At 39.2% G+C, this 141101-nt stretch overlaps 3 protein-coding genes across 3 annotated transcripts; 1 reads left to right on the top strand and 2 right to left on the bottom strand.

Annotated features, from left to right (window-relative positions):
- Nucleotides 1–20683: 20683 nt before the first annotated feature.
- wnt7aa (wingless-type MMTV integration site family, member 7Aa) lies at nucleotides 20684–39201 on the bottom strand. The gene is made up of 4 exons (XM_041815883.1): nucleotides 38901–39201; nucleotides 38371–38597; nucleotides 34545–34816; nucleotides 20684–25197 (listed from the first exon to the last, which is right to left on the bottom strand). Exons 1-4 carry the CDS (start codon nucleotides 38969–38971, stop codon nucleotides 24718–24720), a joined length of 1050 nt encoding a protein of 349 aa, XP_041671817.1. The 5' UTR covers nucleotides 38972–39201; the 3' UTR covers nucleotides 20684–24717.
- Nucleotides 39202–49913: 10712 nt separating this feature from the next.
- ptpdc1a (protein tyrosine phosphatase domain containing 1a) lies at nucleotides 49914–74277 on the bottom strand. The gene is made up of 10 exons (XM_041783785.1): nucleotides 74092–74277; nucleotides 69935–70030; nucleotides 65365–65536; nucleotides 64007–64087; nucleotides 61059–61177; nucleotides 57043–57180; nucleotides 55856–56949; nucleotides 52370–52555; nucleotides 51939–52049; nucleotides 49914–51853 (listed from the first exon to the last, which is right to left on the bottom strand). The coding sequence occupies exons 2-10, from the start codon at nucleotides 70020–70022 to the stop codon at nucleotides 51740–51742; spliced, it is 2103 nt and encodes a 700-aa protein (XP_041639719.1). The 5' UTR covers nucleotides 70023–70030; nucleotides 74092–74277; the 3' UTR covers nucleotides 49914–51739.
- Nucleotides 74278–78839: 4562 nt separating this feature from the next.
- barx1 (BARX homeobox 1) lies at nucleotides 78840–82575 on the top strand. Its single transcript, XM_041783786.1, has 4 exons — nucleotides 78840–79398; nucleotides 80564–80852; nucleotides 81454–81538; nucleotides 82092–82575. Exons 1-4 carry the CDS (start codon nucleotides 79197–79199, stop codon nucleotides 82257–82259), a joined length of 744 nt encoding a protein of 247 aa, XP_041639720.1. The 5' UTR covers nucleotides 78840–79196; the 3' UTR covers nucleotides 82260–82575.
- Nucleotides 82576–141101: the final 58526 nt, after the last annotated feature.

Here is a 141101-nt window from a genome sequence, read left to right as displayed (position 1 = left end):
AGTTCCTCCTGCTTATGGTCAGTTCGAAAGCCTCAACATAAATATCAACTTTCCTTTCTTGAGGAGGCCTCAAGCTGTCTAAACAATGATGGAGGGGGGACAGCAACAAGCAACATGAGGCAGCCATGGGAAAGCTGAATGCACATCTCAGGGAGCAAAAGGAAGAAATAGCCTTTATTTTTCTTATTCCCAGAAATATGTGCTTCGATCCCTTGTGTGTTTGTAAAACTTTTTTATACGTGCCAGGTGCAGAGCTTCAACCGCTCATTTAGTTACACATTACCGTAAGTCATGTAAAAGTTATATAACGATATCATTTACCAATAACTGGGTAATAGTCAGGTGGTCTCTTGTCAAAAATATAAAAGAGCAGTTTAGGTCTTCTAAAAAGGTTCTTTTGTCACAGTCATTAATTATCGACAATGCAGGTATATGGTAGTCTGGCCTCACAATCAACAAGTCTGTCTGTTTAATACTCAAAATTAAAGAAAGACAAGACATTGGATTGTAAACATTTCTGGCTGGAACAAATCTGAATATTTTTTCTATTCTCACTGTCTCGTATTTGCAGCTATACCTGGATTAGAGGCGAACTGCATTTTGATAAATGGCTTGTTTGAATTTTGGGAGAAAGTCAGATAAAAAATTGATGTCTAATTTGTTCATCTGATGGTACGACAGATTAAATGTTGTGTAACATGTGGTGATTATGGCTGGTTTTGGTGATCTAGATCATTTGGCTCAGCTCAGCGGTAAGAGCTGGCTATTTCCTCTTCCAAATGGCTCTGTTATTTGGAACAGTTTAAGCTTAGTATATCAAATCAGCCCCGTTGAGCAATGTTTTGGTTGTCGCTGAAAGCTGTGCATGTGGTTTCCTAAAACAATTCATCTTCATCTACTGACAGCCAAGACAAGAGGCATTATGTTATCAGAATGTCTGTCTGGGCCATTCTTGTGAACGCAGTGGTCCTCATTTATCAAACTGCATATTCGGCCAATCACAGCGTATGAATGACTAGTTGACAAACATGGCGGCTGAAAATGATTGTCATGTAAACTTTATGCCTGTATAAATTCACGATTCAGTCGGCCTCACTCCTAGAGAATACAACATAGAAACCTGCCCCCTTATTATGGTGACAAGGACAACGTGTGATTTATAAATGTGCATATCTGGCCAATCACAGTGTAAGAATGACAGTCGATAAATGTTATCATTCAAACAACGCCCTTATAAATTCCCGGTTCATTCGGCCTCACCCCCTGAGTTTACAACATAAGGTAATACAGCAAATAAACCTGGCCTCTTATTGTAGTGTTGATTTCCAAGTCAGTGAAGTAATGGAAAAAAAATAAATAAACGTGACATTAAAGGTTAGCAGAAATGGGAAACAGGAAGTAGGAAATTACTGCTCCCATTGATGTAGACAACTGAACTTTAGCTTATGTTTGAATACTAAATTAATACACACCTGATAGATATCTGGCAACCAAAAAGTATGTTTTGGCTCTTAAAGAAGCAGTCTGTTACCTGGACGAGGTCAGGTATGTGAGCATATGGCTGTTTGGCACAACCTTGGTCCTGTACCGCTCCGACCTCCTGATGGCCATCCTCCAGCCCTGTGCCAGGCCCACACCCCATCACTCCAGGTATCCTCCCATCTGACACTTCAAAAACATACGCAGTCGCCCCCCACGTCCTGACCGGCCCACAGGGATCTGAGCACCCAGAATGCAGTGAGCTGGATCAGGTCTGGGAAAGCGTACCAGGTGCCCGTAAAATTGCAGCAGCCATTTCTGTATCAGGCAGCTGACCCTTCCCATCCTCGCTCTTCTAAGCACGTCTGCATTAGACACAGTCTTGCCAATGTTACCCAAAGATGCACCCAAGAGAGGTCGTCACAAAGGAGTCCAGTCGGCGTCTCTGGCCATCAGTCAACGTTCAGGCCTCGCAAGAATATAGTAAGACCAGGAGGACCAAAAGTCTCTAACTTTTGTCTGCATGCTCAGATACTGGGAACACCACACTGTCTTGTTCAGTGAACCCATCGCCCTATGTGCAATTCCAAGTTGAGCTCAGCCTTGAAGTCATTTGATCGACAGGAGGCCAGCCTAAAACCTCCCCAGACTGAGCAGAGAGTGGCCGTGCTACCTCAGGTGTTGTTATTAATCCAGGCTGATTATAAGTGCCAGGGGGTGGACAGTAATATGCTGGTATAGGGTGGAAAGCTGCTCCGTTCCTTTTTTTCATGAGACTTAAAAAGAAATTTAAGAAAGCCTGAAATGACCAGTAGTCTCTTAAACAAATGAAGTATTGTAATCGTTTCTATTTTTAATCTGAATAGCTTTCTTGCCAAAACTATCAGTTGTATTTTTACATTTTAGAGCGCTGGCTGAGGTCCTGTCTTTGTCTTGCAGCCTCCAGCCCTTTGTCCACTTACAATTAAGCACAAAGCAGAGTAGCTGATTAGATTAATTTTTCAAGTCTCCAGACAAGTCGACTGATCATAATCCAATGTTAATTCATTTTAGGGTTCGATTGTGGTCAGTTCCTGAACACACTTTCCAGGTTTTTACAGGTCACTAGTTTGAAGTACAACACTCCTCTTCCTGAAAAACCCTTAACCCAATCACACTGGTCTAAAATACTTCCTATTTAAGAAGCTAAACAGTTTTTATTATTCCCTCTTGAGTTTAATCTTTTTTGCTGTAAAACTGCAGTAGCGTCTCACTTAAATCTCACAATAATTTCCAAAGTGATATCATGGTGCACAACAGAACTTTAATAATAATTGAAGGCAGCCTGTCTGTTTTATTTTTAAAATAAATCAATAATGAGACAGTCATTCATCAAAGATAACAAATAATGAGAAAATCAGCTGAAAGCTCATGCTGCTCAACGTCATTTAAAAAGCAATATATCCCTCAGGGATTTTCAGAGATGGGGTGTATTGTTTAATGATTTTTAAACGCCGTATGTAATCTAACACCACCAGGGTTACGCTGCACAGCAAGTCTACACTGAGTTGAAAACTTGCGTACGCAAGCTCAGACCTGGCGTGGGCTTTGAGCGTGGAAATGGCCATCCACCCAAATTTCTGCTGTACGCATGTTTGATAAATAAGGGCAAAGATCTAAAGATTACTCAAGATTTTTCGGAATACTTTGCACCAAAGTTCATTCTGACTTAAGAATGGATGGGTTAGATTTTAAAGGTCAAATGTCAAGGTCACTGGGTATCATGATCCAGAATCCAGAGGGAAATTAAAGACAACATGTAATTATTATTTCTTTGGATTATAAAGGCCAACAAACAGTTGTCATCATTATGTTTTGAACCTATTAACTGGTATTGAAAACATATCAAATTGCTGTTTGTGGTAAACTAGCATTTTTATTGCCATATATGACTCTCAGAGGGTATTTTTATTTTTGTTTTTTTTTTTACCTTGTGTTTTACATTTCAGTTTAGTTTTAATTCGTTTTTTCCTGCTAGACTGCTGGTTTCGTTTTTATTTAGCAAAAATGCTTCATTTTAGTTTAGTTTTTATTAGTTTTAGTCTTTTTGGCGATATGCAATACCTGTCAGGGGCGACCCCCAAAGGGCTCATCACTTTTCATTTCATTTATTCAGTTTTGATGTTTCTATACAACTTAAGACCAAAAATAACCATTGTTTGAAGTCTACTCCAATGAAATCAGGGAAGTTTACTCTCTCCAGGCCTAAACATACACATCAGTCATTATGATGCTGTCAAAGTCTAAAACTAAGGAGGATTTGTCTTTAATTTTATTTTATTTTAGTTACTTTTATAGCACATTATTCAGTTATAGTTAGTTTTTTCCTTTTTTCTTTCCTTTGGAAAGCTTAGGTTTAATTAAATTTTAATTAAGTTAGTTTTCTAAGCTTATAATTTAGTTTAAGTTACTTTTCATTTCTTTTTCTGTCTTTTTTGGAAAGCTTAGTTTTTGTTTTTATTTTTTATTTTTTATTCAAGTTAGTTTTCTAAGTTCATAATTCAGTTGAAGTTAGTTTTCATTTTATTTTTTTATTTTTCTTTGGAAAGCTTAGTTTTTATTTACTTTGCGTTAAATATTTTTTTTTCTTTTTTTTTCATTTTAATTTTAGTTATTCAGCTACTTTTAGTTAACTACAATAACCTTGATTGGGACTATAATGGAAGCCACTAAGCCCTGTTTGGTGAAAATATAGTTAGCAGGACTGTAAAAAAGACAGATTTAAACTCTCACTTCTTCTTGTTACATACACAATATCCTCAGCTTTCCAGCACTGGTTTCAGATCATTAGACATAACATGAGGCTTCAAATAGTCCAATAAAAACTTCCTTCACTGGGTAACGCCATCAAAAAATCCAGTTGATGAGTTAAGTGAGAGTGACTCAGCTTCCTGTTCCACTTTAAAGATTTATGTAATTGCTCTTTAAACAATAACAAGCAGTAGACCCATCCCTCAAGTATGAGGGTACCAGGGCAGGTTTTTGAGGACAGAGGCTGAAACTCACTACAAGGGAATCTCTTTCAACCTGAAAAAAAAGAATATAATTGCATTATAGTTCTTGTGCAGGTTTTGATCTCTGTTCCCCTTTTTACCTCTGCCAGACTTTGTCTGAACATCAGAGGCTGCAGCGAGATGAAAGGTCACCAAACCCACAGGTACAGTTGTGTTGTTGCAGCTATTGTTTTCTCTGCCGGATCATTACCCTGACAGCTGACATGCAATCTGGCTTTAATGTGTCACAAAGACCCACTGCATAATTTTCACGGACTGTTAGTTAGAGCTGCCTCTGACATTTGGCACAGGAGAGACAGGAGCTCTTTTTTTTTTCATTTCAAACACAAAGCTGGTTTCATGTTAAAACTTGTTGTTTTAAAGCAACTCAGCGGAGATCTCGCACTCAATCCTGGGCTAATGTTGCCAGCTCAATGACAAAGCCTGTCATCATTATTATACTTATCTCCTAGTTTCCACAGTTTACACGGCTGTGCCATCATCCTGACCTTATTGTGAACCTCCAAACTGACAATTCGACATATCTTTCCATGCAGGTACTGGGCATAAAAAAAAAAGTTTGTGTCTGCAGTCTACTGTGGGCAGGAAAGAAAAGAAAACGTTCTTCCAGTGTGATCAAGAGCTCTATCACTGAGGCTGTTGAAGCATGCAGTTTTAGTGCAAACTCCAGAGTCATGCACGTTTACAATATGAGCGTGTCTTATCTCAGTAATTCCTCATGAAGCTCATAAAGATACGTGCTTGATGAATGTGAGTGGAATAGTTTCCTAACTGAAGCTATGCATATGTGAACACAGACAGCTGATTTGACATAAAGATAAGATGTGGTCAGGCCCTGAACAGGTAGAGAAAGCACACCCAGAACTCTGAGGAAAACACAGCTCAGGTTTCCTGTCTGCTCCTCATTCTCAGACCTTACAGAGGTGACAAGTCCACAGGGGCCTCTGAGGTTTAATAGTCTGGTTTTCAGAGGTTTGGTGTCTTATTAAAGCTGATATGGTGAATGTTTTAGCAAACAGTCTCCTATTACAGGGAAGAAAGCCTTTGTTTTAATGTTTTATTGATTTAATATAAGTTAATCATCAATTTCCATCTCAACTAACTGCTAGAAGACATATCTTCTTCTTTACCTCAGATTAAATGGTTGCTCTGCCCATTTGGTACAATCATTGGATCTACAGTACATATTTACTTCCACTTAAACATATGCACCATATCTTTTCCTTGTCCCAGAATTTGGTAATTCAGTTTCATGTCATTTGCATACAAGGATCCATGTAACTGGAATAATTAACCTCCATTTATGAGCTGTTTTCCTTTTTCCAAGTCTTAGGGCATCTTTTTTCTATCCATTTAAAGCAATGTGTTTATGCCTTGACATTTTTTGGATAACCTCATTGCCATGCTGCTTATATAGTTATGTATGCTAATGCAGGGGTTTCTAAACATTTTAGCCCAGTACCCCCAAAAGTACAGTGCCTGAGACCAGTGTTAATTTCGTTGACTAAAACTATGACTAAAACGATTCCTCAACAGCCTTTTTTTCTATGACAAAAACTCGACTGAACTAACAAAAATAGATCTGTGATGACTTAAACTGACAAAAACCAAGTCTAGTTTTAGTCGAGATGACGAAACTAGACTAAAATGTAATTTAGTTTTCGTCGGGCATTCAAAATCCATGATACTTCTCCACTGTGGGTAAATCAGTCAAAAAAAAAAACAATGCATCAGTTGCAATTCTGCCTCTCAGCTGTAGAAAGCAGGGATCATAGAGTGCAGAGTGCATTGAACACACTATCATGATTTGGTAGCAGACTTAGGCAAGAAATAAATGCTTGGACTAAAAGTAAAGACTAAAATGTGAGGAATTTTTATGGACTAAAACTAGACTAAAACTAAAAAGGACTGAAATGACTAAAATGTTACTAAAACTAAAATGCATTTCATTTAAAGACTAAAACTAAGAGTAAAATTAAAAATAGCTGCTGAAATTAACTGCCTGAGACCAGGAAAACCCTTTTGTCCCTGGAGGTGGTTTAAGTATACAATGCTGCACAAAAAATCATGCATAACTTTACATTTTACAGAGTCATTGTATATATTATTGACATTTAAGCAGAAATCTCACTTTAGTCATTTTATCGTTTTATTGCAAAATGGATTTACACATATACTTGGCAGAGAAGGCTCTGCTCAAAAGAGGCAGTTATGCAAATAGTCAGCAGCATGCTTTGATTTTCCAGGAAGCACATTCCTAGAAACCTCCATATGATGGACACATAAATGACAAAGTGTACTGAATACATTGAAATTGTTTCAAAAGTAATTAAATCCGTGCATGATTCTCAATATGAGGGTGCAACAAGGTTTATCCTATAGAGGAGGAGGCTGGGGTGGAGGAGGTTAAGCTTTGCCAGCAGCAGCGTGGTGCATTGGTATAAATGTTGTGATTGGCCATGGGAGCTAGGAGGTGATAACTAGAATCAATTGGCCATCAGCTGATCACAGCTGGGCGTATGACTACCATGTCCATGAACTAATGCTGAGCTTCGTTTATTAGCTATAGTTTCATTTTAAATTTCAGTGGTATAGTTTTACAATAATGGAGTATACCACTCTCAATTGTTTTAAATTTTCTCTTTAATTTTTTTTTTTTTTTTTTTTTTGGAAAGCATCCCCAGTTTAGTGTCATGGGACCCCTCCAGAGGTCCTGACCCCAATTTTAGGAAACACTGTGCTAATGTAACTGATGTACAAGTCAAGTCATTGTCTCCTTCTAATTTAGCTGTTGAGTATATTCACTAGAGGCTGAGTCAGTTGTGTACCATCCTGACAGTTAGGGGTTTGATGCCCAGCTTCTGCAGTCATAGTCAGGGTTGCCAGGTCTGCAGTTTTCCTGCAGGATTGGCCTACTTTTATACTCTGCTGCAGGTAGATGTTTTTGTCCATGGGTTGAGCAGACCCATTCTTTTACGTCTTGTGTATGCGTTTTTAATATCCATAGCAGAACAAACTACTTTGTTTACACTCAAATACAATGAAATCAACCAGCAAGAAAACATGAAACATGGCACACAGACATACACGCCACACACAGAGATGCAGCAAGCCTGTGCACACAAGCAATATACAGCATGTGGTGTGGCAGAGGTTTTTACTGGATTATTTTGAATTTCAGCATTGGACTTGGTTTGGGGTTTTGGGCTAGTTTTTTATCGACCATTGGGCTGGTTTTGTCACACAGACCTGGCAACCCTGATAGAAACTGATACAGAAACTCAAATAGCTCTCACAGCATACTAACACCAGTTCATGTGTATAAGGTGGATTAAAGGGACAGTTTTTAAGTTGAGTTGTATAAAGTACTTACTAGAGGCATTAACCTCAGGTGATTTTATAAGTGTTGCCCCTTTAAGAGGATTTGCTGGTAGGGAAGCTAGGCTATTCAGCATAGCAGACAGGTACGCTATCTCGGCAATGTTGATTTCGTCATCTGCAATGACTAGAGGCCGTCTGAAGTGTACCTTGCGACTGTGCAATAAATGGAACAATAATACTGAATTTTTTTTTTTTAAACTTTCTTTGGCCAGAATAGTAGATGGAGTATAAAGCAGGGGTCAGTCACTATGGGGAGCCAAATAAATTTTTAAAAAATGGTCCAGTTAACATATTTTTAAGTATTTTTCTTTTCTTCCTGATGCAATGTCATTTCTTGGCTCTAACGTTGAGATCAGTTTCTATATCGCAGCCAGCCACAAGGGGGGTATTGAGATATTTCAGATGAATCTTTCTGTGGCTGTCATGTTGTCTGTTAGTGGGTTTGTTGTGTTATGCTGTGTAGTGGCAAGTGGAAAAATCCCAAGCAGGAAAATTGCACAACTGTTTCCACAGAAAACTGCAGTCTTTATAGGGAAGAATTGACTGATAAATACGTGTTTAACTTGCATTATAGTTGCTAATAATGGCTGACAGGTTGATTTCTGAAATTGATGAAATACAGCCATTCCTGATTAAACTGTTTCAGTCTCAGTTGTTTTGGAGTTGCTTTAATAGCTGCAGGGAGTATGAAAAAACAATACCCATAACCTGACATTTGAATTTGATAATGTTATGGGGGCCAGATCGGAAGATGTGGGGGGCCTGATGTGGCCCCAGTTGATTATCACTGGTTTATAGGGGGGGAGAGAGAGAGAGAGTGGGGAATGGCATGCAGGGAAGGAGCCACAGGTTGGACTCTAGCCCGGATACCTGCTTCTCTACATGGGGTGCATGCACATAACCACTAGGCTACCCAGACCCAAATCCTTCTGATTCCCTGCTGAGTGCATTTAAAGAGAGAGGGATATATTGATATGGCATCTCTCTTTCATCAGGCTGTTCATTACTCAACTTATTTTAGCACAACTGTCACAACTGTTTTCAGGTTCCCCCAGCTGCTCCCTGCGCTGCCGGATCATCTTCCACATTTCTCTGTCTAAATCATCCTTGAATGCTGCGAGGTGATGAAACCATCAAGAATAAACAGATTCTACACAGGAATTTATGTGTCTCTTAAAGCATACCTTACTCTTGCTATGAGGAATGGTGGCTGCTACCATGAATCAGAGCTGTTTTTGGAGTAAACTCAAACAGGATACTAGATTTCTATCAGTGGTCGGCTAAACCTCAGCCCACGCTCTGCTCCAGGCCTCAGACATCATAGCTTTCTCATCATTTAATGGCTCTATAAGCCTCAAGAACTTTTAACATCCTTTTATTTGTAGAGAAATTATAGCTTACTGGGCGTAAAGCAGGAAGTCGTTTGTGTAGCTGATGCTTGCTTATTTGGTTTTCATGTCTGCATGGCCACAGGGACATACCTCCCATGTGCTGTCAGTACTACAGTTCACGCGGTGCACACCATGTGTCATTATTGCATTCTTCACAGGTTTTTACAGTCAAAGGAGCAGAGGGTGTAGTGTCTGATGTAAAACTTTGTAGGGACAACACATAATTTAGCTCCATGACTCTGTAAGCTCTAATAACAGCATGATACGCTCATATATATACTCCACAAATTGGTATGAACTGCAAGCTAACACAAGCACAAGAGTCGTTCCTAATCCTTTTCATACGTGGAGTGTAATTTCAGATACACGCCACACATGTGGTAGAAAGGCCTGCAGGAGGAGAAAAAAAAGTGTAATTAAGTGCATCTCGGTGTTATTTCCTTTGGCTTCTCTAGGATTAAGCTACCTGTCAGTCAGAGAGGGAAACAAAGGAGGCCGGGACCTCCTGCATGGCTTCATGTCTAACCACAGCACAGCTACATGACGCCTCAGCGCCCATGGCAGGAGATCTGGACCTGCTCCACATACTGTTTGGGCTGAGACACAGAGAGCAGGTAGTTGGCATCACTGCAACATTGGAAACCAGTTTAATCCTTTAAATATAGAGTTCAGATTAACAAAATATGTTTTGACATGAGAGCTATAACATGACACCTTCATTCAATGAACAAAAGAAGTATTTGTTACAAATGATTTTTGATCATGTGATCACCTTCTGTTGTCATTTTTTACCTTTGATTTTAACTCCTGTAGAAAAAAAGGACTCAATCCATCTGCAGTTGAGTTAATATGTGGCTTCAGCAGCCTTGTTCAGCTAAATTAATTGTGTATATTTGATACAAAGCTTTGTTCTTTATGGGTAATGAAATTGCTTGCTCCTTGTGTCAACTGTATGTTTGCTACCAAAACTGTGTTAACATTGTAACAGGAAGTGATTACTCAGTCTGGTTTATTTTTGCAAATGTGACCTGCAGAATTTCAATCTGCATATGTTGGATACAAGCCTTCACAGCTGCAGATTACGTTACACACAGGATCTCTCTCAAACTAATAGTGGTAGTTTGTGTATTAGTGTGTGTGCTTGGTAGGATCATGCTGTAAAACATCCCAATCACAAGCTCTTTTTTTGGATAAGGAGTTTGCAATAGAGCCCTAAGGAAGTACGACCATCGTTACAAGGGGTGTAACGGTTCACAGAGGTCATGGTTCGATCTGTACCCCGGTTTTTAAGTGTTAGGGTTAGGGTCAAAAACATGCATCTCAATAAATAAGAATATCATGAAGATCCTGATTTATTTCAGTAATTCAATGTTAAAAGTGAAACTTCTATATGGATTCATACACACAGACTGACATATTTCAAGTGTTTATTTCTTTTGATTTTTAAGATTATGCCTTACAGCTAATAAAAACCCAAAATTCAGTGTCTCAGAAAATTAGAAAATTGTGAAAAAGTTCAACATTAGAGACTCATGATGTCACGCTCTAATCAGCTAATAAACTCAAACACCTGCAAAGGTTTCCTGAGCCTTTTAAAGGTCTCTTAGTCTGGATCAGTAGCCTTCACACTCATGAGGAAGACTGCTGACTGGACAGATGTCCAGAAGACAATCATTGACACCCTGCACAAGGAGGGTGTGACACAAAAGGTCATTGCTAAAGAAGCTGTCTGTTCACAAATTGCTGTAACCAAGCACATTAACCCTATAGGGATCAAGCCGGCATGATTTCACCATGCTCTATTTTTGTCACATGATAGCATGCAAACAAAGCCGCAATTTGCATTGCAATCACTTAGTGTGGAAAGCCTGATTTTTAAGCTTTCTTTCCATTTTTGTTTGATGCTAATAGGCTAAGTAAAACAGGAAATACGATCATTTAAATATGATATAAAGATTACGTTTACACAGTATGGTGGACCATACTGTACAGCAGTGGTTCTCAACCTTTTCAGCCCTCGGCCCCTAAATAAAGGTGCCAGAGACCAGGGACCCCCTCTGTACCTGAAGGTGGTTTAACAGCCATACACAATTAAGAATAGTCATGTGCAGACAAGGCCACCAATAAGGAGGGATAAATGGGAAAGTCTTCAGGGGCCCAGCTAAACTGGGAGCCCATGGAGGTCAGCAAAACCACAGAGCATTGTAAAGTTAAGCTGTGGTATCCATATTTAACCTGAAAAAATAACCACTCTTATCAAAGAAAAAAAAATTTTTTTTTAATCATTTGTGTAGTAAAAAGCCTTCTGAAAAATGCACAACTTTTGTTTAAAAAAATAAATAAATAAAAAGGTTTCGAAATTGCTAAAATGGGTTAATAATGGCAAAAAATGGAGGAAAAGGTGGTGAAGTTGGATTTTAAAAGTAGCAGAAATGGGTTAGAAGTGGCAAAAATTAGATAAAAATGGCAAACATGGGTTAAAGTGTGGCAAAAATGGGCACAGATAGTTGTAAAAGGGAGTTAAAGTGTGGCAGAAATGGCTTTAAGTTGGCAAAAATGGGTGGAAATTTTGTAAAATGGGATGAAAAATTGATATAAACTGGCATAAAAGGGGTTAACTGAGAAAGAAAAAAAGAGGCAGATAGTGGCAGAAATTGGTTAAACTACCAAAATTGGGCACATCAAATGGTGAAATGTGGTTAAAATGGGAAAATTGGGTATAAAAAGTGGTGAAAAGGGGTTAACAGTGGCAATGTTAAGCTTAAGTGGCAAGAATTGGTTTAGAAGTGGCAAAAACAGGCAGAAAAAAGTGGTGGAAAGAGTTTAAAACTGACTATATATATATATATATATATATATATATATATATATATATATATGGCATCCATTTGGGGCATCCATTACAGCAGGCTTGAAGCCACTGAGCTCTTCAGAATGACTCTTTTATCACAAATGTTTGCAAATGGAGAATGCATTGGCAACGGGTCTGATTGAAACCCCTGAATTCAATAATTAACAGGTGTGCCCAAATACTTTTGTCCATATAGTGTTTGACAGTACTGGGTTTCACTTTGCAAAATGATGTTAATTTGGGTCTACAAGTCAACTGTTGCAAAGTTGGTCATTGGAGGTGAGACCTGCTTTACTCCTCACCAGGGCAGATTCACTTCAGATCCACCTTTCTGCATTTGTGCATTACACATATTGCGCAGGAGTTGTACAACAACCCTACAAGTAAGACTTAAGCCAGAAGTCTGCTTGACTCACTAGAGGACATGCAACAAGTTTCACAGCACCCAAAGATTCTCAGCAAGACAAGATAATTTTCCTGGATATCTTTCCTTCATTTCCTGGAACATAACCAGACTATGCTGAGGTACCAGCTCAGACACCACCCGTGGCCCTGCCAGCTGAGGTTGCTTACGCCAAGAATGGGAATTCCTGCAGAAAACCAGAATCTGCAGGGGTACAATACAAGCGGCAACACCTCCTTACGCAGTCAACCTTGCAGGGTGAGGTTTTGGCTGAGGAACTCAGTCATCAACCAAAAGTTTTTGATGTGCCAGCTCCTGAAACTAGCTGAAGCTTCTCTGTTCACTTTAGTCTTGGAGGATTATGTAAGGAAACAGGAGCCCACCAGAAAACCCAAATCTACAGCTCAATCCCATCCTGTAATCCTGCCATCTGAAGTTACTGATGAAGATCCAGACCGGGAGGATGATGTTATGACTGGATGACCCTGCCTCAGAGCAGGTGTTGCAGTGCAAAATGAGCCAAACAGGAAAGATGGGAAAGTCAAGAAGAGAATCAGACGCTATGAAAAAATATATGCTTACATTTCCTTGTAGAAAGCTTGTGTCTGGCAGTTTAATTCATACAGTGAATAAACAAAACATAGAGGTTAAGGTACCCTATTGGAACTGCAGGGGGAATTCATAGATATGGTCCTATAAAGGCGCTGCTTGTAAGTAATGTCAATATTTAGTTTAAAGTCAAATCGTTAAAAAGAAAAAGCTGAGTCAATGATCTGACTCACTGGATAGAGCAGGAATCCCGATGACTGCTTCAATTAAAATACCAATCCTTGGTGTGTTTGTTTTCCATGGTTGTCTGGTTGTTAATTTTATTGTCTCCTAGTGTGTGCCAATTCAGAACATCATTATTCTATTTTTGTCACGATCTGGCAGAATCACAGCTCAGTTTGGCTTACAGCAAGTCTGGCAACACTTTCTGCTGTTTGTGGGAACATCTCATATGCACATAAGCATTTCTGATTTCCACTTACAAAAATGCAAGGGTAGATATATTTCCATCGTTCTCTATCAACATACAAACTCCAGGTCCAAAAAAGTTGTGACACTAAATAAAATGAATTAAAACAATGATTTAAAATCCTGCTCCACCAGTACAGGACCAATACTTCAAAAGACATTTTCTGTTCGAACTGATGAACTCTGTTTATGTATTTATTTATTTTTCAACTAGTTGATTTCAAATATTCACACAGTCTGGAGTTGATGCCTGCAAAACAATCAATGATCCCTCCAGATTGTTATCAGGTCAAAACCATCAGCATCTGTGATGGTGTGGTGGTGTTTTAGTATACATGGCATGTGTAACTTACACATCTAAAGCCACCAAATGTACTGAGGTCAGAATTTGGAGAAAAATTTGTTCCATCCAGAAGATTCAGGGATGTCCCTGCTTATTTTGTCAAGATAATACCGAGTTGCATTCTGCATAAGTCACAACAGCATGGCTTCACAGATAAAGAGTGCAGGTACTAAAATGAGCTTGTCCAGCACTCTTCTAGTCGTCTGACCACTCAAAGAACCTTTACACCACAGGTCACACCTACCCATTAACTCCACATTCCCACACTGATGGCATAGGTTACTACGGAGATTATCAGTATTCCTTTTTATACACATTGTGGAAGTGGAACTTTATGTCTCATTCAATGAACTCATGTATCACCTTGTGATTATAAAAGAACTAAATGTTCTCAGTCAGATGACATTCCTCAGAGCATTCTTCATACCATTTTGTTAGTCTAGTCCCCAGCCACCTCACCCAGGAAACAACATGGAAATGCAAGTGTTGGGTGTCGATTGTGTATCTTTCAATTGATTGCATCCTATGCTGTATGTAACCAAATGCTGTCTTGTCAGTCTCTTTTGATTAGCTTAAAACTGCTCTCAACCCTGCTCAGCAGCAGAGAACCTTACCAGCCATGCTGTGAGATTCTTCTCTCCACCACTGGAACCTACGGTGGCCCCACGGCACACTATCAAGTACAAAAAACAAAATACAACAACAAAATAAACCCCATTCCAAAACTGTGGCGCAGAGTAAAATGTAAATAAAAGTAGAATGCAATGATGTGCAAATCTCATGAACCCATATTTTATTCGCAATAGAACAAAAACAACATATCAGATGTTGAAACTGAGACATTTTACCATTTCACGAAAATATTAGCTCATTTTGAATTTGATGGCAGCAACACAAAGCACCAAGGACCAAAAAACTCACACACACCGCCCTGCTCACTGAGTCGAATGCCTTCTGGAGGTCAACATAGGCTGCAAGCAACCTTCTATTGAAGCACCAGGATGCAGTCTACTGTAGACCTCTTATGTGTAAATCATGACTTGCTAGGATGCTGGTGTTGGAGCAGGTGATCACAGTTCTGTTCAGCAGTATCTTGGCAAGGATCTTACTCAGCCCTGAGAGAAGTGTAATACTCCTCTAGTTGTTACACTCTCACACATCCCCCTTTCCCTTCCAGATTAGAACAACAATGCCCCTCTTCCAGTCAGTAGGAATGATGCTTGTTCTCCATACAGAGCAGATGAGAGCATGTAGACACAGGAGGAAGGTTTAACCACCTGCCATGAGCATCTCAGCCTGGATCCCCCACACACCTGGGGCTTTACCAACCTTCAACTTGTTCACCGCCTGTTCAGTCTCCTTGACATTTGGTGGATTACAGCTTACATGTGAGTCCACATTCACTGCATCTGTGGCATCCAGTTGGAGCTCACGACTGGGAAGATCTGCTCGATACAACTCCTCAGAGTAGCCAGACCACCGATCCTTGATATCTGACTGTCAGGATCTTGCCATCAGGCGCCTTTATTGCTGAACAACGCAGAGAGGATGCACCTGCCTTGAAGCCCTGTATGGCCTTATAAGCCAGGAAGGGATTACTTGTGCCCAGGTGGCCCAGGTTTCCCAAACGCTGTCTATGAAAGGTCTATCAAATGGATGTGTGAAACAAATCCATCTGGTGTGTCAGGTTAGAAGTTTTCATCTCCTTGTCCAGACCCATGGACCAACACATGCTTGTAGCCCTCCCTGTCAGCACCAGTGGCATTGAAGTCACCAAGAACAACCAAGGCATCAACCCTAGGGACTGAATCTACCACAAGGCAGAACAGTGACAAACTCAAAAGATGCAGAACCCACTTATTTTTTTACCTTAATATGAGGACAGTGCATTTTCATAGTCAGAGATAGCTTGATAGATGCTCCCTTAGCTTTGACTGACTTTAAGAAATGTGTTGTTTTTTTTTAACTCATCTCACTAGGATGGCTTTACACCCTACAGAGAACAAAACAAACACTGCAATGAAATTCTGTTTCAACAAACATGAATGCTTGTGTGTTTTGGCTTTTGGTAATCTTGACCAGCTTGTCCTTTTAATGGAGGTTTCTCTTCAAGCATTTTTTCCATGCTGTTAGCATCACCCAAAAAAATGATTTTTCCAATTGCATTGTGAAAGAGGAGATTGATATCTTTAAAGCTGATCAAACAATAACAAAACTTTCCACAGAGGTGAAAGCCCCTGCAGAAATGTTTATTGCAATTTGCACCTTGACAAACAACTTTATTGCATTTGTTTTAACATCTCAGCTTAAAATATTTAACAGCTGCAGAAGTTTAGCTCGAGGCTATTGATTTATCATTACCTGGCGTGCTATAACCTTGGCCTATTTCAAACAACAAATAACACATCATTCATTATTCAATCACTTCAGAGCCAAATGATGATTTATAGCTGGTGCAGTGTAGGTGATATGAAATGTTTGATTTATGCATCCCTCAATTAAAATCTTCTAACACCCTTTGGTATTTCAAATTATGTGTACCTTGTTTCTTGTTCATTCCTACGCTGGAACGTCATTGTTGGCAGAGGAGATTTCTGTTTGGACCCTGATTGGCCCTCGCTCTCAAGATACTGCGGTAATGATAGTTATTAAGCAGCCCTTGTCTTAAATAATCAACGCTCTGTCAGAGAATTCTCTCCTGCACAAGCCAAGCATGACAGCTTCCACTGTTGTTTGTAGTGGAGCACCAACTTGTCGGCTTTTCATGCAAAAAGAGCTGATCTGGAAAGTTTTATATTAAGATTTAAGCTCTGCACAAACAACACACTGACTCTGGATTATAGACAGAAGAGCCTGGGTGGTATCATGGCAGCTTGGAGAACAAACAAAGGGATGAGGCAGCCTGCTCACGTGGAGGGCTGGCATACCTGTAGAAAGTCGTATATCCTGGACTACACTGCTTCAGTGTAGGTGTGCTAGGTGCAAGACACAAGGGTAACACAGGCGTTTCAGACCCCTAAAGCAAGAACAGGAATTAAACTCTAAGGACCTTGGCAGTGATGCACCATGTTTACAGGAATAACACCACGAAGCAGTTCATTAGTGCTGCAGCCATCTTTCTCTGGTGTGTGGTTTCTGACAGAGCGAGGCCTGCAGGAGACAAGTCTGTGCTGGGCTTTGACTCACTATTATAAGATTGATCTACCTGAGACGTTTAAGAACATGGACAATTATAATATGTGGAGGAAAATGTGGGAAATGCGAATAATGAGTCAAGAGACTGACCTGATATGAAAATTTATATCTGAAACTTTGGCAATAATGGCAAAAAAAGGCAAGATGTTGCTCCTTTTCTTTTTTTTTTTGCACTGGCATTTTAAAACAAACGCAAGTTATCTTTGAAGTAATTTTCTGACAATATTTATCAATATTCAACCTTTTAATTTGGTCTTCATGTTGATCATTGTCTTTTTATTGCTGCAGCATGGATGAAGAGCTTAAGACAAATATCTCACTTTGTAAAAGTTTTTCTGGATTCCAAAGCTCAAATTCTGTGTACTGTGAGAAAGTATTTCCCACCTTCCTGAAATCTTCTTTTTTTGCAAATTTTTCACACTCAAATTTTTGAAATGATCAACAAATTTTAGTATTAGACAAAGACAACCCAAGTAAATCCAAAATGCAGTCTTTATGATGATTTCATTTATTAAAAGGAAAAAGCCCTCCAAATCTACCTGGCACTGTGTGAAAAAAGTAATTGCTCTCCATTGTTAAATCAAGAATTAACTGTGATTAACCACACTTTTTGGAAAGCTGAGTTCAATCCCACTAGCCACACCCAGGCGTGATTACAGCCAGACCTGTTGAATCAAGAACTCCCTTACATAGAACCTGTCTGAGAAAGAGAAGTAGTCTAAAAGACCTTAAAAAGAAACACATCAAAGAAATTCAAGAACAGATGAAAAATGAGGTCACTGACATCAATCTAGCCATTTCTAAGGCTTTGGTTCCAGTGAACCATGGGGAGAGCCATTATCCACAAATGGAGAAAACTTTGAACAGTGGTGAACCTTCCCAGGAGTGGTCGGCCTACCAAAATTACTCCAAGAGTGCATTGATGACTCATCCCAGAACAACATCTAAAGAAAGAGACTGGGCAAAAATGGCATCCATGGGAGAGTTCAAAGGCCAAAACCACTGCTGGCCTTTAAGACTTGTCTCACATTTGCCAAAAACACCTTGAAGATGACTTTGGGGAAATAATCTGTGGATTGGCGAGAAAAAAAGCTGAACTTTTTGGAAGGCGTGCGTCCTGTTACATGTAGCGTAAACTAGCATAGCATTTCATAACAAGAATATTATACGGAGAGTCAAACATGGTGGTGGCAGTGTGATGGTCTGGGGCTGCTTTGTAGCTTCAGGACCTGGAGAGCTTGCTTTAATTGATTGAACCAGGACTTCTGCTCTCTACAATCAGTTCATGTTCTTAATTTCAAGCTCACTTGTGTTATACAGCAGGACAATGATCCGAAACCAACCAGCATGTCCACCTCTGAATGGCTTAGAAAACACTTAATGAAAGTCCAGACAGAAATCCAGTTCAGATGCTGTGGCATGACATTAAACAGGCCGCTCATGCTGGAAAACCCTCTAATGTGGGTGAATTAGAACAATTCTGCAAATAAACTTGGGGTAAAATTCCTCCACAGCAATGTGGAAGACTCATTGCCAAACCAAAATAATAAAGCATACGTGTTACAACTTCCCCACTGAATCCCACTGAAAAACCCACAATAATTCCAACATTCAGACTAGGAATGGAAAAATCTAATTATGCTATGCTTTACTATGTTGTATTAATAATAGTTTATGAATTATTTGTCTGAATTAATATTCATGGATCATTCATAAGAAATTATTTTTTCAATAAGCCACAAGAGTCATTAACAATGAAAATTATTGAGCCACTATTTAAAGCTAAATTTACAATCTAAGGTTGCTTTCATACCAGATAGTCCCGAGGACTCTGTTTCATTTCAGGGCTAAAATAGCACCATTGTTGCACTTTCATGTGGCTTGGTTGGCTTTCACATTCCTTTTGGTCAAATGAACCAAACTGGAAAACATTCAGCACATATATGTTTGTGTCGCTGTCATCCCAAACAAAAAGCGGTGATGAAGACCACATAAACAATGAAACAACATCAAATTTATTGTTGTCTTAGGATTTCTGCTTTTGCTTTGGTGTCATTATGAGCTGCTGCAAGGGAAGTAGAGAGCTGTCCAGAATTTTGTTCTTTGCAGTAGAGGAATGAATCACTACCAAGGAAGAAGGCAAGCAAAATGACAGCAAGAGCCTACGACAGTTACATAAACGCAGAGGGATGTATAGACGTGTATTTGAGTGTATCAAATGACAAAACTATCATTACGCTTTTTGCCACTTTCTGCTTTTGATTCACAAAATACTCCATTTTGGTCTCACACCACAAATGAACCGCACCAGGGTTCATTTGGAAGCGAACCCAGACCTCCATTTCTAAGTAGACCGGAGTTTGCCTGTTTGGTCCACAGAGTACGTTCTTTCATACCACTCCAAACGAATCGGACTATTAAGGAAAACAGACCAGAGTTTTTTTTTTAAAGTTGACCTAACAGCTCTGGTGTGAGAGCAACTTTAAATATGATTGATTGGTGGTGTAATAGATAAAGGTCAAATTGGGAGCAGCTTTTTTGAGAATCAGTTTAGTCAATTAATCAAAACTATATTCTGCAGGGGTCCTGTTAGAGTTACAGGTAAAATGTAATATTTGTGGTGCTTAGCTGATAACAGTGAGTACAAGTTTTAAATGACCATTTCCCTAGGTGTTTTAATTTCTTTTTTTTTTTCTTGTTTAGATTAACATTTTACAGTGGTATACTACCATGCTAAAGGATATTATTTTCACTTATTTGGCAAGCGTCTTTTTATTTTTAAAGGACAAATATACAAAAAGAAAGATGGAACATAATTATATTTACATAATACATCAATGAATAGAACGATCATGAATGAGAACTACATTATGAGGAAGCGTTTAAGAAAATGTATAGTTAGGACCTGTTCTTCATCTTTGGCTGAATGTGTCGTGTCTGCTTCATGAGTTGGAGGCTTTTAAACATGTGAATAGAAAAGTGAAGCTCAGAGAGACACTCAGATAATGTTGTCGAGTTCTCAGTGACAGAGCGTCGGTGTTACTCTAACTGAGGCTGTTTGGCCAGCTGCCTTTTGAGAGCGTCACTCTATTGAGGCAAAGTTTAGCCGAGGAATGTTTTGTCCCGATTATTCTCGGAGTTAAGACCTTTTCTTTTGCTCGGATTGAAATCCTTCTTGACATCATCCCCTTGCAATTGTAAAGCCCCCTCGCCGCTCTCATCCCTTTCGCCATTTCCACAAAATAAATAGCATCCAAATTTTATCTGGGTTTTGCATGGTTACCATTTTGTTAATGGGTAGTCTGGCCTCTCCATGGGACGAGGAGCATTTTTGGGGGGCACAGTGTGGTTGTTGAGGCAACGTTGTTGAGGAGTGAATGAAGCAGATGTCAGAGTAATCCATCAGCCGGCAGCTCCACACTCCCACAGCTCGCTGTGTGCCTCACTGTGACACCCTCTGCACCACAACCCTCAATCAAATCCTCTACACTCGGATCCGTCCTTGTGATGAGACCTGGGAAATGTGCATAAATAAAAATACCCCTCTGTTACTTCTGTGACAACATTTATTAACCAAAGACAAACGAGAAGGCAATGTAGTTTTACATGAAACTGGTCTACAATGATCTTTGATTTAAGAGCACTGCAGCAGTTTGGTGATATAACGACATCAGTTCAGGCACTTTACTGGAAACTTTCTTTACAACAACCAAATGAAAATGGTGAAAAAATAACCGCATGGTATCTTACAGCCAAGAAATGAAAACTATCCCAAACACTTGATGCAGTCAAGTCAATCTTTACCTATCCCGTTATGATAGGCTGCTGAGAAATATGAGTGGTCCAGTTAAGGCAGTACTGACTTTTCTTTGGGTATTGGGTATTTAACATTTAAATTGATTGAATACTGGTTGAAACTACCTGTAAGGTCATATTTTTTTTTGGATGGGGGGCAGACTGACATTACTGTCTTTAGATGGATCCATCCTGCAAAGCTTCAGCTGAAAAACTTGTCAGAGAATGACCAGACCAATCAGGGTCATCCTGATAGAATGAGGCAGTAGCTACAGGCATGGTTTAGTGGAAGTGACTGCAAGCCTGTAAACAATGGTGGTTGGTAAAAATTTGTGTGAATGCAGCTATAGTGGCAGTTTTATCATAAACAGACATTTCTTAATAAAAGGCAAGCAAAGAGACACACTGTAAGGTCTTCTGGGTGAAATGGAGTTTTTCCTTTCTATCCAATTGCCTTCAGGAAGTTTAAGTAACCAACTGACTCCACTGATGTTAAAGAATTGTGTATTGACTTGTCAGTGGTTGCCTTACAAGCTTGCAGTATGTAGTTTGTTCCTCTGCAGCGGTGCACGCCTACAATGTCATATATATTTCGTTGAACTAATTGGCCAAAAATGAATGTGACAGAAAGGATGCTTAACTAATCATCCTTTGGGTCTCAAATACCGTGTATGGGCTGTTGCCCAGAATGTGAAATATATCCCATGATCCCATGCCACATACAGTCTTGTGCAAAGGCTTGTTGGTCTCTAAGGATTTATCAGGGGGCCTGATGTGCCACAACTCAGAGCTAGAGAGGAGGGGGGTAGAAGTGGTCAGAGTCAAGCTTTATACTTCAAGGTCAAGCTCAACGGCATCTCTTTTTGTCTGAACCTGTTCACCCCTGGTAATATACCTGGAGACTGCAGGCAGTTTTTGGGTCCTTGGGGCATCCACATGCACAACTAGGGGCTCACTGCAACCCTACTACCCAAATGTACCCTAGGTGAGTGGTTCCTAAAGTGGGGGCAGAGACCCCCTAGGGAATCATTTACATAATAAAAGGAATGTCTTAAAATTGTGTGTTTCACTCATTTTTGCAAAAAAATATGCTTAAAATAAGTGAAATGTACAATAAAACGTGTCCATTTGCTGAGATTTACACTGAAATGAAAGTAAAGTTAACAAATATTTAAAATATAAGACTATTATCTTATGTGCACTGCTGTGTTCAGCTATACCTAAACCACCCTTAAGGTACAGTGGGGGTCCCTGGTCTCTGGCACTGTTATTTTAGGGGTCACAGGTTGAAAAGTTGGGGAGCCCCTGCCCTGGGCTATGCTGCTTACGTGCCACATCCACCCCTTACTCCACCCTTGAGGTGTGAACTTTGTTCTTTTTCTTCAACAGATTATTTCCCCATGCCCCTGGTAATATGCAAGTACATCCAGAGCATACCGTAGCTGTGGTTGTGTGAAGTCTTCGGATGGCAGCTTACTTGCCACGACTACGTGTTACTTCTGCTTAATCTTTGGCCTTGACACGCCTAAAAGTTCTGCACATTACTGTATGTGTGAAACAGTCAGTTTGGAGTGGCAGGTTAGTGATTTGATAAGATATAACCTGATCTATGTTGTGTTTTTTTATATATTCTAGACATTTTCGACACTGATTTCTGCATTTGTGCTCAGTCAGCAAGTAAAAAATGAATAAGGTTGTGTAGGGATGTCATAGGAAACAGTAGAGTACTATTGTAAATCCATAGTCTTAACTGAGCTTGTATGCTACCAAATTTTTTATTTTTTTACCTTTATTTTAACAAGGTGTGACTGAAATTTGTGAGGCACATGCTATAATATTGTTTTTTTTCTGTTAGGACATGAAAACCAGAAGACACATTTTACATTTTTAGACAGACAGAGGAAAGATACCCTGTACCACAGATAGCAGTCGGTCAGTTAAGGTAACATTCATGAAACATTTGCAAGTCTGGTGCTACACTATATGGACAAAAGTATTTGGCCATCCCTTTTAATTGCTGAATTCAGGTGTGTCAAACAGACTAGTTGTCACAGGTGTATAAATCAAGCACCTAGCCATGCAGTCTACATTTATCAACATTTGTAATACAAAATGAGTCGTTCTGAAGAGCTAGTGAATTCAAGCGTGGTAAAGTGATGATGCCTCCTTTGCAATAAAGGTTGTTGTGAAATTTCATCCCTGATGGATATTCCACAGTCAACTGTAAGTAACATTAATAGAAAGTAGAAGCGTTTAGGAACAACAGTAACTTAACCTTAAGTAAAGGACCATGTAAAATCAAAGAGCAAGGTCAGAGACTGCTAAGGCACCAGCACTCTGCTGATTTCTCAGCTGGAGTCCCAAACTTCTTAATTTCAGCACAGAAACTGTGTGGCAGGAGCTCCGCGGAATGGGTTTCCATGGCCGAGCAGCTGCAAGCAAGCCTAACATCACCAAGTCCAGTGCCAAGCATTGGATGGCGCACAAACACCGGACTGTGGAGCAGTGGAAACGTGTTCTGTGGAGTGATTAATCACACGTCTCTGTTTGGCAATCAAATGGGTGAGTCTGGGTTTGGCGGATGCTGGGCAATCTTTGTGCTTCAGCAGACCAAGACATTTTGGAAAATGCTAGCCAGACCTTCTGGTCTAACTTTAGTGCCTGACCTCATAAATGCTCTACAGAATGAATGGGCACAAATTCCCACAGAGGCATTTGAGCAACTTCATATTAATGTGCATGTATTTGAATACAATGTCATTACAGTTCTTGTTAGTATAATGGTCAGGTGAAAAAGTACTTTTGTCCATATTGTGTACTTGAGGGCTTTGATCCAAAAAGAGAACTTGTCAAAAAAATCCCACTTACTGCACATTTCAGTGTAACATAATATTCTACTGTCGAGGGACGTGGCATATCTTTATAACAGTATTTCAAAGGGGACTTCCTTTTGGGAAACTCAGTAACTGTACAGTTAGAAATGCTATGGGAAAATATCTTACATATAGATAGAAATAAATAAAAATATCATATAAAAATAATCTTTTATAAAATATAATCTATCAACCAAACTTAAGGGCAATGTCCAGAAGCTCATAGTGATGTCAGCTTAGCTAAAAAAAAAAGTCAATATGGCTGCTCAGTGACAAACTCCATCCCTTTAACAAACAGCTAGCAGCAAATCGGCAGGAAATATGGCAAACAATAGGAAACAATACTATCATACCAAGCCCAGGATCAGTAGTTTAAAGTTCTTTTTCCAGGCTTAATTCACATAAGCTGCAGTGTCATTTAGCTGAGTTAGTTTCTGATCATTTCAGTTTTTTTAGCTCCAGTGTGAAAGAAAGAACTCTTTAAGTGCGCAAAAAAATATTTGACACAAATTCATCTAACTGACTTAAAAACTTCACCCCATTATGTCATCAGTGGATTTTAAAAATAATCAGTAGTTTTCTCATTGAATAAATTATTAGTGAAAAACAATAGCATTGTAGGAGGTGAGTCATGCCAATAGAGCAGCAGGCCTGCAGAAAAGTCAGGCCTGAGGCATGAAATGTCCTATGAATTAAAAAGAAGAATAAGCCCATAGGTTAAGTCCAGTGTCACGTCATGGAAGATGTCCATTGGCATCACTATAAGTAACATGTTGGAGGCAGAACCTGACATAGTTATTCTTTAATGCCAGAATAGCATGGCAGTCACTCCACATGTGTGTATCAGCCACAGCAAACCCTTTTCTGAAGTTCAAGAACAAGACGTACGCTTAGTCCAGTCTAGAGGTGCATCTAAAACTGGTCCAATAAATATTTCTATTTACAGGTGTACACCTCTGTCCTCTCGCTGCAGGTGTTGCATTTGACATAGCAGCACCAAAGGAACTTGCAGTTGCACTGCCAAACTCTGGAGTACTGATGCGTGTTATATCCTCGACCACAGCACATCAGGTCACAGCTGTTGGGCTGCAGAGCCGTTTTGTTGCACAGACGGCCCTGTGTTCCCATGCTGCCGGTCAGAGGGTCGGCCTCGCAGTAGTTGGGCGACCTCTCGATGTAGACCAGCTCCGTGTCCATGGGCTTACGGTAGGAATGGGGTTTTTTGATTTTTAGGAAAGTAGGGCGCTTGTTACGACTGGCTCTCACAGGCTCCACGTGCACAGCATGATTGTACTTTTCCTTGAGCATGTATCCCAGCTGACGGAACTTGGGGAGCGTAGTCCAGCACGTTTTGGTGGTGCAGGATCCTGATACGCCATGACACTTGCATTCCAGACGCATGCCCTTCTCCAGGACCTACAACATGGAAGAAAAGCTCAGATGAAGCCAAGTTTCAACAGTTTCAAACCAGAATTTTGGTCTCAATCTGAGAATTTGATATCCTTCTTATACTTTTTTTAAACCAGTCTTCATAAGAGAAATCCTAAGAAATTATTATAAGGTGTTTTCCACATCAAAAGCCACAAATTGTGAAATTTTAACACCACATACAACTTCATTCAAGTTTTTTGATCCTTTCTTCCCATAATGAGCAGGTAGGAAACATGAGTTCACAGAAATACTAACATATTGCATGAACAGTCCAACAGGTTGAGACAAAAGTTTTCAAGCATTCCAAATGAATGTAAGCATTCCAGAGATCTCAGAGCTGCTCCAGTACGTCACCCTATGGCTACTAGCTATGTATGTGCCATTCTTTACAAGAAAACACACTCATGGAAAAAGTATTCGACAGTGAAGATCTGTTTCTACATACATGCCTTCTTAACAAGTGTTGTAAATGAAAACATCTCATTTTCACCGAAAATTTAAGTACCAATGCACCTTAAAGGTTTGCATTCCTGGTGTGAACAACATAGTTTTTAAGAAAAGATGATTAATAAATAAAAAGGACAAAAAATAAGAGGACTATTGCACACAAAAGGGCCGAATTGCTTCTTCTTCTAGTTTAATCTTCGTTTTTAGCAAACAATGTGTTTCACCCATGGCTTCAACAATCTGATGAAATTGGGTGAAATGCAAAGAAGAAGCAATTCAGCCCTTGTCTGTGATGAATCAGCATAATTTTAATATTTATATTCACTGATTTACACCCAGAGAAAATAATTATTGAGTTTTTGAACTCACATGGCCGTGGATCACATTACAACCTGATGTGCACAGCTGAAAGTTTGACTTTAGAAAAGACCGTTCCTGGTTTGGTGACAAATTAGCCTGACATCATTAGCATGAGTTCTGTTAAAGCATCTTTACACACAGGCAGTGGTGCTGCTGCTAGAAACTGACACACTGTTAGGGTTTTATAAATATTAACATATCACACATCTTGATGATGGTAATTAAAGCAACCGTACAGCTATATTTTAATATTAATACTTTTTAGTACCCCTAGGACGGAGTAGTACTGTATCACTTCCATCTAGGGCTGGGAAATGTATCAAAAATAAAATTAAATCACAATCCCTTGAATACAACAATTCATGTCCAATTTGCTATAAAGTCAAAATCATCAAATAAGAAATGTTTTCAAACTGTTCATTCCTAGTTTAATCTAATATTGTGTTGGATATAATATAGAATGATTACTTGCTTGTGTTTGGTGAAAAAAAAAAGATGAGAAACCTAAGAAATAACAAACGTATCAAATTGCAATCACAATATATTTTCCAAATCTCTAAGCCCTAATTCCTACAATTTACTAAATATATATATTTTATTTTAGACATGTCCACAATATCAATCAGTTCAGCTAAAAGTGAAATTTAACCTGGTTATCAAGCTTGTTAAACAGTTGTCTTAGACCCAGATGATTTTCTGCAATAATTGAGGGTTTGTCTTGGATTAAACCCTCAAAGGAACTTCATTTGATCCTAAATATAAATCATTTTTAATTTTAGGGAGAGCTGACAAAAATAAATCTTCTGGCAAATGAACAGAACTTACAGGGAAAGGCTATGGTTTCCTATCAAAGTGTGATGTTTCAGACTTTAATGACAATGTTAACAGGAGTTTTTGTGTCTTAAACATACAGAGTAAAAATTTCCTCTGAGTGTACTCGTCTAGTCAGAGACCCTATTGGACCAGTCTGACCATATGTCCATAGTAAAAGTGTGTATTTGTTATAGTTTAACATGTTGATAAGACACAGAACTTCTTGCATTATTTCAGTCAAGTAATATCACATTTTTATATATGTTCTCATTAAATATTGTGTGTAACACAGGAGTTCATAGCTGTTTCATAGTTAAGCTTCTGATAGAGATCAATGCATCAGACCATTACGCTGCTTGTGGATTTAATTTCTGTGTTTCTGCTATTTTGTGTGCATAGTGCATTTTATAAAGACACTCAAGTAACATCACCCGCCTTCTAGAATGAGTACAATAATATTCAGGAAGAAGCTGCAGAAAAAGTTGAAATGACAATTCTTAAAAAAAAAAAAAAAAAAAAATCATAAAATGGTCAACAAGAATACTTGGCTTAAATATACCTGGGTGGCCGGCCGGTGTATTTTCTATGTGTGTGAAACACATAGAAAACCCTAACCCTAATCAAGTACTGACCAGGATTTAAGAGTCCAAGCTGGAACAAAAAATGTAAGACTCTGGATTTTTTTCTCTACCCTCTCGATCATCAGATTGACTACTGATCTCAATAATGTAAAAACTAGCAGTTTGCCCACAAAAACCTTTAGGGTATTTGGTAAAATGAGATCCGTTTAAGTTGATCTATTCAGACAAGCTGGGTTAATTTACAAGCTCTTGTGATTGAAGAGACAGCTTGGTCTGTCACCACATTAAGGCGTTTACAGCGAGCAGACTGGCAGTGGTGAAAGACCTTTTCAGGGTGAGAGTGGAACCTTTCGGTGTGTTTGGCAAAGCAGCTGGGGTATTCTCTGTGCGCCTCCGGCTGAATGACATCAGCTTAACCTCCTTCCTCCTCACTGAGTGGGAACCCTCGCTGGCATTACAGAAGCCTCACCCTGCTTTTTAATTATTCCACTCTGATGTGGCCTCAGACTTTCTGGAGTCTCGTGGGGTAATTGTCAAAAGCCTTGGATGCATCCAGCTTAGTGTGGCCATGCCCCCAAGACCTGACAAACATTTAATTCATGGAGTTCAGTGAAGTGAAATACCAACGAAGCTGCTATTGTTTGTCTAAGAGAACCCCAGTAAGCCTCCCGTGGCACCTTTACACTATTGTTTATTCTTCTCAAAGAATCTAAAGACTGGCACTCAAAACACACACTGACATCATCTCCGATTTAACATGAAAGCCTTACTCCAATAATTACAGAGGTATCGCTTTAGTATGTGTTTATTACAAGACTCACACAATCTATCACTTTCTGACTGATGCCAGACCGCAATTATGAAGATTTCCCCCCCTACAGCTGATGGATGAGAGAAACTTAAAATACAAACTCTCATGTAGACTCCACTAATAGAAAGTAGAGCACATTAAGGATTTTCTTCAAAGAATAAATAGAATAAATCACCAAGCATCGCTGTTATTGATAGTGTAATTTCCTAATTCAACAGAGCTCCAGCTGATTGGTGTGAGTAGTCTCACAGTTAGAGAAATGTGGGTCACCTGAGTTCAGTGAATCTGATAAAGACACCTCTGTCTGGTAGGTCCTGTAACTGGTTAATCAGTATCCCTGGCTACCATTACACCATGAAAGCAAAAGAACACTCATAGCAACTCAGAGAAAATGTTATTAAAAAGTATGGCCAGGAGATGGATCCAAAAAGGCCTGATCCCCATGTGACCTGACAGAGCTTGAGCAGTTTTGCAAAGAAGAATGGAGTAAAATTGCAGTCTCCAGATGTGCAAGCCTGACTGAGACCTATCCACACAGACTCAGTGCTGTGATTGCAAAGGTGCATCTACTAAGTACTCACTTGAAGGGAATAAATATCTTTGCAGTCACTTATTTTACATGATAATTTTTGTTTAATTGGCATTACTTTGTAGAACTCTGTTTGCACTTGGACATTAATGAGTTAATTTTGGGGAAAAAAATGTCAAAAAGCCAAATTATATTGACCATGATTGATTTATAAAATCAACAATAGTGAAAAAACATCCAAGGAGGTGAATGCTTTTCACAGGCACTGTATTATAACTCCCATTTATTCTGATGTATGCTTCCACATTTAATCTTTCACTCAGCATACATACAGTAGGCCCACGTAGTCTTGAACCCTACACAGAGGCGTGCACACAAAGCTGATGTGCACCTCCTCAAAAATGTAACCATGGGTCAAAATGAAGCAGACCTCAAGCCCTGATTGGTCAGCTGAGAAGCACTGGGTGACTGCCAGTCTGAGTTGTCTACAAATACTTTGTGTGTACTCTGGAGTAAAAAAAATGACTGCAGATGGAAACACAACCAGTCAAATCTACTTGCAGTTATCCAATGTGCATTTCATTCACATGTCTCTTTCAAAGGCTGAAAAGTGGGAACATTTCCTCTTCAGTGGCTGTACTTTTCATCTCCTCCATTGTCTTTTAGTCTAATAACTGCAGTATGATGAGCTGCTGCTTAGTTTTTATCAACTCTAACTTTAATATTATATCCTCATTTCCAGTTGCCATGGTTTCCTTTACACAAATAAGCAAGAAATAGGGTGACAGGAGCCTGGCATAAAAATTGTACAGCAGAGAAGCATTTGGCTGACTGTTACAGAGCAATGAGCACACACCACTGCTCAAGTATGTAATGCTCATGACGCCATAGGTCACTACTGTGTATTTACTGCTGTATAACTCATGTATAAACCAGGATTAAATCTTGTAAAATTAGGAGTTCAACATGGAAGTATTCTGGGTCCTTTGATTTTTCATGTAGATATCAAAGATCTTTCAAATTTTTGAGAAAAGGCTTTTGCTAACCACATGCCACATAAATGTCATGGTATCCTAATGTCTTATCCAAATCCTGATGTCATATACAATAAACTTCCTTCTCCAAGTTACAGTTTACAAGACTGGTTGGACGGATCTGACCATCTTACAGTAAATGTCAGAAGTAGATCACATTTTCAATTCCATTCCTCTAAGATCTATTTTATGTTTCAGCCAAACTGATTTTCAAATCAAACAAAACCATCAAAGAAACTTATAAATATTTCTTACCAATTTACTCAATCAAAACCAAACTCACAATTTGACAGTCATTTTGCAGGCCTTATTTCATACCCAGACTCTGATGATGAACAATCATTTTATTCAATATTATTCCTATCGGTCTCTCTCTTCCAAGAAACAGTTTCAACAGTAGAAGCACAATAAAAGACCTCTTCAGCCTTCTCACTGCACATTCATGTTATAAAAACTTCCCTCTCCATTGCAAGACAAATGAGAAATCCATTCATTTTTAGTTGCATTTCCATCTATAGTAACTTGCTCCTTAATGCAGCTAAACTCCACTGCTGTTAATGTTATACTACCCTTGCGTGGCTGGTTAATACACAAGAGAGAAATGTCATTATTTACTTAAGTTTGTAGTTATCTACTATAGCCACTTGACTTAAATACAATGCCTTTTCTTCAACACTCATTTTCATAATGAATGGACTTTAAAGCCCATTTTGGAAATGTTACCTTAATGTAGCCTTTGGTCAAACTATCAGCACTAGCTTCATTATTCAGCACCAGCGATTGCCACTTAGTTGAATTTACATGAGCTATGTATACTGTACAACCCTAAAAATCAGGCTTTAGCCAACGTAAAACAACACCTACCAGTTCTAAAGGAAATCATGTAAGTTCACCATTAGATTGTTAAAACATCAACAGTTGGGAGTGTTCTAAAACGGGCTCAATCAGGCTTGTGCATCTACACACCGCAATATTACTCCACTCTTCTTTGCAAAACTGTTCAAGCTCTGCAGGTTGCACGCGGATTGAGCATGAAAGGCCTTTTTCAAATCCTGCGACAATTTCTCCATTGGTTTGAGGTCTGGGCTTTGACTCGGCCACTCCAGATATTCACCTTGTTCTCAGTAAACCATTTGTGTGTAGCTTTCACTGTAGCTTCAGGTCATTGTTTTGCTGGAAAATGAATCTTCTCCCAAACTGTAGTTCTCTTGCTGACTGAATAAGATTGCCCTCCAGGATTTCCTATATATTGTAGCATTCATTTTACCCTCTGCCTTTACAAGCCTTCAAGGGCCGGCTGCCAAGAAGCATTCCCACAGCATGATGCTGCGCCCACCATGCTTTATAGTGGAGATGGTGTGTCTGTGGTGATGTGCAGTGTTTGGTGTGTGTGCCAAACATAGGATCTTATCTGATTGTCTGATAGCTAAAAAGCACCATTTTGGTCTCATATGCCTTCTGGTGAACTCTAGTCCAGATTTGAGAAGAGTTTTCTTCAACAGTGGCTTTCTCGTTGCCTCTCTCCCATAAAGCTTTGACTGGTGAAGAACCCAGGCAACAGTTGTTTTATACAGTCTCTCCCATCTCAGCTGCTGTAGCTTGTAACTCCTTCAGAGTAGTCATAGGTGTCTTGGTGGCCCATTCTCACTAGTCTCCTTCCTGCACGGTCACTCAGTTTGTGAGGATGACCTGATCTAGGCAGATTTAAATTCGCCATATTCCTTCCATTTCTTGATGATGGATTTAACTGAACTCTGAGGAAAGTTTAGTGCCTTAAAATATTTTTTTATCCATCCCTGATCCATACTTTTTGGTAACCCTTTCTCTGAGTTGCTCAAGGGTTCTTTTGCCTTCATGGTATCTGTAAACTGGCTTTTTTTAAATCAAAAATACCATTTTATATTGACCATGATTGGTCAGTATAGTATGCAGATGAGTTTACCTCAGACCTTTAAGGATGTTGTTGAGTCTGCTGTGGCTTTTTCAATAAACTGCTTTCTTCTGGGACCACTCTATGGACAGTCCTGCAGTTTGTATTGATCTGTAATTAAGCTCCCTTTGTCTTCCCACTTGTAAACAACATCAGATTCCTGCAAATGCTCTCTCACATGATCACTGTCCTGGGTTCACCTCACTGTGTGTATGTCAAACATGGATTCTTCTTGACTGCACTTTTTTAAAATATGGTGAATGTCAGTAAAGTCTGGGAAAATATTGTAGAATATCAATATTAATATTGTCAGTAGTCTAACTGAACATTTACCTGAATTTCTCTGTTCGTCAGTGTTTTACTAACCTTGCAAAGATCAATTTGCCAATCTCTATGTCTGTCACCGGGCAAATCCATCATGCAAAGCTCCAATCTACAATGTTTGTGCCAGACACGAAGACAGTTCTGACCAATTAGTGTCATAAGAGAAAAACAAGGAAATAGTTACAGGCAGAGTTAAGTTGTACTGGAAGCTGAAAGTAGTGGCTGCCACCAGTGTAGCAATAAGCTCTGATATAGCTGTAGTATTGTTGCAGTTATATCATAAGTGGACCACATTTGTTTATAAAATACAGAGCAAATAACAGCATGGAAAGCTTTTCATGACAGAAAATATCTTTTTGCTCGTCTCCCAGCCTGCTTCAGCATGGGTTTGCGATCATCATGGGTTGGGTTTAGTTGTACTGTAAGCCAATGTATACAATGGCTGCTATAGCAAACAGCTGGGATGTAGCTGTAGAAAAGTGGCAGTTTAATCAGACCTTGACCACATTTCTTCATTAAAACAAGAGCAAAGAGCCACACTTAAACCCTTTCTTGGTAGAGAAAATGTTTTTGCACATCTTCCTATAGGCTTTGGCATGGATTTTAGCAGCTGACAAGCTCTGCTGTTCAGCAGCGCTAGCCTATCCAGCTCAGGTCAGTGGCCCAGACTGGAGTGAGATATATCAAGGAATTTAAAGAGAGCCACACAAGAACAAGCCTGGCAGAGGTAAGGAGAGAAGATTAAAGACTCTGGAAAGAAAACTAATGAGAGATGTGACTAAAGACCCCAGAACAACTGCCAAGACACTAGTGAAGGATTTAGCCAAGTCTGGAATTGCAGTCTCAAAGAAGACAATCATTAGAGCCCTGAACAGGAATGGACTGAGAGGTTGCAGACCAAGAAAAACTCCACTTCTGCAGTAGAGACACCTTCAAGCCATTCTGAAGTATGCTAAGGACAATCTGGAGAAAGATTGTGAATACTGGAATCATGTCCTTTAGTCAGATGAAACTAAACTAGAGCCATAGAGATGTTGCTTATGTTTAGAGAAAAAAGGGAGAGGCATATAACCCAAAGAACACCGCCCTCACAGTGGAACATGGTGGTAAAATTATTATACCAGGGGATGCTTCAGTGCGTCTGAACTGGGAATCTCATAAAGGTGGAAGGAATCATGAAGAAAGAGGGATAGGTAAAGATTCTGAAAGAAAACCTTAGGCAGTAAGCAGCAAAATTGGGCCGGGGTTGTCACTTTCCAACAAGACAGCGACGAAAAACATACGTGGCTCCTGGGGAAGAAGTACCTCCAAACCAAGTGAACATTATTGACTGGCCTGCACAAATCCCTGACTTGAATCCCATTGAAAATCTGTGGGGTGAACTAAAGATCAAGGTCCATGCCAGAAGACCATCAAATCTGAAGGAGCCTGCAAGATTGGCCAAAGAAGAATGGGCTGGGATTCTTCAGGAGACATGTCAGAGACTTCTTGAAAACTACAAAAAATGTAATTTTTGTTGCTTGGAAAAGAAAATTAAAAAAAAAAAAAAAAAAAAAAAAAATACAACAAATGACTGTAGGCTGTTATCCAGCAAAAAGGATCAGGGCCATCAGAAGTAACCTTGCAAAGCAGATGGATACGCCCGTTTCCTTGTTATTCACTGGCGAATCCACCTTGCAAAGCTCCCATCTGAACCGTTTGGGCCCGGTTAGAAAGTGACAGGACCAATCAGCGACAAGGGGCAGTACTTTCAGGCGCAGCAGAGTCGTGATGTTAACAAGCAGCAGCAAGAGCTGGTGCAGTTATGGAGGAAGAGATTAGCGTGGATGCTGCTAAAGTGCAAGTTTTATCAGAACTTGACGACATTTCTTTGTTAAAAGAAGAACAAAGAACAGCAGTGAGTTGTTTTCTTTTCAAAAACGACAAAAGTCGAGTACTTACATGTCTACAGTCGCCACATTTCGCGTTATTCCTCAGTAGCTGCGCACGTGCAGCTCAATAGCGGCTTCGTTTTGTTGCTCTGATTGGCCCATGGAGATGTGACAGACAGAACGTTCACCCAATCACCCTCCAAGTTTTTTCAAAGCCTCTGCCTTTTCTCAAATGTTTTCTATTGAAGCTTTCCCAGATGGATGTGTGAAACAAATCCATCTGGCATGTAAGGTTACATCAGAAGGGCATTCGAGCATCATTTGGATAAGGGATCCCCTCAGTTAGCACCTATCCCTTTCATTAGTGCACAAGCATTTTGTGTCATATCAGACATTCTTTTATTTCTCTGAATATCTTAATATGTCTGTTTCCAGATTAATGTGAACATGTTCCATGTTTAAAACCAGTCTATGGCACCCCACATTCTCCTTTTAAGTGCTTAATTATTTTGCATTTGGCGGCCAACAGAAAATCTGTTGTCCTGATGTTCAATGTCTGTTTCTCTATGACATAATATGCAATCTGAATGTCTTGTTTTTCAGTTAAATTAAAGTATTCAGTGCAAACATACCTTGCGTCCCACTTCATTGTTGTGTAAATTCATGAGAGTCCTGGCATTCTGCTTGATCTCCCGCGCATCCACAAACACCTTAGAGAAGCTGAGGCCGTAGTGAACATCTGCAGAGCATCCGCCCCACTTCCAGCCTTCCTCCTGGTTGTAGAAACCCTGCTTATCCTTGTCACAACCACAGCCACTGAGGCTTCCCTGTGTACAGGCAGCAGTTACTGCATGAGCAACCCCGGCAGCGATGATAGCATAGGTGAACGCAGCCTCCTTACTGCCTGCGATAAAGAGAAAAGACATCTTTAATCACAATTGCAGACTACAGGTTTCACTATTTCAGGCTCCGTCAAGCCTCCTTACATACCTGGCATATCTGCCTCAAACCAGATCATAAAGTACGTGAGCCAAGCCAAGTCCAATTCATTCATCAAGCTCTTTCAAAATGGATAAACTTCAGGATAGATTGAATCTTATATAATGGAGCAGTTTGGCATGAAAAGGGAGAATAGGCCTCCTGAAGGAGACACATTTCTGTCCCTGTGGTGAGTTGTAATTAAAGAACCTGCAGGACTGTGAAGTTAGAAGTGTACATTTTACAAATTTACCATCTTACAGTCAATATATTGAGTACATTTGAACAGATAAGAGGATTTTTGTGACCATTCAGTGAGAGAAAGTTTAAAGTTTTCACATCATTTTTGGCCATTGTCCCAGCAACTGTCAATCTGGGATCCACCCTGTGGAGGTGATTCTGAGAGGCATGCAGAGCCTCCCTACATAGATGGATTTCCACCTCATAAATCTGAGCGCTTCAGGTCAGCAGCGATTTTTTAATTAAAATGGAGATAATTCCTCCTGGAAACCATGGAAATATTCCAAAAATTATTACAAGTTCCAAAAAGTGCTCCAATAAAGTCATCATCTTTAACAATCAAACTGCCATACAAACTATTTTTTTTAGACGTCTGGAGTCAAAGGTCACCTTCAAGCTCCAAAATTTATGTGTAAATGTTGAGCTTTGCTGCAACAAACCGATGTTATCTTTGCTGTCATGGTTGCTTTTTATTTCAAGTTTTTATTAAAGTGCTGAGAAGACAAAAAAGGAGCCTCCTGTTAGCAGATGTGCAAACGCTGGATTAAACTCGATCTACTCTCTGCCTTTAAAGAGGCAGCTCATACCCACTGTGAGTAACATGGAGTAGCCTGCTTGGTGGGTGGGGAGGACAATGGATCATTATGCCAAAATACTGTACACCGCTGCATCACTGCCAACAAGAATCCCAGATTTATGTATTCTGACAGTTATCAGTGTTCCAGTCTGCTGAAACAAGACAATGGATTCAGACAGACTCCGTGCAGCTGGACCTGAGCAGTGCTCGAGCTGACCTGCTGTCTCCTGGAGCTCGTCCTGATTCTCCTCTAATTTTGGCTAAAATCTGGATTGTGCAATGATGAGATGAGCTCTGTTTTATCTAACATAAGAAGTGTAGCTTTCCTGAAGCTGGGGTAAAAAATCATTCTACATGAAAGGTGCGCTGCCAAATCTGCAGAACCCGGAGGTATATTGGTAAACCTAGAAGAAAGTGCTTGTCTGAACTTGAAACTTTTGGAGGAAAAGTATTTTATGAACATGCATGGAGGAGGTTAAAAGCTGTGAAGAGCGTGTAGGTTGGCATGATACAATCCTTGGAAGTAAAGCAACAAAGAAAAGACATACAGCTGCATCACACATTCACATTAAAATAGGCTACAGAATATATGAGAATGCCTCCTCTAAACCAGGGGTTCTCAACCTTTTCAGCCCCTGACCCCCAAAATAAAGGTGCCAGAGACCAGGGACTCCCACTGTACCTGCAGGTGGTTGAACACAGCCATGCACATTCAAGAATAGTCGTGTGGAGACAAGGCCGTCCATGAGGGGGTACAAAGGGGAGACCTTTCTGGGGCCCAGCCAAATTGAGGGCCCATGGAGGTCAACAAAATCATGGTTTATTGTAAAGTTAAGCTGTGACATGCATATTTTATATTTAACCTGAAAGAATAACCACTCTTATCAATGAAACAAATCTCTTTTTTAAATCATTTGTGAAGTATATAGCCTTCTTAAAAATGTTAATCTATTCAGTTTAAAAAAAGAATTAAAATAGGTTAAAAATTTAAACAATGGGTTAATAATGGCAAAGAATTGTGGAAAAGGTGTAACACTGGATTTTAAAAGTAGCAGAAATGGGTTAGAAGTGGCAAACATGATATTAAAATGGCAAAACATAACCGAAAAAAGGCAAAAATGGGTTACAGTGGCAAAAATGGGCTTAAATAGTGGTAAAAGGGCATTAAAAAGGGCTGAAAGTGCTTTAAATTGGCAAAATTTGTGGAAATCTGGTGAAATGGGAAGAAAAATCAATATAAACAGGCAAAATAGTGCACACAGAAAGAAAAAATAGGCAGCTATTGGCAGAAATTGGTCAAACAGGCAAAAATGGGCATATCAGATAGTGAAATGTGGTTAAAATGGGAAAAATTGGGTGTAAGGAGGCATAAAATGGGGTTAATAGTGGCAATAATGGGTCAACAGAGGCAATATTAGGCTTTTGTGGCAAGAATTGTTTTAGAAGTGGCAAAAACAGGCAGAAAAAAGTGGTGGAAAGGGTTTAAAATGGCAAAAATAAGTGTTAAATGGAAAGAATGTGTTAAAATTTGAGGGGAAAATGATGAAAACTGGGTACGATTTGGCAAAATTGGTGTAAAGTGGCAACAGTGGAATTTTAAAAATATTCCTAGTTTTTTGGGAATCTGGAGACCCCCTCTTAGTGTCTCGCGACCCCCAAGGGGGTCCCGACCCCAAGGCTGAGAACCACTGCTCTAGACTAACAGTTACATATCATTTCTCTGTGTGCATCCTTATTAATCAGGCAGGTCAATGAAGCTGGACCAATCAGACTTCTCTCATGCCTGTTTCTATTAAAGCTACAGCAATCTAGGGTAAATACAATGATATTAATCGGCCTTGCACTGTGCAGCAATCAGCATAAATTAAAGGCTCAAGAAGCCTGGGGTGTAAGCTATAATCCTCAATGGCACTTAGAAGAAAAATGACATTCAAGCTCTGCATCCATCTCTGAGATGACAGGGCGAACCAAAAGGACAACACAGCAGTGGGTAAAATAGGATCCTCCGATTGTTTCCGCAGTCTTGTTTTTGAAGCAAGCATTGCCTCGAGACTTATTCCACAACACAAGATCAAATCTGTGGCTTTTTTTTCCCACAGCCAACAGATGCGCTGAGTTTGAATACCAGACTGGCAGAATCTTAAATGTCAGAGGTCTTACCACCAGGGAGAACTTTGTCTATACTAAATTTGGCAGAAAAATAAATCCAGTTATAGAAACTTTTTCCACAACTCTTCAGAAATCAAAGACAGCAAAAATAACATACAACACAAAGACAAGGTGCTGTGTTTACTATCTGAGTGCAAAATTATAAAGCCACTGCTGTGCTATTATGCAGGCATGTAAATATGAAGCGTATTATTTCTCAGTAATAACTATTTTATTAGTGAAAAACAATCTTGTGAGCTCTGTAACTATGAAGATCAAGGCATGCTGACATGTCTCAACAATGTCTTCTCCAGCACTATGGAAAGAGAAGTCAGTGGAGCTAAACCTAAGTGTTGAATAGCTTTCCACTTAGCACAAATCTGCTGCAATGAGACTCAGACTGTTTGGACTCTTACAGTCTGCTGCACGGGATTAATTTGCACATCCCAAAACTGCATGGATGAGGGTTTTGCACAAACAATAGTTAAGTTTCGTGAAATCTGAGAGCAACGTACCCACTCTGAGCTCTCTCCCGAACACGGTCCTCTCCCCCAGGGCTGAGCAGTTCCAGCGTCCGTGTCTGAACTGAAACTGACACTCATTGATCCCCATCTGAACCCCTTCTCCGATCACTATGATCGCATCGGGTCGGCTCTGACAGATAGTCCGCTGACGAGGGGCCAAGCCGGGGATTTTGTTACAGATGATGCTCGCTCCCAGCGCGACCACCGATGACAGACCCCTGCAGAGAAGGGCAAATCGTAAAAAAACAGGTATTTTCCTATGGAGGTTCTGCAGGTGTTTTCATGCTAGCACTCTCTAAGGATGCTTATCTGAGAAAAAAAGATTTTCCTCACGTGAACATTTACTTCTCTTACTTTGATGACATCTTACTTTTTATCAATATAATGATAGAAATGCGTAAAGTAGGCTAAATACGTAAAAGTAAAGTTCATCTTTCCTTAAATAAGAAACATCTGTTCCCAGATTCCTTTTAAATTAATTCACGTTCAACTTGGACTACCCTAAAATTCCTCAAACTCACCCGATTTTCAAATACACAATTCCCAGGCAGAGGAAAAAATGGAAAATCCAGCGCCGTGTCTTCCTACTCATGGTGCTCCTGCCGGAGGATCAATGCTCTGCTCTTCCAACAACCAGCCGGATTTCTCTACCGAGTCCCGGCGGCCGTCCAGGTGTTCCGGGCTGCACGCGGGAATAAAACTCCTCGAGCCAAGCCAAAGTTTGTGGAAAATACCTCGACCTGGTTTTTCATTTGGTCGCTGTCCGGTGGTGTGAGCCTGTAAGGGAGCATTGGGGCTGTTGTTTTCAGGTAAGCAGCTCGGCTCCTCAGTGATCAGGCTCGGTGCGGTTGTGTGTTAGAGTTAATGTGTGTATACCTTTTCTATAAGGGCGTGTTCTGCAGAGGATCTGCCTCTCTCTCTCTCTCTCTCTCTCGCTCTCTTTCTCTCTCAGCCTGCAGGTACACGCTCAGCTCATCCCTCCTTACTGACACTCATTCACTTCTGCAGCCTGCACTGATGAAGTCTTAGACCGGACACTCGGTCATCCCTGAACAGTTAACGCACGAGAGACGACGACAAATCAACGCCTCTCATTGGTTTAACGCCCACCCAACTGGCTTTTTTGGCTCATATAAAGGCCCTATCAGATCTCACTTCAAGTGATGCGCTCCAATCATCAGTCAATTAACTACAACACCATTGGCATACAGTGGCATTTAGAGTTAGGGGAGACCGGGGTTGGTTGTCCCACTTTACTACAATAAAATAGTGGGCAACTGGTGGCCCGAGGGCCACAGGTGGCTCTCCTTCTCACTCATTATGGCAGCAAGTCAATTTAGAATATCAGGAAATTTTAAATATGAAGAAAGTATGACAAAATCTTTAATGACAGCATGGAAAATAGAATTATCTTCGATTACTAAACATAATATCCTAATTAAATTAGAGATATGATTGGCTGTAATGGTTGCAGTGTGCAATCCTTTATGTCCACTGTTGAATTATTTGTTATTTTTTATTTCAAGAGATCAAAAATCTCCTTTTCAATGGTGTTCTGGCCAAGACAGTTATCAGAATATTTGTATTAATAAAAACTAAATATATAGTGCATTCAGAAAGTATTCAGACCCCCTACTTTTTTCACAATTTTCTTATGTTGCAGCCTGATGACAGTAAAAAAAAAAAAAAAAAAAAAAAAGGCTTATTTCAATAAATACTCAGTACTCCATCACAGGGGCATAGCTAGGGATTTTGGGACCCCAGAGAGACTATTACACAGGGCCCCCCTTAACTGCCAAGCCAAGCAACAACTGTTGCTTAGGTTTTACAAATATCTATGCATTTTAATAGATTTCTGAACCATAATTTCTCCATTTATGAGCTAAATTTTTATTATGGTTTAACTGAATTTACTTCCATTATTCCACAGTGCTGGACTACACCATTTGGACATTTTTAAGGGAGGAGCAGAGGCCCCCAGTATTTCATTTTACTCTATTTTATACAAATTTCAGTCGGTGGACTGATTCATTTAGTTGCTTTTGATTCAGTATTGACACTAGTTACTAAGAAAAAAAAATCTTTTTATTGTAGGCTTGTCAAAGGCTCCTCCCTACTGTGGGCCCAGGTAATCAGTACCCTTTCCCCCCCCTGTGCTACACCCATGCTCCATCATGACTAAGTGAAAACAGAGTTTAAGAATTTTTTAAAGAAATGCATAAAAAAAAAAACCAACTGAAATATCACATTTACATAAGTATCCAGAGGCTTTGCAAAAACATGAAAACCCTGTTAGAGTTTGCAAAAAACTCCATGTGAAATGTGAGTTTGCTTTCATGTGTCATTCTGACATAAAGTCCAGATCAGTGAAGGGCTGCAGTGATGGTTGTCCCTCTGGAACCGTCCCGTCTCCACTCTGGATCCCTGGTGCTCATTCAGAGTTGCCATCGGGTTCTTGGTCACCTCTCTTACTAAGGCCCTCTCTCCGCCAATTGCTCAGTTCAGCTGGGCGACCAGCTCTTGGAAGGGTCCTGGTTGTGACAGACGCCTTCCATTTGAGAATTATGGAGGCAACTGTGCTCTCTGGAACCTTCTGTCACAATCCCAGCCTGACTTCACTGGCAGGTTGCACTCCTGCCTGCAGTCTCACTGATGAAGCACACCTAATGAAGATCTTCAATCAAGAAGTTACTTAGGCTGAGGGCTGGCAGCATGCTGCAGCCAGAACGTTTTTGTTCTTTTGGAGTTCACAGCCAGCTAATGTTTTGAGCATTATTAATTATTTAGCTTCTCAGTTTTCAGTTTGATTAGGTATCAAGAGAGTGATTTTTTTTTTTCTTCAGTAAAGTTTTTCAACTCAACTCCTGTGTTTGAGTCTGCTTCTGGGTCCTCTACTACTACGTGTCACCTTCAGTGCAGCAGAACATTTTTGTAGCCTTTCCAGAATCTGTGCCTGTCAACAATCTGGTATCTGAGCTCTGCAGGCAGTTCCTTTCACGTCATGGCTTGGTTTTTGTTCTGAAATGCATTGTTAGCTGTGAGGCCTTCTATAAAGATGTGTGTGCCTTTCCAAATCACGCACGATCAATTCAATTTACCTCAGGTGGACTCCAGTCAAAGAGAAACATCTCAGGAAAGATCCAGAAGAGGAACCTGAGCTACATTTCAAGTGTTTTTGCAAAGAGTCTAAATATTTGTCAATGTGATATTTCAGTTTTTTATTTCTAGTAAATTTAAAAAAAAAAAAAAAAAAACACTTATTAACAGTAGTTTTGACTGAAATCATCCCTTAATTAGACTGAAGTTTCAGGTCCTGCTGTGAAATGGCTTACATTCCTGTTCATTATTTAAAACCAAATGCTCAACCATCAAAGACACTCTGGCTGCCAGCAAACAGATTTTGAAGCCGTTTTTGGTAACAAAGCCAGGGAGCAACAGAAGAGACCTGAATCTGAAATATAGATACATGAATACCCAGCAGTGCTGACTCATCACCTCTTAGCAGAGCATCACGACTCAAACTCACTACATCTCAATATTTTAACATGTCTCTAAGGTCTGACTTATAAAAGTGAAATACGTGCTCTCTATTGGTGTAATTTCTGTTCCTCTGAGCTAAATAATGCCTTTATATTTATTGCATAACACTTTACCACACCATAATCCACAAATTTATCATTTGAACAAGTTTAAACTAAAGGGATCTACCCGTCTTTAATTAGCTTTATATATGACATGTTGGGACTGTTTTTGAGGATTGGACCTTGCTGTTGAGGTGAGGGATCCCAGCAGGAAAATTTCATTGTTTAAAACGTACCTCAAATCTGATGCACACCTATAATGACTATAAACTGAGGTTTCTTAATACCTACCTTTCCCTAATGATTAAACTGACCATGAGTATAAGCTCACATATTTCTGGCTCATTTCTGCTTCTATCTAATTTTGAAAATACCAACCAAAATAACAGAAAGATTCAGTGAAAATGGGGAATAAATTAATTTGGCTCTTTTCTTCACTACACATGCAAGTTTGGTTAAAAAGCTGTTATTGTCGCCCCACTGCATGTGTAAGTCATGGTCGCATCAGATTTCTCATTGTTGCATCACTTGTTCAATGATTCACAGACTCCACGGTGGTCTTCAGTCAAAGGGACTGCAGCCCCATCTGCTGAAAAACCTGTGTAACTACATTTAACTTAAATTATGTTCAGTGAAATAGCTGCTGACATACTATCCCTCAATTATATCTCAAAGGTTCAGAGATTAGAATATAAGTGCAGGCATTTTAAGTACAACGGAGGTGTTTTTAAAAATATTTTCCATATTTCATTCCTTGCCCTGAGTACTAAGTTTCAGATTGTTTCTCAAGGGCTTTCTGACTTGACTTCTAATAGAGTAAAAAGTAACGTGATACCTAGAGATTTACATCAAGCTCATTGTTTGTATGGGGACAAACTGCACCTCCTTTCACAGCCTCCTACTGATTAAAGAGGCCAGGTCACATTAGCTATTAACTGATGTGTTCCTGCAGTGTGTAATTGTCTTGTTTTACAGACAGCATACTAGTGAATCATCACTGCATTTCTTAGTGTAATTAGGCCCACCTTGTTTAAAATGGGTGCAGTCTTCTGGTAATTTCTTCTTCCTCAAAGGTTATCATCAGTGGTGTAATACAGGGTATACGCAGTTATATGGAGTATACCCACTTCTAAATCCACTGTCCAGGCACACAAGTGCATTGCTTTGTAATACATTACCCCCATCACTAAGGCATTGTTCACTCAAAATGCATAATCACGTGTATTTGTCTCAGTCTAGTCAGTGATGATGGTAAAATCCTTACCTCCTCTAGCATCAGAACTAGTGACAAATACTGTGCAAATACTTCAGGCCCATTCATAAGTGAACTAAATATGCAAGTTGATCTTACATGTCTGTGTATAACACAGGATGGTTTTCCTTTAGCCATTTAAGAAATAAAAGCGTTGAATTAAGAAGGTACCAACCTCTGTTGGCACCACTGGTTATAATGATCACTCTCTGAGTGAAACTACTTCACCATTTACTTGATATGCCCAAGACTTTTTTGAAAATAGTCATTTCAACGATGCACCTGAAAGGTTGTAAACAGAAAGTTAAAAATGAAACACTGTATACTCTTTCCATCAGCTGTTTATTCACAATAGCTGCACATAATTTGTCAGTTTTAATAATTCAGCTAAACAACATGCCAACAGAAGAAACTGTCTTTCTTTTTTAAAACAAGCAGATTGACAGTGAGCACTTTCATTGATGAAATTTATATCAAAGCAGATTTAAATTCTCCAACATAATACATCACAACTGGTGGGAAACAAAAATAAAAACTTGTATACCTGTGGAAATGTAGGACATTTTAACCATGCTATCCTGCTCAGGGTGGACAATCTGAGTAGTCAATGTAAAAATACACGTTAAAACACTATTTTATTTAATAAAACTGAGGATATGTCAGTCCTCAGGGAAGGCAATAGATTGTATAGTTATCTCCAAAACAGGGCAAAATCACTACCCTACAACTATACAATCTACTACCTCACACTGTGTGAGCGACTGGAGAAAATATTCACCCTTTCATATAAATGCTATGTCGATCAATGCACATGGTGATGAAAGGAAAATGGCCTTCAGAGAACATGGAGGCTGGTGTGTGAAGTGTTTTTTCACTTTGAGAAAGACAGTAGGTTGAATAGTTATCTCCCAGTGCGGGTGTGACCCTAAAACTATACAACCTACTACCTCATCTCACCGTGCAAACTGAGCCGTTGTATGCAGCAGTGGACTGGGTCAGACTTTAGGAGCAGAGATGAGGGGAACCACCACAGGTTTTCTGATCTTCAGACAAAGACCGACATCTTGAGCTGTAGAGATATTCACACAGAAGAGAGATGTTAGATTCTACATCAGTTATATTCCACTGTTTCCATGTTCTCAACAGTAATGAAACCATTTTTTGTGGAGTGTTTGAAAACGTCTTTTAAGTCGAATTCAGAAAGGGTAAACGACTGAACTGAGTCTGACTACAGCAGCACGTTCCTTTGCTACCAGATGGTACATCGTATGACTTATTGAATTAGACTGCTACTGGCTATTTGAACTTGTCACCACAGTTTCATATCAGAAGTAAATCATGGTTTTAAACCAGCACTGAAGCCGAAAACCTTAAATGATTTCCAGCTTCCGTATCATACAGTTTGTTGTGATAAAACCGCTTTAATCTGAGCTGACTGCTACATTCACAGTTTTATGGAAAGGCCACAGATGCTGACATCTATTATGTGGCAGCTGTTCATGCCCGGGATCAGAGAATAACAACTGAGACCAATAAATGCATTGCATTTGAGGATGCTGATTGATTGGCTGGCTGATGAGGATGCTGTAAAGGGAAAAACAGTGATCAATCCATGCAGGCTTTTACAGAAACTAAAGGGTAGAAAGGGACCAATCTGAGAAAATGTAATTGTCATTTTAGGTTCAGGACCACGGACAGCAACTAGTAGTGCTTTAGTCTTTAGAAGCTAAACAGGCGCCACACATCAAGACGAAGCTGCTTGTCACTAATTTCTCCACTTCTTTATAACCAAATGTAAATTCAAATGCAGCAGTACGGTGGTTTGAACCTACCTACCCTAGGCCTCATTTTACAATTAAAGTCAGTACTATCTTTCAAGGGCTGCTCGATTATGACAAAAATCCTCCATATAGGTAGAAATGAGAGTGCGAGTATTACAAACGATTACTCACTGATTCTACAACATCACCACTGCAAACAATTATTAAACTTAAAAACTCTTAATCCTTTGAAAATCAAGCAATAAATGAATTTAAATGAAGAAAAGAGCATATATGTGAAAATAATGACATAAAGTAAACAATGTGTAAGAAAAAAATACTTTCATGACCAAAATACTACTGCAAGCATTAAAACGTTCGCCACATGACAAGTTCTGTGGACAAAATGAGTGTAACAGCATGTGACACAGTATCGTTTTGTCACTATTATCTTGTTTTCATGATGGTGGGACTCCAAGATTGTACCTGAAATTAAAACTTGATTGATTAGCCAGCACTATTGCATTTTTGTTCGATACCAAAGCTGGGTTAACAACTGAGTTTTGATACAAAATACAATTTTAGATTCCCATGATCATCAAATTAACATTGAGATTAAACAGTTACTGTGATGCATGCTATGTTGCGCCAAATTTCTCGAAAGTTTTTTCAATGTGTGGTAAATGATCCACACCCTCTCTTCTTTTAAAGCAGAGGTTCACAAACTTTTCAGCCTGTGACCCCAAAATAACACAGCAAAGAGACCAGGGACCCCCAACCTTCCCTAAAGGTGGTTAAAACGCAAGATGATGCACAAAGCACCATATAAATGTACATTATAGATAGTTTCTGTGCATTGTACTTACCTATAAGCACTAATCTCTCTCAGTAACTGTTTTTATCCAAAAGTTAACTCATTTTGACATTTTTTTTTACTATAATGGATGGAATTTACCACTTTAAATTAGGGGTGCACCGATCGATTGGCCAAAACCGTAATTGGCGCCGATTTCCTTAATTTTCAGTGACTGGTGATCGGCCGATACTTAGATAAGATCGGTGGATAAGATCAGTTTCATATGTACTTCTACCTACTAAAATGTGGAAAATGAAAGACTAAAGGAACTGATATAATTTAGTAGTTTAGACAGCAATGCTGTAAACTTTTCATTTATATTTGAGAGAACCACCTCATGCAGTTAAAACAATAAGTTTGTATTGTTTCACGGGTACCGTTCGATGTTTTTCAATAAAATAAGATTGGAACATTAAAGGTGTATGCTGTCAGTCATACAACAAAAAAATCGCTATCGGCCAAAATCGGAATCGGCAGGTCAGGCTTTTTAAAGATCAGTGATCGGCCAGAAAATTGCAATCGGTGCACCCCTACTTTAAATCACATTAAATTTCTCTCTATTTTTCTGGAAAGCATCCCACAACCCTCCTTCAGTGTCTTGTGCCCCCCTCAGTGTCCCGGTCTCCACTTTGGGAACCACTGCTTTACAGCATAGTGTAAGCGCTGCCCCTCCCACCAACACAGCTCTCATTTTAATTCAAGTGAGGAGCAGAGGGAGCCATGGCACAGCCTCCAGATAGTTTGAAAATAGAGAGAGCTAAAGAAGATGACCTAAACGCTGCTACTGGCTAACAATGAAGCTAAAATGATCTAAGTCGTAAGTAAGCTGTTCCTCATGGTGGCTGCCATCTCAAGGGAACAGAACAAATTTACTGAAACATCTGAAAGCCATGCACAGATACACATGTCAAACCATTGAGTATTCTTGTTATAATAATTGTGATCTTAATGCCAATTAAAATAATAATGATGGGGGGGGGGGGGGTTAGCTCACTGGGTAGAGCAGGTCCCCTTATACAGAGGATGTAGTCCTCATTGAACTGGTCTGGAATGATTCATAGTTTCCCTGTTTGGTGCATATCATCCCTCTGCACTGTCTCTATCTCTCCATATTTCCTGTCCAATCTAAATAAAGGCCAAAAAAGCACAGAAAATAATCTTTAGAAATATAATAATAATTATTATGATTTTTTAAATAATCAAAGACGCCTGTTAGATACATAAGAGGCCCTGTACCTTTCAGGGATGTGATGGTACATCAAACAGGTAACCGTTCCAAATTTCATGTGGATTGTTTGAATTTTTACCTCACTGCTACATACAGATCGAGATAAGATTACTTATGATCTGTGTGGTTCCAATAAAGTGGTGACTGTAGAAGGGCTAGAAATATGGACTCTGCAAATGTATTCTAATAATGGCTGTCAAACAGCAGAAATTTTTAATTGTGACGAATCTCTGAACTTCTGTTAGCAGTGATTACATCCTTTTCACTGCATTTAAAGATGACACATGTTTTACATTTAAAACTGTTTATATACCATTTGGATTTTCCTAGCATCTTAAACTAAGGAGGACCTGCTTTTTATTTGGATATAGACGTTCATGTAGAATGATGATCATTACAAAACTTGACCATAGAAAAGGGAACTTGTTATGGATCAAACAGAAATAAGTGATAACTGACTATAAGCACCATCAAACAGCCAGATTCCAGACTGTGAAGCTCACTTGTAGTGGCACATTTGGAAACCAGTGTGATTTAAATAAGGTTTTTTTTTTTTTTTTTTTTTTTTTTTTGTTGTTTGGACCCTTCTGTTGTAGTGTAGAAACAGGCATGATGCAAAAATCCAATATGGTGTCCATGGAGGGGACTCTCCCTATGTATGAATAAAAAGCTTAACCTATTCTTTGCTGATACAATAAAACATTTTAACATATTCAGGGGATTAAACACTTACTTGGATAGGCCCATAATGTTTCTTTTACAAATGCTACTAGGCTAAATATTATACACGGCACCTTTAAGAGCTATTTTACATCACTGTGGCTGCAGGGAGATGCTGCAGTGGCTTTACTAAAGTGTGTTGAAAGGGACATTAAAGCATGCAATTAATCCCAAATTATAAAAAAAAAACCCCAATGCACTAATAATGGATCTTTACTAATCATGATTAATCTTGACAGCCCTAGTTTTAATACAGTATTGTTGACTCACTGTTTGGTATCAGCGGTCTGAATTTTTTCTGCAATTCAAGACAAAGACTGGTCTTAAACTATGCAAACAGTCAGTTAGGAAAAGCAAACAAGTCTGCTTTAGTGCTGACTTTTTCCAAAACTGAATGAGACTGAACAGATCTACGTTCAGCCATCTATGTGTTCTCCAAGTAGATGTCATATATATATATATATATATATATATATATATATATATATATATATATATATATATATACACATATATAGTCATCACTATTCTGTAGCAAAGTCTCATTTTACCTCTAAAATAACAGGCAGGTTGCTCGGTTATTTGACAGGAGGGTACCCTAGTATTCCTGAGGCTCATGTCTGCTTATTGTTCACTGAAGAAAATATGTTAATGCTCATTTACATGCAGACTTCCTCCCTCATTTCGCTATTAGATATTGCTACAATTCCCGGGTACGACTGAATTGAGCAGCTCCAAGCTGTGATAAGAAATTTGTCCTTTCTCCTCTCTGCTGTGGGCAGGATTAATATTCCTTCATCAAGCAATGAAAGCAAGACAGACAGTTTTACTAAATAACCAACGTGACTGAGCACTTTAGCTTTAAATCACGATATGTGGCCATTTCATCTTCAGGCAGGTACCGCAAATGTAGCATTTTAGTGCATACCCGAGGTGCTCTAATCGCTGCAATGCACTCTGCCAGCTACATCAGTTAACCACTCCTTACAGCCTGCTAGCTAGTCCTATCAGGCTAACAGTTAGCTAGCAGCACGTTCCAGCATGGTTGTCCTGAAAAGCAGTCGTCGGATTAAAGTAAAGCACCTGGCTCTCCCGCTACAAAATAACACTAAGTATTGATAAAGAGCATTTTACAGGATCAAATTCCAGGCATTAAGACGTATATATTTCAAAATATATGGTTTATACAGTCTACCCACCTGTCTGCCATGTCGGAACGCTCCTCCACCCTCTGACTGCTTCTTCTTCGTGGTTTGCTCATTCACGTACAATGAGGTAAAGGCTGTAGTACCTCCCCCTGCTGTTTCGGATGTAGCGTTACAGGAGTAACCATACGCACATCATTGGCGAATAAAGACGCTTTTTGGGAAGCGGGAGCACCCATAAATGTCATCTTATGACCCCTAATGTAATAATAACAAGAGCAAGCCCTTATGTGCGATAAATATTAGACAAATACAGTTATTTTAAATTTTAGAAATAAAACACTAAATCTCACTGATAAATCAGTCAGGATGCAGGAAATTCAATGCTACCCTAATAAATGGAAGAAAACCCACAGGTTAATATTGCATAAGGAAGTTGTTGGTGATATAACATCTATTTCTAGTCCTCATGTGATTCACTCAAGAAAAAGAAGTAGCAGTTCAGTAGTACTGACATTAAAATACAGCTCAGCATTGACAAGCAGACTTTTAATACAGGAGAGGAAAAAACTTCTTGTTTTTCATGACATGAGGGGTTAAGCAGGAAGGTTCAAAACTTTCAAGGAACTCTAAATGTTAATGTATTTCTTAAGAGCTGCATCCTTGAAGACCTAAACCTAAAATCCCCCTTGACACACATTCATGCGCAGAGCTTCTACAACAGTTTAAAGCATTTGATTTAAAACTGCAGTAATGCAGCGATACAAAGACCACTATAAATCTAGTATAATTCATATTGAGTAAATACTAAATCTTGAATTTTTTTGTAACAAGCCTATGAGATTAAATAAGTAATGTATTTTTAAATAAGATTTGAATGTGACATAACTTTGATAACACCAGGAAGCACACTTTCCTTTCTCTTTGGTTTTATGTCCAACAGCTCATTACTCTCCAGAGTGAAAGCTAAGTAAAAAGACTGACTCAGTGAATAAGCTTGCAGTAAGTTGTTTTTAATTCTATAAGAAGTAGCTCGTTTTAACAATGAAAAAATAGTGCTTGTTGAAAATCCCCACAGTAAAATGCCATAAGTCTTTCATATAATTATTAGCATTAGTGTTCCACATTCAGCATGTGACAGAGGATGGATTTAACAGCGCCCATACATGGGACATACATGAGGTGACAGCTGACCGTGGTCCTTTCTCAACAGCTACACACACAATGGGAGGTGGGATGCACACGGCAGCATGAGTCAGGACAGAGGCCATTTCAGTTGAGGCAGACAGAATTTTGCTTAATGCAAGAGTGGAGGCAGATCAATGTTTTACAAATGCATGTATAACAGAGCAGCACAGTGAAAGGTTTTTGGTGAGCACAGTATTATGGAAATTAAATTGATTGGTGAAGCAAATGCACTGTGGCTGTCAAATTTGCATTGCCATAAAAATGGCCACAGTTTGCATTTGTTTCTCAAAAACTACTAACATTCTACAAAAACTAAGCAACCCTGCAACTTGTCAAAGGTTAGTCCAAATGCTGCATTTCAAATAAGAGAATCAGAATAAATAAGACACATTGTAGTATCTGCACAGTGTAAAACATCTTTTGGTTTAAAGCAGGCCCAACCTTTTTTCCCATCAGCTTTGACAGCTGAGATACACATCTAATTAACATTACACCAACATCATGAGAAAGTTTCTCAATCATTTTAAACAAACTAACAGATCAGTGGTTACCAACCTTTTTTCTTAGGGCCCCCCCTTCTCATATCTAAGACGAGCTAAGCCCCCACCCCATGACCCAGGTGGAAAATTTAAACATCAATCTTGATTGTTCATTGACAAAATCCCAACATAAATGGCTCACATAAACTTGTATAAACTATCCATTATTAGGATAGTGTAAAGGGCCCCCTAGAAAAAAACAACAATAAAGTTGATCAGTTGATTTTTCAAGAAAAAACATTGATATTCCCAAGTTCAAAAAGTCGCTACTTTACAAGACAAAAAGTCATTTTTTTTGCTCTAAAAGTTGTAAATTACGTGAAGTACATGTTACATTTTGAGAGACTATACAATCCAAAATTTGATGATCCAACCACAGTTTTCAGTTTGGTTTCTTATATATTTTTTAATGTACACTGTTGTAAATTTACAATTTAAAAAAAAAAAGACATTTGTGAGTTTCTAGTGTCAAAAAAAGAGAATTTTTAAACTTGAAAATTTTCAGGTTTTTTTCTGATAAAATTACTACTTTCTTTACTCTGAATTTGTAATTTTGTTTTCTTGTAAATATCTGACTTTACCATAAAAAAGGTGATTTTTTGACTTCTTGACATTTTTGCACTCAAATGAACAAATTCTATTCATTTTATTCTTCTTTTAGGTTGGCCCTAATGTAAGAGCAGACAGGCAGACAGGGTCCTGTGCCACCCCCCACCTCCCCTCCCCTCCCTGAGATTTTTGGCGCCTCCCCCCAGGGGTGGACCCCAGGTTGGGAACCACTGAGTTAGATAATAAAAGCAACATCAAATCCCTTAAAAATGAAACAAGCAGAGCAGATGACAAAATAAATGTTTTAAACTGAGCACAGTGGCACATGAACAGAGAGAATGGCAGTGCTTTATATTCATTAAGAGCTTTGAAGATAAGTAAAATACACGAGTTACAGATAAATAGTCTTCAAATATTTTGAGACTACTGATTGGCAAATCTCAGCAGTATCTGATGCAGGAAACTGGCTAAAAACACAGTAATGCCCAATAAGAAAAAGAAGGACCCAGTCTGTGAGTCCTCCACGTCCTGTTGAAGCCGGATCAGGAGTTTTCATTCTCCTCCACAGCTTTGTCACGCAGCTCGTGAAGAATGGGAGTGAAGATTGCTTTAAGTTTGGTGTACAAAGGCTCGTTCTTCTCTGAGGCAGGGTCAATCTAAAAAAAACACAAAAATTAAGTAATGCGTACATACAATACACATCTCCTGATATCAGCTTTTACATCCTAGGGTTAAACTCACCTTGGTAAACACTTTTATTGTTTGACTGAGAAAACATGTCTCCACTTCTTCAGGCATTGGCAGCACATGAGCAGCACAGTCAAGGATACACAACAAAGTCAGCCTGTGGCCCTGTCAATGAGAAGAAGGACGCACACTTCTGTCAGACTACAGGTTTATATTTTCAAGCACAGTGTTTTAAAAAATATTTTAAAAGCAATGACAAAACCTTTTGAACAAGTACACAATTTAAGAAATGTGTGTAGTGAACTGCATCTCTCCTTGACTCTTTTGTATTTTGCGAACAATCTGGATAACAATTTGTGTCCTAATAAAGTTTGACAAGTATCACTGGACATTCAGTAAACTGCTGCCTAAAACATTATAGTTAAACAGGGACAGCATTGTTTGCTTAAAATGGAGATGCGGTGGAAAATATTCAACTTGGCAACCTTTTCCAGTGAGTTGAGGGCGTTCTTTGGATTTACATTCTTCTCACTGAGGGCATTTATATCCTCTCTGCTGATGACTGGATCCTTGAGCTGCTCCAACCAGGACCACATCAGACCAGACAGGACGAGAGGATCTCTCTCCATGCACAGTCTCTCCCATGCTCCTTCTCTGGTGTTCAGCTCCATCTGCAGATCACAATACAGAACACTATTATCATGATCTGACTTAAAATGACGAGAAAAATATGCAGGTTCAAATGATTGGTGTTGTTCTGTCTGTTTAATATCTGTTTATGTTTGTCTGTTAAGAGTGTTTTCAGAGTTAGGATCTGCTAAAAGCTTTAGCAACAATTAACCAATCAAAAAGATCGATGTTCCCTTTGGCTTTATACAAACTAGACAGCACACACTTAGATAGCATTTTGCTTGCATGTTATCAGGTGGTGGCTGTGTAAGAGGAATCAATGTCAATGCAGGAAAATGAATTAGAACTAATGATACAAATAATGTCCTGACTGATAGGCAACAGATCATTATCAATTATTTTTAAAAATATGTTATTGGAAGATCAGAATTAATCTTTTTAGTTAATTGTATGTAGTGCAATTATACTATTCAACTGCTAGCCAACAACTATTCAGACAATTCCTATTATGACTCAAACTAAAATGCAGCACCTTAGACCGTCTACTTGGTAAAAAAAAACAGTCAACCCAATCAGCTTTTCCCCTGCTGCTGCTCAGTCACTCTTCTCCACTCAAACCACCCATAGTAAGAAGTATGATGTGTTTACAGTGAAATAGTAAAATCAGACAAATGTATGTAAATGTGCAAATGTAACATCAAGAAAAATATGTAGATTGTGGGAAGAAAGTTGAAGAAGTAAATTTGTTTAAAACTTAACTTCCTTTGCAATATATCTGCATCCGCTGCATCAAACAACTGAGTTGAGGTCTGTGCCCATAGCTGGCTTTTTTTGTTTTGTTTTGTTTTTAGAACTGGTAGTGCCTATAACCTCATTTTCAGAGTGCTTCTCAGCAGCATTTATTTGTTTATTTTTTTTTTTAAAGAATTATTTTTGGCCTTTTTTGCCTTTATTAGATAGGACAGCGGATAGAGTCGGAAACAGGGAGGAGAGTGGGGAGAGACATGCAGGAAATAGTGCCACGGGCCGGATTCGAACCCGGGTCGCCTGCGTATATGGCTTGCGCCTTAACCACTCAACTACCGGCGCGCCAGCAGCATTTATTTTTGCCACGTTACAAAAACTGACTGCTTTCCTTGGCAGAATCTGTAACGTTGTTTTAAAATAGCTCTACGTGCTTCCTATTTTCCTTTTTTCAAGGAAATATCACACATAAGACATGCACACGATGTAAAGGAATCCTGCCACGTGGCAACAAAAACGCTGAGGGCGTGTTTTCTGCCCAAGGCGCTGAGCGATCACAACACTGGACTTTATTGGTTTGGAGCTAAAAACAACAGGCCCTCAACATCCTAAGGATATTGCCTTTTATTTGTTAGAATGTTTGGACTGTTAAGCCTCTTGAATCAGCTTATCATTTTGTCAGTCTGTTAATGTGTTCTAATTCTAGTGCTGTCTGTCAATTAAAAAATCTAGTTCATTAAAGCTTTTGTAATTAATTCACTGCAATTAATCACATATGCTAATAAGAAAAAACATTGCAATATCTTACTGAGAAATAAAGAGAAAGATGGCATTAGTGGTAGATTTAAAGATAAAGGTAACAAAAAAATCAGAATGGACATGCGTCTGAATGGCATCCAAACTTTCTAGGAACTCATGAAACAGAAGAAGTTTGAGACCAAGGGCAGATTGTCCACTTACAAGTCAATCTAGAATGGTATTTGTCTGTAGAATATGGATTTTATCCATAAAATTATAACAGTTAAGAGCACAGAGATTTTTTGCATGTGTTCCAATCAATGTTACAAAACTACTTTGGCCATTTTTTGTAGTGGCATCAGAGTTCTATTAATCAGCATACATTTTTCTTTGCATTTTTCACCTATGAATGATTAATCAAAATTGATTGAAAAATATAATTATAGGATACTTGTCACTTAGCTACCTGAGAGGATTTTGTACTGCTTTGTTAAACAAAGAAAGTCAAAGCACGCTGTTGACTGAATAAATATGATTTCTGCAGTCCTTTTGTCAAGTTAGACCTCCCATTGTAAAGTCAAGGCATGTAACATCCAAGGGCTGGGCTGCCACTTTGCTGATTCCCTCCACTGTCCAGTAGGTGGCAGTAGTTAGGCTAAAGCAACAATCAAGCAGAAAAAGAAGAATTTAACACTGAGCCATCAAAGCATGTGCTTGAGCCAAGTTTGCCTGCCCTATAAGCAGAAATTAGGACAACAAAACATCTCTTAGTTTTCAACTTTTGTACAGCTCTGTTGATGTTTTTGAATTAAAAGGTAAGGCCTACTCAAGCTAAGTATTTTTTTTTGTTGTTATTAATATCATTTTTTGACATTCATCCCTTAATCTGCAGAATTATCCCAGAATGCCTTTGGGCATTAGACACTTTTGCACCATGAGTGACACTACCCACTCAGTTAGACAAATCCCTGAGTGAAGGCACACTAATGTGGTATGAGTTTTGAAATAAAAATATGTAAAAGATTTAATAAAAAGTAACAATGGATGAGTAAGTTAATCTAATACAAATGTGCAAGCAAAATGAGTTGATAAAACTTAAAATGGCTAAATACCTGCTGCCCGCTAATACTGTTATTCACTAAGTATTACTTAAGTATCACTTAAACTCAAGTGCACAACACCAAAAAAAAACGTTTTGGCAAATGTAACACACAATATGTAGTTTACTTTACTGAGGTCAAAAGTTACTTTACTTAGTTTTTTTTTACAGCAATCGCTTTGCTTGACTTTTTTTTGAAGTAAGGTTTACTAATTGGGATTAACAGAGTAAGCAGAAAGGCCAACCAGCTGCTATGACAAAACCCAACACTTGACCAGCGTTGGCTGTGGATTGACCAGTACTGGCCAAACAAAAAACATTAGCCGAGCACTCAGAATCTCCTATATTCAATAAAATTGTCCTGAACTTACAAAATATTAGATGGAGGGAACTTTTTTGAATGTAAGATGTGTAATGATCTCTCCTTTCATACACTCTCATGTCTGTCTGTAGCTTCACTCTTCATGCTAAGCACAAAGCCTGAAAACAGGGTAAAAGCCAGCATAATTCTATCTAAGGGCCATAAACCCACCTACAAGCCCTCCTAAAAATTATGCTTTAAAACCATACAAAAATGTGAACACAACACATTTTGGATTTACATTTGTTTTTGACTTCCAGGACACATGCTGTCACCATGTTTTTGAGGCCACCATTAAAGACTTCAGGTAGCAGTTCAGCTGAAGCAAATTAAAAGTGAGGTAAAAAGGTTTCGCCTGACGATTATGAAGTGTATACAGAGGAGTATGCAGTACTCTACCTGCCACTGCGACACCTTGGAGGTCAGATCATTGTCCGTCAGGTCCATGGCCAGAGCTTTGGCCACCAGCAGATGTCTGCTCTCTGCAGAAAGCTCAGGCTGGAGGGTGATGAAGGGAACATTTGTACTACCCTCTCCATCTGCTGACACATTCATATCTGGCTTTACCACTTTGCTGTTGCTTGATAAGGCTGCAAGTGCGGTGTAACAGTTAGATTTTCTTCTCTGCTCTGACAGATCCAAAGACAAACTTTGATTCCACTTATGTAGCTTCTTTCTTGAGGATGGTAATCCTGCATCTCTCTTTGGGTCTCCAATGGGGTCCTGAATGATGCTGAAAATGTCCTGAGGAGAGAGGTCACAGATTCTCAGGGTGTTACAACCTGTAAGGCTGCTGTGAGAGAAGGAATGTTTGTTCAGACAGTTGATTGGTTTGTAGCTCTTTAGATTTTCTAAATGGTACTGCTGTGGTCCGAGTTTATGAAGGACAGTATCGCTGTAACTGAGGCTTCTTTTGTCAGACAGAGAGGATTTCAGAGGGCTTTCTACATTCTGCTCCTGCCACAGCGGATCAAGCTCATTATCACTAGGCTGATCTTGAGGAGGTCTGGACTGCAGAGCAGGCGGGCTGAGAGGATGAGAGGAGCAAGTTGGGACAGGAATCCCCTTCCCTCTCATCTCCTTCCCAAGCTGCTGCAGAGCCTGCTGGGAAACGGTCTTCTCCACTTCAGCTGTGAGGTCTGGGATCTCCAGCCACTCCTCCTCTATCACCACTTGTCTGTTGGCTGCAATGTCAATAAGGAGCTGACATGCCAGCTGGACGATCTTTGGCACAAACTTCATCTGTCGAGCCTCGTAGCCGTGTAGCAGGTGGCTCTGCCGGGTGAGGTACTGGGACAAGGTCACGGCACTCGCTTTGGGTTCTGCGCAGGAAAAGACACTTCGAAGAGGAACCAGGAACTGGGCGAACTCCCTGACACACAGGAGCTGGCCTCTGGTCTGAATGGAGTTTGGTCTCTTGGCTCTCACAAACAAGATAGCTTGGTCAGCGCTCATCCTGGATGTAAAAACCAAGTAACAAGCCAACAAAACACCTATGGGACAATAAATATGTATTACAAAACAGACATTCAAACAAGCATAGCACTCATATACAAGCACATCTGAATAGCAACTGTTAAGCACACCTGTTCTTCCGAGCCCAGCATGACAGTGGACAGCAAGTTTCCCCTCTTGAATAGCAAAAGACATGACCTTCACCATGTCCAGGATGGTAGTCAGAGATGCAACACCATAATCTTTCCAACCAAAGTTGTAATAATAAACTGAAACACACAGAGAAGAAGAGGAATTCAGATCTCTACTACACCATTATGTTTTACATACAATATCACACATTGCCTGCTGAAGCTATAATCATAAGTGTATCAATATTTAAAGAATAACTAAACCCTCAGACATCTTTTTTTTCAGATGAAACAAATAAATACAGGTACGAAGCAGTTATGCTGATCAGCTAGGGTCCAAATCTTTACATTTCAGCACAAAGTGTTTCAATTCTACATTTTGTGTTAAAAAGAACTATTGTGACTGCCTTCTACAGGTTGAACCCATCTGCTGTAACTGAAATTTTTCTACTGGCTGATCAGGTGGCAGGTGTGTTGACAATTTTCTTCACCACAGAGCTCAACTGTTACAGCCACTATTAATCTCACAAATAGTGGCCATCAGCAAAAAATATTTGCAGGTCACAGCGGGCTCTACCAATCAGAAATATTGCTGCGTTAATCCCAGTCCAGTCTAACTTAAAGACGGGTTCAAACTTGAAACCGCTTACAACAGGCCATTCTTCAAGTTTAATGAGATTTGTTCCTGCGCTCTAAATCTATACCTACAAGAGAGAGTATTGCACATTAACTTTTTTTCCTGCATCTTTATCATCATGATAATGTGAAACATCAGCCTATTTGATTCCTGCTCATCACGAGCTCACTGTCATCAGCAACACAGCACATCTAAACGCAAAAATGCTTTGCTAGCTAAGTCTACTTAAAACAAAGAAATCTGCTGACAATAATTCAATTTGCATAGACAAATTAAGCTCCTCCAACCTTTAATATCTCAAATTTTAGCTCATATAGTGCTGCATGGTCTGCTCTTGTGTGCAGTTGATGGAGGCAGAAGTTATTGCTGAAGTTCACATATAAAAACTTAAAAAAAAAAAAAAAGACAGACATTTTCATTTTGAAAATTCACAGGATGATTTTATCTTACAAAAATTGGCATTTATAGTCTTACAAAACAAGATTTATATTCTCTTTTCACATTTTTCTGCTTGCAACTCCCCGCAACTAGCTGTCTGTGACTCAACAAGCTGAAGTGTATGCAACATCGTCACACATCTTGAGTCCAGCTGCAACAGCTCGCTTCAGACTGCTGCAACCAGCAGACTGTCTAAAACCGTCTCATTGCAAAGCTTTGGTCTGAATTGGGCTGTACTCTGAGACTGTGGACAGTGTAGTGCTTAAGTCAAATATTGCAGATAAACTAAGGTTCTTCTAAAAACAAGGTTGATAACATACTAGCTTGTCTCTTGTAAAGGCAGGCTCAACCAATCAGAGACATCACGGTGCCATTATCCAAGAGGACAGTAGGAAGGGGAGTAGTTGTGTCTCATGCCCCCTCCCTCTCAGCTCTGTGCATGATGTAAAGGCTTTTTTTTATTTCAGGGTACATGCAACTTAAACTCTGGTGTTTAGTTACTCTTTAAGGTGTTTTAAGATTTACAACACTGTTAGACTCACATCATACAGTTCAAAATTTTGTCTTTACTTCACTCCCTCTTTATCTTGGTCAAAATGTGTTGACTACCTACATTACCAATAAAACATCTGAAGTGTTTTCTGCTTGCAGTAGCTAATATAGAGCAGGGATGAGCAGAGATTGAAACATGCCCCTCCTTTCTAATTCAACACTCTTAGTTTTCTTTTCAAGCTTTCAGCCACAAACAGCAACTAAATGTTAAAAAATGGAGCTCTTGAGATTTAAGCTTACTTTAAACTTCTTTTTGATGCAATAGCATTAAGAGATATTGGCACACAGTAGGGTCTTTTTAATCAACACAGACTACATAAATGTTTCAAAGCAGTCATAGGCTTAAGATTTTTATACACTAGCATTGCTTCTCAATTATCATTTCAGACCCACTAAATCATGTGGAGGTGTCTGTATATTTATGATGCTGCCCACTGCCTGAATGTACTGTTATTGAAACTTTCCAACAGGGTTTAGCGGAGGTGAGGGTTTGTTTATTTGTACAACAAGAAGGTAACTGCTGAGAAAAAAAATCAGACAATATAATTTCATCATCTCTCTGATTTAGTAGAGCTTGTCAACACTGCTTCGTCTCTTCTTTCATTCTTTAGGTCTCTCAGCCAACACTGTCCTTTCTCTCATGTTTAATTTTCTGGTTAAAAATGTTGGTAGATCTGAGTTTTTAATTTTTGGCTTGGGTGCTTTTGCTTCAAATAAATGTCAAATTGAAAAATAGTTTTAGTTGTAATATGAAAGTATCAATGCTTCTGCCCACCCTCACAGCAGAAAACAAGTTGGTGTTTTTTCCTGACACTAATTCTTTCGAGAGTCAAATGGTGAGGTGACTTGGGGAAAGATCTCTGAGGAGCTTGTTAGGAAAAGAAAGCTGCAATCCTCCAAAGACATGACAAATACAGAATCCCACTGTAATCACTATATAATGCACCACATGAAAGAAAAAACATTTAGGGCCCTATTATATGCATGGTGCAAAGCACGGTGGTGTGCAGCTCAGGCACTTCTGAACCAGTTGTTTGTTTTGCGCACACACTCACATGCTCTCATGCAACAGAGATTCAGAATTATAATTCATCTTATATTTCACTTTGAGTGCCACCAACATTAAAACAGACTGCGAAGTGCCAATTAGCCATGCATTGGAGAACACAGCCAAGAGCTCCAGCAGAGAAAATAAGTGAATAGTTGTTCACAGCCTGCATCTACCTGATGTTGAGCTCACAGATCATAAATCGGTCTAAACTTGTGTTGTTGTTGCTGTGTCCACAGATATTATTAATCAATTAGGACACACTTTTCTGCCTCATGGGGAGACATTCATCACATTTATTTGATTGTTTCTAATGTTGTGGGAACACTTCAGTGTATTGAAACTTGTACATCATATTTCATTCTGTGTCCTGTGAGTGTTCAGTGGCACAATTAAAAGTGAAGAAGTAAAAAAAAAAACAGCCAGCTGGAGTTTGTCTATTCAGAAACAAAAACTAGAATTTGCCTTGTTAATACCAACATGTCAGCCTGCAGATGCATATGGTTCTTAAAAGGAATCAGAGCTGACACTGGTTTGATTCATGTTACTCCCCATACATGCCTACTTAACCTATGGGTACATAATCCAACCTGGCACACCATCTAGATAGCCAAATGTAGACCAACACATCTTAAATATTTTGTGGTATATGCTTTTGACAACCTGCTTCATGCTGTAAATATAGGGCCCTAAATTTACATGTTAGAAAATATAAAATTTACTATCATTCTCTAAGCCAGCTTTTGTTCCCAACCTTTTCTGAGAATGCTAATGACATATGCTCTAAAAAGACCTATCAGTACTCTCTAGTTATGCAGCTTCTTGTACATCTTATTCAAAAGTAGAAAAAGCTCTATTTGTCCTTAGGAATCTAGTAATTTAATATGGCAACTGGCACAGAGGAAGGTTTTAATAGGAATCTTCCAAAAGATGTTGAAGTAGGAAGCTATTAAAAGCTAAAACAATCACAAAAGTCACTACCTCATAAAGAGCTGATAAAAACTTCACATTAAAATTGAACAAGTGGCTAGGATAAATGATGATAAAAACTTAGGCTTTGCTTTCATTCACACAAAAACATTCAGCTCTTTTCTTCCGGATGAATTTAACTTATTTTTAGAGTCAGAAATTGTTCATCAATATCCTTCACTTAAAAAAAGGACAGGACCTTACTACTGGCACTAGCTTGTTAGTTGTGCTGCTATCTGAAATGTATTCAAACTATACTGACAGGACCTGACTCACATCTTTTCAGGTGGACATTTTTTTCCTATTTTGAAATGTTTCCTGTTTTTAGAGAACCTGAGGTATAAACTGCTGAGATAAGGTGAAGAGACTCACTGCCTGCCTCCATGAAAGTTTCAGGGCGATAAGTGAAGCCACTCTCCTGCTCCAGTGAATTGCCACAGCTGGCATGTTCTCCAGGCCGCTGCAGGTTAATGACTGTCTTCAGGCCACACCTGAGCACAGGAACAGTTCTGCTTTAGCTAACAAACAGGTCAAAAACAATACAACAGCAGAGGAGTGTACCATGAAACCCACTCAGAGTACCCAGTCTTTCTTTGGGTTAGAGGCCTCAATGAATCTTTAGGCTCGAGGTAGAGATATCTGGTATCTGGTGTGCATGCTCACATAAAAGCGTAAAAGGAAGCACTTGGCACATCATTTAAAACTTCTTCCACAGAGGATTAATAAATCATTAGCTGTCAGATTCTGTCAGATTATTGAGTAACACATAGCAGGAGTGAAGGCACTGCATAAAATTACTGTTTTGATTCATATATTATTTATTTAGTTGATTTTGCAATACAAAAAACTGTTGGTGTCTCCAATTTATTCAGATTTAGATTTAGCTTTATTGATCACGAGAAGCTACAGTGTGAAAACTTTTTACAGTGTAATTCAAATAGTGATACACCTGATTTTAGGAGTTTAAGCTAGTTTAAGTCAGAAAGAATTTGCGCCATGAAAAGACATAAAAATAACTTTTGTATCATGCTTAATCACGGTCAAATTAATTCACTGACTTCATTCAGCAATGTAATATAGGTCAATGATTCTCAACCTTTTCTGCCCACAACCCCCAAAATAAAGGTGCCAGAGACCGGGGACCCCCACTGTACCTGAAGGTGGTTGAACACAGCCATACAAAATCAAGAATTGTCGTGTGCAGACAAGGCTGGCCAAAAGAGGTATAGGGGAGAGCTTTCTGGGACCCATCCAAACTGGGGGCCCATGGAAGTCAGCAAAACCATGGTCCATTGTGAAGTTAAGCTGAATAATAACCACTCTTACTAAATATCTTTATTTATTCATCTATGACATAAATAGCCTTCTTTAAACAAAAATACTTCGGTTAAAAAAATAATTAAAATAGGTTTAAAATTGCTAAAATTGGTTAATGATAACAAAAAAAATGATGGAAAAGGTGACGAAATTTGATTTTTTAAAGAACATAAATGAGTGGCAAAAATTGGATAAAAGTGGAAAACATGGGCACAAAAAGTAGTAAAAAGGGGTTAAAAAGTGGCTGATATGCTTTTATATGCAGAACATTGGTGGAACTTACAGTTGAAACCAGAAGTTTACATACACTATATAAAAAGGCACATAAACTTTTTTTCTCACTGCCTACCATTAAATCAGATTAAACTTTTCCTGTTTTAGGTCAGTTAGGATTACCAAAATTATTTCTATTTGCTAAATGCCAGAATAATGAGAAAATAATTTTTTTTTGACATTTTTTCATTATTTTCTTGAGAGTCAGAAGTTTACATACACTAAGATTACTATGCCTTTAAACAATTTGGGAAAGCCCAGGTGATGATGTCATGTCTTTGGAAGCCTCTGATAGGTTTATTGACAACATTTGAGTTAATTAGAGGCACACCTGTGGATGTATTTTAAGGCACACCCGAAACACACTGCTTCTTTGTGTAACATCATGGGAAAATCAAAAGAAATCAGCCAAGATATCAGGAAGAGAATTGTGGACTTGCACAAGTGTGGTTCATCCTTGGGTGCAATTTCCAGATGCCTGAAGGTGCCATGTTCATCTGTTCAAAAAATTATACGCAAGTATTAACAGCATGGGAATGTCCAGCCATCATGCCGCTCAGGAAGGAGACGGGTTCTGTGTCCCAGAGATGAACGTGCTTTGGTCCGAAAAGTGCATCTCAACCCAAGAACAAAAGCAAAAGACCTTGTGAAGATGCTGGCCGAAGCTGGTAAGAGTGTGTCATTATCAACAGTCAAACGAGTCCTGTACCAACATGGGCTGAAAGGCCACTCTCCCGGGAAGAAGCCATTACTCCAAAAGAAACATAAAAAAGCCAGATTACAGTTTGCAAATGCACACAGGGACAAAGACCTTAATTTTTGGAGACATGTTCTGTGATCTGACGAAACTAAAATTGAACTTTTTGGCCATAATGACCATTGTTACATTTGGAGAAAAAAGGGGGAAGCTTGCAAGCCTGAGAACACCATCCCAACTGTGAAACATGGGGGTGGCAGCATCATGTTGTGGGGTTGTTTTGCTGCAGGAGGGACTGGTGCACTTCATAAAATAGATGGCATCATGAGGAAAGAACATTATGTGGAAATACTGAAGCTGAAGTACTGAAGTTAAAGCTTGGGCGCAAATGGGTTTTCCAAATGGACAATGACCCTAAGCATACTGCCAAACTGGTTACAAACCGGCTTAAGGATAACAAAGTCAATGTTTTGGAGTGGCCATCACAAAGCCCTGATCTCAATCCCATTGAAAATTTATGGGCAGAGCTGAAAAGGCATGTGCAAGCAAGGTGGCCTACAAACTTGGCTCAGTTACATCAGTTCTGCCAGGAGGAATGGGCCAAAATTCCTGCAAACTATTGTGAGAAACTTGTGGAAGCATATCCAAAACGTTTGACCCAAGTCATACAGTTTAAAGGCAATGCTACCAAATACTAATGAAATGTATGTAAACTTCTGACTCTCAAGAAAATAATAAAAAAATGTCTAAAAAATGATCTCTCTCATTATTCTGGTATTTAGCAAATAGAAATAATTTTGGTAATCCTAATTGACCAAAAACAGGAAAAGTTTAATCTGATTTAATGTTAGACGGTGAGAAAAAAAAGTTTATGTGGCTTTTTATATAGTGTATGTAAACTTCTGGTTTCAACTGTAGGTGGGCTGGGATGATAAATTATTATAAACAACCTATCTTCATTAACTACAAAACATAATGTTAAAAAATCAATTACATTTGAAAAAGAAGGGTGAGAAATGAGAGACTACTGTACCTTTGAAATTGTTTGATTATATTATATTTCTCTATTATTTCAGTGGAAGGCCTTGCCATAGCTAGCAAGTTGTCAGTAATCCTGTAAGTGAAGAATAAGACAAGTTAATGAGAGCTCAGGGTGTCAGAAAATCTGACAACAAATGTAATACTTTTTTGACCTTTTACAAGACCTTCTTCACAGATTCTAAGACCCTATTACGTATTCAATTTCTAACCCATTACATTAAAGGCAGAGTTATGGATATATTTTGTGCTCATAGTGAAACAAAAATGTGACAACAAAGGACAGAAAATACCGCTTGTATTTCTTATTGTAGCATGCAAATTAGGTGTTTGGAGAACTTTGAAGTAACACTATGAGGAAAAAAAAAATACCATAAGATAGCTGAATGGAAGGTCTTATATTCTACCAAAGGGACCCAAACTTAATTTAACCACAATCTAGCAGTACCTATCAGTGTTTCCCCTACCATTCTATTTGGGGGCCTCTCCACCCCACAAAGCTGTAAACCTAGGGGAAATACTGCATATTTACAAGTTTACACTGCAGTTAGAGCTAAAGAGTAGTTCAGCATACATTTAGGTTTGAAGAAAAAAAAGGCAAGGTATATTACCAATTTCAGGTTACTTATACTTTTATTTTAAGGCATTTATGTGACAATGATCACTTTACCGTTGCAGCTGATCAGCTATAAATCACTTTAACTGAGTTGTGTTGATTTCAATCATTTATTTCCATAACTCTGCATGGAATGTAAACTTCCCAGCATATGATAAAGATAAGCTAGCACAATATCATACTTCATTAATGTATAGTATGACTAATGTGAATCTGAAGGATTGCACAGAATACATCAGATCTCACAGGTTTTAAAAAAAATTGTACAAGTCATTAAATCTAAATATAAAAAACAATACCAAAAAATATCCTACAACTTCTTTAGATTAAGATGAAAATATGAATAAAAAAACTACAAACTTTATGACCTTATAGCCTTGCATTTAAGATCTTTTAATACTTCTAAAAAGCCTTAATTTTGGCTAAACTGATTGATCAACTTTAAATACTTTTTAAGACCCTGTGCAGCTGTGATAACATGACAAAATTATATGAAATGAAAGTTGTTAAAACATACAATGCAAGCACAGTGATGCACTGAAACTAGAGATCCCACTTGGTCAATGATTCCAAAACCAGAACATAGTGTAGGACAAAAACCAGGACAAATTTATTGACTTTTCATGTAGCTACTGATGCGGACCTGTGACCCATATTGACTGAGTGCATCGCTGAGAGAACAAGTACACGAACACTGAGGGCTGTTTGTAAGGTATATGTAAGACCAGCAAACGTACCAGGATGAATAAAGTCCTTTGACGGCTTGCTCCTCATCGCTCCAGCGAGAGGGGTTCTCATATTTACAGGCTTTCCCTCCACAGGCCATGGAGCACTGCATATGACCCGGGATGACATGCCTCAGGGTCTCCCCCATCTTGGTGTACTTTGCTGTAGGGACCCGAGCACTGGCTGGGGACAAAAACAGGAAAGGACTCATAAGATTAATCTGTTATCAAAACTTACTGCATGCTTTCCTAGCAGCTGAAGTCATCAGAAAACCCTGAAACACAAAGAAGAAGTTAGTTCTTCACTATGTTTACATGTCCTGGTGCTGTATTCAGAGGAAAGCTCAGGCTGGTTCATGCTGACAGCCACCATGACTCTGTGGGACGAAGAGGAGAGGATCTCCAGGGCTGAGCTGCGTCTGCGCTGCAGGACCTTCAGCAGGATGTCTGAAGCTGAGTGTCTGCGGGTATGCCTCCTCACGCAGCCCATCACCTCCCCGGCTAAGGAGTGGCATCCTCGGTGAAGCGGCATCCTGCTGGGCTGCCTGCACTGCACTGACAACAACTAGTGGATGGACAGCTCTGTGCCCACGGTGAATCATCACACAACAATCACCCGTTGGCACAGAGTTCATCAGCAGCATTTGAAGTGTCACCATGACAACCATCTCTACAGTCGTCAGTGGGAGGTAGATGGGGGCGAATGTTACGCAGACAAATTACACACATACACAGCACTCAGATCTAAAGCAGGCAGCTTTTTAATGACACTTTACTTGCTTGCTTACAAGGCCACACATCTAATGTGTACTATACACATATAGACATCTTTTTTCTCCTGCTGGTTACATAATATAGTTAGTTACATGACATTTAATACAAATACTTTTGACAGACTGTAGTGGTTGAAGAGGAGTTTTTAGGGGCTATAGTTTCAATAATATCTAATGCTGGATAAGGCTAGATTTAAAGTTTATTTTTCCTCACTTGCAGTAAATTACTGTTAACCAACAATAAGAATTATCCTTGTTATGTTGAGAGATGTTTTTCATTATTTTATACATTAATATTTCTACCAGAGAAACAGTTATCATAGGAGAATGTGTGTTCTCTGGTTTAAGATAAGTCTTTTAATTGTTAAACTGCCATTGTGCCTGTAGCCTGCTCAACAATTCAGGAGCAGGGCCTCTGACAAACTGAAGCCAAAAGGTGAAATGATACTGCCAGCTCACTGAGGCTCTCAGAGTGTGGGAGCAGCAGGCAGAGTGACAAACAGCAAAGATAACAGAGGGCTGCAGCAGCAGACAGCAGGAGATGTCTGCCTGCCTCTGATGTTAAGGTCACACACTAAAGTTAACTCAAAAAAGTCAGCCACAATAACTAGTGTGGCTGACTACTTAAACCTGCTTACAAGTTAAAGCTAAACAGGCACATTATGAAATTTCACACTGAAGACCAAAGGAAAGTAACTGTTATTCCAAAAAAAAAAAAATTTGGGACATTTTAGACAACTAAAACAAAGGTAACTAGAAAAGCACTCGGAGAGCGCAGACCTCCGCCATTAGCCCTATCTCTCAATAGCACAGAATCCTTCAAAAAATTCCTGAAACCAGGCAGTGATCCGGATCACTCCCAAAATCTAATCAGTTCTTCCTTATGCCATTTCTGACACTTCCTGAAAATTTCATCAAAACCCATCCACAACATTTTGAGTTATGTTGCTAACAAACAAACTAACAAACAAACTAGGCTAACTAACAAACAAACCCTCTCGATCACATAACCTCCTTGGCAGAGGTAACTAGAAAAGCACTTGAAGAGCACAGACCTCCCCCATCAGCCCTATCTCCCAATAGTTAAGAATCCTTTAAAAAATTCCTGTATCCAGACAGTGATCACTCCCAAAATCTAATTCACCGATTACTCTCTCCCCAGGGGGTGGAAACACGGTGAGGCAAAGCATTAGCTTCGATACGTGTGGACTGTCATGGCAGAAGCATTGCCTGCCAGTGCCAACAGGTGCATCGACAGTCTCACCCATGGTCTCACCTCATGACTGAAAGTCATGGCAGAGGGTGAATATTCCTCTATTCCTCCCAGCAATGTGAGTATTCTCGCTACAATTCGCTGTCTCTCTCTCTGTTACACTCCGACTCGTCTCCACGACCGGGCATGTGTCTCTTAAAGTCTAGAAACTCCAAAACTTTGAACAGAAACACACCCAAAAATGCTGCTGGGATTGAAGTTACTCATGTCCACCATCGCCTGGTGTAAATTAGTAACAGCAGCAGAAAAGCACTCGGAGAGCACAGACCTCCGCCATTAGCCCCATCTCCCAATTCCATTAAAATCCGCTAACAAACTAACTAACAAACAAACTAACAAACTAACAACAAACTAACTAACAAACCCACCTGATCACATAACCTCCTTGGCGGAGGTAATAAATGACTGACAAATTCACTAATATTCTTCTGATATTAACTTAGAGCTCTTACTCTAGTAGGTCTTGAGATTGTTGATCTATCAATCCTATAGTGTGAGGCAACTGCAATGAAACAAAGTTCTACATAAAGTTCTACAAATACATTTTTATGCATCAGGTGTGTGCTATATTATCCTGTAGTTTAACTACCTTAGCATGGCTGCAGCTGGATACTACTCATCTTAGTATGTGCCTGTTATAAATGTAAGATGCACAATCAATGTTGTTTTTTTTTTTAATCCAATATGCTGATATTGACAAAATAACTTTAGCCAATACTAATCTCAATACAGGTAATTAAATTAAAGGTCACATATTTTACCCTTTTAAGACAAGTGTATATTGGTCTCAGAGGTCCCCAAAACATGAAGTTTGTAGCTGAAAAAACACTCCAGTATTTGATTTTTGCATGTCTAAAAAAACCTCTCTGTTTCAGCCCCGCTCAGAACAAGTGGTTTCTGTGTCTGTGGCTTTAAATGTTAAGTTCCGCCTTCTTCTCCTGATCCTCCTCTCAGCCGTCAGCTGAGAGGAGGATCAGGAGAGCCACATTTATTTCCGGAGAGGGGTGTGGTCAGGCGCGGAGTCAGCCAGCTCATTAACATTTAAAGCCACCGAAAAAGCTCATTCTGAGCAAGGCAACAGAGGGGTTTTAGACATACAAAAATCCAATGCTGGAGTCTAATTTATACACAAATTTAATCGTCTGACCACAGGCATGCCTGATTTTAATGTACGTTGGACCCAAAGTCCTTCTGTCCTTAAAACACACAGTTTAAATTCTGAGGATGGACAAATAAATAAATTCAATGTTGTGGAGACCTTTGTCATCTGATTTTGTCACATGACAGTTCATTTGTATTATATCTTTTCCTTATGTGCTTAAAATGTCCTGATGAAGACTCACTGGAGTCGAAACCCGTAGACATCTCTGTTCAATAAAGGATTTTTATTACATCAGAGTGCCTCAGATATTCAGTCTTGGCTGCCATTTCTACCATGGACTTTATTTGCAAGTAATCTGACAAGTCATTATTTCTTCTTTTTACCAAAACTGGAACTCCTGAAGAGCACAAATACTTTACAATGACCTGGGAACATGCAATATCATTCTGTGCATGCACTCCTGTATATTATTAAATAAATATCCTTGATAAACACTTTGTCATGGTTTAAGATCACAGTGGTGTTAAAGTGCAGAACTCACCTAAATAATAAATTAATCGACAAGATCATAAAATACATCTTGTTGCATTCATCTGGGGGTAGGGATTGTAATTAACTAATTAATTAATTTATCAATTTGAATTTATTTAACCAGGAAAAACCTAATGAACTTAAGAATCACATTTACAAGTGTGTCCTGGCCAAGACAGGCAGCAGCACATTCAAAAATCCAATCCTAGCCCCAGAGCAAAAACAAATCAGTCAAAACATCTACAACCTAAGGCATCTTCCTCCGAGGTCTTCAATCCACCTTTAAAAGATTTAAAGACACCAGCTCACCAAAACACCCATTCGCCTGCAGCAGATTCCAGGCTGCAGGAGCAAAGTACCTGAAACTCCTTTTACTATTTCAAGCACTTTAGTAACAGATAGCAAAAGTAAGTTTTATGACTGAGTTACAAAGCGAAGAAGACTGTAGCTCCTAGCACTTTCACATAAATAAAATCATACAAGTATAATTTTACCTCAGTGCCCTATGGTTTACAGTATGCAAAGATTTAAGGCATTGGGAAGAGACATGCACACAGTATGTAAAACATCACTGTGAAGAAGTGTAAAAGTGGCAACAAGTCTTTTCTTTGCAGCCAAAGAAAAACAAGAATTATAGAAAAACAAGACATATCATAAGATTTAACTACACTCTTTCAAAACAGCATAAGTCAGATAATTCAGCCCTTTCAGCAAGCCTGTGGTCTACGTTATCCCTCTGACATACAATACTGTCCAAGCAAAGACACATCTACAAAAACACAGAACATCATTTTAAACAAATGCAATACAAGTCCACACTCCTGTGCCATTGCTTTGAACAATTAGACAAGTAATAAATGTCAATTTGTATGTTTATTGTTTTTGTGTGGAGAGCTCTCCTACCTGTCTCCATCTCTGCGCTGGTCTCTACAGGGCAGGCTCCACTCATCGAGTAATGCAGGTCACTCAGTATGCTGACACCTGCTGCCATGGCAGGGGCTGAAAGGTGTGAAAAAACATTGTGTCAAAGGCAGAAGCAGAAGACCAAAAAGCAGCTTGCAGCGAGGCTTGCAACCGGTGCTGTTAACGCCAACAGTCACAAGGTGCAGCCCAAATGAGGCACAGGCAGTGTTGCCTGGCAAGAAAGCCCAGGAGAGAGAGGGAGATGTGCAAACTGAGCCAGCATGTCAGCATCTCATATGTCGGTCTGACCGCAGCACCTCTGGGAGTAAGTGGGCGTGTCCCGAGGACAACAGTCAGAGCATCCAAGGTGCTGAGTTACAAAGCACAGCGACTTAAGCAACACTTACACTGACCAGACAAGCAGTGAGATTAACACATATTGAAGCAGAATAACCCTTTACTAGATCTAATTTTCTATATTCCTCCAGTTTTAATCTGTATGATTACTTTCATTTCTAGGTGGGGGATTAAATCAGTTCATTCATTATTCAAATGAACACATCCACCGGATATTGTGCGCTGCAAAACAATACAGGTTGACTTGTACAACTGATTTATGTAGCCTGAGATCTCTTAAAGTGTCAATTTAACTCCAGGGACCAAAAGATTCTCAAGTTACACCTACAGCTCCAACAGGCCTCCTCACTGCTGCTTACTTTGTTGCAGGAGTGAAACTCTGCACCTTCACAGCTCTCTGCATCACTGTGGACCATTAACAATTGAGTGAGGTTGCTGTTCTTCACATGCTAACTTTTTGATGGGCAAATGATTCCCTGACCTTTTTCTTTATCTCTGATGAAGTACATTAGGGAAAGCTTTAATAAAGTATAAATAGCCTATGGAAGGCCAAGCTTGACTTTTAACTACAAATTTCCCTCTTAACAAATAACAAAAATAAAATCACCAGAAAAGAAAAAAACAAACAAACTATAAATTATAATATAATCCTTGGTGTACATGTGTTAAGTAAGCTGCCAGTGGGCACCATCTGGCTGGAAGGCGGATTGACACAATCCAGATCATGCTCTACATGTCCGTGCATATTACCAAGGCCATGGAAAAAATTATCTGTTGAAAAAAATAACTACGTCCACACCTTTAGTGCAGAATAAGGGGTGGATATGGCAGATAAGCATGACCTAAGTTACCATCCAGATGGGTAGTAAGGTTGGTACAAGCTCCCTAGTTGTGCTGTGGAGTCCCAACGGCCCTAAAACAACAGACGGTCCCTGGGCCTCTCAGCAGGGGTGAAAAGACCTCGACAAAAGAGATGCCGTCAAGCTTGACCTTGGCTGCATACTACTAAGGGCGTGGAAAATAATCTGTTGAACAAAATAACAAAGTCTACACCTTTAGGGCAGAGTAAGGGGTGGATGTGGCAGGTAAGCGTAGCCATGGGTACCATTCAGGTGGGTAAAAGGTTTGCCACAAGCCCCCTGGTTGAGCTTTGCATGTCCCAAGGGTCCGAAAACAGCAGACAATTCCTGGGCGTATCACCAGGGGTGAAAAGAGGTGCCATCGTGCTCCCCCTTGGCTGCTGAGCAAGTTCTTACAAATATAACCTCAGGCTTTTTTTTCAGACTTTTAAATTGGTAAGACCCCTAACCTCTGTTTTATAAAGGATTACACATTGCAAACAGTCATCAGAAAATGTCCCTAACAATTTCAGACCATGCAGGTCACATTCAGGTCAGTCCTGTTAAGAACAAGGCTGCTGTATTCTGTGAATTATTTATCATTGTGAAGTTACAGCTTGTCCTTCTCCACAGCTGATTCTGCAGCCTACAATTTGTGTTACAATTACAGTATGTCACCAAAACTAGCGTGCCACTGGATAAAGTTTTTCTAGCATTACAAACAGAAAGAAACCAACTTAGTTTAGCAGACTGTCAGCTAGAGCCTGAGATTACTTGAAAATGTTAATAGTAAACTTTGTATGATAAGCTGGTATTATTACTAATGCACACCCAACACCTGCTATTCTATGGGCCCATACTACTTTTATTTACAGCCTGATCCATTTGGGAAAAAATAGCCAATAGGTTTCACACACTTGTCCACTGGGATGCCAGTGTGTAGGCCGACACGACAGACATGGTGTGAAGCCTGAGACATAGCTTTGAGAAATGCTGCTAATGAGTGTGGGATGTGGCTGTCGTTTCCACTGAGGGTGTTAATAAAGAAATAAGGCAAACATACGGTGCTAACAATTTTCTCCTCACATAATAATTGATCTGTACAGCTCTGGGTATATGCCGAATCTTTTTTTTTCCCCAAAGGTCATCTTGGACCTTTTCCTCGTTTGAACCATAATCTGGTCATGCTGGAAAAAGTGAAGGTCAGTGGATATTGTTTTTCAGGGCTGATACTGATACCAATTATCAGCAGTTCATAAGACTGATAACCAGTACTTGAAACTGATATAATGACAAACAAAATGTACTAAATGTAAGTAAAACTACCTGTTGAAAAATTCAGGAAAACAAACAATTTAGCTCTAGCTCTGTCAATATGAGAAAAAAGACAGAGCAACACTGCAGCAGCAAGAAACAGGAAAAGATGCCAAGGATTCACCTTTTGGAGGATGAATCACATTGGTGGCAATTAGTTAAAGTCCACAACTAGTGCACTTTATTTTTTTTTTAAATTGCAATCAACCACATGCTTTATTGTCCTTTCAGCTCACTTTGGATAAGCCACATTACTGTTTCCCTGCAGCCACAGTGATTTGAAATATGTCAACCTCCTCAAAAACAGCTCAGTGGACAAGTCATAAATCATCTACACATTATAATATCAAAGATGTACCTTATTGTTGCCCCATAATTTTCTTTATAACTCATAACAAGTTCACTTTCCATGTTTAAGATCATGCTAGTCTTCAATTTTCCTATAAAAGCAGGTCTCTATCTGAAAGGGAAGCCAGTGACCCTTAGTTTAAGACAGCAGAAAAATCAAAAATACCAAAAAACAGTTTTACTTGTAAAATAGTGCAATTTCTAATTGAGGTCTTAAAGGATTCATTTTTTCATGATTGACTACAGAAAATCTGAGATTAAGTGCAGGTAATAATTTTGATCTCTGACAGCCCTAATTATTAACTAAAGTGACAGCTATTGGCTTCTAACAAATCCAATTACTTTGATAAAGCACCAAACAGTGCCCCATAGTAAACAGGAAGTGTTAACTTAGCAGGAGTGCCCCAGGTGTAATGATGACAAATAGTTAGTTATCCTAATGTGGCTCATTGTTAACTCCGTCACCTAACAAGGGTGTGGGGTACAATAAAGTGGTGTGATAACATTTGTATTTGTAATTTAAAAACGTGAACAGAACTGCTTTTCTCGTTTAAATAAAATAAAAGTAAAAGATACTGGGGAGTTACCAAAAAGTTCGTCACTTACACAATAATAATCTTTATTTATTTTGACACAAGCGCCGCTAAAGATACAAGAGTCTTCTTCGTGGCGACACTAGTGGCAGCACCTCTTGACGACAGTTGGATGTTTTGGGTTGACAAACATCAATGTTCGGACAGTTCTGTCAACTGCCACCAAGTTAACATGAACTCTTCTAACGGTAAGGTGTAACAGTTTAAAGAGAGACCGTGTTAACTGGCGACTTCCAGCCGGATGGGTCCCTGGTTGTCATAGTTATAACAGATGTTCAAACCATGAAATTCCTGCCAATTGTATCTTCGTTTGGTTTTTCAATTAAACCAAAATCATATCTGACGAGTATTTTAGCTGTTATAAAAGACACAGATAACTAAAAAGGCATTTCGGTAGGACACGTTCCGTTTTCAACATCTGTTGTAACTACGACAACCACAGACGCATCCGGCTGAGAGTCGCCAGTTAACATGGTCACTTTTGCAGCCGCTACAACGGTTCCGAGTTAATACGCGTTGGTTCAAGGCTCGCCAACATTTGCAAAGTCAGAACGCTGGATATGTCTAACGTTGGATGGGGCTCCTCCCATGTTGCTTGATGTTATCCCTACAGTTTGGGTTTGGTGCTGATGCTGCAGTCAGGCTAATTAGCTTACTGTACAGCGTTAGCTGTTGCTAGCAAATCAGCAGGGAGGCCTCAACTTACCGTTCTTCTGTTGCCTGAGTCCGAGGATCTTTACAGTTAACACGCAGTCGGTTCATCGCGTCAAGGCCGTCGTTGTTATGTCGCTGGTGCGTAGAAAAACAGGGTACACGTCTAGCCACATCCTTGGTCGGCTAAGTACAGCTAGCTTCCTAGCTAACTTAGCAACCTGACATGTTGTCATTTAGAATCATGGTCCCGTTATGTCACGTGATCACAGACTGCGCTCAGTGTCCGTTTGGTTTCATGCGAGAGCTTCTTCAACAGTTTATGGTTGAGTGAAGCTTTTGGTTGGAATATATTCAAATAAACACGCTGATTTTATTGAACTGGGGCTTGAGGATGAAATACTATCTCTAATTTTAACAGGTTAAAAACTTTTATTTGCATAACAAATATTCTGACAGCCCCAGCCAAGTCCTGTTCATTTGAACTGTTTTCTAACTTACAGATACTATTTCATTTTTTTCTTATTTTAGACTTTGTTCATTTATTCCAGTGTTTTAAATCATACCTGATTTATCTAATGTTGAAACAGACTTCCATGCACTGCTTCAGAAAGCAGCCTATGGTGTGCTTAAATGATCTTTGTGTTCAGGGAAAAATAAGAATTTGCTATTGGTTCCTGTGCCTTATTCATACTTTCCCTTTAATTATGGCTTTTTAAAAATGCTTAAAATAAAATAATTGTGAATTTCATGCTGATTTGATAAATGGATTTCAAGAGTATCTCTTTCCTACTTTTAAAATAGCCATGGCTCTACTATCCACAGCAAACTTTTTCCTGCAAATGGTATGACTGTGAAAAGAGGCTGCTGGGAGTTTTGAAGTCCTCTGGTGCAGCCTAGTGGCAGCCAAGATGAAGATCATGCTGCTGAGTTGCATAGGACAGGATTATGACAACAGTTGAAATCACAATGTGTTGATAATGGATTTCTCATTTTACACAGTTTAAATATATGATGGGTATGGCCTTTAAAAGGCTTTAAGATTTTGCCAAAGACACACTGTTCAGAAATCTTTATAAGCTTATGCTTTTCTATCTATTAACATGAAAATCCATTATCACTGAAGTTGAGATGACTATTACATGCTCCTGTATCCCAGAAAAAAAGAAATATAATTTTGGATTCCAAATACAGATCTGACATCAACCAAAGATCTCTTGTCACAGATTTTCTTTGCATGTAGCTTTGTTATCTTTAAAATTAAGAATAACTTTCATGAGTAGTTTTGGCTTCTTTTGAACATGCTGGGACAGGTATTCTGTTTGGATTATCTTTATTCTAAACTCGTTCACTGAAGAACATAAACTGCCATCAACCTTTTAAAACTGCTAATAACTTTGAGTTTTAAATTATCCTGTTCTATCTCAATCAGTTCCTCTGATTTTTTTTTTAATCAGTCCATTTCTGATGCACATAAGCATTCAGTCATTTGAATGCTAAAGGCCACTCCTCCCCTTCCTGGGGACAAATGGAGCTGAAGGATAGACATTTGATTGTTTGGCAGCTGATGATTGGCTAGAAGAACAAAGGCTGAAAGATTTGTGTCAGTGTCTTTTTTGCAGGCCTTGGCACAGCTGAATAATGTCTAAACAGGTGTGTTTAGACAGACCCAAACTGTTTGAAACAAAAAATTAAAATTAAGCAGCTCCTTAAGTTATCTGTGTGTAGATGTACCATCCTTATGTGGTTGAGAGAGCCCCTTTATAGAAGTGTAGCTGTGTTTTGATATGATTTATTTGGAACTGCTTTGACAAAACACAAAAGTGTTGGGCAAACCAGAGTCATGGTCATCCACCCAGTGTGACCTGATTGGTCTAAAAAGACAGATTGTTATCTGGTATTCTGTCTTACTATGTTATAGTTTGTAGCTGAAAGGTGAACTCTAGGCATGTTATATATCAATTAAAAACACAGAATAAAGACACGTAGAATAATCATTTACATCTACTACTTCTCCCTCCACATAAAATCCCTTACCACTTTAAAAACTCCTTTGATAAGTACAGTGTCTGTGATTATGCAAATATATTTTATTCAAAAAAATTTTACTGCAGGAAACCAGGAGTCTCCTACTTCACAGATGAGTCCACTCTCAGGGTATGACCTTGGCTCCCAGTTTATGCATCTCTCTACCAGCTCTGTTTTCTAATTCGTGCTAAATATTTAAATATATTCCTGTCGATTCAGCTTGGAGAAAACTTAAACTGAAAATATCAAACATTAAAAACATCACAACACATTCAAATATAAAGAAATGAAAGGAAATGCATACGGTAAAAAATAAAGTGCTAGAATGTGTCATCTGTAAATTTAAAGATGTTCAAGACAAAATATGAGAAATGCAGGCAATAGTTGCAACAGTGCAAGTTGTGCATAGGCATGCATACACCAAGGAAGAAGCATTTATATACAACTATAGAATACACCTGGAAAGGTGCAGTAGTTAGCCTATAGGCTGTCTAACCAAGCTTTTGAAGTGTTTGATTCTATGTTATGCTCTCATTTGCAAAATGGTTGGGACTATTATTTTTGCATGACAGGGGTGTTGAACTAAGTTTCAACATGGGTCCCATTAGCATTAATTGTGTTATTAATTAATTAATTCAGACTACTAAAATCAACAACCTATTTGACTCCATCAGTTTAGTAATGTATTAATTTATAATGGTAAGTAGAAGTCTAAGAAAAATAATGGAAGAACAGAAATTAAATGTGCAACTATGGAAAATTTCCTTAAAAATAGTGAAAACTGCTCGTATTTATTTATGTAAACGCTAAAACACTGTATGTAAGCAAACCCACTCACATTTATTTGTTGTAATTAAATATATCCTTTTAAGGTCACAAAGATTGGATTATGAAACTCATCATCACCCTCATAGATTTTTTAGAAAGTTATAATTATCTTTTTATCACCACAAAAATATCATCAAGCATTAAACATTACATTAAAACTGTCCAGCCTCCGTTGAAATGGGCAGAACTATGGTACAGCACAGAGACTATGGAGGTACTGTCATTTGACAAAAAACAAAGGTGGTGTCATTGGTAAACTACATGTCCAACAATGCATGCACCATGCATGCACAAACTGATTGTATTGCATTTAGTTAATGTTCACTCAGTGGTTTGTAATTGTATTGTAGGAAAATTTTGTTCTATGGAAGCTCTAAAGGGTCACATAATGATGTGGCAGACTAGCTTGAGGCCCCAGGCTTTCAGTTTAACATGTGTTGTATAGCTTCAACAAAACCTGTTATGTTGCTGTCCTTATTCAAACACGGTAGAACTGCCTTTTAACACCAGAGGGATACTATGGTGTCATACCAGCAGTCCCAGAAATGAACCACTAGGGGAATATATTCCAACAATGTGGAAATGGCAATACACACTTGTGGCAACACTTTTTTTTAACTGTTTGAGCAACAACATTTTTGTACCCTTAAACCTGTTTCCAGATAAAACAGGCCTATTTTTACATATTAAGCAAGAATGTTAAATTCACTCTGTGACAGTCTGAATTGGAAAGATTTAGTTGTAAACTACAGAGAGGGCCTTTAACAAAAATATGAATATACAGTAAGTGACTGTGATTTATAGGAATGTTTCATTAATTATTCATCAGTATACAACCAATAACATTTCAGTATAAAAAAGGAATTAATTTTTTCTTGTGTCACAAACACCATAATGTTTTTTTTTTCTAAAATCTAAAATTGCACAATATTCAGATTTAAAATAGGATGGTCCAAAACACTGTACTCTACTGTAACAGGATCTAAGACAATCTAAACATGATTTCCATGCCCTCCATTGTTCTGAGGTATAGGTGTTGGTGTAAAATGTCAGGTTTTTTTCTCACTTTATCTTAATGTGTTGAAGTTAAGACTTACAGCTGTTTGACTCTCTTACGATGTGTGTGCTCAAGTGCCATGATTTTTATTTTTATGAAAGGTCTGAAGGAAAATTGACTTGATAAGCAATGCAATATAAACCGATATCAAAGAGTGCAATGGTTAATTGAAGTTGTTCACTCCAGAGTTAAGAGCCTCTCTCCTATATAATCCAGATACAGTGTAAGAAATGTGTCACTATTTTTAAACCCATGAGGGACGACACTGATCCTATGGAGGATCCCTTTTAACTGCAGCCTAATAATAAAGAATATGGCATATATAATATTTTGAAATGAATCTCCTCACATCATTTCTTTTCAAGGGCATTTGCTGAATCATACACATCAGTAAAAATAACGTAATTCTTGGTCATTCTCCTACAAAATTGTTTCCCAACCTGCAAAGGCCTACCCGTGCCATGTAGGCTATGCTTGCATATCATGCAACAGGTTTTATAAGTGTAATTTCTAATCATCTGACATGGATTAAAACCTGTCAGTGAAGCTGCACAGTCTAATGTAGTCTATGCATATTTGTTTGTGTGAATTTTAAGTTAAACTGAAAACGAATTAACCCTTTCTGTGTTGTCTATATTGCTTATGATGATCACCCTTTATAAACTGATACCTAATGACACTCAGAGTCATCTGCAGGAAAATCTCAGTCCTTTCAGCTCCTTATTTTCTTCCATTTTGCATATAAATCAATGCTGGACATGAGTAGTTTTGCATGCAACTTTGGTTCAGTGAAGGCACCCAGAAGACAAACCCTGGGAGGAGGTGGAGCTATGACGAGATTCATAAAACCCAAAGCTTATTCCTCAACTCACTGCCAAGGTGACGCGCACCGCTGCTGACAAATAGCTCCTCACCTCCGCTGCTCAGACCCAGCGAGGGGGCATGAACACGGCCGGGTTCGGATGTTTTGTTCTAAAAGTTTCTCTCGGATCCAGAACTTTTCTCTAAAAAGATCTACATCTGTTAAAGAGACGCCTGATGCGTAAAACCCAAAGAAGACGCACAGACGCGCGCAGACATCGGCTACTTTTTTTTGTCTTGATCCGAAAAACGGTGGATAACTTGATTTACAGGCTTGATCTCCGGACAAAAGAGGCACCACAGCGGGAAAATGACTTTTAGTTTGGGCCACTAAAGGAGTTGCAGTGTTCGCGCTTTGTCTGTTGAGGTGACCGCTCTGCCACATTATGCAGCATCCTTTGGATTTGGGAGCGCATTACTATCCTCCGGAAGTTCATCCTGACCACAGAACTCATCGTTACAGGAGTTTCATGATAGAGGAGATCCTGACTGATCACCCGGAGCACAAAGCGTCAGCCCCGGCCGGAGAGTTCCTTAAATTCGGGGTCCACGCGCTCCTGTCCACGCGGCCTTTCCATAACCAACTGGGTAAGAGAACAGATGTCGTTGGTTGCGTAAGAAAGTGAAACACCTACAAATAGCCTGATAAAATCATGGGTTAATTTTAATGCTGACTTAGAGTAGAAACCAGGTTGTATTTCATTTATATTGATAATAGGCTAAACAAATAAGTTGCGGTGGTTTGCTCGTTATTTAAAAAAACGTTAACTTTAGGAAAAATAATCTTCTTTGCAGGGTTTTATTCTTAAAGAAAACGCTCATGTTTTCCATAAAAATAATAAAACAACAATTTAATATGGTTGATAGAGTTTATATGGCTTTATTGAAGCAAATATAATAGTCATATTTGCTATAAGAGCGCAGTGTTCATTGTTTAGTTTATCGCTCAAAACGAAAGATAAAGAATAAATATTGCACCATTTAGGCATGCTGTAATGTTATGTATGTAATAGCGTAATATATATAGTTTCACTTACGACGTGTTTTTCTTCTCTTTCTCTTTTTTTATTGCAAACAAGGCCTTTGTGGTGGCACCGATGAAAAGCCATTTTTTGGTCTTTGTATAAACCATGTTATCAGATTTTTAATAGAGATCATAAAAAAACAGAAAACATCCACAAAACACTTTTATTTAAGCCTTATTTATAGGTCTACTCAAATCAGGCCACATATAGACCTGCATCCAAAAACGCACCCTGTAAACGCATGTTGACATAAAATAATATTACTTCGTCTATACTGACCTGATAAAAATGTAATTACATATACACTATTTACCTCATTTATTTTTCTGCGTTTGTTCAATCGTGTTGAAAATGTTTTTTTATTCATTTTTTCATGGAAAAAAAATCTAGCTGATGTATTTTTCATAATTAGGCTACATAAAATCTTTTTCAGTTCAGTTAAGAAACACTAGCTCTAACAGTATGGATCCCACTGCTGCCGCACGTGCTTGAACTTTAACCCAAGAGTCTGTATATTTAGATAGCAAATGCCCTCTTATAAGGTCATTACACTCCCATCAAACAAACGTTGTTTGTGTAATCAAATTGCTTGTCATCGCTGAAAGCTGCTGCTATGATGTGTCCTTCCGCACAGAGTAAAATAGCCTAAAACTTGAAGAAAATAGAAACCTTACCTCGGCCTCATTAAAGTTTCTCCTCCTGTGTCTTCTTGCTAATCCTCTATGTAGTGCTAAAAGACCAGACCAGCCTTTTGAAGTTCCCCATCTCCCCGCTGTCCTGCTCACTGGGCTCCCCGCTCGGCTCCCCGCTGCTCTCCGCAGCTCCGGGCCTGCAGGTCGGCGCGGCGTCCCACCACCTGCCGCTGGACCTGCACCTCCGCGGGAAACTTGAGCACGGAGCCGACGGGGGCAGCAAGACCAAGAAAGGGCGCCGTAGCCGCACAGTGTTCACCGAGCTGCAGCTCATGGGCCTGGAGAAACGCTTCGAGAAGCAGAAGTATCTGTCCACGCCTGATAGGTGAGTTTACACACAGCCACAAGGCTGTTGTCTGTTATTTACAAAAGAAACATATGAAATGCGTAGGATAGCCTGTTTGGAGGGCAGGTGGCGGGAAAAGCTTAACAGGATTCATTGAGGTCAGGTAACAACCCCAGGTCAAACCAGTGCAACGCATCTACCATATTTGTAGGGTCAGGGATGAGTAGGTCTATTTATGAAATGTATTTTTGTTCCATGTGTGTTAAGTTCAGCTTAAGGCCTTCGTTCCCCCAACGCCAACGTCTTCTTTTAGCTGCCCTTTTCTTTATTATCTGCCTTAAAGTGGTCGAAAATAGGCCAGAACATATCAGTTAAAAAATAAAGAGGGAAATGAAAAATAGCCTACTTTCTATGGTTTTAAACAGTATTGATTACACTTATGTTGTTTTGTTTTTGCAGTATATGTAAAGTAAATTATTAAAGTAGCACCAGACAGTAACATGAGTCATAAAGTTATGGTTTTGATTGCTTTATTTATACAGTCTATTGTATTGGATTATTTCAGAAAACTGTCAGTGAACTGTAAATTATTCTTAAGTGGAAATCTGGTTTGAAATGGTTTCCTGTTTGTTCCTTCCAGAATAGACCTCGCTGAGTCTTTGGGCCTCAGCCAGCTGCAGGTGAAAACATGGTACCAGAACAGGAGGATGAAATGGAAGAAAATTGTAAGTAATTCTTTATTTTGATTATAACTGATGATGATGTTATAGTTGTAGCATTATCTAGCTAAGGCATAATGAAACATTACAATAAAAAGGACATATTTACACTTGGTATTATTTCTAAAGAAGTTGCTATCTAATGCAGTGACTGAATTGTTAAATGGCCCACACCAGCTGCAGGAGAGAAATAAAATGAACAGCCAGGAGACACTGATATTTTAGAATATATGTACCTTTTTTTTATTTTATTTGCATACGATGCAGAGTGACACAAAGAAGAATGGCATTTAACGCTCACACAGTCTCACACATGTACACACACCAGCAGCAAAATTTAAATACTTAAGAGTAGATCCACTCCTTTAAAGGTTGCATAAAATGCATTATATCTTTACATTTATACATGGTGAAAAAATATAACATGGCATGAATTAAATGTCCAATGCTATATTTTTACATGTTGTTTTAGATGGTCACTTGCTCAGGGTCACATAGGTCATCTACTCTTGCCCCAGAAACTTCCACCTGTCTTATCTGCTTTCGTTCCTCCTGCCAGGTTCTGCAGGGAGGAGGCCTGGAGTCTCCAACTAAACCAAAAGGCCGTCCAAAGAAGAACTCCATCCCCAGCAGCGAGCAGCTCTCTGAACTGGAGAGATCTGCCGCTGACACTGACCCCCCATCAGAAGGCTCGAGCTCCCACTCAGAAAGCACTCAGGAGGAATGACCAGGCGGCAGCCCTGCACAACTCTGGGACTCTTAGTTTGTATCTCTTGGATGGGGCCACATTCCAAACAGCTCTGAGAGGATGCTCCTGATACTGGACCATCTCGTACAGTCTGCAGAGACTCTCTGGCCCTGCAGAAACCTGAACTGTTACAGCCGTGTGTTTGTGTCGTAGCCCTCCATGCATTCCCTCACGATGAACTTGCTGCTGTTGAGGAGGGAACTCAAACTTTGCAGTAGGTCTGACCTTTATATTCTAAGGATCCACTCTCACTCATCTGTTTTGCATTCCTTTTGTGTAACTTACTGTGCTATGTTTAATTATTAAATATATTTTCACTAATACTGTCCTCTGTTTATTATAAAGGACATGACAAGGTTTTAAAGCAGTGCATGTGCAATGTACGAGTATTTAAAATTATAGCATGCAGGTTCGTCATCAGTCACACAGCCATTCTGTCATACATGGCCTTGTATGGCTGCATACCAACACACCAATTCCTCACATATTTTGTGGGACATGAAACAATTTACTGCATATTAAAATGACAGTAAGAGACGTGGCTAATGCAGTGAGGTTTGTAGCAATTTCTTATGCAGAAGAGGAAAATGAGGCAGGCTATCAGATATCTTTAAGGAAGCAAATCGTGGTTTGATATTCTTATGTGACTAAGCAAGACATTTGCATATCCTAAGAGGAGGATTCATGCTTTTGCTGTGTGCATGCTGCTCATTTTGCTGTTTAAAAGACAGGAAGAGATGGAGATTCATTTGCAATGCAGAGCAAAAAATCTTCCCTCTTATCCTCTTCTTTACAAGTATTCTAAATTATTACAGTTTTTCAGAAATACTTTTATTTTATGCTGCAGATTAAGAAAACAAATTGAATACTTACATGAGGTGTGGTGATAGAGGGGTTATTTGCTTACAGCTTTTAGGAAGGGCCCAATTCTTACGGGTGGAGAAGAGCCCTTTGTTTGCAACAAATTTCTTTATTTTCAGTCCATCAAGTGTCAGTTCACTAATACTATTTAAATTATTTTGTAATACTAAAGTTGGTATTTTTTTAGAATAAGAGAAAAGAAAAAAATGAACGGACAATATAAAACGCTAATTTTAAAATACATTCTTGTTTTTGGTCTCACGTTTTCTAAGATTTAATATTGATAGTTGTTGATGTTGACAAATTATTTCCAAGCTTAGTAGTTTCTGAAAACTTTGCAAAAACTTGTTGGAGGCATAAAATAACGGCTAGTATCAATAGAAAATTGGCTGTCTGACCCGGAAACCGGGGATTCATGTCCATCAACTTTAATCGTTTCGCCACTATTCAACGAGGTGTCGCGAGACTGCGTCACCTCTGATGTTTTTTCTTCTCGTGCTGGATGGCACCTTTAAATGCAGGAAATATGGAGACTAAGGGGCAAATGCGAATACGCTATTTCAGATGAATATTGGAAAAGGCTCTCTTTCATCTCAAAGTCTGTCAGACGACTTAAAATTGTACTGTGTGTATATATTTTAAATAGATTTTTACTTTTGTAGCCATCTGTGTTCTGAGACCAGTTCCGGTCGAGCTCATCTCCCTTCAGTCTGTGACGCTGATCATCTTCACGTCGATCAAATGTATTCATTTAAAGGAATAGCTGGACTTTGTTTGTACTTTACAGCAAGTATTAATGCTTGTAAAACTCAAGAAAACAAGGGAGCCTGATGTATGAACTCCATGAAGGTGGAAAAAGCCTTAAATATCATCAGAACGCTGAACTGTAAGTCTCTAGAGCAAACATTGATGTTCACGGGGCCTTGCCTTTAGTGTGTATCTCTCACAAAATATGCTGGCCCTTCACGTGAATGCATTTTGTTGACTGTAAACCTGCTCCGTGCTTTTATCACGTCTCACGTTAGCTCTCTGTATAGTCTATGTGCATGTGTATGAGGTCGGTCTAAAAAGAGCCTAAAGTGGACTGTGCGGGATGAGGGATTTACACACAGATTTAATACACGTCTATCATATGGGACTATTTTTTATTTTTACTTTTAAATGAAATGTGTTTATGCAAATCCTGGTGGCTATAAGCCAGTCAGGCAAATATTTCGGTGATTATTTTTGCAGTGACTTTGTATAGGGAACCGAATTTCTTCACTAACCCTATGTGCAGGCTATTTAATTGGCTATAAGCCTAATTACTCAGAGTGCAATTTTTTTCCCCTTTAAATTAACTCAATATTTTCTTATATTATCAAAAAAGTATAAATTAACCGTATCTTATCGGCTATGTTAATATAACGAGGGAAAATAAAACCACAGGCTGTTAAACAGTCTTCACGGCGATCGGATGCAATATTATATGTATACCTTTTATACAGACCTGCCCGAGAACCTGAACGATATGAGAGCCTTAAAATTCATAGTGTTATTCATTTATTTCAACAGAAAATATATATATTTAAAACGCACATTTGATAGTGTAAACGATCAGTGCAGAAAGGGTTACAGGTGTAGATTTCATTGTCAGATAGCTGAAATCATGTCAGCGCAGAGACAAAAATGTTCATTTTTTGCCTGCAATTGTGTTTTAAATTTATATTAAAAAAAGATCAAAAAGAAGAAGAATGAAAACAATTTTCCTTATCTTGTAGGACACACATAAACAATACTTCTGATAGAAAATAAGAAGAAATCCCAATAGTAAAGAGAGCATAAGGTGCAGATAAATCTGGAAAACTTTATTAAACTAATGCTCGGGGGGAACTTTGGGGAATGTCACTTATAAGCTGGAAGAGAAAAATAAAATAAAATAAAGTTATAGAAAGCATACCAAACTATGAATATGAACATGAAAAATCAGTGTGGCATGCCTTTACCAGTGCCCACTATTGTAAGAATAACTGCAGGCTCGTACATAAGAGTAGAAAAGCAAGAAGAAAATATATTTGCACTTTCTCTGATGTAAGACTTTTCTCTACCTCTAAACACACCAGTAAAATTTTGGCTAATATTTGACAACAAAATACTTAACCCTTTAAAGATAAATTTTACTAAACCAATTTTATCATCTATGCTGAAATGATTGAAAAACATTTGTTTTGATACCTGGGAATGTTCTTCAAAATAGCAAAATTCCTTTAATCATTCAAAAATCCTGATTAAAACCACGAGTATGACATTAAAGACTTGGGTGATGCCTGGAAATTATGTTTAAAATGTAAAGAAAAAACCTCCTCAAATCCACTTAGAAGTGAAGACATTTTTATTTGAATCTGCATTGTAGCTTTAAAGCAGCTCAAACACCACAAACTAAAGGCCTGACAAGTTTAGATTTTTAGCAGTTAGGCATGTGTTTTTCTATATTTAATCTGGGTCTGTTTTCCACAAGCTTCATGTTGGGCCTGATGAACTTGAGGTTAAGGTGATGTCCTTGAAGTGTGTGGGATCAATAAGCGGCTGGCTCACAATGTGGCAAACATGATGTCAGCACATTTAAAGAGCTGTAAACAGAAGAACAAAGAAAGAGAGCAGAGCGGGGACAGTTCATTCAGAGGAGCACAGCTTTAACACTAGAGGTCTTAATCTGCCGGTTATGCTATGAGACACAGCTTAACATAGGAAAGTTCAGCTTCCTTATGCACTATTTTATATTTCTTTAAAGTGGGTTTGCACCTCTTTTAAATCAGTCCTGAAAAGTTATTTTTAAAATCTGATTTAAATCTCCCTTTGAATAATTAATGTTTGAAGTTTCAAAGATATGCATCATCAGTAAGGCTCAGCATTTTTCACATAAAACGAAAAATATTTTTATGGCAATTATGGGCTGTACGATCAATATTAAAAAGCTGCATATTTTGAATTACTGCTAGGATGAAAAATGCTGTAGTCTAAATTATGGAGCCTGGTTTACAGCATGTATGCCCCAGCATACAGTGATGTTTTCAAGGCCTTTAAAGTCTCAATAATGATTTTCCCTGGCAGCTTTTTACAAATAATAGAATCCAGATTCTTCAAATTCTTGCTAATAACCCCAAATATCTTCCTTTTTTTGTAAAGGGCACCTCATTTTTACATGGTGGTCTCATATATAACAGCTCACAGTTTCACCTTAAGATCCATACGGCCATCTGTGACACACTCACACACCACCATCATCATCATCATCCAACTAAATGGCTAATCAGTCCTTGCGAAGAATGTCAAATTGATGTCAAGGCTTAATCATATGCAGATTAATGACAGGTTAACCTAAACACAGGGCTGGGCTGAGGTTGGCAAATGAGTCGCAGCAATAAGAAAGAAAAACATGAGCACATTTCAGAAATGCACTTATGACTGTTGTCAGATTGTAAATAGTACAAGGTGACTGTGTGAGGTCGGTGCAGATTAAAGCTGCAGCCAGCTGCATGATGCAGACTTCATCCACGTGCACATCCTCTCTCCTGGGCTTTGAACAGGCCGAGTGTTGGACAGCAATGACTTCCGACATAAATTACAATCAGGAGGAAGAGTCAGCCGCCAGGAATCTGCAGATTCGGTACATTCAAACTCCATGTAATTTAATCATTAAGGGGAACCCTTTGTGGTGGCATGATAGCTCTCTGGTGCTAGCAATGAGAGGTTGACCCCAATTTTTGAGCACTGGTGTTTATGGAGTCAAAGGTCTGTGCTTAGACGGAGGCCATGCAGGCTGGGGGTCTGTGAGGGGGGGGGCCTGCGTCCGCCTAGCCACGCACAGGAGAAATTCTCCACGATTAAAGAGCCCCTGATTAATCTAACGTATGTGCCAAAACTGCACATGCGGCGTATGATCCCAATTAGACTGAAACCCAACTCTGTGCAGGCCCAGATCCACATTAGCTCTGCAATTCTTCTCTTTGTTTTCACTGGACGCTCCCCGGCAACATGGCCGTTTCATAAAACCAAGATTGTTACAAATTGTGTTTGTGGGGATAATTCTTAGTGAGTGGTGCTGATGTTGAGGGGAGGTATGTTATCATTGTTTAATATGTTACCAATGGAGGAATTAGATGGTAATGACCAGGGAGATACATTTCTGAGAGTAGCAGAGGAAACACAAAGACAGAAATAACATGGCTGAGTCTATTCATAGGAAAAGACCAAGGAGACAGCAGCTTAATTTGATGAGCCTGTCCCTTTCAATATTACTTATGTAGATGGGAATGATGTGCTAAATATGAAATATGTCTGTAACAGGATAGTTACTTACCCTGTTAGACTGGGAGCAGAACATCGCCTGAAAATCAAAAACAAGCCTTTACACATTAGAACAAATATATTCGATTAGTTTTATTACTTAAAGGTATTCAGCTATTTAAACAATTTTCAATGATTTTATTCAAGCTTTGGGGTATCAGTCAGATATAATTCGGTCCTTAAAGCTGCTCTAATCTGTATTGTTATGCAAAGAAAGCTGGTCAAAGTGAAGTAAGATGAAATGATGTAAAACTAAAAAATCTCTAAGCTCAATCTTACTGATTGAATTGATTTTGATTTTGCATTAACACAAACAGCTTCAATATTTTGGTTTTCTCTCTCTATCCACCAGTAACAATGTTACTGACAAAGCTTTAACAACATACTTTCCTTCAAGGGCAAGGCAGACAAAATTAGTTTCTGTAGTCTGTTAAGAAAGTCTTTAGTATGGACTGTAAAAAACATGGACGTATTCTCATTAATGTCACCTCTCTGTCATCAGAGGTACAGTTTTGAAGCCCATGGATGGTAGGTGCCATATTAGAAATATTGGCTTAAACTATTTTCTGGACAACACAGAAAGAGGCGGAAAGAGGCGGAGATGAGGCTGGCCTTTAGATTCAGGGCCAATGATACAGTGTGCCTGTCAGATGAGCTTTATTACAAAAATAAAATTAAATAAATAATAATTGTACAGTGTGTGCTGATAAACACACATACCATTTTAACCTGTTAGCATGTTATTATTTTTTGTTTTATTTTATCTTATTTAATCAACTAATTATTTTGTCATATTAACATGCGTTTTAATTGACCTTCTGGGGTTTTCATACCTCTGGTGGACACTTGAGGAACTGCAGTTTTTCACTTCTACGTTGGCTTCATTTTTCCAACATCATTGCTGCTCTGGAGTTTATGTCGAAAAGCCAAGAAACAGGAGCCTGAAGCTGGTGAAGACCAAAACAGTAAATATTTCCCACAATTCAACACATCCCTTATGGCCTGTGTCCACAGTCACCTTTTTAGTAGAATTTAATCTAATTTAATTTAATGTGTATGAAACCCCAAGCTCAGAGCAAACTCTGCCCAGGAATGTGAAAAATGCACAAAAATTGAGCAGTCTGGTACTGAGAGGAGAAAGGGTTGCATTCTACCTCTTATATAAAGTTTGTGACATAGAAAGCAACCATCAGTAGTTTTCTATACTGGAAAATGCAGGGTTTTTTTTTTTATCAATTTGGTGCAAATGTCAGAAATAATACCAGCATTGATGTGTTTCATCAAAGTACAGTTAGATACTTCAGTTTACAGCTGAAAACTAGACAAGCACTTGGAGAGCGCAGACCTCAGCCATCAGCCCTATCTCCCAGTAGTGCTGAATCCTTCAAAAAATTCCTGCATCCAGACGGTAATCCGGATCACTCCCAAAATCTAATCAGTTCTTCCGTATGCCATGACATTTCCTGAAAATGTCATCAAAATCCGTCCACAACTTTTTGAGTTATGTTTCCAACTAACTACCAAACAAACTAACTGACAAACGAACAAACCCACCCGATCACATAACCTCCTTGGCGGAGGTAAAAATGTTTAAGTGTTTACTACCAACTTTAAATTATTCTATCTTATTTTATTTTTGTTATGGCAGCGCTCATTGCACTACAAAGCCAGTGTAGTCTAGCATTTTCAGCGTTCTCAGCATTGACTGCTGTATATTGCTAGACTCAAAGTTCTCTCATTTGAAGACAGTTCATCTTGGAACAGAGTCTCATCTTTTATTTAACTTTTCCTTACTGACCGGGCTTTTGAAGCTGCCTTTGTCATCAGCAAAGGCGGAGAAGAAACTGCCTTGATTTGTCTTTGTGAGGTTATGATTTTGAGGTATAAAGCTGTCTGCAGGATGTTTTGATGGTATTTACCAGAATAAAGCAAAATATTAAGCACAAGGAGCTTTATGAAAATGCCGTTTGGATAATTCCAACAAAGAGTGGCCGTAGACTCTGGCCTTAAGGGGTAGAAAATATTGGACTGATCTTCACTAAACAGATGCTTATGCTGATACTGCTCTGTGTGTAACTAAACAACCACTTTTTAACATGCTCACCACTTTTGGGCTGCTGGTAGCCAACATATTCATTAATTGCTATTTTAAGATGTTACCTGCTTCTTTAATGGCATTTTCAGGTGAATGGGGTTATATGTGCCCTATACTTTGCTCAATCCCCTGTGAACCTGAAGGAGAATACTCAAGCTATGGTGGTGAAAATAGTATCCTCATTGCTCTGTATTTTCAACAAACTGTGTTAATAGGATCTGCAAAAGTAGCTCCAATAAAAACCTCTATAAGTGATGTATAACTGTGCACTTGGCTTAATACCACTGAGGGTAAGTGGGAAGTTGTAGTATTCATAATAAGGTTAACTTGAGCCTTTTAACAGCCTATATTCAAAGCTCATTAAAACCACAAAGTTACACAAATGGACGTGCAACCAAACCATCCGCTTCTTTCTTAGTCTAGGCATGGAAACATCAACTAAAACATCTATTTTTGCAGACTAATAACTGGCCCAAGAGTCATGTTTAATAACACATCATCCATGTTAAAGACATGATGAGTAATTCTTAATTAATTCTGAATTTTGCATGTTCACCAGTTCTGGCAATTAGCTGTGCACACATAACTCATGTATCAGCACAACACATGTAACAGCTCACTGTAAATCATATTCATGTTGAGGCTGAGCTCTCAGCACTCTGACGGGGACCTGAAGAGGACTGCAGAGCAACATTTACAGTCTGAAGTGTTGGGGAATAAAGTCCTGACTGTTTCACTTTCTCCAACAACTTATACCAGTGAGAGAGCACTCACCCAGGGCTGAACTTAAATAAATACTATTTTTAGTGTCTATTCAGATCTCAGAGTCCTGCGTTACGATGATCAAACTGACAGAAATAGAACTGATTTATGTAAAGGTTATAATTATTTACAGTTTTTAACCTCTGCAGCCTTCGTTGACCTTTTCTGTCAGATCCTCACATTTTAAAATAGTGGTTTTTATTATTTACTATTATTATGATTATGTATAGATATACGGCACAGTATAAGTCTCTTTTGTCTCACACATTTAGAAAGATGCACGTGTGCTTGCCAGACATATTTCAGGCGACGTTGATCACTTCTCCACAAGTAGTGGGCAGCATGCCAGCATATTCTGTTAGTAATCAAGAGATTTAAGAATCAATCATTTACTCTTTCATGATATTCTTAAGCCCCTACAGTCATAGAGACTAATCTCAATTTAACATGATCAGATTTAGAATCAGTCATCACAAAACAAAGAAGCAACAAGAGAACTTCATTGTGTCACAGAAATAAGTTATTTGAAAAGGTTACGAGGGGGTCCACATATCTTTTTTAAACATTTAAGTATGATTGAAACTTTTTGAACTTCTGTTGTTGGTTCTCTCAGCTCAGCAGATTCATGTTCATATAGCTTTTCAGCAACAGAAAACGTAATGTCTCACTGTTGAATCAGAATTACGCAGCTATGGTTTATCTAAAAATGATGCAGGTTAATTTTATCCAAGTGGCCCATGATCATATCCAACCTGTGGCCCCTACTCCTGTTTGTGTTTCTGCAGTTCTTGCCTTAGCTTGTACTTGGTCCTATAAAATAAAGGTGATTTTTATTACTGTTTGTTTGCAGTGAATAGAACAGCTTTCAGAAGGTGGAGTATATCAGTGTTTATACATCAAAATTTATTTTATACCATCAGGCCTGCCCACATATTTGGAGGAGACCCAGTGAAGGGGCACTCCGCGCTGTAATTCATTTAAACTCAATGCATGTGTGTGGGATCAGTAGCCCCACTCTTGGCCATCTTCTACCTCTTTTTGCAACTTTTTTGCAATTTTTTAACCTACCTCCAGCACTTTTAACCCTTTTTTTTCAACTTTGTTTTACCATTTTAAACCAAGTTTTGCCACTTTAAACCTCTTATTTGCCACATAACAATTTTCCCTACTTGAAATGCGTTTTTGTTAATGATTTCTACTTTGAGCCTATTTTTCACCTGTTTTTACAACTCTTAATCCTTTTTCGCCACCTATTCCCACTAATTACTCATTTTTACCACTTTCTGCCACTTCAAACACTTTTTTTTACCGCTTTAAAGACATTAATCCCGCTTTTTTACCCATTTTCTCCACTTTCTTGACACATTGAATCAATTTTTAATACTTTTTGCCACTCTTAGTCTATTTTACCACTCTTTTGCCACCATTAACTTCTTTTTGCCATGTTTTTTGCAATTTTTTAACACTCAAGATATACTACACAACATTTTGCCACTTTTAACCAAGTGTCGTTAAGTTTAACACATTTGTTTCTACTTTGATCCAATTTTTACCATTTTTTTACACTTGTGATGTATTTTTGTGACTAAATGCCAGTGTAGCCACCTCTATTCCAAATTTCTACTTTTTAGCCTATTTTCACCACTTTTCTGCCACTCTTAACACCTTTTTTTTTAAAACACTTCTACCATTTTTGCCTCTAATTGTGACTTTTAATCCATTCTTACCCCTTTTTCAGCCTAACTTTACCATTACTTTGCCACTTTTAACCCCATTTTTGCCACTTATTACACTTTATAACCCATTTTCACCAGTTTTTGCTGCTTCAAATCCATTTTTGCCATTCCTGGCAAAATTACTAGCACATTTTACCAGTCTTTTGCCACCTTGAACCTCTTTTTGCCATATTTTCCTAAAACTTTTAACCTGCTTCAGCAACTTTTAACCCATTATTACAACTTTTCTGCCACTTTACACCAGGTTTTGCCCGTTTTTAACATTTTTTACTGATTTTTATCCACTTGCCACCCATTTCTGTGTTGTTTGAAATTATTTTATAATTTTTCCACGTAAGTTGTCTCAGTTTCTTCTACTTTATTTTCTTCTAGTATCTAATATTGAAGATTTTTTTTTTCCGTCAGGCATATATATATAAAAAATATTGTATCTTTTTAAAATAAGACAACCATAACTGTGTCCCCAGTCATGTTTTTCAGACCCTAAGGAGTTAACGTGGTGTTTCCTCATGTAGGTGTCAGATGATTTCCTGTGTCTCAGATCACAGCTCTCAGCCGTGCAGCTAATGGCAGACAGCATTAGAGGACATAAACAAGAGCCCATCAGCTCCTCTGCCATGATGATGCTCCCCTCTCCGCCCTCTGTCAGCTCTGTGAGCACAGTTTGCAGGAAACGTCAGAGGGCCTGATTGATTTGAGACGGGCGATTCCCTGACTTCATGCTTGTATTTAAAGAAAGACAGCTGTTGGGAGAAATTGAATTCCTGCAGGAGCTGGAGACACATATTTTTTCCATCTGTTTAACGGAGTCGTTGCCTTTCACTAGACGAGTAAATAAAAAAACATGGCCATGATGTGGCAGGAGGTCAGTGAAGCCCTCATTATACAGCAATTACAGCACAAAACCCCTTCCCTTTCAAAATCCAGCCTGAAAGTCAATCCCTCTTTCCAGGGCTTTCTGGAGGCAAGACATGACAGGGCAGCGATCTATCTTTGGTAACAACTTCAAGACTTATGTTACCCATGGTGCATTGCCAAAGAATGTTGCCAGTTGTTCATTTGTTTTTTTGTTAACGATCCCTCTTCTGTATTTTCTTTGAGATGCTACACCTACACTCATTTCTGAACATTTCCCCTGAAGAGAAGTCAGGTAAATGCTTATTGGCTAACGGTTAAATGCTTTTGTTTTTATTCCCAACATTTTTCAGAGACAATCAAAACAAAACCAAATGTCACGACAGTTTATTATAAGCCTTCTTCACGTTACTTATAAAGAGATTTTTGACATATCCCACAGGGAGCTGCCGTCCAATCACAACACAGATGTGTGTAAACAGCTTCATTTCTTAATAAAGCCTACCATAACATATTATAAATGTGCTCTGTGTTCATATTCTGCTTGCCATCTAGATTTAGGAGATAATCCTAAGCATTTCTTTAGCGGCTAAATGGTCAAAAGCATGTATAGGCACTCCTCGTCTTAAGTGATACAGATTATGAAAACAGATGAAACTCAAGAAGCGGAAACTTAGTTTGAACAGCAAAGAAAAGCGGCGAGAAAACATTAGAGCCTTTAAAGCTACTGCACTTTTCACTCCTGATTCTTATCATTCATGCTGACTTTAGAAACTAAACAGAACAAGTTTAGATCAGAGCTTCTCATGTGAAGTTGTGTTATTATCTGAAGCAGTAGCTTTTGGTTGGTGTGCTCGGTGCACAAAGGTGGATCGGCAGGGAGTCCTTAAAGATGGAAGCGCCACTTGATTTCCTAAGGGGTTGTTTTCTATTCAAAGAAGTTAAGGTAAAATGGAGAAACAACTACCAAATTCATGAGCCATTTTTAATATGTTCAGGTGCTTCTCAAAATAAATAGAATATCATTAAAAAGTTTTTTTCCTGTGATCTAATTGAAGAAGTTATGAGAATATCTCAAAATATCAGTCAAAAATAAGATTTATAATGCAGAAATTTTGACCTTCGAGAAAAATCCTGCTCTTTTATGCAGTCTGTGACTGGTTGGAGCTCCTTTTTCATTACTTACTGCATCTATGTGGCATGGCATGGAGCCAATCAGTCCGTGGCACTGTAGCTCTGATAGCAGCCCTCAGCTCGTCTGCATTGTTGAGTCCAGTGTCTTTCATCTTCTTCTTGACATTACCTCAGAGATTCTCTACAGAGTTCAGGTCAGTCAAACACAGTAACACCACGGTCAGCAAACCAGTTTTTGGTAGTTTTGGCTTCACTGTGGGCAGATGCCAAGTCCTGCTGGAAAAGAAAACCTGTATCATAAAGCTTTTCAGCAGATGGAAGCATGAAGGTCTCTAAAATCTCCCTGTTTGAAGACTGACAACGTTGACACTTTACAGTGGGCCAACAGCAACAGATGGCACGGCACCTCAAACCATCACTAACTGGGGAAACTGAAAACACTGGACTCCAAGCACTTTGGATTCTGTGCCTCTCAGATCTTCCTCCAGACTCTGGGATCTTGAATTACACATAAAATCAAAATGTACTTTTTTTTCTAAAAACAGGAGTTTGGACCACTCAGCAACAGTCCAGTTTTTTCCTCCTTAGCCCAGGTCAGAAGTTTATAATGTTTTCAGTAGTTCAGGAGTGGCTTGGCACAAAGAACACACTTCTAGTCCATTTCCTGGACCAGTCTGTGCACAGTGGCTCTTGATCCTCCTGCCTCAGTCCACTCTTTGTGAAGTTCTTGAATCTGCTCTGTTTGACAGTCCCCTGAAGGTTGAGCTCATCTCTGTCGCTTGAGCACCTTCTCTTACCACACTTTTCTCTGTATCAAAGCATATTCATAGTCTCTGAAAACAGCTGACCCTTTCAGCAGTGACCTTCTGTGGCTTACCCTCCTTGTGAAGGGTGTCAATGATCGTCTTCTGGCCAATAGTAAAGTCAGGAGTCTTCCTCATTTAATTTAATGAACTATAAGCCATAATCATCAAGGTTAAAACAAAAAAGTCTTGTAATGCTTCACTAAGTGTGGAGTAACTAGAATATATACAAGTTTAACTTTATGAATAATAAAAAAGAGAGCTTTTTCATCATATTCAGTTTTTTGAGCTGTACCTGTACTGTACTGAAAATCATCATTCAGAAACTACATTTTGTATTTACTTTGGTTGTCTTTGTGAGACGTTAAAATTGGTTTGATGATCCGAAACATTTGAGTGTGATAAATATGCAAAAAAAAAAAAAAATCAGGAATCAGAAATGGGGAAAATACTTTTTCACAGCACTGAAAATTGATGCTTTAGTATTGATACTCCCACTACTATGTTATCCTAAACATAGCAGGGGTTCAAATGTCCTTCCCTGATTTTTAAGATGCTTAATATTTAGTTGAAGAATATTCTATTAAACTAGTGTTGATGCTCATTTACAGTGTTTGGTTTTTGTTTGATCTGTTTCCATCTGTTTTTGTTAATCATGACCTGGAGCATTCTGTCGTTCACTTTAACAGACAGCTTCATGGATGAACAGACATGGCAAAGAGCAACGCCTCATTAACAGACATCTGAGAAGAAGAGTGGTTTGACTGACATTTCATCTCTGGGAAAACACCACAGCCATTACTGAAGTAATTGCCAGAAGTAATTCATTTGCCCGTAATATATGTGATAGTTAAATCTGAGTTAAAAAAAATATGTTGGCTGAAAAGTCCTTTATAACGTCTCTGAGTTGTTTTCTTATAGGGTGCAAAGGTGTCCTTGAACTGTTGCTGACTGTCTCTGAAAGCACTTCAGCTCTCATTACAGTGACTCTAGACTACAAAGGAGACAATGAACATTTTCTGAATTTTTGACAGCAGATCCAGGAAAAGTTTCAGGATGCAGCAGCGATGGGATTGAAAAAAAAAAAAAAAAAGGATTGCTGGGCGCGCAGATGGTCAAGTGGTTTGGGGTGCTACCCGTGTGGTGGGCCGCCCGGGTTTGAATCTGGCCTGTGGCTTTTTACCCCATGTTTCTCCCAGCTCTCTTCCCTGTTTCCAAGTCTATCCACTGCCCTTCATCTATCCAATAAAGGCATGAAAAGGCCCAAAACTAAATCTTTTTAAAAAAGTATTGCTTTTGGGGTTCGTTTTTTTACTGCTTGGCACTCCATCAGTCCCTTATCCCTGTGTCTGGCTCTGTCCATTGTCCTCATCTGTCAAGTAAGGCATAGAATTTCAGAAACTTGCTAAAATTTGTATTTTTTATTTGTTTGGCAAATAAAGGGAAACAACTAAATAGTCTCTTTTCTTTTCGTACATAATAACCAACATTTTGTATGGCCTTCTCTGGTCTTGATAACAGCTTGCATTCTTGCTGCCATTGTTTTTATGGACTTCTGGACAGTCTCTTATGTTATTGAGTTTTAGTTTCTAGCTGTTTCCACATACTTGCTTCAGAGGAATCTTTTGTGTACTCAATCTTTGGATCTACTAAATCCAAAATTTGTTCAATAGGATTCAAATCTGGACTTTGACTTGGCCAGTCCACCAGTTCCAGATTCCCTCTGAAGTATGCTTGGGGTCATTGTCATGTCGGTTTATGAACCTATGACCAATCAGATTCAGTCCAGATGGGATTCTATGATGCACTGGGATGTTGTGGTAGATGTTCTTATCCATGATACAGTTGATTTTCACTAATTTGCCCACACCATTTCCTCAAATGGAGCCCCATACCATAATGGAATCTCCACCTTGTTTCACTGTGGGTGCATCAAAACATTCTCCAGCTTTTCTACAGACATAAACACGATGATGCTGGCAGAAGAGTTCAAACTTTGACTTGTCCATCCAGAGAACCTTGTTCCATTCATCAACAATCCAGTGTTTGTGCTCCCTGGCAAATCTGAAGCATTTCTGGATTTTTAATTCAATGATGGCTTCTTAGCAGCTATTCTTCCTTTTAAGCCTTGTTCTGTCAGTCTGCTTATGGTCATTCTGGAGACTTTTTCAGACTCTGGTTCAGAAGTGCTCTTCTCTGCCTTGCTGCATATTTTTAAGTACCAGTCTCTGAAGTTGACTCCAAAGCATACTTGACCATGAGAACACTTTATGTCTTTCCCTATACGTCTCAGAGACCATCCAGCATCATGAAGTGCTTCAATGCGAACTTTTTCATTTTCAGTGAGCTCTCAAAGTTTGACCATTCTGAACAGGAATGAGGAATTTCAAAATTAATTCACCTTTTTATACCCAAATTGGAGCCGGCTCACTTGGCTTCTCTGAAGAGTCAGAAATTAACCAAGCATAGGTCCCACCATATTACAAATCTATCTTTAGCTATGGGAATAACAGTGTCCTCATCTTGATTGTATATGATAGGGATGGATTAGCTCTGCCAGCCATCCCTGATGTTTACACTAATCCAAATAACATCCTACCGCTATTAAGACTACCTCAAACATAGTCCTTAATGCTTATGCATTAACTAACTCATTACCTCATTGACCTGCTGCAACATTTTTAAACTACCAGTACTTACAAGTTTATACCTTTTTCTACTAGCTAGCAATTATACTGAGGCAGGGGTGTTTAAAATATGGCCCGGGGCCGAATGCAATCCTTGGTCTATCTTTTATTGATCCTCAGGAGATTCTAAAAAGCAATTTAAAAACGTCCCAAATAAGAACATGAAGCTTAATCTTGATTGTACTGTACTCTTTAGTTTTGGCACCAGGTGGTGCAACTATGGTCATTCTGTAAACAAACATTTTGACAAGGAGAATTTGTAAGAATTTAAAGATTTTTTTTTTCATGACCAAGTTGAGACAAAAACATAAATAGCAAATTTGTTAACACTAAAATACTACGCTCATCCACTTCAAGCATCAACATCCCTACAAAGTTTGGCAGCTTTGTGCTTTCAGCCTTTTTTTGTGGTGGATCCAGTGGTAGCCAGGGCTAACCAGGCCTCCCTGAAACCAGTCAGGCCTCCCAAAATCCCTAACAAATGTTGGCGATTTGTCTTGTCAGCAATTTACAAACTGTTTAGGCATATTCAGTCATTAAGCTCATCTTAACCTGCCCTGGACATTCCTGACTAATACACCAAAGATGAGTGATATCAAAGTGGCCCTGTCATCATAATATTTTTTCTCTAAGAGGACCTTAATGATAAATGTTTGGACAACCTTGTGCTAAGGCAGCTTGTGTACAACAGTAACACAAGGTTATTTAATGTCTCCCTTTTTATTGGCTGAGTCCAGAACAATAAGACTTTGAAATCTACTGTGACTCTGAGGTTGTCTAAAGTTTTAATCCTTAATCGGCATTAACAAACACAGCCCAGTTAAATCATGTTTTCTTTGCTCCACACCCTCTCATCTGCACGCACCACTATTTTGGTTTTCTACATGGATGTTACTGTAAACACACACTGTAATTCCCGCTCTATATTTAGGAACCATAATAAAATCCATGCACACAAATAAGATGACCGATTATAAATACTCAGTATGTGAGAGGATTTGAAAGATTTCAGGTGTTTCAGAAAACCACACTGTTCCTTTGACATCGTGGGCTTCCCCTTTTATGTTTTTCACTCCTACAAAATAAGAGCGCGGTGATTGATCGATTGTTTGAAAATGTGCGTGAACTGACAAATGAGTCCCCTCACACCTATTACACACCAGGAATGTTTTCACCGTTTATGATATTAGGACAGCTTGACTGCAGCTGCATCATATTAGGCTGATTCTGAGTCATTCTCTATTGATTAAACCAACATCAGAGATGAAAGCTATTCTTAAACGTTACAGTCATGTTTGAGCTGGAGTGTTACAGGATGTCACAACAACACATTTATGAATAGAAAACCAGTTAAACAGCCTGACAAATCTTTAAAAAATGTGTAGTTTCAGCACACGTGTGGATATTTATTTTAACGGCATGCATATAACAATCAACCATTTCCCCCAATTGCTTTTAATTCTATAACCTTCTGTTGTTTGTCCAATCCGCTCTCATTTTATTGTGATTGCAGCCTGTTGGAATATTCAGCATGGATTAAAATAGCTGAGGCCTTGGGTGCTCATGGACACAGGCGTAGTAATCTCCCAGATGTGCCTCACATGGTTCTGGAATCATCCGAGAAGTTTCCTCAAATGCCTTATGTGGATCTCAGTGAAAACAATCACAAACTCCTGGCACAGGAACTGTAGGTAATTCTATGATGGCCTTGGAGACGGTAACAAGAGGTGACAGTTATAATCACCGTTGTATAGCCATGACTGGTGGCAAGATTTGTGGAAGAGATTCCTTAACATGGATGTAAAAGATGTGTGTGGAAAACATGTCTACATGACTTGGACTATATTGGAGAACTTGACCCTGTATTCATCCTCAGTCCGTCCAAGCTTTAGGATCCATCCTACAGTATAATGTTTTTCAAAATAATAGCAACACATGCTTCGGTCATACATTGACATAAAGCCCTCTAGTGGCGAATGAATGAGGAAGTCAAATGATGCTGGACTCACTGCCCATTTCCTCCATCCAGCCCTGCTTAGACAACATAAAAATGAAAGAGTATCTAATTCAAATGACAGATTTATGGCACAGTACAACAATATGACCTTATTACCCAAAAACTGAGCATTGATAAAGCTTTTACTTCTTACCAGCTGTTGGAGACATTCATCACGCTCATGGAAATACTTTCCAACATGTTTAAGTGTTTAGTAAAGCTGGAAAAATAACTGGCAGCCAAAAAGCAGAAAACAAAAGGAGATTCAGCCTGTTTTAACAACCTTGTAGTGTCGATGTCAATTACCTCATCCTTGCTTTTGTGCATTTATAATGGTTGGAGGTCCAGTCTCCACTGAAGTGCATCTGCCCTTGTGGTAAAGGGTTAATGGACTTGGGCTTGTGTAGGGAATCAACGGGCTACCTGAAGCAGTGTCCCAAACTTTTTTTCTGGTAACTCACTATTTAACAAGGTGCAAGCCATTGCAACCCAACAATTTTGTTTTCTGTACCTTACTGCTTATCAAGTCTGCCTTCTGTGCCATCTTTGGCTGGTTGGCTGAGCTGATGGCTGGGGCTAGCTTGGTTAATTTAAGACTCAGTCTGGCCCTGACCTGGTGTTTTCTCTTTTACAAGCCTGGAAGAAGCCACTTCACCTCTGTCACAGCTCTTCTTTGCATGTTTGACCTTTTGGGCCTTCAGTGGCAATCTAGTCTGGAACAATGCATTTCTTTTTAATAAGCCAAGCATTAATAACAGTGAATTAAGCGCTTGTGCCATCCGGTGGCTGGTCGAGCACTCCACATTCATACACTGACGGCAAATGCTGCTTTGTAAAATAGCTGTGGGTCTACATGTGGTCTGACATTTTATACAACAGCCAGTTTTATTATCATTATTACTTGCCATAGTCTGACCAATTTTAAATCACAAACTAAACTTAGATGGTTTATTATCCGCTTCTGCTTTCCCACTATCAATTCTCCTCCCAGATCATGGGATGACTGGAGGTAGGGTTGGTCATCTCTGTGCAGGAATGTTGGGGGTTTATCCCCAGTTTCTACTGTCACTTTTGTTGTGTCCTTGGGTGAGATATTTGATCCCACTTTGCTCCCACTGCTGCGTGAGTGCTGTGTGAAAATGTGTCTGAAAGCCTACAAGTAGGACAAGTAAATGCTGATGGCTAAAGCTCAGTTTAGACAATTAGATAAAGGGAAATGCCACAACATTGCAATCAAAGTTGTTAAAGTTGAACAGATGTTTCGATCAATTGTCTATTTTTTGACTGCATCTATTTTGCTGCAAAATTATATGAAATAACAGGACTAAAAAATGTCACATATAACACCTCTACCTTCAAGGATATAATCTCTATTTACAAGTTCTACCCACAGATGTAAAATCTGCGCAAAGTATTTCATGATTTTCCCCTATGTTAGGAGCTCTGATTTCCAAAACTTGTAGTTGTGGCTGCATTAACTAATCAGGTAGAGGTAGAATTTGGTGTGGATATAACATACACTTTATGGAAAAAAAAGTATTTAAAAGTATTTGGCCATCTGACCATTACACCAGCAAGGACTGTAATGATACTGTACTCAAATACATGCACTTTGATAAGGAGTTTTGCAGCGACCTGCAAAAACTGAACCGTTTGGGCCCGGTTAGACAGTGACAGGACCAATCAGCGACGAAGGGCAGTACTTTCTGGTGCAATTATGGTGGAAGAGATTAGTGTGGATGCTGCTAAAGCACCAGTTTTATCAGAACTTGACAAAATTTCTTTGTTGAAAGAAGAACAAAGAACAGCAGGGGTTGTTTTCTTTTCTAAAACAACAAAAGTTGTGTACTTACATTATTCCTCGGCAGCTGCTCACGCGCAGCTCGATAGCGGCTATATCACGTGTTTTGTTGCTTTGATTGGCCCGTAAAGATGCGACAGACAGAACGTTCATCCAATCACAATCCGAGCTTTTTTCAAAACCTCTGCCCTTTCCCAAATGTTTCCTATTGAAGCTTTCCCAGATGGATGTGTGAAACAAATCCATCTGGCATGTCAGGTTAAGGAAGCATAGCATTGTCCAAAATGTCTCTGTATGTCAAAGCATTAAGATTGGTCTTGACTGCCTAACCCAACCCCTGAAAAACAGTGTCATACCATTATTCCTCCTTTACCAAACTTCAGAGCTGACACAAGGTGGTCAGGCAGGTAATGTTCTGCCGGCATCCGCCAAACCCAGACTCACCCATCTGACTGTCAGCCAAACAGAGAAGCCCGATTTTTTACTCCACAAAACATGTTTCGACTGCTCCATAGTTTAGTGTCAGTGTGGTTTACACAACTTCATCCAATGCTTGGCATTGAACTTGGTGATGTGAGGCTTGCATGCAACTGCAATGGAGACTGATTCCATGAAGCTTCCACTGCACAGATTTTGTGCTTACGTTAATGCCAGTGGAAGTTCAGCACTCTTCAGCCATGGAATCAGCAGAGAGTTGGAGACTTTTACGCACCATGTGCCTCAAAAGATGTTGACCTCAGTCCATAATTTTACATGGTCTTTTGCTTCGTGGTTGCTGTTGTTCCTAAATGCTTCCACCTTCTAATGATATCATTTACAATTGACTGTGGACTATCCAGCAGGGATGAAATTTCACAAACTGTCTTACTGCAAAAGTGGTATCCATCAGAGCACAATGCTTGAAGTCAGTGAGCTCTTCAGAACAACCCATTCTAAGCCAACAGCTCTTAAATAAGCTTTTTTATTTCAAAAATGAAAGACAGGAAGCTGCTTCCAAACATCATTTAGATACATTAGCTTTCTTTTCATTGCTACTATGGCCAAAAATGTTTTCATACAGCCAATAATGTGTCTTTCCCCTTCTTTTCTTTAACCTTTGTTACCTGCAGGATTAACAAAATAAAAGATGCAGATGCAAAGAATGTCTCCTGGAGCTACAACCAGTATCACATCTCTAAAAAGAAAAAAAGACTATATGCTTAAATTGGCAGTAGAACCATGACCTGTTAACACACAGGGGGGCAGACGTGGATCTGCCAGTGCTTCCCATTAAACCTGGGACAGTGTACATTAAGGAGCTGGCTCTCTTCAGCAGACCGATCAAAACATTAATGGCACTTTCCAAACATTGTGCCTTTATCTGACAGTGATTTACTTTACAAAGACTTTAATCCAAGAGTGAGGAGTAGCTCCGCTCATTAGCAGAGGCCTTTAGCTCACACTCCTGGGTCTCACACACAGGTGGACTCTGAGCCAGGAGTGCCGATTGTGTTTATGTTATCTTTTCATAGGCGCTTTTTTAAATTTGTCAAACTGCATCACTGTTTAACTTTGTGCCAGTCAGAATTCACGCTGCCAGATGGGTGCCTTTCTTTTAACCTTGCCCACGGCTGCTCAGACTCTTTCTTTTCTCTCTCCTAGTTTGTGATCTCTCTCTGTTTTTCTCATACATCTGCAGCAGTGTGAGAAAAACTAACAGCCATGATGTTAATGTTCTCTGAAATAAAAACAGCGCTGGCTATGAATAAAAGTTAATGTCCCTTATGATAACTACAGACAAGTTGCACCATAAGGCTGTAACAGCTCTGGGGTTACGAGCAGCAGACATACAATTTTAAACCCTTTAAGTAGGTGTTAATGTTTATGGAAACAATGAGAGGGAAAACAAGCCAGTAATTAGCTGCAATTTAGATTTAGCAACACACACATGCAGTGCAATAACATGCACTCCACACGATGAAATGGAAAACTTTTTCCAAACATCTAAAGGTTTTATTTTACTATACAACATGAGATCACACAGGGGTTTCAGGGGTCACCTTATACCAGCTCTGCAACTGACTGGCAACCTGTCCAGGATCCTGTCTCCTGCCCAGCGACAGCTTGGATAGGCTCCAGTCCCTCACGACCTGAAATCGGAGAAGCGGTATAGAAAATGGATGCATGCATGGATTTATTTTTGTGTTAGGGCTGTCAGCACTAACAAAATAATCATAATGTAATAAGGCCAAAAATGAATACATGTGTACATTTTTGTCAGTAACCCCAGGGTTGCACAGCCTTATGGCACAGGCAAAGCAAGGCCTATAGCAACACCAGCCGATGACATTAGCACTGCAGAAGTGGAGCTGTTCATTGAAGTGATCTCAGAGTCAGTAACTGGGTTTTGAAGTTCATGTCCAAGACATTGTATGCATCTTGGAGTGGAGTGGAAAAGCTGCTGGAAGTCAGATTTTTGAAACTCTGTTTAATCTGATGGTTTTTTGTTATATCTACACAATTTTGAGTTTTCAAGTTGCTGTGAATTCTTGAGAACTAAAAGGCGGGGGGCATATTTTCTGCTATTTCCATCTACATTTTGATCCATAGCAAGTTCTTTTTTCATGGTTAAACTAATCTTTTAAGGTTTTATCTACCAGAAATTCCTCTGTTTAAAGACAGAGAACTTTTTTATCCGAACTGGAAGCAAAGGAAGCTAAGCTTAAGCTGTCACACTAACCAGGCATCATTCAAATTCAGTGAGTCATTTTGTACATGCACTCCTGTATACTTCTCACAGTTCAGCATTATTAAGACCCTGTAAAGTGATAATAAATCTGTATTTAAGCTTTTAGATGACAGGCCACTGTGTTAGGAGTCCCCAAGTCAAATTTCAGCCAAATAAAACATCTCTAAGTTTATAAAATTAAGCTTCAAAATCATGAGAAATGAGGCAGTAAAATCTACTCCAGGATGGTGTGGGTGTTGAATGAGCTGAAGCCATGCCTGCTCATGAGAGAAGTGATCCTCTCAACTTTTAAAAAACGCTACAACCTCACTGGAGGAAAGCACTCACGCCATTAGCCTGCCCCTTAACCTTACGTTAACCTCATGATCAAAGCACAGCTGTGTCTGTTTTCTGGCTCAGATCTCTGTTATGATACTTTGAATGATCAGTAGGCCACAGTAGCTGATAGCTTTGGCAAATCTACCTCACAATGAACAAAAAAAAACATCATTTGACTGACTGTTAACCTTCAACGCAGGCAGCGACATCAGCTAACAGCAGACTGTATGAACTGCTCTGTGATTTTATATTGTAGCGTTAGGGAGGCTTGGTAACTCCCCACTGTGGGCCAGTGACATCACCAATCCACATATTGGCTCTGCCAAAATTAAACCAAGCCAGGAAAGAGGTGAAAACTTTCTAAATCCAAAATTCAGTCACACACAGAGCTCAGTTTTTTTTCACATGTTTACAGCAACCTTATTCCAACATATCTAGTGTGTTAAGACACAAATTTTGGATTTCACTTAACAGGCTCTTTAAACACATAAACACTTAAAAGTTGCCTCCAAACTCCAAGTTGTGGTTTCAGACCACCCTGATGCAGCAGTGCAGGACTAACTTATTTAATACTCTTTACAGCCTTCCTCTTTTTGTAGTCTTATGTTCCTTATATGTCTTTTATCCTAAACTTGTATAACATTGCAGAACAAAAAAAAAAAAAAGCAGTAATTTAACAATTAATGTGAAACCCTATAATTATAAGGAAAGCTAGCAAGAAATGTATCCAACAATCGAGTCAGGGTCTATAAAGCCTGACTGACTCTTATTTCTGAATCATAAATGTCCACAGAAATTTCACCAAAGAGAGATAAGCTTGTTGTAACATGTTAGCAGACTCACAGCTCTCAGCTAACCGTAATGCTAACCATAACGTAAAGTAAGCTCGCCGTGACACGTTAGCCTCTAACACTGGCACAGCAGCAAGCAAATACCGCATGACCGGGGAATATTTCTCCTTGACGCGGACACTGCACTCAGTAGATAAGTTAGCAGTTAAAGTAACATGACAGACTTACTCAGCAGATCTGAGCTGAGTCGAGAACTGCGTAAGGCAACATATTTATGAACATTTATGGACATCTGTGAACAGTTCAGCTGTGCCTAGCTAGCTAGCTAAGATGAGCTGTGGGAGCTAACGTAAATTTCTCACGGGAAGAAAATTCAGACACAGACTTGTCATTGGCGCTTCCAAATAGGTCACACCTTAGTGATTCCCACAGTGAAACACCAAATGAAATTAGAAAAGGAACTCACTCTTAAAGGAGATTTACAAAATAATATAAACCTCTGACCCTTAGAAGAATTATAGACATCCACGGACATGGCAGATGAGTTAGAGGAGATTTACACACAAATAGTGTTTTGTTTTATTACTTTAAAATGTAATTTAAAGAGCAGACAAAACAAAAACATGTCAATACATTTGAAATTCATTGAAGATAATTTGTTTTTTTCTGCTACAAATTAAAATACACAAAAAACAAAGAGGATCCACACAGGATAAAAAAAATCCATAACACAAGGTGCTCAAACAATCTGAAATCTTTATAGTGATTAGGTTAAAAAAACATGTTTCCTCTAAATGATGATTAAATAACTATGTCAGGATTTCAGCATTACTTGATCAAACTCCTCAACACTTTATTACTGAAACATTACTTTAATTGCAGGATATGCTTAATAAATGTCAGAGCCTTATTGGTGACTGCCAACAAAGTCCCAACTCGGTGATTTAGAAAGAAACCATAATGTAGAATTAGGCTCTATAATGAGGTTTATCATTAGGATCATTCAGCAGCCTATTTTCAGGCCAAATGTCCCAAAGAGAAGTGAAATTTTTCAGAGAATAGAAGAAGGAAAAAGTTGCGGTGCTGTTCCTGAGTAGTCTTAACCTATGAAAGGAGCTATTTGAACAGATCTAAGGCAGAGTGAGTCACAAATCTGTTTTGAACAATCATCCAAAGATTAAGGACGTTAAAAGGGATTGGTGCCTTTGTTTTGACAAGTTAAAAATGTTCTTCGAACACTAATATTTACAGCACACAAGCATCTTCGCACCAGAGCGCACTAGAGTGGTGGATGGGCTCCGTAAGTGCTCTGCATCAATTCAGCCGGCTAATGTCAGAGTTGGACTGTGAGCGGCTCTCCTGTCATCAAATGAGTGGAAATCTAATGTGTTTCTGTGTTGCCTTCGTCTCTGTTATTGTAAGCGTTGTTGGATGTAATGATAGAGCGGCCCAGCTGGCCCTATCAGCTCCCAATCCAAACACAGTGACACAGTGCAGGTGTCGGCCGCCTGTCCTGGCACCTTGGTGGAAAACATTAGATTGGAGCAGGGCTTCCTTTATAGCTTTTAAATGGAGGTGCAGGTCAAGGGCTCCAGATCAATACCATGACCCCCTCCACGCTGAGTACTCCGGCCTGGGACAGAGAGAGAGAGGTGTAAACCAGACGCTGACCAATGACCCTCCTGCCAAACTACCTGCACCTACAAAGGATTCTCTCTGATGGATGGTGGCTGAAGATTGCTTTAGTTGAATGTTTATAAGAGTGATCATCTCCCAGCAGCCGCTCTACTTCTTTGCACTTTTCTCATGAGGGGTCAGACTGTCGGCTTACCTAAATGTAGAACAACTTTGAAACTATGTCAAAAGAAAAATTAACCACAGCACACATAATTTAGATAAAGTGTTGAGGCAGAAACCAAGAAGAAATCTACATGGTAAAAAATAAATCAAAGGCAGAACTGCGAAAAAATGTCTTTGCTTAGATGTCCACCTGAGGCTGGCTACAGAGGCCTATGAAGTCAAATACAACTATTGAAAAAGTCAGTTGTTGCAACAGGAATAAATATGATACATTTTATTTATTTATTTATTTATTTATTCATAATAAGGGCTGACAGGCAGGCACTGAGCTATTTGACAGGTAGCATAAGGCCCATCTCAGCTCCTCATCGTTGCTTGTTATCCAGAGTTGGAAAAAGGAAAAAACTGTTGTACTCAAGTAAAAGTACAGTTACTTTGATGAAAATTAACTTAAGGAAAAGTAAAATTGCTAGCATATCATCTGCTCAACTAAAAATAAAAAGTAATTGATTTAAAGTTTACTGAGTCACTTCTGAGGAGTCATACAGTAAAATATCATCTTTCTGCACTGGCAATAACAACATGAGAGCACAGATGTTCTTGTTGTTGTTATCTGATGTGCAAAAAAGCCAAATTACTTTCCAGTTTCCAGTTCCTGTGCAAGAGAGCTAGAATCTCCTCACTTGACTTTTAGTTTTTGTTTTTGTTGCATCCAATAATTAGTATTTTTTTAAATGAAATGAAGCAAAATATTTTCAAAAAAATTCTTAATTAGAAATAAAAATGAATAATTCCAAAATGTGTTCAGAAAAGGGCTTGGGTTCAAGTTTTGGACTCACTTTGGTGCAACCAAAGAAGGCAGAGGTGTGTTGTCCATATTACCAGTCCTGCCCACAGAGCTGGCTCTTGCCCCTGAAAACACAGAGAATGAATTTCAATTTCTATTTTTCAATGTTTTTCCACATGGCCTTATTTAACCTATTTCAACCTATTTATGCTACTTTTTAACCTCTTTTTACTACTGTAGCTGCCCATTTTTGTGATTTTTGTTCTACTTTTTCACCCATTTTGACACCTTCAGCCCATTTTTCACTTTTTAACAGCTTTCAAAATGAATCTACCGATTTTAAATCTTTTTGCTTATACTGTATTAACCAATTTTTGCCACTTTTATCCCATTTTCCCATCTTTGAACCCTTTTTGTCACTGTGTAACCCCTTTTTCCATCAATTTCATCCACGTTTAATCCAGTTTCATCTTTTTTAACCCTGTTTTGCCCCCTTTTTCTCCCATTTCTACCACTTTTGCCCTATTTTTCTACTTTTAAAACATTTTTCATTACTTTTTACTTTTATCCCATTCTGACACGTTTAACAAATTTTACATTACTTTATCCCCCATTTTTGTCACTTGTGTATCACTTTTATCCAATTTCGTCACCTGAGCACATTAACTGAATTTCACCATTTTCTGCCCTTTCAGCCTTTTTAAATTCTCAACCCATTTTAACCACTTTTTTCCAAAGGGTTAGGGTTAGGGTTAGGGTTTTTAAACCTAACTTTAGACACTTTTTAACCTCTTTTGACAAAATAAACCACCCATTTTTGACACTTTTGAACAATTTTTCCACTTTTGAACTGCTTTTCACCATTTTCTGCCCCCCTTTTTACTATTTTTACCTTTCTTAACCTATTTTTGCCACTTTGATCCCATTATTCCATCTTTGAACCCTTTTTGTGGCACTATGTAACTACTTATTTTTTCCACCACTTTTTCCACATTTGACCCATTGTTGCCTCTTTAATGAATTTTTTGCCACTTTTGCTCATTTTCAACACTTCTGGTCTATTTTTGCTACTTTTTAGCCTCTTTTCACTACTTAAACCACCTATTTGTGTCACTGTTTTGCCACTTTTAACCAATTTTTGCCACCTTAGCCCACTTTGCTATCTTTTAACTGCTTTTCACCATTTTCCTCCCATTGTGGCACTGGTGCCCTTTTTTCCTCTCAACCCATTTTTTGCTGCTTTTATCCCATTTTTGCCAATTTACACTTTATTTTCCTCTTTTCATAAATATTAAATTACTTTTCTCATAAGGTTTTCCCAGTTCCTTTTACTTTGTTCTTTGGCATCCTGATGTTTTTGCACATCAGGACTTAGCTATGAGGTCTGACATCACTTTCCAAATGATTCAGTTCATTGTGCCTATCCACATCGCCATCATTACCAAAAAAGGTAATTCTGTTTTAAGAAAATGGTTTTAAATTTCGTGATAGGATATATTTACTACAGTCTAAAAAAAACCCTCATTTTATTCCTTTGATAAGAGCAGTTATAACTCAGGTTAAATGTAAAATATGGTTATCAGAGCTTAACTTTACAATGGACCAGGAATTTCCTCACTTCTATGGGCCCCCATCTGGCCTGGCCCCAGGCAGCTCTTTATTGCCCCTTATGGGCGGCCTTGCATATTAAATACTATACAATCAGTGATCTCCCATGGAAGCTTATGCCTATGATGATAAGTGGTATTGGTTTCTAGGAACTAAGCAGTGGTTGTAGTGTGTAGATTTAGGAAAAGATTTTGGTTAGAGTTAAATCAAACCACAGATTGTGTAATGCCATGGGACACAACCAGCAGTCTCCAGCACCCCGGGGTATAAAAGGTACCTGGCAGAAAGCCTCAGAGGCAAGCTTTGAGGAGAAAGAAAAACAGTTTGATAATCTGTGCACATAACTGTAAGCCTGTCATAAAGCAGAAGCGTGGGATTGGGCAGAACTCTTCAGGGGAAGAAACACTCACCACAAGATCACCGGAGATCAAATATAACATTAGTCCCTTGTGAACAGAGTATTTTTGAATAAAAACTGACAGATGGGTATCAAATCCTCTGCCTCCTTGTATCATACCAGAATTAATAACCGCTGATTTATGTGTAACACTCCGTTGCTTCTCAATAGCTGCAGACAGAGCAGTTAAGGTTCAGTTTCATGAGTAATGGCCTGCTGAAGTTTGCATCACAAAATGGCATGCAAAAGTGTGACAGATTGTCTCTTATTAAGGAAAACCATTGAACGGTTTGGGAAAGGAAAATAGGAGACATCAGTGAGAAAAAATTTTCATTAAGAACTTTTCATTGACCCTCTACTATTTCCACCACAGGGACAAGGCTGCTCTGGCTACAATATTGAAAGTTGTTAATGTTCATTCAAGATGCAGAAAACAGGCATTTCACTACAAATCCAGTCAGGACTGGCTCAGTGTCATGGAGTTTCACTAACGGTATTGTGGCAACGTACATCAGAAATTCATACCTTTCATTAAGACATTTGTCGCCATCTGTCAAACTCATACACTGAGACATTTTCCGCGTCATTCCTCTAAACACCTGAGGGATTTACATCACTGTTAGTGCACTCAGATAGAGAGGGGAATTCAACAAAACAGTACTCACTACAGTGATGAAATGTTACTAAGCTTTTTGCTCAAGGCACATCTAAGATGAAGCCAAAATCACAAGCTACACCCTTTCATATCCATGCAAAAACCTCTTTAACATGTTTGACAGTATCACATCTGTCTGTGCATGTTTATTCTTATCTACTGATACATAAACACATAGAAAACTACTATTAATCAGGACATAGTTATTGACAATATTACTTAAGAATTGATTTAGAGCCTTGTTAATGACAGAGCACAAAGTTACTGATATTCTTGATTTAGATGAAGCCAAATGACAGGGAGCTTTCATGGTAGTGTACTGTTTAACAAGGTTTTCCTTTGTCTTTAGTGGGTCTTGCTCAGTGATGATCTGTTGGTGTTTGTTCTGCACAAGAGAACCCCTGGACTGGGGTACCGTCCGAGTGGGTAGTAAGGTTGTCATGCTGTGGATATCCCAAGGGCCCGAAAGCTACTGGCGGTCTCAGACAGGACAAAAGAAGTGCTGTCGAGCTTGACCTTGGCTAACCAAGCTACACAGCTTGTGTCGAGCTTTAATCTGTCAGCAACCCCTCCCTCTGGTCTCGGAATATGGCACTTTGGGCGCCGTGATGAATCCTTAGCGCCCTACATGCCTAGAACATATGCACATGGCTGTACATAAGATACACGTGTTTTGTGCGACATGTATTTATTGTTATCCACTACATGTTTCTCACAGCTTCTATGATAACAAATGGTACTGCGCCTTTCTAGTCATCCGACCAATCACAGCTCTTTTACATTGCTGGATACACCTACCTATTCACACCCTTTCAATCCATATCCACACACTTTGATGGCCATCATCAGCACTAGCTAATCCAATTCATACACATCCATGATGAGACAGTGGGAGTTAAGTGGAGTTAAGTATCTTTCCCAAGAAAACACTGACATGATAAATGGTAAATGGACTTGAGCTTGGACAGTTCTTTTCTAGTCATCAGATAACTCAAAGCGCTTTTACACCACAGGTCACAATCTCACCCTGTAGGCAGAGATTGCTTTGGAGAATTGGCCATTAGTATTAGCTAATACCATTTATACACATCCATACACATTTACACACCATCAATGAAGCAGTGGGAGCAGTGGAAGTGTTTTGCCCAAAGACATCCACATGTTACCACAGGAGCTGGGGACTGAACCCACAACCTTCCTTGCAAGACAACCATTTCTACCTTCTTTCCTAGCTTCTATGGACCATATTCCCATGGCAGCCATGTTCCTGTGCTGACATGCTCAGGATAGGAATAACAAATGTTAATGTCATGTTGCATATTTTTTTTATATTCAAGGCTGTTTGTCAGATCAACAACAAGATTCCAACAGCTGTTTATCTTTGATTATTCCAGATGGAAAAGTGACTAAAATAGACAGTGGATTCTGAAAATCCCTTAAGATGATCAAATTCATTAAAATAATAACAATAACAATACACTGACTAACTGCTACCATCTGATCATAGCTAACAGCAATATTCTTATACATATACATAACACATTAACCCTCTATGAGACAGTGTAGCCTGTAGACAACATAACACTTTCAGCCTTGTGCACTCACATAATACATTCCCAAGTATGATAGAATACCTAAAAATGCTGAATCCCCTTTGTGCAGATAATCTCACACAAAACAGCTCGGCTATTTTGGCTGCAAAAGAACTGCAAGAAATAATATTTTCCAGATATTCTGGAGGCTGGAAAAAAATGTGACACGTTATTATAGTTGGGTGAAGTTTAATTTCTGGTTGTTATGTTTAACTTTTTTGATTAATACAGTTGAAAATGGTTTAGATAAACCGCACCATTATGGAAAACTGTAAACACTTCTCAACTCATAGTGACACCATTGTATTTTGGTTCAGTATATTTATGAATAAATCTGTGATTACTGACTATTTTACTCATATCTGTTTCTGTTTAAGAATTAAAATGTTTTTGCTGTGTTTCTGTTTTCAGCGATGATTTCAATGACTCCCATAATTGAATGAATAAGGGTGAATGAATGAATGTATTGTTTACAGATTGGATGTTGCATCATTTTACGGCTCTTTCAAGAAAAATGGTTGAACTTGCTCTCACAGCTGATTGTAGTGAGGATGAATAAGGACAAAATCGTGACGAAGATAGCAACAAGAGTACAAGCCTAAGAAAGAGGGTCAAAACGAGGATGCAGACAGTGAGGTTGATCAGGATGAGAAGGAGGATGCAGACACTGAGGCTGAGGTTTTAATGCAGAGGACATTTTTTTGTTTTTTCGCTTCCCCTACATGTAGCACCAAGAAGGACCAAAGACCTCAAAATGGGAAAACTCTATAACATTCGTCCAGTCCCACATAGCAACATTCAGACATGAAATATTAAAATATTATATTACAAATATTTCTTTTTCATTGTTAAACATTGTTTTAAACATATCATAAATTTTCTGTGGCTATTTTGAAATTTTTGATATGTTCTAAATCAAATATTGTTTAAATTTCAAATGATATCACTCCTTTTACATTCCGTACCGTTATCGGACAGTGTTGCCTTAGAGCAATGCAACCCAAAAAGTACCCCCCCAACTTTTTATGTAGTCTGTGTAATGACACAGCAAATATTTTATCCCATCTGACATCATACTGCATACTAGAGGGTTAATAAAAGATATTAATGCTCATTTTGGACACTAGCTTGAGCCTGAGAGATGAAACTGTCCAAAACTACTTGCTCTTTCAACGTCATGTGTAACTCTATCCTCAAGCCCCATTGTTATTTTCTTATTATAATATCATTTCAATGCAGAGATGAGTGAAATAAATAATAATACATGTTTTAATGTTTGCACAAGCACACTAATAACTTTATGAGCCGATCATTTGAGAATTGCCTCTGACTGTTTCTGTAGTTTGTTTTTGCTTCACATTAGTGAGTCAAAAATATGATTTTTTTAAAGTCAGTGCTGTGATTCTCAGGGTGATGGAATTTAAATGCAGACCTGCAAGATGAATCTTCCATTGTAAGTTCAAATACATCTAGTAAATTTTACCTTAGGCTTAAATAAATATGTTAACATGAAGGTAAATATATTTAATCGATGCACGCCTTATCCAAGCCTTAATAAGACGTGACTGAAGCAAACACTGGCATTGATCTGATTGGTGTAATCAGATATGCTTTGTTTACATTAGGACAAGCTCTCTGGATTTTGTCTGTAGTTTTTTTTAATAAGTTAAACAAAATTAACTGTCAGAATGTTGAAGTTTTTATCACAATAATTGATAGAAATAAGCAATGAAAATACACCTACCTACATAGATCTTAAACTGGACGTCACAGGAATATTGCAATCGTGGGCATATGAACTAAGACTGATGATTTTTACGGGGAAGTTTAGTATAACAGGTATCCTACTTTAAAAATTAGTTGTTACACACTTCCAGACTTCTCTGGTACAGTGAAATCCCATACTGAATTCAGAACATACTGCATGTACACATTTGACATCTTCATCAGTAGGAAAGTATAAATAGTAGAGAAAAGCATGCAGTTTAGTGCATAGCTCATGTATTTTTTAATCGGAAAATAATTTCAAAAACTAAAAATAACTGGACTGTGAAAGGAAAACTATTTCCATGTGTGTCAAAGAGGCCTTTATGAGTCAAATATAATCCAGCCCCTACATGCTTCAGAGCTTTTCGCAGAACTTGACTTTGTTAGTCACGATGGCGTTTAGTATGGAATATATCAGGCCAGAGTTTATAAAACAAGATAGCAGAAGACCACACACAGATACAACGCAGACCCCATCTGAAACAATGTGTTTTGTCTTCCGTACTAATCACCAAAGTGATCCTTTGTAATTGTACGTCTGCTCTTTGCAGTCATCGGGAACCAAATGTAATATTTCACTGTGATGTTTTGATAGCCTAATTCCTCTGCTCTGCCCTGGGCCTGTGAAACGTGGCGTAAACTGACATACAAGAGCAAAAAGCAGAGAAAACCGCAGGTGTTAAAACAGTATATGGAGGGTTGGGTAATTCTGACATGTTTTTGTTTCATTAACACTGTATTAATCCATCTGAGCGTCCAGTACACCTGTGCTGTGAACACGGATACAGCAGCATTCCTCAGTGACAGCTCGACTTGTCACGCCTCTCCCTCTCTCTGTCCCCACCTGTGGTAGTCACAACAATCTCACCCCCCACCACCTCCACTTCTCCATCCGAACACCCACCTCAGCCTGACTCAACCGTGTTGTTTTGACAGTGTGGAGAAAACAGCTGCTGGAAGTGCACGGCTAAGCTTCAACCGTCATGTAAAAGGTTGCTCGAGTGTTGGCTGACACAATCAAAATGCAATCCATTAAGAGCTCTGGGATAATAGCAGCAGCAGTTTGTAACTCATCAGCTTTGTTAATGGCCTGTCTTAATGTTCAGCGTAGCTGATGTCATGGCACGCCAGTTGAGCCTGAATACATAAGTAGGAATGTGTTCTGTCGTGACATGCAGCCATTATGGCAAACAGGATCATTTTATTATCACGTCTCAATGACTCACTTGAATGTGTCTCATAAAGGTTTGAAGTGAGAAGTGACAACTTGGATGATCAGACAAGCAGCTTCAAGTGTTTCAACCTCATGCCCTGAAACAAAAATCTAATCAGTTTTTTAAATAGCAAAACAGGATGAATCTAAAAACTCTATAAGTTGTCATAATGTATATTCAAAATCAGCTTAATAAATATTCATCCACCTATTTTCTATACTGCTTGTCTCATTCACTGGCCATACATGGGGCTGAAGCAGATCCATGCTGGGAGCTTAATACCTAAAAATTCCAAACTAAAAGAAAACTGTAGGAAAAAGAGAGAGTGAATACTTTAAAAGATTCAAAAACTTAAAAGAATAATCATTTAAGAGTACATCTGCCTTCTTGTTGTCTGCATTTCAGTTGGAAACGGTAGTCGGGACCCGTTTTCAAAAAGTATTGTTTACTGTCACCCGAAATGCCGTTTCTGTGTGGATGAAACGCCGATCCGACATAAAACTTTTGTGTATACACTTGAATTCGTTTCTGAGAGGACGGGGCCTAAGTCAGAAGTGGAATAAAGATGGAGCTGGGGTGGAGGAGGGTTGCAAAAAGCAACTTGCAGAGGGAGCAGTAAAGCATAGGCAGGCTAGAACAGTATGAATATGGCACAAAGAGTGAGATTAGCCAATAACGTGCTTAGAGCCAATCAGCTGGCTATCAGCTGATGAGGGCTTGCACTAGATCAGCTGAGCAGCCTGCCTGAATCGGCTCTATAAGTGGGATCTTTGGCTGATAAATTTTGCATCATTAAATAATGAAAGATTAGATAGGTAAGAAAAATGTACTAAAATAACCAGAAAGTAGTTGAACCAGAAAGCTGTTTCAATTTAACATTAATATTTGCATTCAAGTTTAAAAGTAAAAATGTTGATTGAAGGAATTGTTAAAAGCTATATCTCTGTCTCTTTTGTTAAATTATAGGTTATTATCGTTATTTACTTAAGATGTGGCCCTCTGGCAGCCAGAATAGAATTTATGTGGTCCTTTTAGAAACGCATGTTGCTCATCCCTGCTCTGTCCCCCGTAAGGATATGTAACATTAGTACTGGATGCCATCTAAGCTAGCTTCTGTTGTCCCATCAACATACTGCAACATGATGATTCATTTCAGGTCGCAGGCCTGTAGCGGGCCTAGTCAAATGAGGACATCTTTTTTATTTTTCTTCCCCAAAAAATGTGGGCTTTATTGAATCCTCTCCCCTCATTTCCAAAAGTTATTTTGAGCTGCAAATTAGAGGGCTGCATTAGGAGCACAGTGTGAACCTTGCGGGACTGGGCAGTGTACCGTTGCTGTGGGTAAGAGCAGGTGGTCAAAAATATCACTGCCATTAATGGGCCTATATGGAAAAGACAAGTTGTTTTTTAAAACTCATAATGCTTTGTGAAAGCTGAAGGCTGATTCACAAAAGGTTTGCACATCTTTATGCCCACTAGAACCAAAAATGTCCAAATGATAAAACAAGCATAGCTTTCTGTGGAACAGAGCAAACAGCATATGTGCACAGAGATTCATCAGTGGGAGCAGTGCAGGGCTCAACTGTACCTGCATGTTTACTGTATGCTCTGTCACTTTTCACAATCATTAAAGGGGAAGAATCACCAAAGAAACACTTTAAAAAAGACAAGTCTATTTGGTAAAGGATTTTTATTTTGTTGGATAAATCTAATGAAGAATCATCATTATTATAGAGGGGGAAACATTTCTAAACAAAAATAGAAATAAAACCTCACCTATATTCTGGAGCTTTGGCTGTGAGGATGTTTATTTCAAGCATTGATAATGCAAGTTCTAACAATGACAAACTGCATATGGACCAAAAGGAGTGAATTTATAAAGCATCTCTATAGTCTTCTAATTACACAAAGCAAATAAGGCCAGTCAAGTTTTTCCACACCACATCTTTTTAGTCCTTGCTTTGTGCACTGGAGCACACTCATGTTGGAATAGAAAAGGGCCATCACCAAACTGTTACCACAAAGTTGGGAACATAGCATTGTCCAAACTGTCTCTACACTGAAGTATTAAGATTGGCCTTCAACGGAAAAAAGGGGCGTAGTCCAAACCCTGAAAAACAGCCCTATACCATTATTTCTCCCACACCAAACTTCACAGCTGGCACAATGAGGTCAGGCAGGTAATGTTCTTCTGGCATCTGCCAAACCCAGACCCATCTGACTGCCAAACTGAGATCTTCACAGCTCCACACGTCGGTGTGTATTACACCACTCCATCTTTGAGGCTTGCATGCAGCTGCTCGGCCATAGAAACTCATTCCATGAAGCTCCTGCTGCACAGTTTTGGTGCTTGGGTTAATGCCAGTGGAAGTTCAGAGCTCTTTGGCTATGAGATCAGCAGTTGTTGACCCCACTCTATTTACATCGTCTTCTGTTCAGTGTTCAGTGTCAAATAGTGCAATGCCATGGACAAGGTATGAAAACATTAGATATTTCACAAAAACTTAGGCGTGATCATCGTACTGTGAAAAAATTTGTGGCTGATTCAGAGCACAGAGTTCCTGCAAATAAAGGCATAATGGGGAAGGTTTCTGCCAGACAAATTCATTGGATTAAGAGAGCAGCTGCTAAAATGCCATTACAAAGCAGCAAACAGGTATTTGAAGCTGCTGGTTCCTCTGGAGTCCCACCAACCTCAAGGTGTAGGATCCTCCAGAGGCTTGCAGTCGTGTATAAACCTACTATTCGGCCACTCCTAACCAATGCTCACCAGCAGACAGAGTTGCAGTGGGCCCAGAAATACATGAAGACTCATTTTCAAACAGTCTTCTTTACTGATGAGTGCCGTGCAACACTGGATGGTCCAGATGGAGGAGTAGTGGATGCTTGGTGGATGACCACCATGTCCCAGTAAGGCTGCTATGTCAGCAAGGAGGTGGCGGAGTCACGATTAGAGCCAGAATCATGAGGAGAGAGCTGGTAGGCCCCTTTAGGGTCCCCGAAGGTGTGAAACTGACCTCAGCAAAGTATATAGAGTTTCTGACTGACCACTTTCTTACATGGTACAAAAAGAAGAACCATGCCTTCTGTAGCAACATTATCTTCATGCATGACAATGCACCATTTCATGCTGCAAAGAATCCCTCTGTGTCATTGGCTGCTATGGGCATAAAAGGAGAGAAACTCATGGTGTGGCCCCTGTCCTCCCCTGACCTCAACCCTACTGAGAACCTTTGGAGCATCCTCAAGCTAAAGATCTATGAGGGTGGGAGGCAGTTCACATCAAAACAGCAGCTCTGGGAGGCTATTCTGACATCTTGCAAAGAAATTCAAGCAGAAACTCTCCAAAAACTCACAAGTTCAATGGATGCAAGAACAGTGAAGGAGATTTTAAAGAAGGGCTCCTATGTTAACATGGAACTTGGCCTGTTAAGATGTTTTTGATTGGAATCAGTTTTGATTTCCGTAAATATGACCTCCTAATGCTGCAAATTCAACAAATGACCATTTTCAGTTCTTTTAACCAATAAAATGTTTTGAAACTCTGTTGAGCATGATAATGTGGAACCGTGCATTTTGATTTTTTTATTTTAAAAAAAAAAAAGTCATCATCAGGAAGTTTTTTCATTAAAATTTGAATTATGCTCTAACAGGTGCTGACTTAAAAATTATTCTGACTGTCATTTGCATGAACAATTTAGGAAAATCAGAGAAAAATATCATTTGCATAATCATGTTCAACATGGTATATTTCAGCACAAAATTGAGAGAGAGACAGTGCACAACATTTTCCATAATTGTACATCCCTATCATTATAAATTGGACAGTATTTTAGTGCCATTGTTTTAGTACTTTTCCACAACTGGCAGTTTCATAGGTGGAGAAACAATTTCACTGCTATCTTTAAAGCTATAGTCATCGCTTTCATGGTGCTTAGTGAATGGCTGAGAGTCTTTTGCAGAAAAAAAAACAGTTGCTGAGCCCCTGGAATGAGCTTACAATGTGACGTGTTGCTCCCAGCAATGAAAAGAAAGATGCATCTCTGTTAGAACTAAAGTTTCTTTGTGTCTGCTCTCCTCCCTCTTGTGTGTTATTGTGTCAGTATCGTAGCAATGAGGCTGTATTTGACTTTGGGAGGCTCAGTTGTGGCGGCTGAGTGACGTGAACCCTCGTTGGCCCCTCTTACAGAGGACATGCTGATTAGGTAATCACCTGTGTACACAAAGCCTGTGCGCTCCTCTAACTCCATATCCTCTCTGACAGACATGAGGGGACGACACAGTTCTGCTTTCACACCCCTTTTCATCACAGCCTGGATAACAGCTTTGCTGCAGCCTGCGAGATGGTAAAACATATTTACTGTTTCAACAGAGTCACCAGGTGAGGTCTGGCCTGGGCTATTGTATGAATGGGGAATAAAAGGAAACGATGAAAAGTTAATCTTTTAATGCAAGCCAGGTAGAGACTTATTACCGGCTCAGCTCTGGATCCTGAACTGAAATGTTTTATGACCTGTCACTACATAGATGATGGTTATTAAAAATGCTGCATAGTTTTCTGTTTTGGGAGGGGACAAAGCATCTATTATCTGTGTTCAGGAGACAAATACACATTAGGTAGAGCCTCTGCAGCTTATTTATCACTTTTACAGCATGGTGCAGTCCATAAATGTTATCTCAAGGCAAATGCTGCCCACATTACCATTCATTAAAACTCTGTCTTAATTAGCTTAGCAGCGCTAACAGATGAGATGGACCCGGTAAGAAGAGAAGGGCCCGGGTGGACCGGATGGCCTCAGAGGCCTGATGTGGCTCAAACCTGTCACTGCTCTGCAAATTGATTCAGTGGCACGCTCCACGCTGAATAAAAGGAGCGGTGGGTGGGGGTACTGAGAGACTAGCAGCCCATTCATTAATCACTGAGGTAAACAGGCCATCCAGTGACACCTGGTCGGGTTAATGCCCGGGACCCCAGAGTAATTACCACTCCCCTCCCCAGCCGGCCCGGCCGACCACTCACATGAAAGCTTGTGATTATAAAGGAAATGGGAATTAGCAGAAACATTTCAGAGAGGCGGTCCTCACTTCACTGGTAGCGGAGAGAGTCTGCAAAAGCTGAAGAAGAAGGGGAGGGGGGGCGTTGGTGGAGATGTGAGCTGATTGGAGTTTTCCCTACGGGGCATGAGCGGGAGAAAGAGGGGACTTGGGGTGGGGGGGCAGGGGTCAAGCCCACACCAAATTAGTAGTGTCTGTTATTTGAAACCAAAATAAAGCAGGAGCAGCAGTAAATGATTTCCCCAATGCTGGAGTGCCTTTCTGGGCTCTGTGTTGAAATTACCGAGAGGCCACGTCGCAATTAGTGGTTTGTTTCTTTTAGACTGAAATATGGCCATAATTCATAGCTTTCAACCCATTTCATCGGGAAGATGTATTGGCTGGCCGAACTGAGGAGGTAATTGTAACACATGATATGGCAATTTGTTACCCAAGCAGCGAGTACACAAGCTATTTGCATGGACATGTATAATGCAGCATCAGTATCCCAGGGAATAAAAGCCATTTGTTTCCAGAGGGATGTAATTGAAAACTGCCTGTTGGAGTTTTTACACATCTCTTCATTAGAGAAGTATGAGGCATAACACTCCAGCGTGCAGCTCAGCTTGTAATGGTTCCAGTTAGTGTCTTTAATGTCAAAATGAGCTAAAATGGAACATAGCTTATATTTCCTCTTACATGAATGTTCTTCAGCACGGTGAAGGCCAAGGCCTCTGCCTTGTATCTGCTTTGTTTTCTATTAAAAAAAAAAATCCCTATCCGTTACTCAGTGTTTACACTTGCATGCAAGAAACATTAGTTGATAATCCTGGATGTTTTTCTGCACGCTCGGTGTCCTCCAGGCTCTTTGTTTCCTGGAGATTACCAAACTAATCTCCTTGCAATGACTCATTACGCTCTGTATGTAATAATTACTGTGTGAAGTAATGATCTAAATACAAGTGTTTCCACTCATAATGACTCTTTCATTTTCCAGAATGTTGACCTGGCTCGGCAGCGCTCGGGTCTTTTGCCAGAGTGGATGCAGAACATTAAACTCCTTTTTCCTCCTTTTTTTTCCTCCAGCCGTCACAACATTTACAGTAAAACTTCATACTTCCCCAGTGGATTAACAGGGTTCAGCTTTTCACTCCGCTTTTGAAATCATGGTGGGACTTTAATGCTGCTTCATATAGAATTATGATGTTGTAATAACCTGCAGATTAACAAGTAAAGTATAGTTTAATATTTCCAGTCCGGTGCAGACTGAGCTGCATTTCTCTGCAGTCCTCCCCAGCACCAGAGGGGCTATTACACAAGTCCCTTAATGACACTTAATGATTTAATTGAGTAGAAATCATGGAAACTAAGTGATACATGCCTTACTCATGTTGACGTTTAGCAGACCCAAAATCCATGTGCAGACCCTCGCTGGAGTGAGGTACCACATGCTGCCTCCACCTCCAAGCCTGTCTTTCTCATCTATGCCCTATGCTTTTATACGGTGTTATACCTCAAACACCAATAAGCTGCTGCAAAATTAAAGCAAGCAATTACTTCTTATCTTCTTGATTCACTTACATTACTTTACTTTTGTGAGGCCTGGACACTGACTGAGTTAAGCTGGACTTCTTGCGTCTAATGCTGACATGCTCAGTAGAGCAGGGATGAGGAAGGGTTAGCTGCTGGATATGGAAGCGGCAGCCATGCTTCTACTGGCACCTGGCGCACTTTCCTGGGCCTGATCAAGCTCACAACATACTGGGTGTTCAGGACCCAGTGAGTGGTACCAGACCTCAGGGGTTGCCATGTGCGTTGTGGAGGGGTCAACTAGGAGGATACCTGGAGAGACGGGGCAGGCCTAGACCATGGCCAGAGCAGTACAGGGCCAAGCAGAGTTTCCATTAGCCTGTATTTACCTGTCTTTTTTGGGTTTAACAGGGATATCCAGCAGATAAAATTTAAAATATCAGGCTGAAAAATTAGCCAATTACCAAAGTAGTAAATATCAAATAATTATATATTGTGTTACCTGACCCAAGCTTCTTTATGGGATGCATTTTTAATTTTTTCCACTTATTTGGGATCAGTAGATTAAATTTTAAACATCAGCCTGGTCTTAGGATGTCCACTAATCTCCTGAAGGTCCTCTGTCTGTGTTTCTACAGAAAATACAGCACTGTGTCGGTTTTAGAGCATACATTTTGGCTTTGGGTCAGTTGTCGGGAGTCTTCAATCTGTGAGAAATGGTGTCGGCCATCATGGTGGACTTATTTTCTTCTTATTTCCAATATATCCAGCAAAAACTGTGAATTTCATGGAAATTTACCTATCCAAAATCCACACAAATTTCATAAATCTTTAAAGAACTTAACTAAAATGTTTGTGAAAATTCTTTTACTTATCTCTTAAGTATCCTTTAAAAAAGTATCCAAAAATTCCACATAAATTCCTGAAGATTTTCAAGCAAATTCCTCTTTAAAATATCAAATCATAATCCAAACAATAACAAATACCTTTATTCCATGAAAATGCCTGAAAATTTTCCAAACACATTCTCCAAAACAAGTTTCCCAAATCCCAATGAAAATGCCAAAAAAAAAAAAAAAAAAAAAAAAAATCTGTGCAACCCTCGCCAAGACTTCCAGTGCAACTCTCCAAAAAATACAAACATATCCCCAAACTTTTCATGAGAATACTTGAAAATTTCAATTTGAATGTCCCAAAATACCCAAACCAATTCCTCAAAATTCCCCTGACAATTAATAAAAACTTCATAGTATGTTCTCCCAACATGTCAAGTAATTTATTCAAACTTCAATGAAGATTGTGGACATGTAGCTTTAAAAAATTTTGATAGTAGAAATTATGATTATGTTGAAGGAAAGCCAAAATGTAATGTCCCCATATGTGCATGCAGGGTCTTAAGAGGTTAATATAGACTCCAAGTAGTTTTATTACAGCTAACTTCTTGGGGTTGTTTATCTATGTAACACAGCACATGGCTGATTTAGTTGGTGAATATTCATGAAATAAAGTCAGATGACATTAAAGAAAGTCTAATTCCGGGAGAGTTTAAAACTACTGAAAAATATGCAGGGTGATCAAAAGTGTGGAGGCATTTTGAGTTAGACATCACTGCAGGTTTAAAGAAGCTGAAACAAAGGAAACACTTATGCAGTGGCCAGGTCAAGGATGGGCCTTGGCCCAGCAGAGTTGTAGTGGACTTAGATGAGTGGGTAAATCTACCTATGACTATTTCTCAGATGAAGAGGAGCTGTATTCAACACAGAATCATGTCATGCAGAAAGGCATGGATCACCAGGGCCGATGGCGAGAGCACCATCTTCTTTGGGACCACTCCAGAGACACTACTGTAATTACATGATAATTATCAGTTATATATATATATATATTGTAAACACATAAGAGTTGTCAATTTATTGATAAAATGCCTGATTGAATTTTCATTTGTCATATTAAAATTGTGTAAAAATATTAGAACTTAAAAAAACATGAAAAATTACTGTCTACTTTCTAGATTTTCTTTCTATTGTCTTGGTCTTGATGGGTTCAGAAATAAAAAAAATTCTCAGTCTTGCTTTAGTGCTGACTTTAAGCTCTATCACAGTGCTTCTGTTTATGTTTCATTGCCGTCAATGCAGGTTATTGAGGGCGAGGGCAAATAAAAAGATTTTAATCGGAATGTGATATTTCCAGTTTTTTTACACTAATTTTTGTTGCACTGTTCTGAAGGTTGTCCAATAACTATTGGTTTGTTAAAGAATAATTTAAAGCATGGTCTGGTCTAAATTTTCAGCTTATTACCAATATAACACATCTCTTACATTCTTAAGGATAGGAGTGCCCTCTTGCTGAGGCAGCTGATTCTTCAGACAGTCTGCGCTGGCAGGGCTCCATCCTGAGCACATCTTCCTGGCTGCTTTCTACCACTGATAAATGGAAAACTACACTTAACGTTCTCAACAGACTCACATGTTTCTTCTTCTTCTTCTTTTAGAAATGGGGAAGTTTACAAGTGATCTGCAATAAATGAGGCTTCAAGTGCACTTAAAGTGACAGTGAGTGTGGATTTAAATGTCTGGGCTACTTTGAGCTGCTGAAGAAGTGCACACAACATTAGTGAATGCTAAGGCTCAGGCAGTGTTAAGTCCCCAGTCTGAAGCAGGATCACAAGATGTGTTTTTTTTAATGATATGGCAAAAACAAATCAGGTGGAAAATATTTCCCAAGGCATCAGTTTTTAAGGTAAACTGAAGCTTGTGAAATACACAGTGCCAATAAAAGTCTTCAACCCCATTAATGTTTTACCCTGTTTGTTACATGTGAGGTGTGTGTTGAACCCAGAAGCAGACCAGAATGATGAATTTAACAGACTGATTGACAATGATATGGTGCAGGAAGGGGGGACGAGTCCAGAATAGTGAGGGGCTCCAGTGAGAGAGTGCGCTGGGTTTGGGGCTGATGTGAGGCAAGAGTGAGGTACTGGAAGTAAAAGAGGAGAGGCACGGTTAAAATCAGGTCAAAAGCCTTCACAAGAAGAATTACTCAAAATAGATCACAAGCGGTAACCAGAGAGAGCTGATGTACCACGGTGAGAGGTAGACAATACTCTGGCGCTGAGGTGAAAGTCTGCAGCCTTCTTCAGGGAGAGCTTGATTGCAGAGCAGTCTCAGGTGTGAACAGTTAGCCTCAGCGCCACGGGGAAAGGGAGAAGCAAAGGTAAGTTACCCACAACCACCCAGGAAAACGGAACCAGAAGTCACCAAAATAAAACAAGAAAAGACGAAATCACCACACTCTTATTGATTTTATAGATCAATCATGGTCAATATAATTTGGCTTTTTTGACAAAAAAAAACAAACCTCTTTAATGTCCAAGTGATAATACATTTCCTCAAAGTAATGTCAATAAAACAGAAATATTAAGAAAAAAATAAGTGACTGAAAATACCCCCCCCCCCACCCCCAAAGTGACTGACCTTATTGAACAGAGGTCCAGCAAAATGGTGCTAGTAGTCTCACAATTAGTGAAATAGGGATCACCTGAGCGCAGTGAATGTGCCTCGAGTGAGTGTAGTATAAAGACACCTGTGTCTGGAGGGTCCAGTTAATCAGTTTTCCTGGCTACCATTACACCATGAAGACAAGAGAAAACTTCAGGCAGTATTAAATCAATCATTAATACTGGAAGGAATATCTCACAAACTGAGTGACCGTGCAAGTAGAGGATGAGTGAGAGAGGCCACCAAGACACCTATGACAAGGAGTTATCAGCTGAGATGGGAGAGACTCTGCATTACAACTGCTTTCTAGGTTCCTCACCAGTCAAAGCTTTATGGGAGAGTGGCAAAGAGAAAACCGCTGTTGAGAAAAACTCAGATTAAATCTTGACTATAGGTCACCAAAAGGCATGTGGGTCTGTCATGACTCATGAGTCATGAGACTCAATGGTCAAGTGGAAGGAAAGCTCTTTGGTCTGATGAGACCATAATGGTGCTTTGTAGCCACCAGACAAGATACTACACTGCACATCACCACAAACACACCATCCTCACCCTGAAGCACAGTGGTGGCAGCATCATGCAGTGGGGATACTTCTCAGCAGCTGGCCCTGGAAATGCAAAGGGAAATCCTGGAGGTCAATCTGATTTAGTCTGAAAGGCTTGGGAGGAGATTTATTTTCCAGCAAGACAATGACCCGAAGCATACAGCCAAAGCTGCACAGAAATGTTTTAAAGACAACAACATGAATGTTCTGGAGTGGCAGAGTCAAAGCCCAGACCTAAATCCAGTAAAGAATTTGTGGCTGGACTTAAAAAAGGGCTGTTTGCACCTGATCCTTGTGCGCCCTGGCAGAACCTGAGCAATTTTTCACAGAAGAATGGAGTAAAATTTCAGTGTCCAGATTCATTGTTTGTTCATCTGCTATGGGAAAAGGGTTCATATCAGTCTGAGCTTGGGCCTTAAAATGACTAAAACGGCCACTGCTTTTAGCAGCCTTTGTAGCATCAGGGTGATTAATCAGCACATGCACAGAAAGAAATCAGTGTTGTGCCTTGGGCTGGAAAGAATGTGATAAATGTGTCTGTAAAATAATATTATTATTATTCCAGTTAAATTGTGGAGAATAAGGGGGATGATTTTTCAGTGAGGGTATAAAAGAGGAACATACTTGTGTGTTTTAGATATCAGTCAGGATTTGGGACACCCAGCTTGAACTTTCATGAAAGCCCCAGACCACCAGGACATCTGTTCACTGTAGTCAGCAGACAATTAGACCCCTGAGCATTTTGTCATGGTTAGTGAATGGAAACATGATTTGATCAAATACAGACTGCAGGGAGATGTACATGGATTCTGAGTGGAAAGAAATATAATGGCACATACAGTGTGGTTTCCCGCATATATTTCAATAAAGCAACAGTAATCTATTTGATAACGCTTACAGCAGAAAAATGGTGTTTGAAAAACATCACTAAGGTTATAAAATGAAGCTTCAAGATCATGAAAAATGAGCTAGGATGATGTGGGCGTGGCAGTTGAATGAGTTGAAGCCACGGCACACTGATCTAATGTGTCAGCCCGAATGAAAAAATCGTGTGCTGTCAGAGAAATAAACTTATTATTTTTTGTCGTAACAGTTTAGAGCTAAAAAGTCCCAGTTTCATTTTCCCTTCCTGTATTCAACTCTTCAGCTATTCCTTGCATCTAATTTTCTGAGTTACGTGAAGTTAAGTCTCCTGTTTATGATGCGTTTTCGTTGTTCAGTTGCTGCATTGGAGACTTTAATCGTGACAGACTTGGCAGGAAAAGAGCAGGTCTATCATTGGATACTTTACCAGAGAAAACCACAGTCTGCTTTTTTTCAACCAGGACCAGAAACAAGTAAAATACAGATTAAAACACACCTTCCTCTGCTGTTCCTGCTGCATCTGGTTCAAGTGAAAAATAGACAAGCATTCCAGCGTTTAGCCTGCCCCCTGACCTTACAGTGATCTCTGGCCAGCTGCCTGGCTCTGTTTTGGAGCAGAGACAGTTGGGGATTGAATTTACTGTTTTCTGGCACAAATCTCTCTGTTATGATGCTTTTAAAGACCTGTAGGCCTCTGTGACTGATAGATTTTTGAAATTTACCTCACAGTGAACATAACACAGCATATAGCTGGCTGTTAACGTTCACTGAAGGTAGTCACATCAGCAGGTCCGCCCAAAGAACAGACCGGACCCCTGAACAGCCCGGTGGATGGGTCCCCCCATTTGTGATTTATTGATATCAATGTGTTGTGGATCTGTAGCATTGTTGCTAGCATCCCCGCTAACATTTGCGTTATTAAGGAGCTAAAAAGTAAGTCAAGCTTTTGTTGGGTGCTGATGTTCAAATTGCTTATTTGTGCCATTTTTAACCCTTTCTCATCACTGTAAATACATCTTTTTCTACATTTGACCAATTTTTGCCTCTTTGAAACCAATTTTTGCCACCTGTTCAACACTTTTAACATATTTTTGCTTTTTTTTTTAACTCAGTTTCATTACTTTAGCCACCAATTTTTGTCACTTTTTATCAATTTTTCCACTTTTCGCCACCATTTTAGACCCTTGACTGCCTTTTTCAACTCATTTATTGCTGCTTGTATCCCATTTTTGCCTCTTTAAACCCATTTATGCCACTCTGTAACCACCTTTCACCACAGTTTTCTGCATGTTTTTCCAATTTTAACCCATTTTTGCCAGTTTCACCTTTAAGCCTTTTTTGTAGAATTATTTCAGTCCCCTCTACTTTATTTTCTAGTATCCTGATGTTTGTGCAAATCTCACAGCTTTGCCTTGAAGTCTGACATTACTTTCTAAATGGTTAAGCTTATGTCCCCATCCACATTGCTAATGTTACCAAAAAAAGGTAATTCTGTTTAAAGAGAAGGGCTGTAAATTTTGAAAAAGGCTACATTTTACTATACACACACACACACACACACACACACACACACACACATATATATATATATATATATATATATATATATATGTATGTATATGTAGTTGCTTTGATAAGAGTGGTTATTACTATGGTGAAAAAATACATATATGGTTATCACATGTTAACTTCATGATGATTGTGCTGACCACCCTATTTGGCTGAGCTCCAGTAAGCTGCCCCACCCCCCAAACTTTAACACAGAACACGAGCATTTTATTACGTTTTATGAGTAAAGTAATCTGAGTACTCCATGATTACTTTGTTATGTGCTGAACTTCCAGTGATTTTAGTTTTGTCAGTGGGTCTATTCCTGAATAGACCCACTGAATTTGTTTGAGTAGCTCTAAAATTGCTCATTACCTCTCTGTGTATATGACTGGCTGTCTTTAACAACATAAATTAGTGATGAACAAACGCCTTGTCAATGGAGCTTATTTTTGTTTTAACAGCGCATAAAATCCTGACTGGTTATGAAGGAAAATCTCCAACACTTGTTTTTTTTTTTGTTCGCCACAGAAATTGCAACACTTCTTCTCTGTGAGCTCTCTGGACTTTTTTAGAAGCAGACTTGCTCAGGCTAACTCAAGCAGCAAAATAAACTTGGAATTCCCCCTGGGAAAGTAAACCACAATGTGTTGAGACACAGAGGTAGGGCAAAGGCCTCTGGTTGGCACAGTGATCAGGGCCAAAACATGCAGTGGCTGCAGAGCACTGCACCGTTACTAAACTGGCATACGAAGCTCCCACATTTTCATTTTGTTGATCTGAAGTGATTTGCAGATGAATCGTGCTCCTATTGCTCCCCCTTTAAGGCTTCTTATGCTCACATGATTTGAGCAGAACTGATGATTCTGCTCTTTTTAAGTGTTTTAGCATGCAGAGTCACTTTGGCATCAGAGAAGTTTTAGTCAGACCTCCATGACTACGCAGCAAAAACAGGTAACTCGACCCCCCTGTCCCTCTGCCTCTGTGTTCCTCTGCGCCTGATCCTAGTTGACTTTTGACTACAATCATTCATAGTTGAACTGAAGCCGTTTCAGCTTGTCTGTGTGATTTCCTGCACAGCATGACAGCTCTCCATTAAGACCAAAATGAGCTTAAAGGGCAACTTATTTCACTCCAGACCAGTTAAGCACAAAAGCTCAGTTTCCTCACAGTTAAGATGTTTTGAAATCTTCACATCTTCCTGCTCCTTTTAAAGATTTATGATATAGCTTTTAAAGAGTGAAGAAGTGCAGATACCTTGATAAAATATGTCTTGTATACAAAAGAGATTTTATTACTGCATGGTTCAGACACAGCCATCAGCACAGTGCACTTTTCCACTCACCGCCTAATGTAAATTCCTGCTCAGTGTTTATAATTTCCACAGCAGGTGATTCATTCAATCAAAAGGGGGGCTCCAGTTTCCAGAGACCCACGACTAAATCTGGAATTACATGCAGCACCAGGGCAAATCAGAAATCATACCTTAAATGATCTCTTTTTTATTTAATTTTTCATCCTAACATAAACTTCAGACTGAGTTCAGAGATGAGATTAAAACTGTTATCCAGCTGTAGGGAGCACACAGCCTCGTAATGCTGAATTAACTAAGGTTTCTGCATCGATAATCGTCAATCCTCCATGTCAGCAGAGGGTCTTCAGAGCAGGTCAGAGGCTGCCACGTGTAATCAGGGATGATCAGAAGGTCTTCAGGGGAGATGGAGAAACTTACCAGTACCAGATGGGGTTGACTGGCCTTCACTGTGGCACGTGGACGTCAGGAATTACCTCAACAGCTCACAGCAGCATGTTAAAGACAGCGGAGTTAACAAACATACTGCGATGGGTCGTCATATTCCAAATCAGGCTGTTCAAACTCGTGTCAGAGTTAGGATGTTTGAATTAAAGACGTTTTAGATGTGGGAGAGCATTCACTATGTCAGGGATTCTCAACGTTGGGGTCGGGACCCCATTTGGGGTCGCGAGAGACTGGGAGGGGGTGTCCAGATGCCTTAAAAATCTAAGTACATTTTTGAATTACACTGTTGCCACTTTACACCCATTTTCATTGCTTTTTCCCACCAATTTTAACACATTTTTGCAACTTAAAACCCATTTTGTCTATTTTAAACTCTTTCCATGACTTTTTTCTGCCTGTTTTTGCAACTTCTAAACCAAATCTTGCAACTCTCTTGCCTAATATTGGCTCTGTTGACAAATTATTGCCACTATTAACCCCTTTTACCACTTTTTAAGCCACATTTTACGATTTGATATGCCCATTTTTGCCAGTCTCTGACTATTTCTGCCTCAGGTAACCATTTTTTCCAGTATATTGTATTTTATATGTCGTGCTCTTCTTTTATCTCTTGTGAGCTGCTATGTTTTTTATGTACTGTTATTTATTCTGTACTTTTATTTATTCTCCTGTACAGCTCTTTGGTCAACTGTGGTTGTTTTTAAAGTGCTTAACAAATAAAGTTGGATTGGATTGGTATATATCAGTTTTCATCCCATTTCACCAAATTTTTGCCACTTTAACACCATCGCAGCCACTTTTAAATGACCACACAACCTAGCATTTTTGCCACTTTAACTCATTTTTACCATTTTTTTTTTTTTTTTTGCCACTTTTATCTAATTTCTGGCATTTCTAAGCCATTTCTCCTACTTTTAATATCTAATTTTCCCAACTTTCCCACCATTTTTTGCCATTATTAACCCAATTTAGCTATTTCTAACATGTTTTAATTCTGTTTTTAACAAAAGGATTGACATTTTTAAGAGGGCTACTTACTACACAAATGGATTCAAATTTGTTCATTTGATTAGAGTGGTTATTACTCAGGATAAATATAAAATACCACAGCTTAACTTTACAGTGGACCATGATTTTGCTGGCCCCCAGTTCAACTGGGCCCTAGAAAGCTCTCCCATCCCCCCCCCTCCATGGGCAGCCTTGTCTGCACATGACTATTCTTGATTGTGTATGGCTGTGTTCAACCACCTTCAGGTACAGTGGGGGTCCCCGGTCTGTGGCTCCTTTATTTTGGGGGTCTAGGGCTGAAAAGGCTGAGAACCACTGCACTATGTCAGTGAAAACTCAGCATAGATCAGAATGCGTTGCCGAGGTTATAGCTTTAAAAGTAGAATTCTGTGTGGATGCAGGTTTTCTTGTGGGTCTCCGAGTGGCCGAGCCTTCAATTAAATGCGCCCCTCCATTTGAATGATCTTCCACATCTCGTCATTGCAGACACGCTCTGAACTTCTTACAAAGGGCTTAAACTTTCTTTTTTGATAAAGCTTAAAATTGCTCACTCAGGCTCTCTTTGAACAGTTTCTGTTTATGCTGCCAGAGGCTTAGACTGCTGGGAACCTGATACACTGAGCTCTGATCTGCTCCTCTTGTTGTCCTCGGTCTCCACTGTACCCTACCTTAAAGAGGGGGTTTACTCCTTTTTTCTGAGGCTTTACACCATCTCTCTGATACCCACGTAGTAGCTTCACATGGTTTACAGCTCAAAAAACTCCTCATGTTTCTCACACTGGTGTCCTGAAAAACCCTTATTTAATCTCCATCTGAAATGCTTCATTTTTGTTGCTGTCTCTTTAACACCCCCCCTCCACGGACCTGCTTTCCTACGATTGGCCAATTTTCCGGAGGCTGGCCCAGGACTGGACTCAATGTTTTGTGCCCACCCCCTCCAATGTGGCTATATTTACATACTTGTAAACTTTGAATGAACCGGTCCGACTGAGTAAAATGTGACAAATTTTACGTCCGTACGTGTTACACCTGGAGTCTGACCCTGATAGTTTGGAGAGAGAGGGGGAAGAAAACCAGCAGCAGCGAAGGATAGAGCAGGATGTATCTGTTTGGTAAGTGTTTAATTACTGTGTTACTAAATGGAATAAGTGTATTTATTCATCTCTGTTCATTTTGTGGGGGCGGCATAGACTGTAGAAAGAATTGGACAAACCCCGTGTGACATCAGTTGTCTGCTTACAATAGGCAGACTCAAATGGCTCTTGAAGCCAATCCGTGGAGGCTTCCATATTGAAATCGCAGTCTCAACCGAACTTTGGATCAACCTAACGGCCCGCCCACTAAGCGCGACTTCCTTTCAGCCTGCTAGCTAGCATTCTGGTTGACAGAAACGGGGCCTCTGCCTGCCAAGCTATCTGTCAATCAAATGAGACGCGCCAATCAGCTTTCATCCTAAATATTATCCAAACGATCGTGGTACAGAAAAATTCACCCCCTGTACCGTGGGAGCATCATAAGACACTAGCCAATGAGACACGTTTGGTGTTTTGACCCAGGCTGTAAACCAGTTTATTTTGTGTGTCAAGACCGGCTGTTTAACATGTGTGCAGATGGGACTTCTGGTGTTCCTGCAGCCAGCCTCAAGTGGACACTCGCGGTACAGCAATTTTTTTCACTTCCGCGTTGGCTTCATTTTTTAGGACCGAAGGTTGCCACTTGGGGGGCGGTCTGTTCCGCTTTGCCGGCAGCACGGACGAGCCAGTCAGGAGATCCTATTGAAATGACCTCATCAGTTCGCTCCATCAAAATTTCGTCTTGGGAAGATCTCGGAGAGATTCCCAACGAACTGTTTTCATCAGTTTACACTCTAATTCCAAGATTACTGCCACATACGTTTATCTAGCGGTTTGAAAATTTTCATACATGAAGTTTGGACACCCAACATTGTGACTTTATATTTATGTTTTAAAAATCGGAAAAGTATAATATCCCCTCTTTAAGTTTTTATTACTTCTGTCCAACCCTTCGACTGTCTGCAATAGTAAGCTTGCTTGGCCTTTAATACTGTTTCTTAAAAAATCATATTCTAAAAATTATTAAGTTATTAGTAGTCATATATTAACTAGTGATTAATTCTTCATCGTAGACACAAATGAAGAAAGTCTTCATAATGTCAAAATAAAATTTGGTTATATTTTAGATGTAACTCTTCTTGGCAATCATGCATGGTCTGATTTGTGGTACTGTTTGTCAAATGTTTAAACTACCAATAAAACACTGATCAATTAGTTTTCTGCGTTCATTACCATGCATCATTCATTTTTTTCCACTTGGCCTCAGAATTGAAAACAAATGTCCTCATGCCAGCTCCACTGTGAAATACGAGGGCTCCACATGATGTTGATGTAAACTCACAAACCTCGTCAACACAGTAAAACTGAGCGTTTATTATGGAGGTCAGTGTCAGGATGTGGACATAGCTCTCACCTGAACAGCATGAAAATCCACTAATGGACATGGATGCACTAATTTTATGAAGGACTGGTTGATTTATATCAGGGCAGTAAAATATGAACTGTGATGTTTAACAAAAGCTACAGTGCAAATCAGGACAGGCTAAACATGTCATTAATCAAAAAAGCCAAATTAATCTGAAATATACAAATGTAGTCCTTTGAGTTTTAGATAGAGAAATACATTAGAAGACTGATTCAACACAAATCACATTTCGCTTGTGAAACCATATTTCTTGGGTTGTTACCATGACAAAATATTAATAAAAGAATTGAGACATTTGGCAATAGTTTAACTGGAAATGATATAAAGCTGCCGTGGTGTAGTGTATACAGAGTAAAATCACTTATTTTTCAGTCTAAACTGAGTTTACCCACTTCAAAATCCCCTCTAACTGAATGGCAAAGACAATAAAAAGTAGTCTGATTACAATAGTGTGCTGCCTTGTAATGTAATATCCCCAGCACTGCCGAGGAATATGGAAAAGTCAACTTGAAATGCATAGACAGGCAGTGCAGTAATGATAGTAAAATCTGCTCTTCTTTGCCTGTTGATTTAATAATGTTCCTTACCATAGTTTGACTCATGGGAGCGCTAAGGGAAGCTTGACTCCCCTAAGAAGGGCACAAGCTCCCCTGAAAGCCTCAAATTAGATGTTAAGGGGAGCTCTAAAAAGTTGTAAACATGTAGTAATTATTTTACTCTATGTACATTAAGTTTCCTGAAATATAAAACCAACAGTATAAATATCTCACTGTTGTTTGTTCACTTTTTCATTAGATAAGAAATTTAAAAATTCTAACATCTATGTTCACAAATCAAAATTCCTGCAGTGGTTATCATGCATGGCAGCACTGCACTGAAATAAGGCTCTGAATAACATAGGTACCTGAACTTATCAGTGAGTTGGTGTTTTTCTCAAGGATTCTGGGGTATAACAACATGTTTCCTGTGAATGTCCTTTTTGAAATGTATTTTCTGTGCTGATTTTCTCAGATTAAACCAGTCGCACCATACTTAAGTTGTTGTCATTGTGCCCAAATGGAAAGTCACTGAGGGCATTGACTCCCTGTTGCAGAAGTGGAAGAATGACTGTTGACTCTGATGTGGACCACTACGCATTTATATGTACATAGGGTGCACATTAGAAAATCCAGCTCCCTGAAAGCCACTGTACAATTCACTGTTCTTACTCCATTTGCTTCAGGTGAGTACAGTGATAATGTGCAAATACAAAAGGCCCATTTAAACTATAACAAAAATGTTAGTCCTCTACCCCTTTTCTACGAGGAAGACTAGATTAAGCATTTCACAGCACTTACTAAGAAAGGCTGCCTAATTTAACTTTGTTATGCTCAAAGCTTGTAAAATCAAGTTAAAACTGCGGGTTATCTTCTGTTTTACACGTATGAATACTCGAGTGAGGGTTTGAAAGGCATGGCAAAAACAAAAGAAATCAGTTTAGACTTGAGAAAATTGGAGATAAGTTTAAGGCCATGGCAGCCATGAATTTGTCTTCCATTTGTTGTTTCTCTTGTCCCTCTCTGTATCCCCCTCTCCTCTCTCCCTGCTTGAAGGGCTTGAAGGTTGCAGTAGGGGCCAAGGGCCCTTCCCTGGAACTTTTCTGGATGACCTAAACCTATTTGTTCACGCTTTGCCCCTCATTAATAACTGTGGCTCAGTAGGTAGATTCGGACATCTTGCAGACAGAAGGTGGTGTTTTTGATCCCCAGCTCCCCAGTTACATGCCGATGTGTCCCTGGGTAAGACATTTAACACCAGTTTGCTCCCACTGCTTCATTGGTGGTGTGTAAGTGGCTGCTTGATCCTGATGGCCAGTTCTTCACTGCAACCTCTTCCATCAGTGTATGAATGTGGTGTGAATGGGTAGGTGTGATCTGTGATGTAAAAGCTCTTTCAGTAATCAGACAACTAGAAAAGCGCAATACAAGCTTAAGTCCATTTACCATTTATTAGAAATTTCAGTAATAATATTATTTCATGCACATCTATAATGGTTATATCTTGAAGCCCATGAAGCTTGAGATCCCAGGCAATTGCCTTCATTTATGTGATGGTAAAACCACCTATGCTTACATTTAAATTCAATTAACTACTGAATGTCACTATGACTTAAGAAGACATGCAGGTCCCTATTTCCTTATTTTGGTTTCTTTTCTTATTTTTTTCTATTTCAACTATATTTTGTCATTTGAAATCTTTCAGCCCTCTAAATAAAATAAAAAAATAACTCAGCCCTGGATGCAGTTTGCGTGCAATGCAAAATTAGGCACTGCACCTTCAGGACTGAACTGTTTTAAAAGTATGCTGGCAGTCAACAAACTTCTGTTTTATTTGGCAAATTTGGCTTGCATGACTTTTCTTGCTGCCATTGATGTTCACAAATTAATTATCTTGTTATCTGAATCTGAAACTGTTATGGATTTGCTCAGGCTTCAGCTCTTATCACCGTGCTGCTGCTTTTGTGAAAGACAAGCTCAATGAGCCCGATGATGGAGCTGAAGGCTAAACTGACTCAAGTGGACCTGACAGGCTGAAGAGGAGATAATGACTGATCAACACCTGAAGACACGGTCTGACAGCGACACACTCACAAAGACAAATATAATTAGATGTTAATCTGCTGAAAAACTTCACAGAGGTCAAATCAAATCAAATGAAGATGTTTAACTTTATTTGAATCTGTCAAAAGTTAGAAATAAAACGTTAACTGGGAAAATAAAGCAAAAAATAACAAAGCAAATGATTAAAGAGCATACCAACACTTATCTAGAGCGTGCAACTCATTAGAGCCTTCTCTTTAAAGGAACATTACACCAAATACAAAACAGAACATGATGGAGCTATAAAGTTCTGCTTTAATAGTGTGAGTTTCACAAACTCGATCTCATTCACCATATGGAGGCAAAACTTTAAGTGGTGGTTAGTACATCCCCCTAATGGTCACTTGGTCACTCACTGTAGCCACAAGATGCTTTTTCTTTTGGTGCATTTCCATCTGTGTTACTGGCTTCACTCAGCGTGACTTTACTTCTCTAGTACCAGAACTTCTGATTTCCATTACAGTTTATACAGTCATGTGCATACATTTTAGGCACAGAGGGCCCTAAGGATTCATCATGGAGCCAGATATGCCAAAGCCAGGACCGGAGGGGGAGGGCGGCCAGAGTCAACCTCGACACATGTTGACACACGTGTGTCTTTCAGCAGCCAAGGTCAAGCTCGACAGCATTTCTTTTGCCCCCCCATTTCACCCCTGGTGATAAGCCCAGAGTCTGCTGGTGGTACCAGGCCCTTGAGACATCCAGAGCATGACCAGAGGCTTGTTGCAACCCTACTACCTGCCCAGACCGTACCCTAAGCCAGTGGTTCTCAATGTGGGAGTTGGGACCCACCCTCAGGTACAGTGGGGTCCCTGGTCTCTGACACCTTTATTTTTGGGGTTGTGGGCTGGAAAGTTTGCTACACCCACCCCTAACTCTGACTTAAAGGTGTGGACTTTGTTATTTATTCAACAGATTATTTTCCATGCCCCTGGTAATATGCTAGGACATCCAGAGCATGATCTGAGTTGTGTCAACTGTCCTTTCTAGCCGATGGTGCCCTCAGGCAGACTTACTTGCCTACATGGCTTAGTGTAGCCTCAAGTTTTGGCTCAAACATGGTTCAAAGCTCTGCAGAGTGATGGTCCCACTCTCTTTTGTCACAGTGAGGAGCATGTCCTTTAAATCAAATAAATAAATTGTGTTTGTTTTTATGCTAAGTTCATGTAGTTCTATTATTTTTTGTTGCCATTCACTGTCAAACTTTGTATCTGTTGGCCCGACGGACAGATGGATGGATGGATGGATGGGGTCTGATGGTTGTATTTTTACCTCCGCCAAGGAAGTTATGTGATCAGCAGGGCTTGTTGGTTAGTTTGTTTGTTTGTTAGCAACATAACTCAAAAAGTTATGAACGGATTTTGATGAAATTTTCAGGAAATGTCAGAAATGGCATAAGGAAGAACTGATTAGATTTTGGGACTGATCCGGATCACCGTCTGGATCCAGGAATTTTTTTAAAGGATTCTTTACTATTGGGCTAATGGCGGAGGTCTGCACTCTCCGAGTGCTTTTCTAGTTTTGTTTTTGTTGTTGTTGCTGAAGACTGCAAAGCAAATTGCTCTTCAAAGGGATGATAAAGACAACCTTGATCTTGAACCATGAAGGAAGCAAGTTTGGTTTCAGAGATGGTTGCAAGCAGCACAACAAAATGCAATTTAAAAGTACACAAGTGTGGAAGTTAAACAGCAATACAAAGCTGATGATGAGAGGGGTTAGATCCACACAATACTGTGCTCTTAGGCGACAACTTTCAAGGGCCCTCCAGAAATCTTTTGCCTACTGAACCCACCAAAACTCAATGCCCCAGTACCACAGGATCATCCATAAAAACAGCAGCAAACGGTCCAGTCAGTGCTTATAAGTTAAGTACAAATGCCTAGCATGCATGAATGTAAGTACGAAAACATCAATAACAATTTTCATGGCCAAAATAAATTGAACTGTGAAATCTGTTGCATAATGCCAACCCATGACAACCCTAAAGTGTTTTCCCCAACCCAGTCTGCTAGGTCACAGTAAAGTATCTACACTAGCTGCCAACCACCAACCAGAACAGCAGAAGAGCAAAAGGAAGAAGCATTATCTTTTTTATCCTGAAATTTAATATTTGGACTATGGATCATATAATTGTGGATATTTTTCCATCTCAACAGTTTATTTTTCCTCATCTGGTTTTATGTAGATGGAAAAATGGTACCAGAAGATGGATTTTGTCTTTGCTGTCAAACATTTCAGCCAGTGGAGTATCAGGAGGCTGTGGTGACCGCATCGTAGCAGTAGGGTCTGGTTGTGGGCCTGGTAAAGGCTCTGCATCCATTGCCTTGAGCTGATGATGTCACAAAAGAGTCACCTGGCAGGGTTATGGAGAGCGCTGGGGGCTGTGTAGTCTAATAATATTCACTGACTCCTGGGTAGCAGTGAATGCTGGAGTTTGGACAGTGGGTACATCTGCATTACCGTTCCCTTGATGGAGTAGGTCACTGATCATCAACTGGAGGCCCAGGAGCCAAATCAGGCCCCCCACAGCTTCCCTTCTGGCCCCCAGTAGATTATTAAATTCAGAAAATGTGTGGAAAATGTGAAGTGATATTTAAAGTGTCTTTTCTTTTTCCGACAAATCAGTCCGTTCTTGATTAAAGCTGCTGGTTACAGTATCAACCTACCAATTCAGGTCCCTTAGAATGTATTTTTTCCCTGCCTGGATATCAATAACAAAAGAGCTTTTTCATGTATGTGTTTTTCACCAATCAGGATTTGACATATTTGACTCAAACACAGTGATGAACAACATGACAACCCTAAAATATGTGGCTAAAATATCACAATCACCCCCTTGTGGCTGGCTGCAATATAGGCAAGAGAGACTGAATTCACTGCTATGGCTAAAAACAAGTTACATTTCAAAGGAAATTTAAAACAATTACATGGATGTTATTTGCTTATTTAATAACCTGTCCCCCACAATGTCTGACTAGGAAAAAATCTGGCCCCTGTGCAAATGTAGTTGGTGATCCCTGGAGTAGGCCATGATGTCTCAGAGAACAAAGGTGACCAAATGAAGTGTGGTGAAGAGAAGACTATCCAGCCATCTAGGATGTCCTTGGTAATGCTAACAGCCATTTAGAGATTTTATGGGAGGGCATGCCACTGGAATTGTGTTATTAAGGGCCCAAAGTGTAGGACTTTGGGAACCAAATCCATTATGACCTTCAGCAGGCTCAGCTGTTTCATGATGGAGTCTCCTGTAGATGCTCCACTAGGATCCTGGTGTACTGGTGAGCCTGGATCAAGGATCTTCATTGGTTAAAGGAGCTGAAAGTGGGAGGGATGTCCTCAGGAGAATCAAGCAAAAAGCAAAGCTCTTTTTATTTTGGGGCTGATGCACTCTCTTATGTAATGACTGCTGTAATTCTTGGATGTTTAGTTGCTTATTTGGCATGGAGCTTCATCCTGTGTCATGTGCAATGTCATGCAATCCCAAGTGTATTGGACAGTTTTGTGTGTCTGCACTGAGGTTGGTTCTAGAAATAGAGGTTGCTCTAATGTAAAAAGGATCTTCCTTTTATTGAAGATGAGGATTTTCCAACAAGAACAAGCCAAGTGACCCAGAGAGGCTCTAAACCTCACCTCTTGAATCAGATTGGGAAGGCAATTTTTGCAAAAGACAGAGAGTGAAGTCACGGTAAATTAAGCAGCCTGACAATCACCCAACTTCATGTCAGGCTCAAAGCATTCATAGGACTCTGCAGTTGGCTTTCAGTCACGTTTAAAAAGGCAGAAAGATTGGGAGTGATAAGCCAGCACATGTCAGATGGGCAGCAGCTTGTCTGAAGTCGTACGTCCAAAGACTGAAATCATTGTATTTGAGGGTTTGTTGAGAGGAGCTGGGTGGAGTTTGAGCAGAGACATTCTGCATCTCCAAAGCCTGATGACACTCTTATTTGAGCTTAGCATATTTCTACAATGATATCACTATTTCAGTCTTACATTAACTGACAGTTCGAGTCCCAATTTAGTCAATGTCAATATTCTCTAACATCTAAAGACAATGTAACAGCACCTCATAAAGCTTCTAGTTAAGATTTTTGATAGACTGGCGATCATTTTCAACTACAAGTTGATCTTATTCCCTATAATGCACCTCATGAAACTTACAACTGCAGCTTTAGAGTGGAAAATCAGAAAGAAAAAAACTGGTTGAGTCATGGAGGAAACAAGGATTCCTCTCTGACTCATCCTCTAGAGGGCTGAAGGAAAACAGGTGGACAAAAATTCCTGTGGCCCCCCAAAAATGTGCTTGGTTGATATGTTTTTTTTTTTTTCTGTGTGCATTTTTGTTTGCAACACCCTTGAAAATGAGATGATTCACCTCAAAGAGGCATCCCTTGAACAAATAAATGAATTAAATCTGTCTTGTAAAATATGGCAAAAATACTGCTATTATTTTTTGCCTTTAATTAGAAATCTCTCTACATGTTATTCTTTAAACTCCTCGGGCTGTGTGTTTACAGTTTTAGAACTGTTTTTGCTTAAACATCTTTCTCTGTGTTGATAGGAAGCTATGAATCTTATTATGTCAGCATTCAGTATGGAGTCCTGTAAGGGTCAGTCCTTGGCCAAGTTGTGCATCCTCTTACTCTGGACCATCATACAGCAATGTCAAATTTCAAATGAGTCCTATGCTGATGACAGTTATACACATCTGTCACTGCCAACAAACTTAGTCCAATCAATGATTTTATTAAGTGCAGATATAAAACATTTTTTAAAACTGGCTCAGAACAAAAGAGATCATCTTTAAGTAGGTCAAAAAAATCTAAGGGACCAGATTTTATTATTGCTGACTGTGCAGGTTTTAGAACCATATGGGCACGCCAAAAGCCTAGGGGTTATTCAAGATGAAGATGCACATCGCAAAGCCATCTTAAACCATTCCAAAGTAAGATATTTCTATCTCAGTCAGACTCTGAAAAGCTGCTTTCATGCGTTCATCTCCATCAGACTTGATTTCTCTGATGCAGACTGGAGTTACAAAACAGGTGCTTCATAAGCCTCAACTTATCAAGCTGCCAGGATTTTAATAAAAACCAAGCGGTCTGAACACAGCCCTGTTCTACTTCTCTTTACTGGCTCCTCGTAAAGCAAAGAACAGATTTTAAAATGATATTTACTGTATCTAAAT

This window comes from Cheilinus undulatus, linkage group 3 (genome assembly GCF_018320785.1).
Source record: "Cheilinus undulatus linkage group 3, ASM1832078v1, whole genome shotgun sequence".
NCBI classification, from domain to species: Eukaryota; Metazoa; Chordata; class Actinopteri; order Labriformes; family Labridae; genus Cheilinus; species Cheilinus undulatus.
This window is presented reverse-complemented; position numbering and strand designations above follow the sequence as displayed.

Excerpts from the sequence above, each read along its gene's own strand:
- ptpdc1a (XM_041783785.1), bottom strand. The coding sequence starts at position 70,022 with ATGGCAGCAGGTGTCAGCATACTGAGTGACCTGCATTACTCGATGAGT. Across the intron at positions 64,088-65,364 it reads AAAGGACTTTATTCATCCTG|GATTACTGACAACTTGCTAG; the intron begins GTACGTTTGCTG and ends CTTCACTTACAG. Across the intron at positions 51,854-51,938 it reads CAATAAAAGTGTTTACCAAG|ATTGACCCTGCCTCAGAGAA; the intron begins GTGAGTTTAACC and ends TGTTTTTTTTAG.
- wnt7aa (XM_041815883.1), bottom strand. The coding sequence starts at position 38,971 with ATGAGTAGGAAGACACGGCGCTGGATTTTCCATTTTTTCCTCTGCCTG. Across the intron at positions 34,817-38,370 it reads CGGGAGAGAGCTCAGAGTGG|GCAGTAAGGAGGCTGCGTTC; the intron begins GTACGTTGCTCT and ends TCTTTATCGCAG. Across the intron at positions 25,198-34,544 it reads ACAATGAAGTGGGACGCAAG|GTCCTGGAGAAGGGCATGCG; the intron begins GTATGTTTGCAC and ends TCCATGTTGTAG.
- barx1 (XM_041783786.1), top strand. The coding sequence starts at position 79,197 with ATGCAGCATCCTTTGGATTTGGGAGCGCATTACTATCCTCCGGAAGTT. Across the intron at positions 79,399-80,563 it reads GCCTTTCCATAACCAACTGG|TGCTAAAAGACCAGACCAGC; the intron begins GTAAGAGAACAG and ends TCCTCTATGTAG. Across the intron at positions 80,853-81,453 it reads TATCTGTCCACGCCTGATAG|AATAGACCTCGCTGAGTCTT; the intron begins GTGAGTTTACAC and ends TGTTCCTTCCAG.